General features: G+C 44.4%; 1 protein-coding gene and 1 pseudogene across 6 annotated transcripts; one reads left to right on the top strand and one right to left on the bottom strand.

Annotated features, from left to right (window-relative positions):
- The first annotated feature begins 13,756 nt into the window (after positions 1 to 13,756).
- Positions 13,757 to 119,469, top strand: LOC122933219. Of its 6 annotated transcripts, none has more exons than XM_044288070.1 (8): positions 13,757 to 13,888; positions 14,250 to 14,585; positions 62,641 to 62,745; positions 82,882 to 83,199; positions 93,797 to 93,886; positions 93,958 to 94,036; positions 116,538 to 116,641; positions 116,717 to 119,469. In XM_044288070.1, the coding sequence occupies exons 1-8, from the start codon at positions 13,807 to 13,809 to the stop codon at positions 116,767 to 116,769; spliced, it is 1,167 nt and encodes a 388-aa protein (XP_044144005.1). In that variant the 5' UTR covers positions 13,757 to 13,806; the 3' UTR covers positions 116,770 to 119,469. The 6 variants fall into 6 exon arrangements, with proteins under 6 accessions (XP_044144005.1, XP_044144006.1, XP_044144009.1 ...); XM_044288071.1 differs by having other exon boundaries at positions 116,721 to 119,469; XM_044288074.1 differs by lacking the exon at positions 116,538 to 116,641.
- Positions 55,499 to 59,718, bottom strand: LOC122932570 (annotated as a pseudogene).
- Positions 119,470 to 144,179: the final 24,710 nt, after the last annotated feature.

The following is a 144,179-nucleotide window of genomic DNA, read 5'->3' on the forward strand; positions in this document are numbered from 1 at the left end:
ATCAACTTGTGTACTGTCTTCCCCTATTTCCACCTCTTCCAAATGCAAAGCATCCTCCTTCATTGTGAGCAGCGAGCATTTCAGTAGACACAGAAGTGGGATGGTTACGCTGATAATAGCAGCATCGCCGCTCACCATCTATGTTGATTCCTCAGAGTTGTGTAAAACCTCACAGAGGTCAGACATCCATGCCCGCTCATCGCTTGTGAAGAGTGGAAGCTGACTGGAAAGGTGACGACCATGTTGCAGCTGGTATTCCACTACTGCCCTCTGCTGCTCACAAAGCCTGGCCAACATGTGGAACATGGAGTTCCAGCGCGTGCTCACATCGCACAACAGTTGGTGAGCTGGCAATTGCAAGCGCTGCTGCAGCGTTGCCAGACCGGCGGCAGCTGTAGATGATTTTCAGAAATGGGCACACACACACACAGCACACCTTCACTAGTAGCTTCACTAGGTAAGTTTTGATCAACCGCTAAACCACTAAGTCGAACACGTGGGCTAGGCATGGTACGTGTATGAGCTAAAAAGCCGCCACCAAGTTACAGCCATTATCAGACACAACTATGCGTGGTTCTAGGTTGAGTCTGGTCCCTTATACCCTGCCACAGCACTGCGGCGGTGCGCTGTTTGTCACCTAAACATATTAGTTTCAGCTCGGCCTGTTGCCGCTTCCTAACTGCAGTGCCACACTGCTTCCAGCTACTGACTGATGGCTGAATGGTGCTGCAAGATGATAATTCAGAGGTGGAAGTAGAGGAGGAGGTGGAGGAGGAGAAGGGGGGGTTCAGCCACTAATGTAGGTGGTGGCGGAAATCCTGATGGAAGTAGGGCCTCAATTCTTGGTGTCGGTAGCACCTGTGCCATCCCAGGGTACGACTCGCTCCCGGCCTCCACAACGTTCACCCAGTGTGCCGTCAGGGAAATGTAGCGTCCCTGGCCACAAGCACTTGTCTATGTGTCAGTCGTTGAGTGGACCTTCCAAATAACTGCGTTGGTCAGGGCACGGGTGATGTTCCGGACACATGCTGGTGTAAGGCGCGGACAGCACACCATGAAAAATAGTGGCAGCTGCGGACTGAGAAACGAGGGACCGCCGCCGCCATCAAGCTGCAGAAAGCCTCATTGTCCGCTAACCTAAATGGCAACATTTCCAGGGCCAGCAATTTGGAAAGGTGCGCATTTAGTGCTATGGCCTGTGGGTGGGTGGCTGAGTATTTGCTCTTTCATTCTAAGGCCTGGGGTATGGACATCTGTACGCTGCGCTGGGACACAGAAGTGGATGTGCTAGCTGATGGTGCTTGTGAAGGTGCAGGGCGGGACAGGGCATTGGCCAGCACGTAACACAGGGGAAGAGGAGGCAGTGGTGTCAGCCCAACCCAGGCGTTCGGCCCACCTATTAGGGTGCTTTGGCCCACCTATGTGGCAGATCATGCTGGTGGTGGTGACGTTGCTAGTGTTCACGCCCCTACTCATTTTGGTACGGAACAGGTTGCAAATGACAATTCTTTTATCGTCCGCACTTCCTCAAAAAAGTGCCAGACTGCAGAACACCTACCCCTTGGCAAGGGAGATTGCCGCAAGGGTGTGCTCCGGGAAAACAGTTGTGGGCCTGTTTGGTGTGGCCCGTCTTCTCCCTTTTCCTACCCCACTGCCTCTTCCAGCCTTTTTGTGGTGCTGCAGATCCCTCCCCCTCTGTACTGCGGTCCTCGCTCGGCTTACCACCTTCGCAGGTTGGATCAGTGATTTCATTGTCCAGCACCTCCTCTTGCACTTCCTCACTCTGGTCATCCTCCTGACTTGTTGACCTAACAACAACCTCACTTGATGATAACTGTCTCTCATCCTCATTATCAACCTCTTGAGACACTAATTGCCATTCCCCACCATCATCTTCTTGTGACCGTGGATGCTCAAGAGCTTGGGCATCAGTGCACATGATCTCCTCATGTCCCTCTTCAAGCGGGCTTAGTGAGAGGCCCAAATCAAGGAATGGCGATGAAAAGAGCTCCTCTGAATATTCAAGTGTGGGATCACTTCTTTGGCAAGACTCTCCATGGTGGGAGGATGGAGGATCAGGGTAAGGATTCTGTTGATCATACTCTTGGCTACTGAGATTGGACTTTCTGGAAGACAGGGTGGTGCTTAACTGACTGGAAGTATTATCTGCTGCAACCCAACCGACTACCTGGCCGCACTGGTCTGACTTTGAGAGTGGTGTCCTGCGGCGCCCTGCAAACTGGGACACGAAGCTTGGGTATCGCGGATGAGTGTGTTTCTTGTACTCTTGCAGCAGGCACAGTTTCACCATGCCCAGGGCCATGGCCTCTGCGTGCACCATCAGCAGCACGGCCACTTCCCCGTCCCTTACTGCTCTCCTTCTGCATATTAAATGGTATATATGCTTGACAGTATGTCACACGTACACATATTGCTGCCAGATACAACAATAGTCCTTAAAAGGACTTTTGGGTCGCTAATCACGCGCAATTTAGCGCAGGTTGTGCTAAAAAATATATATATTGCTGCCAGTGGCGTAGCTACAGGGGTCGCAGCGGTCGCAATTGCGACCGGGCCCCTGAGCCAGGGGGGCCCACGGCCCCCCCCACCGCCTCCTATTCAAAATGTTATCTAATAGTGCCGGGGCCCGGGGCAGTGGGCACGGCGCAGCGCAGGCTCTAGTAGGCAGGCACTAGGCAGCTCAGCTCACCACTTGTGTCAGAGGGGGCGACGCCGGCCGTGGAAGCAGACATGTGAGGTCTGAGTGACTGGGAGCCGGAGGCGTGGTTTCTCCCAGTCAGATACTGTCAGAAGAAGCAGCAGGCGGCAGCGGCAGTGACTGTGCGGCGCGAGGTTAGTTTTCTTGACTAGCCTCGGCTCGGCCCTCGGCTCTACTCTCTCTGACTCTGAGACTAGTGACAGGCGGCGGCAGCGCAGTGAGCAGAGGCGCTAGCTAGCCCAGCTTGATGATGGGATGGCCTGGGAATCTGGGATCTCTGAGTGGCAGGCGGCGGCAGTGCAGAGTCCAGCCCAGCCCAGGGATCAGATCAGCTTGATGATGGAATGGGAATCACTTTTGATGATGGGATGGGATCATGGGAATCACTTTTGATCATGGGAATCACTTGATGATGGGATGGGATCATGGGAATCACTTGATGATGGGATGGGATCATGGGAATCACTTGATGATGGGATGGGATCATGGGAATCACTTGATGATGGGATGGGATCATGGGAATCACTTGATGATGGGATGGGAATGGGATTTAGGCGGCATTATGGAATGGGATCATGGAGTGGCCAGTGGGAGTCTGGGACTCTCACTCTGAATTCTGTGGGAATCTGTCTCTGAAGTGGTTACTGGCCACACTACTCACTGTGTGTGTGTGCCAGGCCCAAGGGGCAGGCCGCAGGCAGGCAGTGTGTGGGCCTGCACCAGGCAGGGGCACTGGCGACTGCTGTTACTGTGAGCCAGGAGAAGCAGTGCACTGCAAGCAAGTGTGGGTGCATGCCACTGTGCCAGCCTGCCAGGGGCAGGCTGCAGGCAGCGGCCCGGGCCCCCAGCGTCATCTGTTGCTGACTGGCGCTGGGCACTTAAATTAATGACAGTGTGTGCGCCTGCGCCAGACACTGGCCCTGGGGTAGGCAGTGACTGTGAGCCTTGTGTGCAATAATGCTGGACTGACCCATACATCGGCTATATACAATATTACCAGTCCGTCCGTATATAGCCGGTTGATGGGTCAGTCCAGCATTATTGCACACCATGTGCTGTCTGAAGAATTTTTTCACTGCACATCTATCAAATTTCACCCTGAATTTAATTTGTAAATATATTAGCAATTAAAATCAGGGTCTGGTGGTGTTATGAAACTGTATTGAGGGTAGGGGGGGCCCAAACTGAACTCTTGCACCAGGGCCCATGAGCCTATAGCTACGCCCCTGATTGCTGCCATACACAACAATAGTCCTTAAAAGGACTTTTGGGTCTCTAATACCAACTCTGCCTAACAAAAAAATAAAATTGAATTCCCTACACTATCTGTCCCTTCTTCAGCACAGCTCTCCCTGACTAAGACTGGCTGAACCATGTGTCATCGGGTGCTTTATAGCACCCGATGGCGCGTTCCGGCCAGCCAATCACTGTAATGCCAGTAACCAACATGGCTACTGCATTACAGTAAGTTACAGTACTTAGCTGCACGTTTATTGGTTGAGTAACAGCCAACAAATGTGCGGGGAGGAGACTCGAGCATCCCACTCGAGCACACGCGGTATTCGGACGAACACCGAGAAGTGCCGAGCATAGCGATGCTTGAGCTGAACTGGTTTTTGACCGAGCATGCTCAATCAACACTAGTCATGAAGTACAATATGTGACAAAAAAAACTATCTCAGAATGGCCTGGATAAGTAAAAGCGTTTTAAAGTTATTACCACATAAAGTGACACATGTCGGATTTTCAAAAAATGGTCTTGGAAGGAAAGTGAAAACTGGCCCGGGGTATAAAGGGTTAAGGTCTTAAGGTGGGGATGTACATAATATAGCTGTTGTCCAAATGCTATGTTTCTTTCCTCTTGGTCTGCATTAGAAATGACCCTAGAGAAAAGCTAAACGTGGCCCCAGGTGGGACTAACACAAGTAGGCAGAGTTAACAATACCACATGCCACATTTTGTCCTCCTTTAACTGTCTCAAAATATAGAGGAGGTTGATGAGGTTAGATGTGGGCCATTGCAGCCCTACCAATTGCATGCTGCCTGATCTTTTAACATTATCAATCATATAGGAGAATAAAGCACTATGCACCTATTACATTCAGTGACATTTCCTCTGATTGTAAATGGGATCTTTTCAAATAAAAACTATTCAACCGAGACCATCAAACCACCTTTCAGCTACATCTCATCTCTGCAGAGTTTGCTGTACAGACTTCTTAGGTAGCTCACTGTTCGATATTCCTCCTCACCTTCTCAACATAAACTCCCCATCCTGGTTCCACAACAGTGTCATCCTTCTGTCACCCCAATACTGTGCCTGCCATTGTACCTAGTGCACTCTAATTACTATACTATACTGCAGAAATAATAGTGTCATACAGATAGACCCACTGAAAATACTAGTACCATATAAACAATTTAGCCTAGCAAAGTGCTCAACAGTTTTAATACTCCCTTATATTCCCCAATAGTAATATGATCTTCAAAAGTTCAAGTAGAAACAAAGCCCCCAGTAGTAATAATACTCCTATAGTGCCTCCTGCATTAATGTCTCTCTATAGTGTCCTCAGTATTAATAATGTCCCTATAGTGCCCCCAGTAATAATAGTGCCCTCAATAGTGCTTCCAGTAGTAATAATGCAATCTATAGTTCCCAGTATTAAACATTCCCCTATTGTGCCCCAAGTAATAATTAAAATGCCACCTATAGTGACCCAGTAGTATTCTCCCTAAGTGGTGGAAGTAAAAAAAAAGTAAACTAAAATTAAAATACTCCCCTAACTCCCACTCCATGCCTCTATCCGCAGAGCAATTGACACATGCTTCTTCCAGCCCAAGGCCTGAAAAGAAGCAGTGACATCATCACATCTCTTGCATCCCAGGGCAGAAAGTCAATATTATTTCATCACACCTACAACATTAATACACTACCTCATAGGATTTAGGTCTAGTGGCCTGTGGCTAATGATGGTGAAATCCAAGGCAGGAAGCCATTGGCTTCTAGCCGTACTAATCTGAGCCTGACAGCCAAGCTTGGGCTGGCCCACAGGGGAATAGGTGAATCCCCGGTGGGCCTCTGACAAAGTTGGGCCTCCAGTCCATCAACACAGCATCTTAACCAGCCTATATCCATGTAAAAACTGGATAGAATATTTAAAAACTACCTACTTTACTATTATAGATGCATCAGGTGGCTGAGATGACTTCTAGATACAGAAGCAGGTCATCTCATATTCCTTTTTCCCCATGAACCTGCCTTCTTTAAGTTGTTGCAGAGACCCTGCAATGTGAGCAGGTAGTATTTGCATGTAGGTCCAGAGTGGGCCCCCAGAATTAATTTTACTGGTGGGCCCTAGGCACCCCAGTCTGACACTGCTGACAGCCATACAGTTGAATTCAAGGAAGCACCTGCAGTTCACCTCCTAGACCATCTGACTTCTGGCCAGGTACATAAGTACCAGACACTCCCAGCGTTAACGCTGAATGGAACTAGCAGTTGCAGTTAACACTGCATCGCTGCTATAAGCGAAATGACCTAACTTGAGGATGAGTAATCAATATTATACCATTACGCAACTCCTTTAAACTACTTTCTTGTAGCATTTTTTTTTTCTTTATAACACATCCTGTCTTTTTTTAGCAATTTATTTCCTCAGCTACTTTGGAAGTTCTGCTTTTTAGTCATTTAACGGTAGTTTATCTCTTGTCAGACCAGTGTCTGAGCGAGAGATCAAGTCAATCATAGAACATTAAAGGGACTCTGTCACCAGTTTCTAACCCCCCCTTTTATAACTATGGTTCTCTCCATGGTCCCCTTCTCATTACAAAGCTGTTGTTATAAGTTAAATCCGCCGTGTAGTTTTCATAAAAATCGCTTTTATCTAACCTGTCAATCTTCAGGATAAGGTGCCCAGGGCGTTTCTGATGGTCTGAATCTGCCGCTCTTCGCCGCCGCCGTTGGTGCCCAGCTCCTCCCATGATCCTTTCAGCGCCACCTCGATGTAATGCAATCTCTCCTCAGTGCCCCCTCCTCCTTTGCAAAGATCTCGCGCGTGCGCACAGGCCTGTGCCTGATGCGCCCGTGCGGACGTTTAGATTCTGCCTCGTTGAGCGAAGTGCGCATGCGCGCGCACGCGCGAACGCGCGCGAATATGCGCGAACGCGCGCGAATATGCGCGAACGCGCGCGAATGCGCACTTCGCTCCACGAGGCAGAATCTAAACGTCCGCACGGGCGCATCAGGCACAGGCCTGTGCGCACGCGCGAGATCTTTGCAAAGGAGGAGGGGGCACTGAGGAGAGCCGGAGGCGGATTGCATTACATCGAGGTGGCGCTGAAAGGATCAGGGGAGGAGCTGGGCACCAACGGCGGCGGCGAAGAGCGGCAGATTCAGACCATCAGAAACGCCCTGGGCACCTTATCCTGAAGATTGACAGGTTAGATAAAAGCGATTTTTATGAAAACTACACGGCGGATTTAACTTATAACAACAGCTTTGTAATGAGAAGGGGACCATGGAGAGAACCATAGTTATAAAAGGGGGGGTTAGAAACTGGTGACAGAGTCCCTTTAAAATGACATGTCAAGCATATTTAAATACTACTTTGGGCCTGGTTTGCCAGATTGTTTTTTTTTTGTCCTTAACAGCATGTTGAGTGATCCAGTAGATAACTGCTAAGCATGGTTAAAGGGTAAATAACCTATCAGTAATGTACACTCTAATGCCATATATGTAATTCAAGAGCTGATATGGGAACAGTGCCCTACTCGATAGGAGAATTCTGGCCCTTCCACTGTGAGTTAGGTGCTGTTTAGTGTAGTCTGAGTGATTTGAACGCCTTGGTTGTTTGGAAAATTTGCAAAGTAAACATACAGTTGCAAGAAAAAGTATGTGAACCCTTTGGAATGATATGGATTTATGCACAAATTGGCAATAAAATGTGATCTGATCTTCATCTAAGTCACAACAATAGACAATCACAGTCTGCTTAAACTAATAACACACAAATAATTAAATGTTACCATGCTTTTATTGAACATACCGTGTAAACATTCACAGTGCAGGTGGAAAAAGTATGTGAACCCCTAGACTAATGACATCTCCAAGAGCTAATTGGAGTGAGGTGTCAGCCAACTGGAGTCCAATCAATGAGATGAGATTGGAGGTGTTTGTTACAGCTGCCCTGCCCTATAAAAAACACACACCGGTTCTGGGTTTGCTTTTCACAAGAAGCATCGCCTGATGTGAATGATGCCTCACACAAAATAGTTCTCAGAAGATCTAAGATTAAGAATTGTTGACTTGCATAAAGCTGGAAAGGGTTATGAAAGTATCTCCAAAAGCCTTGCTGTTGAGCAGTTCACAGTAAGACAAATTGTCTACAAATGGAGAAAGTTCAGCACTGCTGCTACTCTCCCTAGGAGTGGCCGTCCTGTAAAGATGACTGCAAGAGTACAGTGCAGATTGCTCAATGAGGTGAAGAAGAATCCTAGAGTGTCAGCTAAAGAATTACAAAAGTCTCTGTCATATGCTAACATACCTGTTAGTGAATCTACGATACGTAAAACACTAAACAAGAATGGATTTAATGGGAAGATACCACAGAAGAAGTCACTGCTCTCCAAAAAAACAATTGCTGCACGTTTACAGTTTGCACAAGAGCACCTGTATGTTCCACAGCAGTACTGGCAAAATATTTTGTGGACAGATGAAACCAGATGAGTTGTTTGGAAGGAACACACAACACTGTCTGTTGAAACAAAGAGGCACAGCACACCAACATCAAAACCTCATCCGAACTGTGAAGTATGGTGGTGGGGGCATCATGGTTCGGGGCTGCTTTGCTGCATCAGGAACTGGACGTATTGCTATCATCGAAGGAAAAATGAATTCCCAAGTTTATCAAGACATTTTGCAGGAGAGCGTAAGGCCATCTGTCCATCAGCTGAAGCTAAACAGAAGATGGGTGTTGCAACAGGACAACGACCTAAAGCATAGAAGTAAATCAACCACAGAATGGCTTAAACAGAAGAAAATACGCCTTCTGGAGTGGCCTAGTCAGAGTCCTGACCTCAACCCGATTGAGATGCTGTGGCATGACCTCAAGAAAGCGATTCACACCAGACATCCCAAGAATATTGCTGAACTGAAACAGTTCTGTAAAGAGGAATGGTCAAGAGTTACTCCTGACCGTTGTGCACATCTGATCTGCAACTACAGGAAACGTTTGGTTGAAGTTATTGCTGCCAAATGAGGTTCAACCAGTTATTAAATCCAAGGGTTCACATACTTTTTCTACCTGCACTGTGAATGTTTACATGGTGTGTTCAATAAAAACATGGTAATATTTAATTATTTGTGTGTTATTAGTTTAAGCAGACTGTGATTGTCTATTGTTGTGATTTAGATGAAGATCAGATCACATTTTATGACCAATTTGTGCAGAAATCCATATAATTCCAAAGGGTTCACTTACTTTTTATTGCAACTGTAGACTGGGACTGAGGGGAAATTACTACTACCATTATTACAACTATTGTGAAAATCCTACTCTGTAACGTACAGTACCTCAAAACTGTGCCATTTACTGCTGGATGAACTACTACTCCCATTATCTGGTTAGTAAAGAGAGACTTTATGTATTGCAGCTACGCTGGTCCTGGTCAATGTCTCCACCATTCACCAGTCCTCACTCGATCTGAGCTCCGGCCTTGTACCCTGCCAAACCTCCACCATCAAAGGAACTCCAACTACTACCAGACAGGAGCCCCAGAAAGTCAGGGAGTGCTCTAAGGAAGAAAAGGGTGGCTTGGGGACTGTGAAAAGGAAGACTGCCACTGTGAATTGTGAGTACTATAGTACCATCATAGACACTAGTACTTCTCCTCTAAAAAATGGACTACAGGGAGTGCAGAATTATTAGGTAAATTAGTATTTTGACCACATCATCCTCTTTATGCATGTTGTCTTACTCCAAGCTGTATAGGCTCGAAAGCCTACTACCAATTAAGCATATTAGGTGATGTGCATCTCTGTAATGAGAAGGGATGTGGCCTAATGACATCAACACCCTATATCAGGTGTGCATAATTAGTAGGCAACTTCCTTTCCTTTGGCAAAATGGGTCGAAAGAAGGACTTGACAGGCTCAGAAAAGTCAAAAATAGTGAGATATCTTGCAGAGGGATGCAGCACTCTTAAAATTGCAAAGCTTCTGAAGTGTGATCATCGAACAATCAAGCGTTTCATTCAAAATAGTCAACAGGGTCGCAAGAAACGTGTGGAAAAACCAAGGCGCAAAATAACTGCCCATGAACTGAGAAAAGTCAAGCGTGCAGCTGCCAAGATGCCACTTGCCACCAGTTTGGCCATATTTCAGAGCTGCAACATCACTGGAGTGCCCAAAAGCACAAGGTGTGCAATACTCAGAGACATGGCCAAGGTAAAAAAGGCTGAAAGACGACCACCACTGAACAAGACACACAAGCTGAAACGTCAAGACTGGGCCAAGAAATATCTCAAGACTGATTTTTCTAAGGTTTTATGGACTGATGAAATGAGTGAGTCTTGATGGGCCAGATGGCTGGATTGGTAAAGGGCAGAGAGCTCCAGTCCGACTCAGACACCAGCAAGGTGGAGGTGGAGTACTGGTTTGGGCTGGTATCATCAAAGATGAGCTTGTGGGGCCTTTTTGGGTTGAGGATGGAGTCAAGCTCAACTCCCAGTCCTACTGCCAGTTTCTGGAAGACACCTTCTTCAAGCAGTGGTACAGGAAGAAGTCAGCATCCTTCAAGAAAAACATAATTTTCATGCAGGACAATGCTCCATCACACGCGTCCAAGTACTCCACAAAGTGGCTGGCAAGAAAGGGTATAAAAGAAGAAAATCTAATGACATGGCCTCCTTGTTCACCTGATCTGAACCCTATTGAGAACCTGTGGTCCATCATCAAATGTGAGATTTACAAGGAGGGAAAACAGTACACCTCTCTGAACAGTGTCTGGGAGGCTGTGGTTGCTGCTGCACGCAATGTTGATGGTGAACAGATCAAAACACTGACAGAATCCATGGATGGCAGGCTTTTGAGTGTTCTTGCAAGGAAAGGTGGCTATATTGGTCACTGATTTGTTTTTGTTTTGTTTTTGAATGTCAGAAATGTATATTTGTTGAGATGTTATATTGGTTTCACTGGTAAAAATAAATAATTGAAATGGGTATATATTTGTTTTTTGTTAAGTTGCCTAATAATTATGCACAGTAATAGTCACCTGCACACACAGATATCCCCCTAAAATAGCTAAAACTAAAAACAAACTAAAAACTACTTCCAAAAATATTCAGCTTTGATATTAATGAGTTTTTTGGGTTCATTGAGAACATGGTTGTTGTTCAATAATAAAATTAATCCTTAAAAATACAACTTGCCTAATAATTCTGCACTTCCTGTAGTGTACACTATAAAGAAAAATTAGCAAGAATTTAGCAAATTGAGAACCTGACTTAAGGGGGTAGTCCTGTTTCAGAAACCGGACAGCACACACTATCCACCAGCAGAAAAGAATAGATTGTTGCTTACTGTTTCTCTGATTCTCCCAGCAGGGCTCTGTTTACCTGCCTGCAGCATGTGACCACTGCAGCCAATAACTGGCCTCTTCAGTGCACTGCTAAGCCCAGTGATTGGCTGCAGCAGTCACATGTTGTCGACATGATGTCCCCACTTAAGCTGGGTAAACAGAGCCCTGCAGGGAGAACTGGGGCAGCAGCGTAGGAACTGTCAGGCAAGCAACAATCTATTCTTTATTGTAGGTGGATCACATGTGTTGTTCGTTTTCTTTGTGAAACTGGACAGCCAATTTACAGGTAAAATAACAGAGAAAACCTGATGGATATAAGAAGGTCAATGGATAAAAACTGATCATAACGGTGTCAAAGGAATACCAAATACTTAGGATAGAATTTATTAAACCCTCTGGGTCAAAAATGTCACAAATTTTAGTACAAGCCCTACTTGAGCAAAATTTGCAGCCTGGTACATTAATTATAATTTACAAAATTATACATGAAACCTACACCACCTCCTAGTTGGTATAGATTTCAGTTCTGGCAAACAGACGTCCTGAGATAGACCACAATTATTAAGAATGCTCCTTTTTAATAAATGTTGCACATCTGACCCCAGCAGATTATGACCGGTGTATAAAATGGTAGCATCTTCATAAATGTCCTTTTCTCAGTTCACATTACACCTCATTTTTATATTTATCTGCACTCCAGTGATGTACTTACCACACTTACCATGAAGACAGGCCATGCGACTACAATGGAGACCTGCATGGAACTTTTCCTTCTTACTGACATAGATCCATGACATTCTCCAGCAGCCAGCACTAGGGGAGCTCAGTGTGTAGATATTTTACAGTTGCCATTGAGTTCAATGGTATAACTATAAATTCTATTGCACTGAGCTCCCTCTCCTGGTGGTTGCAGGCATTTAAGGTTTAATCATGTTCTGTATTTAGTGAATGATACATAGAGCTTAATGAGGGTGGTTTATCAATGGACAATGCAATGCCAAATCAGACAACCGAGGGTAGCCAGAATAGCCAAGCTAAAGTCAGAACCAGATGGAAAAACACAGTACCAAATCACGAGACAGAGAGTGGTCAAAGCTGAGGTTAATATAATAAGCAATCCAAACACACACAGAACAGAACCAAGGGCACAGCAAGGGAGTGAAAACCAATAACTGGCAAGGGTGAATTGCAAGCAGGGGATTTAAATAGAGAGGTAAGAACCTGATAGGTCCAGGCCCCCCAAAACACAACTTGCACCACAGTAGGATAGTTGCAGTGTCCCTCAGCACGCATAATAACTAGACACACCTAAAAGCTAAAACCTCCTAATCTCCCCTAGTGAATGTGTGCTGCAGGGAGAAAAAGAGCATTGGGCTCCGTAACTATGGACGCGACCACGTCATGAGGGGGCACGACCAGGTAGCACATCACAGAGGGCGTGGCCTGGCAGCATGTCCAACAGAATGCAGAGATGGAGTCTGGACAGGTAAGTTGGTGACACACATGTTCTACTTTTCCTGACATAAAAGTTGACTAAAGTGGGTAAGAAGGAGAGTATTTTTTTCCATTAAAAAAATTCATCCACTATATACAAAAAATTGTATATTCATCAGATTCATTGTTCATTTCACTCTGGTATCCTAGGTTTTGTTATGGGGCACTACAACATCTGGTTATGCCCTTGGTCTTGCTGTCGTCTTTCTCATAGTTTGGGGGCTATTCACATGAACGTATCTTCAGTCCGCGTCTGATCCGCATTTTTTGAGGATTGCACACGGACCCATTCATTTCAATGGGGCCACAAAAAAATGCGGACAGCACACTGTGTGCTGTCTACATCCATGTGCCCTTTCCATGGCCCTTCAGAAGAGATTTTGAGGACAAGAATAGGCATTATTACAACTGGTCCTGCGAAAAGTGTGGGATGTACACAGATCATATCCATATTTTGCAGATCCACGATATGTGGACCACAAAACTTGTATGGTTGTGTGAATAGCCCTTAAAGGACATCTTCCATAATCACTTTGGTCTTTATGTGTGGAGAATTTCTATCCTGTTCTCTCTGTAACCGTTATGTCAGTCTATTACGTAGGGGTCATCATACTGGAATATTGATGCAATCCACTTACAGTACATGGCTGGTTATATCTGTTCATAAGTAACATGCGTTTGGTCACTGAACTTAAATTTTAACCTTTATTTCACTAAATATGGTCGTAAATAAGTCTTGATCTACTACATGATGTTAGTTTCTAGACTTATTAGTTTTTGAACATTTTGTCTTTGAAAATGAACAGTATGTAAAGATAGTTTGTGGTTTTTCACCATTTTATATAGCAGTGCCCATAATGACAAAACATTTCCTATCTGTGGTTATCTGCGCCTTCCAAAGCTTCCTATGATTTAGACCTGGAAAGAATGATGAAGACACATTGCTCAGAATGATTGTATAGTGCTACAACAATTGTACAGTTCTTTCTGGCCAGGCACATCATTGGCATCACAGGCATGATGTTGGTCAAGTCGTGGCTTTTTCAAGCAGTTCTGGTACCCATGGCTTTTCAGCTTTTCTTCTCTACTTGGATCCAATGTAAGTTACCGTTTATTTATTTATAACATAAAACTTAGTAATGGTAATATAGCAAAAGAAAGTGGATATCATGAGGGGACAGACTTATAATCCATAAAAAGTATACAAAATGTACTATAACATTTCTATGGGTTTATACTGGACAATGTTATTTTTTATTTTTATATATAATAAAATGAAATTGCAGATATTCAAATGCATAGTTAAAGCATAATATGAGGCAGCAGTTCCAGTACAGGACTATTCAGTGAATTTCTATTTATTACAGGTGAAACTACAGTAATATATTGTAACCTGCTTTAACTATCTTTATACTTGTATAGTAATGAAGTCTTTTTAAACTGTTTATCCTGATCTCCAGGCTCTTCAGATATACAAGTACGTGAGGTCCAGGCTGCAGTTATGGGCTCAGTGACCATCACATTTAAGTATGACACTTTCCGGTACAGGAATCTGATAAGCAGCTGGTGCAGGCAAGTAACCATTACAGAGTGTGAAAATATTATGGACACGAGTGTTACCAGCAATAATGGATACAAAGGAAGACTGTTCCTTTCACAAAATACTGAAAGAACTGGCATAGTGAATGTGACTATGGTGAATTTACAACATTGGGACACTGGTCTGTATAAATGGCGAATATGGACTGGAACAGAATATTCTATCATTGAGAATGTCCTACTGCAGGTGGTTTTTGGTAAGTGAAATATATTAAGTGAAACCTAATATTTTTTTTTAATTTCCAGTTGCACAGGTACAGCTGATTCACCAGTAGAGATGTCACAACATAAAATTTTCCGTTGGCGAACGTGAATTTTCGCAAATGTTAGCGAACGGGCGAACCACCATAGACTTCATTAGGCAGGCAAATTTTAAAACCCACATAGACTCTTTCTGGCCACAATAGTGATGGAAAAGTTGTTTCAAGGGGACTAACACCTGGACTGTGGCATTCCGGGGGAGCCATGGCAAAAGTCCCATGGAAAATTACGTAGTTGACGGAGAGTCGGGTTTTAATCCATAAAGGGCATAAATCACATAACATTCAGTGCGCCGTGCAATGTACTGTGCAATCCCAATATGAGTGGTATGTTAAGTAGTACTATTCCTATCAGTTTAATCCCTGTTACGTTCCCTATCAGGGGACGGTGTATGGAATAGATTTTAGGAACCGGGAGATGGAAAAAGATGCTTGGTCGGTCCTCTTACTTCCAATTTGGGGCACTGCGCGTACGCCTTGCAATGTACTGTGCCACCAGATATGAGTGGTGTGTTAAGTAGTACTATTCCTATCAGTTTAATCCCTGTTACGTCCCCTATTAGGGGTCGGTCTATGGAATCGATTTTAGGAACCGGGAGATGGAAAAAGATGCTTGGTTGGTCCTCCTACTTCCAATTTGGGCACTGCGCGTGCGCCGTGCAGTGTACTGTGCCACCAGATATGAGTGATGTGTACTATTCCTATCAGTTTAATCCCCGTTACGTCCCCTATAAGGGGACAAGTATCCAATAGATTTTAGACAACCGCAAAGAGTTGTCAATAGTTGACACACTCATGACATACATTTTATTCCTCTATGCGTCAATCTTGGTGTAGTGGTGACTGTGCTCGTGCGCACGTTTGGGAGATTGCAGGCGATGGTGGTTTTTTAAAGCCTATAGTCGTGCTGAGGTAGTTCAGTGACAGTTAAGTGACCCAGAAAACAATGATTCTGCAGTGTGGGTCCATTGTTGGCCTAGTAGGCTTTAATGAACACCTTAGATGATCACAAAGAAAATGTATGCTTTTTCCATGCAAAATTATTCAGCCCATCGCTTTTGGTCTGTTCACAATGAAGCAATAACCTTATCATCTGGGGGTGTGCCAACATTGCCATTGCCAACACACTTATAGAGGTGATCGCTTCATTGTGATATGCAAGCTTCTTCACCGCAACAAGGTAACGATCACGAAGGGGAATTGACACATGTATGTGCCTTTTTTGTTATTTTGTTTTTGCAGCCACAGTGCAGCACCAGAGGCCAGAAAAATTAGGCATGTACACATGCCTGAAAAATTAGGTAGTGTTGCAGCCGCTCAGCGGCCAGAAAAATTTATGTTTTCAAGGCAGAAAGTGCACTAAAACATTGCGGCTTGAACCCTAGTTGGTGGAGGAGAAGTCACGCAAGTCATCCGGCATGCAGAGATAAAAATGTGGACCATTTTTAGCCCAAGGCAGCTCTTCTGATCAGGCCTGATCACTGTCAGATCCATGCCTCATTCATCTTAATAAAGGTGAGGTAATCTAGACTTTTTTGACCTAGGCAACTTCTCTTCTCAGTGACAATACCTCCTGCTGCACTGAAGGTCCTTTCTGACAGGACACTTGAAGCGGGGCAGGCCAGAAGTTCTATCGCAAATTGGGATAGCTCAGGCCACAGGTCAAGCCTGCACACCCAGAAGTCAAGGGGTTCATCGCTCCTAAGAGTGTCGATATCTGCAGTTAAGGCGAGGTAGTCTGCTACCTGTTGGTCGAGTCGTTCTCTGAGGGTGGACCCCGAAGGGCTGTGGAAATGCGTAGGACTTAAAAAGCTACGCATGTCTTCCATCAACAACACCTCTGTAAAGCGTCCTGTCCTTGCCGGCGTGGTCGTGGTAGGAGGAGGATTACTTTCACCTCTTCCCCTGTTAGATTCCCGTTGTGCTGTGACATCACCTTTATACGCTGTGTAAAGCATAATTTTTAACTTGTTTTGGAACTGCTGCATCCTTTCCGACTTCCGGTAATTCGGTAACATTTCAGGCACTTTCTGCTTATACCGGGGGTCTAGTAGCGTGGCCACCCAGTACAGGTTGTTCTCATTCAGCCTTTTTATATGAAGGTCCCTCAACAGGCACGACAGCATGAAAGACCCCATTTGCACAAGATTGGATGCCGAGCTACTCATGTCCCGTTCCTCGTCCTCCCTGATCTCACTGAAGGTCTGTTCTTCCCCCCAGCCACGTACAACACCACGGGTACCAGATAGGTGACAACGAGCACCCTGGGATGGCCTGCTGTGTTTGGTCTTCCTCCTCCTCAAAGCCACATTGCTCCTCTGACTCCTCTTCCTCAGACTCCTCTTCCAGCGTTGCCGCAGGTCCAGCAAGCGATGCTGATAAGACTGTTTCTGGTGGTGATGGTGACCACAACTCTTCCTCTTCACGCTCATCTACGGCCTGATCCAGCACTCTTTTCAGGGCACGCTCCAGGAAGAAAACAAATGGGATGATGTCCCTGATGGTGCCTTCGGTGCGACTGACTAGGTTTGTCACCTCCTCAAAAGGACGTATGAGCCTACAGGCAATGCGCATGAGCGTCCAGTAACGTGGCAAAAAAATACCCATCTCCGTAGAGGCTGTCCTGGAACCGCGGTCATACAAATACTCGTTAATGACTTTTTCTTGTTGGAGCAGGCAGTCGAACATTAGGAGTGTTGATTTCCAACGTGTCGGGCTGTCGCAAATCAAGCGCCTCACTGGCATGTTGTTTCGCCGCTGAATATCTGAAAAGTGCGCCATGGCCGTGTAGGAATGCCTGAAATGGCCACACACCTTCCTGGCCTGCTTGAGGACGTCCTGTAAGCCTGGGTACTTATGCACAAAGCGTTGTACGATCAGATTCCACACATGTGCCATGCACGGCACATGTGTCAACTTGCCCAATTTCAAAGCCGCCAACAAATTCCTTCCATTGTCACACACCATTTTGCCGATCTCCAGTTGGTGCCGAGTCAGCCACTGATCCACCTGTGTGTTCAGGGCAGACAGGAGTGCTGGTCCGGTATGACTCTCTGCTTTCAGGCAAGTCAACCCCAAGACGGCATGACACTGTCGTATCCGGGATGTGAAATAACCCCTGGGGAGCTGGGGGTGTGCAGTTGATGTGGAGCAAGACGTAGCAGCGGAAGAGGACTCAGCCAAGGAGGTTGGCGAAGAGGATGGAGTAGGAGGAGTAGAGGAGGTGGCAGCAGGCCTGCCTGCAAGTCGTGGCGGTGTCACCAACTCATCTGCAGAGCCACGCATTCCATGCTTGGCAGCCGTCAGCAGGTTTACCCAATGCGCAGTGTACGTGATATACCTGCCCTGACCGTGCTTTGCAGACCAGGTATCAGTGGTCAGATGGACCCTTGCCCCAACACTGTGTGCCAGACATGCCATGAATTCCTTTTCCACAATAGAGTACAGGTTGGGGATTGCCTTTTGTGAAAATAAATTTCGGCAGAGTACCTTCCACTGCGGTGCCACAGTAGCTACAAATTTTTTTATGGCCTCAGACTCCACCAGCTTGTATGGTAAAAGCTGGCGGACTAAGAGTTCCGACAAGCCAGCTGTCAGATGCCGGGCAAGGGGGTGACTCTGTAACATTGGCTTCTTACGCTCAAACATTTCCTTGACAGACACCTGACTGTGGGCAGATGAGCATGAACTGCTCAAAGCGAGAGGCAGAGTGGCGGGTGGTTGAGAGGGGGCAAGGAGGACAGCAGTGGTTGATGTGGCTGAAGATGCTGGACTAGGAGGAGGATGGTGGCTTTGAGTTTGTGTACTGCTTGTACTCGTCATCATGTGTTGATCCCATAGGCATTTGTGATGTGAGATCATGTGCCTTCACAAAGCAGTTGTACCTAGGTGGGTGTTGGACACAGTACACGCTGACGCTGTAGGCCTGACACACACGCTTGCAGGCAACTAACTGCAATTATATTACAGTCAAATATTATTTTATTTTTTTATGTAATCTACTGTGACACCAGATATGAGTGGTGGCACTGTGCACTGGCAGTAGTTGGCACAGTACACGCTGTAGGCCTGACACACACACTTTTAGGCAACTAACTGCAATTATATTACAGTCAAAATTACATTATTTTTTTTAAGTAATCTACTGTGACACCAGATATGAGCGGTGTCACTGTGCATTGGCAGTAGTTGGCACAGTACACGCTGACGCTGTAGGCCTGACACACATGCTTGCAGGCAACTAACTGCAATTATATTACATTTTTTTTTATGTAATCTACTGTGACACCAGATATGAGTGGCACTGGTGGCACTGTGCACTGGCAGTAGTTGGCACAGTACACAATGATGCTGTAGGCCTGACACACATGCTTGCAGGCAACTAACTGCAATTATATTACAGTCAAAAAGCATTTTTTTTTAAATGCAAGCTACTGTGACACCAGATATGAGTTGTGGCACTGGGCAAGTGGGCACAGTATACGCTTTGGGCCTGACACACACGCTGGCAGGCAACTGCAATTAGATTACAGAAAAAAAAAAAAAGAAGACTGATGTACTAGCCCTAAAAAGGGCTTTTTGAGGTGCTGTCAGGACGCTGTCCTTACAGCAGAGATCAGATGAGTCCTTCAGGACTGTAGTGGACACTGAATACACTGGCCTAGCTATTGATTTCCCTATTAAATCAGCAGCAGCTGCACTGTCCCTCCTCTCACTAAGACTGCAGCTTCCGAATTAATCTAAGATGGACGCTGTCCTTGCTTTTTGCTAGGAGGTGGGAGGGTCTGGGAGGGAGGGTATGCTGCTGATTGGCTGGAATGTGTCTGCTGAGTGTGATGTACAGGGTCAAAGTTTGCTCAATGATGACAAATTGGGGGCGGACTGAACATTGCATATGTTCGCCCGCCGTGGCGATCGCGAACAAGCGATGTTCGCCGGCGAATAGTTCGGGACATCTCTATTCACCAGAGCTCGGACAAGGTAATTTGTTATCCTAGACAGAGCAGGCAAATTGCACCCCCCACCCCCCTCTCCTGAATCAATTCACATTGATCCAAGTTTATAATGCAAATTAAAACAAATCTCATAAGAAAACAGTCACAGGTATACCAAATGTAATTCCAGTGACTGACAGGTGGTGTCTCCACAGCTTCTTAAGTTCTTCACTTTCCTTTTTACCTGGTCTAGGCCATCATGTGCAGACATCTTTGGTCACGGGTTTGCTACCCCCTTTGCTATATAAGAAGACACCAGGATTAATAAATTGTATATGGTAGATGGGGGCTGTTACAGATTTTACATTAAGGCCCAGGAGATTAGGTTAAACATCTGCCTTCACTCATTGCTTCTGCCGTACATAACCACCTCTATAGCAAAGAACCCCCCCATATAGCTGCCCCTTTAACATGCCCATCCTGTAGCTTCCACCAATGCTGTGACCACTGCTGCCCCATGTGCCCACATTAGGGTACTTTCACGCTAGCGTTTTTCTTTTCCGGCACTGAGTTCCCTCATAGGAGCTCAATACCGGAAAATAACTGATCAGTTTTATCCCCATGCATTCTGAATGGAGTGAAATGCGTTCAGGATGCATCAGGATGTCTTCCGTCCAGTCACTGAACAGTGTTTTGGACGGAGGAGAAACCGCAGCATGCTGCGGTATTATCTCTGTCCAAAATTCCGGATCAGTTGCCGGAATGCAAATTAATGCCAGCATTAATTTACATTGAAATGTACTAGTGCAGGATCCGGGATTAAAAATACTGCAATGCCGGATCCGTTAAAAATATATATAATGGATCCGTTTCTCTGGATGACATCTGAAGAAACGGATCCATTATTGCAATGCATTTGTAAGACGGAGCCACATCCGAATCCATCTACAAATGCTGTCTGTTTGCATGCGACGGAACTGCTTGCCGGATCATCTGCCGCAAGTGTGAAAGTAGACTTACTGTACTGACTGTGCTGCCTAATGCCCCCCCTCCCCCGCCAATCACTGTGCAGCCAAAATAAAAGATCCAAAGGATGGCTACAGAAATAAAAAATTATGGTACACGAAGCAAACTTTAGGTATCAAACCCCACACCAGTCCTCAAAATGAATACAGACCTCCTGACAGACACAAAAATTAGTATAGACCCCAGATTAGCCCCACTTTCATACAGACACGAGATAAGATCCCAAATGTATACAGACTACAGATTCATACTGACCCCAGGATCATGTGTCCCCTATAATTTCCTTCCCTTAAATGCAGACCTCAAATCAGACCCCAATTAATGTGGTTCCATATAACCCTCACTCAACCAATTGGGATTTCATATCAGATCCCAAATTCATATACAGTACAGACCAAAAGTTTGGACACACCTTCTCATTCAAAGAGTTTTCTTTATTTTCATGACTATGAAAATTGTAGATTCCCACTGAAGGCATCAAAACTATGAATTAACACATGTGGAATTATATACATAACAAAAAAGTGTGAAACAACTGAAAATATGTAATATTCTAGGTTCTTCAAAGTAGCCACCTTTTGCTTTGATTACTGGTTTTGCACACTCTTGGCATTCTCTTGATGAGATTCAAGAGGTAGTCACCTGAAATGGTCTTCCAACAGTCTTGAAGGAGTTCCCAGAGATGCTTAGCACTTGTTGGCCCTTTTGCCTTCACTCTGTGGTCCAGCTCACCCCAAACCATCTCGATTGGGTTCAGGTCCGGTGACTGTGGAGGCCAGGTCATCTGGCGCAGCACCCCATCACTCTCCTTCATGGTCAACTAGCCCTTACTCAGCCTGGAGGTGTGTTTGGGGTCATTGTCCTGTTGAAAAATAAATGATGGTCCAACTAAACGCAAACCGGATGGAATAGCATGCCGCTGCAAGATGCTGTGGTAGCCATGCTGGTTCAGTATGCCTTCAATTTTGAATAAATCCCCAACAGTGTCACCAGCAAAGCACCCCCACACCATCACACCTCCTCCTCCATGCTTCACGGTGGGAACCAGGCATGTAAAGTCCATCCGTTCAACTTTTCTGCGTCGCACAAAGACACGGTGGTTGGAACCAAAGATCTCAAATTTGGACTCATCAGACCAAAGCACAGATTTCTACTGGTTTAATGTCCATTCCTTGTGTTCTTTAGCCCAAACAAGTCTCTTCTGCTTGTTGCCTGTCCTTAGCAGTGGTTTCCTAGCAGATATTCTACCATGAAGACCTGATTCACAGAGTCTCCTCTTAACAGTTGTTCTAGAGATCCTCCGCAGCAGAGGTGACTCTTGGTCTTCCTTTCCTGGGGCGGACCGCATGTGAGCCAGTTTCTTTGTAGCGCTTAATGGTTTTTGTGACTGCACTTGGAGACACTGTCAAGATTTTCCCAATTTTTCAGACTGACAGACCTTCATTTCTTAAAGTAATGATGGCCACTCGTTTTTCTTTTCTTAGCTGCTTTTTTCTTGCCATAATACAAATTCTAACAGTCTGTTCAGTAGGACTTTCAGCTGTGTATCCACCTGACTTCTCCACAACGCAACTGATAGTCCCAACCACATTTATAAGGCAAGAAATCACACTTATTAAACCTGACAGGGCACACCTGTAAAGTGAAAACCATTTCAGGTTACTACCTCTTGAAGCTCATCAAGAGAATACAAGAGAGTGCAAAGCAGTAATCAAAGCAAAAGGTGGCTACTTTGAAGAACCTAGAATATGACATATTTTCAGTTGTTTCACACTTTTTTGTTATGTATATAATTCCACATGTGTTAATTCATAGTTTTGATGCCTTCAGTGGGAATCTACAATTTTCATAGTCATGAAAATAAAGAAAACTCTTTGAATGAGAAGGTGTGTCCAAACTTTAGGTCTGTACTGTACCTCCTCCCATAGATCCCTGAAGACCTACTATCCAACCCCAAAATTGTGCCCCCAAACTCCCACCCTCAAATCCTTGTAGATCTCTGATCAACGCACAAAATTCATCCCCCCATACATCCCTGCAGACCTCATACCAGGCCACAAAATTCATGCCTCCCATAGATTCCTGCAGACCTCATATCAAATGGAATGAATGGACGGCAATCGCAACAATTGGGATATATCAATATAGTTTATTTAGATTATAAGGATAAGGGGAACTTAAAAAGTGTCAGTTGGTAATTGACTATGTCAGATGATTATTGACATATATTAGTCTGGCTTCTCTGTGTGGTTTTGATAGAACTTGTGATGTGTATACTCTTTAAAGTATTAATAATAGGTGACTGAGTTTATAAATAAATAAAAATTTGATAGGTGCTAGTTACTGTAAAAATATCTTAATAGAAGTTAAATGTCCTTAAAATTATAAATATATATAAAATCATATATATATGGTTCAACCCACTTTGTTATTAGGGGTGAGAACCTAAACTCTAAAGATCTTAAAGGGGAAATGGCATAACATCATGGAAACAAGCTGACTCTGTACAGTGTCAGAGAACATTGGGTAAATCACAGGCCCGGGACGATGGGCAGGCGAAGGTAGGCACCCGCCTATGGCGCCACCTCGCTACTCGCCAAGGGTGGTGGTGGTATTTCACAATTTTTCAGTGATTTTCTTTTTCTAATTGCTCTAATGAGCGCTCATTAGAACGCAGCAGTGTACGTCTATTATCACTCACCTATTCCTACACTTCTTACAGCAGCTGCGCTGTGTCCTGTACAGAGTCAGGTCAGACTCAGACATGCCTTCTGACCTGATGCTGTGCAGACGTTAGGTTACAGTGCAGAGCGGCAGGAACAGGTAAGATGCTGCGTGAAGTAGCTGTCCGGAGAGGTAATTGTTTTATTTTTTTAGTCTGATCTGAGGTCTGCAGGGATCTGAGGGAGGGGATGGGGGGAGGGGGGGTCACATGAACACTGGAGTCTGCAGGGATATGAGGAGAGGGGGCTCCTTAATTTTGTGGTCCAGTATGAGGTCTGCAGGGATCTGGGGGGGGGGGATGCAGCATTAATTTTGTGGTCAGATATGAGTTCTGCAGGGATCTTGGGAGGGGGGAATTTTGTGGTGTGACAGACACGAGGTCTGCAGGGATCTGGGGCAGGGTATGAATATTGTGCTCTGATATGAGATCTGCAGGGATCTTGGGTGGGCATGAATTTTGTGTTTTGATATGCGGTCTACAGGGATCTATGGTGGAGCATATATTTTGTGGTCTGATATGATGTCTGCACAGATCTTGGAAGGGGCATGAATTTAGTGGTTTGATATGAGGTCTTAAAAAAGATAAAAAATGTGCAATATAGGTGGCTCACTTCCAGTAATAGAATAATAGCTGTGCTCAGTCCGAGGAAGCTAATCCAAAAGCTTCAAGTTAGTGGAAATAAAAAATGGAATGAATGGACGGCAATCGCAACAATTGGGATATATCAATATAGTTTATTTAGATTATAAGGATAAGGGAAACTTAAAAAGTGTCAGTTAGTAATTGACTATGTCAGATTATAATTGACATATATTAGTCTGGCTTGTCTGTGTGGTTTTGATAGAACTTGTGATGTGTATACTCTTTAAAGTATTAGTAATAGGTGACTGAGTTTATAAATAAATAAATATTTGATAGGTGCTAGTTACTGTAAAAATATCTTAATAGAAGTTAAATGTCCTTAAAATTATAAATTGATGTCCATATAGGTTGGTAAGGCTGAGGTTCAGCCTGCATTTGTGGGAGGGGCTTGAGCCTTTTTAAACCCCCACTCACCTCACCTCAGTGGGCGTTCCGGTTCTTGGATATTCACTTGCTATTGTTCGTGTGTCTCCTTGTTCCTACGGTCGCCTCGTGCAGAGTTTAGTCTCTTCTGGTGGTAAGTAGGGGGGCTCTTTCGCAGGGCAGAGGACTGCGGCAGTCCGGCTCCTTCCCGCCGCCTCATTCTGCGGGTGCATTCCAGCGTGGAACGCACGCGCTTCTGGGTCCCCTCCACCGCCCGTCTCCCTGTCTGTCTGGCGGCGTGGCGACAGGGAGCGCCCCGGTAGCTGGCACGGAAGAGGGGGGGGGGGTTCACACTTGTTTGGCCAGCTTACCACTTCCCTGACACGGCGCACGGGGGCATGCGTTCCAGGGTGGAACGCACGTACTTCCTGGTGCCAGTCCCCGGCCGCTCTACAGGCTTCCGGCGGTAGACGGCCCGGCGAGGAGTCTGCGCACCTTCGGCCTAGAAACCGGCGCCCGGAAGCGTGCGTTCCAGGGTGGAACGCACTCGTCTTCCGGCGCCACCGGTGACGTCAGCCACCCCCCCTTGCCGGTCTCACTGGCTGCGATGTCAGTTTGCGTTCCATGTAGAGCGCGGGCTCACGGGCAGCCGGGCCAGACAGGGAAAGGGCGGGGGAGGCGGTTGGGGTCGACGGAGAGAGAGAGGGGTTAGTTCTCCAGGTGACTGCACGGTCCTGGCCCACAGGGCAGGGCCCTGGGAAAGTCGGCCATTGATTGTTCTAAACCCACCATCAGGGCAAGGTAACCCCCCCCCAAAAAAAACGCCAGATATAACCAGTAGTAAACCGCCATATAGGAAAATAAATGTAATCAAAACAAAAAAAAAATAATATATTTTTTTAAATAAAACCACCATATAGAAATTTTTTTTTTTTTTTTATAAACCCACAATATCACACCCGCAATTAATAAAATGTAAGGATGGGTATCCTACATAGTACCAGCCCGGCTACATCACATCTCTGGCACCTGGTCACGCCCAGGGTTGTCTGGTCTTCCTGGTTCGCCCAGGCTGCCGTGGTCTTCATGTCACTAGGTCTTTTGTCTGCTGGGCACAGTCGGGTGTCCGATCACAGTTTGGTGGCGCCTCCTTCTTCCCTGGTACGCCCAGGGCTCGGTTCACTCCTGGTACGCCCGGGTCTTCATGTTTTTTCTTCTCTAACACACGGGTTCACGCACCCGTCCTTCGACTCATTTCGAGTCTTCTAAGGGGCCGTCCTTCGGGTGCTCCCCTGGTCGTTCTTGCTTTCCGTAAACTCCTAGGTTCATGTCTTACCACTGCCCTTTGCGGGCCGCTGCTACGCGCGGCCTCTATCTAATGGCAACTTGCCTTCTCTCCTGTCAACCGCCTGGTGCGCTCAGGCGGCTCTCTTCGGTCAGGTGTCCGGTCCGATGCGCTCGGATGGTTACTTGGCCTTAGGGTGCGCCCCGGCCTGGCCAGTTCGCCTGGTTCCGCAGGTTGGAGGGCACCGATTTCCTCTGCACTTTCAAATGTTTTCTCGCCGCTTTTTTTACAGGAGTTTGTTCCCATTTCTCCGTTCCTTTCGGTCCTGTTCAGGTAAGTTCGCACTGGCACTACCTCGGTCCCAGTCAAGTCATGTCCACGCTTTAATTATCTTCGTCTGTTCGGTTAGGCCAGGTTCAACTGAGCTGTCCCGCAAATTCTGTTACCGGTACGTGTTTCTCTATCGTGCACCAATCCGAATTCCAGTATGTCATCACCCTCTCTTTTTTTTTTTCCCCTTTATTTTGTCATGCCTTTTATTTTTTAGCTACTCTGCCATGTCTCGGGCCTCAGATATGGAGGACGGCCTGCCCATCTCCGGCTCGATGTCAAGCCAGACGGGTCCCTCATCCCTTCGGAGCTGGACCATCCCGAAACTGTTGGCTGAGCTAAACCGAAGAGGCATTCCTCCCCCGGCCACCGCAAGGAAGGCAGAGCTATACAAACTGCTCATGACCAGCCCCAGCACTGCGGCAGTGCAGCAGGAGGCGTCGGCCATCCGGTTGTCCCTGGTGCAGCTGCAGTCGACCCTAAATTCCTTGGTAGACTCGGTAGCAGATGTTCGGGCAAGGGTTTCGGAGCTCGAATCCCGGCCACCCATGGCACCCCCGGCTCCCATCCCGCTGATGGCTCCATCCACATTGGGTTGGCTGGCTACAGGTACGCCAAGACCCATTCCACAAGTGTCCCCCTCTAACTTCATTCCCGATAACCTCAAGAGAGACATTCTGGTGGGAAAATATGTCAATCTGGCATCAATCCTCATTGCCGCTCAAGATGTACCCGGGAATCGGGTCATCAACTGTGGCGATGTGTCTGTGGTCCTTCGGGCCAAGGACTCACGGCTCAACCGCAAGTTGACAATCCCGGAATTTGTCCTGGCTTTCAGCCTCTTCAGGGACATCGTCTGCACCGCGCAGCCGGAGAGGAGAGAGGAGCTGGACAGCTATTTATACCTGGTCACTGACCTGGGGCACAAGTATGGTGGGTCGGCCTTCTATGACTACCACCGTTCCTTTTACAGCTAAGGCGGCGGCAGCTCTGGCCCAGTTCCAGTATGTCACCAGCTGGTCCTTGATTGACACGGAGCTCTTTTGCCGTCACTTCGCTGGCCTTAGGGCTCCCAACTGTGCGACGTGTCAATCGATCTTCCACTCCTCTGAATGGTGCCCTAATACCACACACCCATCCCAGAATAGGGCAATCCCGGGGACCTCTGGGTCATTTCCATCTAACCCCTCCACGGACAAGCTCGGCAGACCTATTGTCTACTTAGGGAAGAGCCAGGTCTGCAATAATTTCAATTCAGGGGGGTGCTCATATGCCAGCTGCAGGTCACTCCATGTCTGCTCCATGTGCTTCAGGGCCCACCCACGGACCGCCTGCCCAAAAAAGTCTTCTAAAGGGTCCTGACTAGCGGACATCAACGTGGACCTCTTGGCGGCACTCCTTCGCGACCACCACGATCAGGATTTTGTGGCGTTCCTGTTGGCAGGCTTCCGCCAGGGGTTCCACACAGGGCTCATAACTCTGCCACAAATGCCCTGGGAGGGCAGGAATCTGCTGTCCGCCACCCTGGACCCTCCAGCAACTAGCGAGTTGCTCCAGTCGGAGGTAGCCAAGGGGTTTCTCATAGGCCCGTTCCCGCGCATCCCATTTTTCTCTTGGCGTATCAACCCCATCGGCTTAGTGGCAAAGAAGAACACCAATAAAAAAAGATTGATTTATGATCTGTCCGCCCCTCATGTGTTCGGTATTCCTAGCCTTAATTCTCGATTCCCTCTGAGGAATTTCCCATGCGTTACTCCTCGGTGGACGACGCAATTCAGGCCATCCTGTTGCATGGTAGGGGCGCTTGGTTGGCAAAGGTTGACATCGCAGATGCGTTTAAACTCCTCCCCATCCTACCGCAGCTGTGGCAGTTCTACGGCATCGAGTGGGCCGGGCAGTATTTTTTCGCCAACAGGCTCACGTTTGGATCCAAGAGTAGCCCATGGTTATTCGACCAGCTGGCCAAGGCGCTACATTGGATCCTGATCCATCACGGGGGCCTCCAGTCGGTCATCCACTACCTCGATGACTTTCTAGTTGTCGAGGATCCGCAAGGCGGGTCCAGCATTCTCACCGTCCTCCTCGGAATGTTCGCCAGTCTGGCTGTTCCGATCGCTGCGTCAAAGACTGAGGGTCCCGCCACGAGGGTCTCGTTCTTGGGCATCGTCCTGGATTCGGTTCTATTGCAGGCCAGCCTACCAGAAGAGAAGCTCACTCAGTGTCGGGAGGTCATTTCCCATGCGGCTGCCAAGGGGTGCCTCACTAGAGTCGAGTTGCAGTCTCTTCTGGGGCGGCTCAATTTTGCCTCCAGGATTATGCCCCAGGGGAGAACTTTCGTGTCAAGGCTGTTTCAGCTTCTTCCCTCAGCACCCGAACAGGACAGCCTCATCCGGTTGGACGGCCAGGCCATGGCAGACCTGGCAATGTGGGAGTTGTTCCTGTCCCGATTGAACGGTGTCTCCTTTTTTGTATCGCCTTGGTCTCCCTCCTGCCCGACCATTTTTTCAGACGCTGCTGCATCTTGCGGCTACGCGGCCATTTGGGGTTCCCAGTGGCTAGTGGATCGTTGGCCCAATACCATCTTAGAGGAGGCTGAATCCATCCGCACCTCCTCCCTGTTGGAGTTGTACCCCATCGTGGCAGCAGCTCAGGCATGGGGTCACCTCTGGGCTAACTTGCCGGTGATGTTTGTGACAGATAACCAGGCCTTGGTTGACATCTTGGCCAAGGGCAGGGCCAAGTCCCCCAAGATAATGGCGCTTTTACGCCAGCTGGTTTGGCTGGCCCTGTCACACAACTTCCACGTGCATTGTAGCCACATCCCGGGTGAGAAGAATGTGGCAGCCGACGCGCTGTCTAGATTTAATTTCGAACTCTTTTTCCAGGTCATGCCGGAAGCCGAGCCGCTCAGATATCCCACCCCGCCTTTCAGTTCCCTGACAATGGACTAGGCATGCTCATCTCTTCAGCAAGGGGGGTCCCCGCCCACGTCATCCGAAAGATGGGGAGATGGCGTTCGTCTTGCTTCACCAGATACATACCTAACCCGCAGGTGGAGATTTTGCAGGCGTTTCGGTCATTGGTGTTATAAGGTAATAAAGTCTTGCACCTTAACTATATTGTTGTCATTTTTGCCCCCTTTTAGGCTACTCTCATACCCGGCTCCAGGCACACCCCAGCCGGTTTAGGTTCCAGGCAGGCAAGCTGCCCGAGTTCGTATTTAGCCTTGACCACAAGTTGGTAAGGCTGAGGTTCAGCCTGCATTTGTGGGAGGGGCTTGAGCCTTTTTAAACCCCCACTCACCTCACCTCAGTGGGCGTTCTGGTTCTTGGACCCACCCACCCATTCCCTTCATTTCAAGGGTCCTCCTTAGGGTAGCCCCCTTTTAGGCTACTCTCATACCCGGCTCCAGGCACACCCCAGCCAGTTTAGGTTCCAGGCAGGCACGCTGCCCGAGTTCGTATTTAGCCTTGACCACAAATATATATATATATATATATATATATATATATATGATTTTATATATATTTATAATTTTAAGGACATTTAACTTCTATTAAGATATTTTTACAGTAACTAGCACCTATCAAATTTTTATTTATTTATAAACTCAGTCACCTATTATTAATACTTTAAAGAGTATACACATCACAAGTTCTATCAAAACCACACAGACAAGCCAGACTAATATATGTCAATTATAATCTGACATAGTCAATTACCAACTGACACTTTTTAAGTTTCCCTTATCCTTATAATCTAAATAAACTATATTGATATATCCCAATTGTTGCGATTGCCGTCCATTCATTCCATTTTTTATTTCCACTAACTTGAAGCTTTTGGATTAGCTTCCTCGGACTGAGCACAGCTATTATTCTATTACTGGAAGTGAGCCACCTATATTGCACATTTTTTATCTTTTTTAAGACCTCATATCAACCACTAAATTCATGCCCCTTCCAAGATCTGTGCAGACATCATATCAGACCACAAAATATATGCTCCACCATAGATCCCTGTAGACCGCATATCAAAACATAAAATTCATGCCCACCCAAGATCCCTGCAGATCTCATATCAGAGCACAATATTCATACCCTGCCCCAGATCCCTGCAGACCTCGTGTCTGTCACACCACAAAATTCCCCCCTCCCAAGATCCCTGCAGAACTCATATCTGACCACAAAATTAATGCTGCATCCCCCCCCCCCCCCCCCAGATCCCTGCAGACCTCATACTGGACCACAAAATTAAGGAGCCCCCTCTCCTCATATCCCTGCAGACTCCAGTGTTCATGTGACCCCCCCCCCCCCCCCCCATCCCCTCCCTCAGATCCCTGCAGACCTCAGATCAGACTAAAAAAATAAAACAATTACCTCTCCGGACAGCTACTTCACGCAGCATCTTACCTGTTCCTGCCGCTCTGCATTGTAACCTAACGTCTGCACAGCATCAGGTCAGAAGGCATGTCTGAGTCTGACCTGACTCTGTACAGGACACAGCGCAGCTGCTGTAAGAAGTGTAGGAATAGGTGAGTGATAATAGACGTACACTGCTGCGTTCTAATGAGCGCTCATTAGAGCAATTAGAAAAAAAAAATCACTGAAAAATTGTGAAATACCACCACCACCCTTGGCGAGTAGCGAGGTGGCGCCATAGGCGGGTGCCTACCTTCGCCTGCCCATCGTCCCGGGCCTGTGATTTACCCAATGTTCTCTGACACTGTACAGAGTCAGCTTGTTTCCATGATGTTATGCCATTTCCCCTTTAAGATCTTTAGAGTTTAGGTTCTCACCCCTAATAACAAAGTGGGTTGAACCAATCAGTACCTGCCCACCCTCTCTGCAAGGCTTCATGGCTACCGCATAGACTACTCTTGGTGTTTGGTAGAGAGTCCAGCCATTAAACGACTAGAAAGCAATAGGTGACTAACATTAAGGAATGAACGGTAGCTGTTCAGCAGATCATCAGCTGGGTAGCTACAGTATCTGAATTCAAGATGAGACTGTGATAATACCAGGCGAATGATCAATTTGATCCATCAAAAAAGAAGGGTTCGGATTTTGCGGTCAGCCAGGTTTGAATATATTATATTGCTCCTCCTACTCTCAAGTGACTATGCCTTGATTTTGTGGTAAATTGAATGAAAATCTATTACAATTTGGAGCATTTTTGGCCCCTCCACTTTTAGAAAAATCCAAGAAATGGTGTTGCACAATAGAAAAGGGTGTGGTCTAAAATGAAAGCAAATCCATTAGGTGTATAGCCATGCAATAAATTCATCATCCATCTTGAGCACCTATAATAAATTTGATGCAGGTTTAGACCGCCCACTGTTTTGCTCATTTTAGAAGGATTAGAAAATCTGCTACTCTGAGTATACATGTACGGTGGAACTCATTACTATAAATATGGCGCCCGCTCTCGAGCACAGTGGGTTCCATAGCTGCTGGATTTCTGCTGTTGTACATAGCAAAGACCAGGGGCTAATGTCTGCATTGGGTGATAATGCCGGGTGATGTCACAGCCCTATAAATACGGCGGCTATCTTAGAGTCTGCCATTTGCTATCATACTTTGCTCAGTGACAGACGTGTATGCAGGCGCCAGGAAGAGTGAAAGAAAAACTAACGGTTAAGAAAAAAATGGAAAGAAGCGATTTACTAGTGCAGTGAAAGGATAGTTAGGGGAATCATTTCATAGGCAGGGAGAGACGTGTGCAGGTGCTAGTAGGGAGAGTCATCGGAATTTCCTCATTGTGAAAACCAGCGATTTACAAGTGGAGGGAAAGGACAGTGAGAGGAATCATTTCACAGTCAGGGAGAAACATGTGCAGATGCTGGGGAGAGTTATAGTAAAATCCTCATTGTGAAAACAATCGATTTACTAGTGCAGGGAAAGGATAGTGAGAGGAATCATTTCATAGGCAGGGAGAGACGTGTGCAGATGCTAGTAGGGAGAGTCATTCGAATTTCCTCATTGTGAAAAAAAGTGATTTACAAGTGCAGCGAAGCATTACTTGGGGATCCAGATAGTCTCATAATACCTCTCTGTTATTCCAGCAATTAGTTATTGGGGTGCAAGTGCTATGTTGAAAAGCCTTTAGTGGCTTATATCTGTGAAAAAAGATAAATATATATGCAGGTCACCTTTGCTGTTAACTGCCTGATATCATTTAGTGGCCTATTTCAGTACAATACGATAAATATTTACGCAGGTCACTTCTGTTGTTATTTGTGCTAAAAGCGTTTATTGACATTTCTAGAGAAAAAGAGGAAATAGACTTAGTTAATATTTGCTTTTATTTGCGCTAAAAGCGTTTCTTGTCGTATTTCACTACAATCCGAGAAAAATAGACGCAGTTCACATTAGGTGTTATTTGCGCTAAAAGCGTTTCTTGTCATATTTCACTACAATCTGAGAAAAATAGACGCAGTTCACATTTGGTGTTATTTGCGCTAAAAGCGTTTATTGCCATATTTCTAGAGAAAAATAAAAAAATAGACTTAGGTCATATTTGGTGTTATTTGCGCTAAAAGTGTTTCTTGTCTTATTTCACTACAATACGAGAAAAATGAACGCAGTTCACATTTGGTGTATTTAGCGCTAAAAGCGTTTCTTGTCATATTTCACTACAATACGAGGTCACTTCTGTTGTTATTTGTGCTAAAAGCGTTTATTGACATTTCTAGAGAAAAAGAGGAAATAGACTTAGTTAATATTTGCTTTTATTTGCGCTAAAAGCGTTTCTTGTCGTATTTCACTACAATCCGAGAAAAATAGACGCAGTTCACATTAGGTGTTATTTGCGCTAAAAGCGTTTCTTGTCATATTTCACTACAATCTGAGAAAAATAGACGCAGTTCACATTTGGTGCTATTTGCGCTAAAAGTGTTTATTGTCATTTTTCTAGAGAAAAATATTAGCAGTTCACTTTTTCTGTTATTTACCGTGGATATAAAAAGTCTACACAATCATGATAAATCATTTCAGAACTTTTTCCACCTTTAATGTGACCTATAAACTGTAGAACTCAATTGAAAAACAAACTGAAATCTTTTCGGTGGAGGGAATATAACAAAAAAAAAACTAAACTACAATAATATGGTTGCATAAGTGTGCACACCCTCTTATAACTGGGGATGTAGCTGTGTTCAGAATTAAGCAATCACATTCAAAATCATGTTAAATAGGAGTCAGCATACACCTGCCATCATTTAAAGTGTCTATGATTAACCCCAAATAAAGTTCAGCTGCTCTAGTTGGTCTTTCCTGAAATTTTCTTCGTCGCATCCCACAGCAAAAGCGATGGTCCACAGAGAGCTTCCAAAGCAACAGAGGGATCTGTGAAAAAAGATAAATATATACGCAGGTCACCTTTGCTGTTAACTGCCTGATAGGGGTACAAAAGAATTTCAAAGGCATTAGATATACCATGGAACACAGTGAAGACAGTCATCATCAAGTGGAGAAAATATGGCACAATAGTGACATTACCAAGAACTGGACGTCCCTCCAAAATTGATGAAAAGACGAGAAGAAAACTGGTCTGGGAGGCTATCAAGAGGCCTACAGCAACATTAAAGGAGCTGCAGGAATATCTGGCAAGTACTGGCTGTGTGGTACATGTGACAACAATCTCCCGTATTCTTCATATGTCTAAGCTATGGGGTAGAGTGACAAGACAAAAGCCTTTTCTTACGAAGAAATACATCCAAGCCAGGCTACATTTTACAAAAACACATCTGAAGTCTCCCAAAAGCATGTGGGAAAAGTTATTTATGGTCTGATGAAACCAAGATTAAACTTTTTGGCCATAGTTCCAAAAGATATGTTTGGCGCAAAAACAACACTGCACATCACCAAAAGAACACCATACCCACAGTGAAGCATGGTGGTGGCAGCATCATGCTTTGGGGCTGTTTTTCTTCAGCTGCAACTGGGTCCTTAGTTAAGCTCGAGGGAATTATGAACAGTTCCAAATACCAGTCAATATTGGCACAAAACCTTAAGGCTTCTGCTAGAAAGCTGAACATGAAGAGGAACGACCCAAAACATACATTCAAATCAACAAAGGAATGGCTTTACCAGAAGTTTAAAGTTTTAGAATGGCCCAGCCAGAGCCCAGACGTGAATCCGATTAAAAATCTGTGGGGTGATCTTAAGAGTAGTGATGAGCGGCAGGAGTCATATTCGAATTCGCGATATTTCGCGAATATTTTTAGAATATTTTTAGAATATTCGAAAATTCGAAAATGTACGATTTTTTTCTTGAAAAAAATCGGCAAGGTAATGATTGTGTAATATGCAAATTTTCGTAATTCGAATTTTCGGATTGAAATTTTTATTGCGAATTTTTCAACTTACAACTATTAGACAAAGAAGATTATAGCACTATATTAGCTAAATTGCTCTATATTAAATTTTTGGAATATTCGCTATATTGCTATAACAGTTTTTTCGAATATTCGTAATATGTAGCAATATAGCGAATATTCGAAAAAAAACGAATATAGAGCAATTTAGCTAATATAGTGCTATAATCTTTTTTTTTTATAGTTGTCATTTTTTTTCCAATCTGAACTTCAGATGAGAAAAAAATTACAACTATTAGACAAAGAATACAAGTAGTGAAGAAGATGCACAGAGGTGTTGATCCTCCAAAAAAGGGTGCTCACAGTCCCACAGTGTCACCCCACTGTTGAGTAGGACAAAAATATTTAAATAATATTTAAATAAAAGGACTGGGCACACCTAGGATATGGGATCAATCACTTTAATTAGTATAATAATGTGTTAATTATTTGATATATAATAAAACAAAGTAATAAAAATCGTAAAATACCAATGCAGTAAAACCTATAATATCACCTTAAATAAATAACTTTGTGTTAAACAAGGGCATTATAACATCAATGATCACAACTACATAGAGTGGAGGCAGCGACTAAAAGAAAAGTATCCAAGTAGCAGCAAAATTCATAAAATGGAAGGACAAAGTGCATTAGGTACAATGGTGGCAATACTGGTATGTCCACCTATAGAGAATAATAAAATGTAATACTTTGTAGCATGCACAGTACTGGTATATCCACCTGTAGAGAATAATAAAATGTAATACTTTGTAGCATGCACAGTACTGATATGTCCACCTGTAGAGAATAATAAAATGTAGTACTTTGTAGCATGCACAGTCCTGAATTGGTCATTCAGGATGTTGACAAATATAATATGGAATGTTTGCGCCAATTGGCAGATAATAGTACATACCAGAAACTATTAAAGGACCCAACTGACCAATTTTATACTCATTTAGAACATTTTTGTAAAAAGGGATTAGATAGTGACATTTTAAATAAGGAAGAATACAAATTCATTTTAAATAAATATCCACGTATACCAGCTTTTTATTGTATTCAAAAAATACACAAGGACAACCCACCAGGACGCCCAATTATCTCCGAATTGAGTCTTTGACGGCGAACCTTTCAATGTATATCGATACTTTACTCCAGACTAGAGTAAAAAAGGTCCCATCATACGCAAAAGACACGACTCAAATAATAAAAAAGATAGAAAATATGGAATTTGAGGAACACTGGATAATGGGGTCACTGGACGTCCAGTCCTTGTACACGGTCATTGACCATGATCAAGGTAAGGAAGCTGTGGGAAAACAACTAACATTAGAAGGTATACTAACAGACCAACAAATAGAATTTTTGATAGAAGGCATTGACCTTATTTTAACTCATAATTATTTTTATTTTAATGAAAATTTTTACTTACAGACTCGAGGGACTGCCATGGGCACCAGAATCGCCCCCAGCTACACAAACTTATTTATGGCGGAATGGGAGGAGCAAAATGTGGCCCCCATACTGGGGACGAGCCTGGTGCTATGGCAGAGATACATCGACGATGTATTTTTTATCTGGCGATCTGGACGAGAACAACTCGACACATTTTTAAAAACTATTAACCAAAATAATCAAAATCTTAAATTTTCAGGCACAACTAGTAAAGAACATATAGAATTTTTAGACTTGAAGATTTATGTTGAAGAAAATAAACTAAAAACCTGTACGTATATTAAGCCCTCAACACGTAACAGCTATATTCTTTTCAATAGTTGCCATTTGCCAAGTTGGCTCTCAAATATCCCTCAAGGCCAATTTCAACGTTTAAGACGCAATTGTACAACCATGGAAAAATTTGAGTTGGAGGCTGATAAGATGAAAACAGAATTTTTAATAAAAAAATACCCAGAGGAGATTTTAGATGTAGCTCTAAATAAAGTGAGAAACATGGAAAGAACCAAAATCTTTAAAGAAAAACAGAAGACCACCAAAGAACAGGGAGAAAATCTAATAAAATTAATATTACCATATAATGGAGACCACAAAAAAATAAGAAATATTTTATACAAACACTGGGAAGTAATAAAAAAAAGAAAAAACGATTGGTACTATAATTCCTCCTAAACCCCTGATTATTTCTACTAAGGCACCAAATCTGGGGAACAGGATAGCACCAACAGTTAAAGAAGATATAACACACAAGAATTCATCATTATGTAGATGGATGGACTTAAAGGGGTTCTTCAGTTGCGGCCAATATGGCATTTGTAAATTAACTTCCTTTGGGAGACAGACCAAGGAAATAATCTCAACCACTAATGGACACAAACATATCATAAAATAATTTTTAACATGCAGCACAGAGAGTGTTATTTACATTATAGAATGCCCCTGTAAAAGGCAATATATTGGCAGGACCAAAAGAACCCTAAAAAAGCGCTTAGCGGAACATGTATCGAATATTAAAAAAGGAGTGGAAACCCACTCACTTTCACAACATTTTAAAAATTTCCACAACAGTGACCCATCCGGTTTAAAATTCGCAGCGATTGATAAAATACCTAAAAGCTGGAGGAAGGGTAACCATATCAGTAGGATGTCAAGGATGGAAACCCAAAGAATATTCGAAATGGAAACCATGATTCCGGAAGGTCTGAATGCGGATTATGAAATATTTGGTTTCCTATAAAGACTGGGGGTGGGGACCCACCGTGGAGGATGGATCCCGCCGTAAGATTTATTCCGCGGCGGGTTCCGTCCTCGACGGTGGGCCTCCACTCATAAACACCGCACTACCATTTCTCCAGACATATATAATTTAACCCTGCGAATAAAAAACAACAAACAATCTACAGTTAGACACAATATGGTGTGAATAAAACATCCCAGGATGATATCGGCTATTGGAACCAGATATTGTGGGATCTTCCCGACGTTTTATTTCCCTTGGCTACTCATGTTTTACTATTATTGGCATTTTTTGTAACTGTGTTTTATATATCATTACGAATATTCTATACTGTTCACAATATTTTGTTCTGTTTTATAAAACAGAACAAAATATTATTTTTAATAATATTTTTTAAAAACAACACTATCTTTATTAATAAAAACTCTTTATCATTAATGAACAAATATTTTATGAACGCTGACCAACAATATAACTTACATATTTGGGGAATGAACCCTAAAAAATGTTTGAGTTAGAGTTCACTAATATAACGCAGTGTAACCGCAATAACATCACAAATGTCCAAAACTGTGTTTTCTGTACCAATGAGATAATCATAGATTTAACAGAATCTACATGGGGAAAGAATCAATATAATAGACTGTTCAGACGGCTAATTCAGCCAGACCGAATAAAGTGAAGAATTGAACAGTTATATAAGATGAAGAAAAGCAGCCGACTTCCGGAATGGAGTCCATGTCGGGTCTTGCAGCCAACACCTTTTTGAGGTATAAAAGAGACTCAGTTCGGGTGGTCTGGTTACCACTGAGGAAGGGGATACTCCAACCCCGAAATGCGTCTGGTCAGACCCCCGAACATATGTGAGTGCACCACATCATTGGATATAGTAAAGAACATCGCGGAAACCAAGCGAGAAGCTTCAGCTCGAAAGGTGAGAGTAAGACGGCGCCCACGCTCACACAAGTTATTCCACGTGGAGCAAACATTTAGCGCTGCGGATACGATACCTTCCAAACTGAAAGGAGGAACCTGAGCAAGCCTCTCCTGGACAGAAGAAACCATCCACATATAAGACCGGAGATCTACTATACCGGTAAGACTGTTCACAATTTTAAAGCCGGCAAAGTAGTTCAGTCTTAACACTGACCGCTAGTGGGACGCCACTAGGTCAGGTATACCGTGTGTATTTGTCGTCTGGCAGCTCGATTACAAACTACCAAAAGATTGCTGACTACTAACTGTATTGTGTACCGGCAGCCTATACCCATAGAATACCCGACTAAAGGGTCCAATTGGTACAGAAAAGCACTAGAAATTACCCCTCTCTCACGGAACATTCGGGGGCTAATTCAGGACTGTGCATGCTACAAAGTACTACATTTTATTATTCTCTACAGGTGGGCATATCAGTACTGTGCATGCTACAAAGTATTACATTTTATTATTCTCTACAGGTGGATATACCAGTACTGTGCATGCTACAAAGTATTACATTTTATTATTCTCTATAGGTGGACATACCAGTATTGCCACCATTGTACCTAATGCACTTTGTCCTTCCATTTTATGAATTTTGCTGCTACTTGGATACTTTTCTTTTAGTCGCTGCCTCCACTCTATGTAGTTGTGATCATTGATGTTATAATGCCCTTGTTTAACACAAAGTTATTTATTTAAGGTGATATTATAGGTTTTACTGCATTGGTATTTTACGATTTTTATTACTTTCTTTTATTATATATCAAATAATTAACACATTATTATACTAATTAAAGTGATTGATCCCATATCCTAGGTGTGCCCAGTCCTTTTATTTAAATAATAGACAAAGAAGATTATAGCACTATATTAGCTAAATTGCTCTATATTCGTTTTTTTCGAATATTCGCTATATTGCTATAACTTCGTTTTTTCGAATATTTGTAATATTCTAAAACAAGAATATATAGCAATATAACGAATATTCGAAAAAAAACGAATATAGAGCAATTTAGCTAATATAGTGCAATAATCTTCTTTGTCTAAAAGTTTAAAAATTCGCAATGAAAAATCGCATATTACACAATCATTACCTTGCCGATTTTTTCAAGAAAAAAAAATTGTGCATTTTCGAATATGACCCCTGCCGCTTATCACTACTCCTAAAGTCAAGTATATTGCAGCCTTCTTATTGGCCCACAAGCTAGAAGCAGGAAGGGATCATGTGTACTGATTAAAAAAAAATCTGAAAGAAATCGAATATTCGAAATTAAGAATATATAACTATATTCAAAATATTCGTGAATTTTCGAAGTACCTATATTCGTGATAAAAATTCGAAGTTCGAATATTCGTGATCAACACAGGAGAGGGCTGTACACAGGAGATGCCCTCACAATCTGACAGATTTGGAGTGTTTTTGCAAAGAAGTCAAAATGTGCCATGCTGATAGACTCATACCCCAAAAGACTGAGAGCTGTAATAAAATCTAAAGGTGCTTCAACAAAGTATTAGTTTAAGGGTGTGCACTCTTATGCAACCATATTTATTTATTTTTTTCCATCTACCTAAAAGATTTCAGTTTGTTTTTCAATTGAGTTGTACAGTTTATAGGTCACATTAAAGGTGGAAAAAGTTCAGAAATTATTTATCTTTGTCTCATTTACTTCACAGAAACCTGACATTTTAATATTCACTGTACTTAGAAATCATTTAGTGGCCTATTTTAGTCCAATACAAGAAATATATGCGCAGTTCACTTTTGCTGTTATTTACGCTGAAATTGTTTTGTTGCCAATTTCAAATCCTTTAGTTGCCTATCTCAGTAAAAAAAGAAAAATACATTTGGCGCTTTTAGGGGTGTTTTATGTTGCTTTTAATTTATTTAGTTCAGCTAAAAGTATGTCAACAGAAAAGTGCCAGGCCCTGCACAGGGGAGTATTAGAGGCGTAAATGATTCTAGTGCAGACACAGGTCGCAGCAAAGTAAGGGGGAGTGGCAGCAGGGGTTTCTTCCCTAGGCTTTAGGTCCACATGTCAGCTAGCGGTTGTGTCTTGACCAGCAACCCAGCGGTTCTTGATTGGTTGACTGGATCTTCGACTTTGTTGCAAGTGACAGCAGCATAGTAGACCTGGAGCAGGACCTGAACCAGCAGGTGATGGCATACTTTGACAGCACCCTGCCAGCCGTCATAGAAGATCCCCTGGACTACTGGGCAGCCAAACTGGATTTGTGGCCGCAACTGGCCGAGTTTGCCCTGGAAATGCTGTCATGCCTGGCCAGTAGCGTGGCATCAGAGCGGATGTTTAGTGCGGGTCCATAGTTACCCCAAGAAGAACTCGCCTGTCCACCCAAAATGTGTAGAGACTTACTTTTGTCAAGATGAATCAGGCGTGGATCAGCCAGGATTTCCACCCACCAATGCCTGATGCATCAGATTAGATTATCCAAATCCACACTATGTGATCGTGCCACTCTGTGGCCTCCTGATAATGCCATCTCCACACTATGTCACCGTGCCACTTTGTAGCCTCCTGATGCTGCCATGTCCACACTATGTCACCTTGCCACACTGTGGTATCATGCTGCTGCTGCTGCTGCTATCTCCAAACTTTGTCACCTTGCCACTCTGTGGTATCATGCTGCTGCTGTTGCTGCCATCTCCACACTATGTCACCGTGCCACTTTGTGGCCTCTTGATGCTGTAATCTCCACACTATGTCACCGTGCCACTCTGTGGCCTAATCATACTGCTGCTGTCACCTCCACACTTTGTCATTGTCCCACTCTGTGGCCTCCTGATGCTGCCGCCACATCCAGACACTGTCATTGTGCCACTTGGTGGTCTCCTCATGCTGCTACCACCTCACCACTATGTCATAGGGCCACTCTGTGGACCTCATGCTGTTGCCACCCTCCCCACTCTATGACGGGGTTGCTATTGTCCTTGTTTGGCCTTCTTGAAATCACCATTTATTTGATCTTTCTTCTGATTGGTCAGAAGGAAGGAAAAATGAGACCCACAACGGATCCTGTCTGTGTAGCATCTGTAAGGCCTGTATGGTTGCATCAGAATTGGATTATGATTTGGTAGCCAAAAGCAGGAGTGGGTACAAAACACAGACATGCAAATATTACCTTCACGTGTCATCTCTGTTTTAGATCCAGTCCTGTTTTTTTGGCATTACCAATACTCAAGGATTAATGACCAAATGCTGACCGAGTGAAGGCGTATGCTCCCCAGACAGGATCAGTTTTTTGTGGGTTATTGTTCTCAGGGATAAGAGGAAGGGCAAAATAATCAGTGACTTCAACACAAACTTACTGCTGTCAGGGGGGATCTACTTGTATAAGCGTTTAATAGAACAGGTTCTGTAGCCTAGTGATGGAAAAATATCGGCCAGGACGATCAAATGTTTACGAACTGCACGTTTGCGGCAGGCCTCATTCACTTTAATGGCAGGTGAACCTGAAAAATCTTCAGGTCATCTTTTGTAGCCAGCAAACATTTACTAGAAGTACACAAATAGTCTTACAACATGGACATTGATATACCAGAGGAGGATCGTTGGCAAAAAATTCCCACAAAAAATATGTATTTCAATCAGGGTACATTTTTATGCGTCCTAAAGGGCAATTCTCAAAAATGTGCCCTGCTGGAGCCTAGAAAATGTGTATTTCCTATCTGTTTGATGTGTAGAAATGTGCAGCACTCCACGTTTTTGTATCCTGCATTAAAAAAATGTATATGTTAACGTAATTTTTTTTTTCTACCATGGAACTGTATGGTGAACGAACGCCACTGTATGGCATCAGTCTGAGGCATCTGTTAACGCATACATTTTTGGAATGTGAACTCAGCCCTAGTGTCAGAATAAGCACCAGTACACAGCGGAGCAGCGTGGCAGAGAGGGGAGGCCGCCATGTACTGACAGAGCGCTATCTGGTCCTGGTGGTCAGGGATGAGGAATGTGCTTCCCAAGGATCATTTTCTACTGGGAAATACAGAGCACAATATAATACACTAGAATGTATATAATATAAAGAAATTATCCCTACCCCCGAATAATAATACAATTTGCTGGTCATTTATTATATAGAAATACGTCTATGTTAGGCGTATTCCTGACACAGATTGTGGCGCAAAGATCCTTAGCACCGCAATCTGCATATTATTCCCGCTCATACCAGGTCTAAAAAAGGATGGCACGGGCAGGAAAACTGATACAGTTATGGCCATCCAGTTATTGGATACCACCGCCATATATTGACCAGATAACACCTCTGTACTGTGACCGGATAAAAGGGTATAATAGGGCACAGTACAGGGAATGACTAGGGGTACTGCACAGGATGTTGTAAGAGGGCACAACGCAGGGTATAAGGGGGCACAGTACGGGGTGGGGGGCACAGTCACATGACCCTGTGACATTAGAAGATCCTTATGGTGAATTTAGTTCATATGCCACCATAATGAGAGGCAGAGGAGTGAGACAGGGGTGTGATTATGTGGCTAGAGATAAAAAATTACTGTCGGCCAGTACAGGCCCCAAAAACTAGGCAATAGAACTTTGGATTCTGTGGTTGGAGGTATATTAGGCAGTCGCTGGATAAATATGTAAGTGTCGGCCAGTATAGGCCCCAAAAATTAGGCATTCACCTGACATAAAAGGCCTTTTATGCCGCTGTATATACATAAGGCAAGGACCATTCTTTGTTCTGTGTGGTGGCGGATATGTGTGGGCTGGCATGAGGAAATTCAATTACACGTGGTCATCACAGGTGTTGAATTCCTCCGAGATCCATGCCTCATTAATTTTTAAAAATGTGAAGTAGTCTACACTGTCGTGAGCTAGGCGAGTGTGCTTATCGGTCACGATCCCCCCTGCTGCGCTGAACATCCTTTCGGACAGGAAACTCAACGAGTAGGAAGCCAAGAGTTCCATGGCAAATTGTGCCAGCTCTGGCCACATGTCAAGCCTGCACATCCAGTAGTCAAGGAGTATAGATGGCATTGCGGTTCTCCCGGTGGTCGTTTTGCGGTGAACTTTGCTCGTTTGCAATTTGTCGTACATGCAAACATATGGCGATATTCACACGCGCTATATTTTTTTGTAAAGCGCCGAACTTTGACCAATGACACATCCATCAGGTGGGACAGGACAGCCAATTGAGACGTTTCAGCACATGGACACACCTTATGCCTTATAAATAAACCCAATCTGGCAGCCATTTTACATTATTTTTTTGCCAGTGTAGGGAGAGGTTGCTGTGTGGAGCAGGGACAGACTGTTAGGGACACCAAATGCTAGCTAATAGGGCCACAAAAGTCCTTTTAAGGACTGGTATAGGTGTGCTATCGATAAGTGTGACATACTGAGGGATGTGATATACAATACTTTTAATATATTTTCTAACATAGAAAGTATATTATAGTGCATTTGTATTGTGTAGCAATTGTGTGCAGTTCTGCTGCGATACTACAGCTAGACAGAGGGACAAACGCTATTGGAATAACTAATTGCAACTCGTGTGATATACCTGTTGGCCAAAAAAAAATAAAGATTGAGGGGTGTAATATAGCTATAATATACCTTCTAACATAGAAAGTATATTATAGCGGATTTAGATTGTGCAGCAGTTGTGTGCGGTTCTGCTGAGATACCGCAGCTAGATAGAGAGACAAATGCTATTGGAATAACTAATTGCAAAAGGTGTGATATACCTGTTGCCCGAAAAAAACTGATTAAGGGTTGCGATATATCATCTTCCACAAAATACTGATCAATGGGTTTGATATACCTGCTTCCACAAAATACTGATTGAGGGGTGTTATACACCGGCTTCCACAAAATATTGATTGAGGTCTGCGATACCCTGGCTTCCACAAAATACTGATAGAGGGGATTCATATACCGGCTTCCACCAAACATTGATTGAGGCCTGCGATACACCAGCTTCCACCAAATATTGATTAAAGGGTTTGATATACCAGCTTCTAGCAAATACTCAATAAGGGGTTCTATATACCTGTTTCCACAAAATACTGATAGAGGGGATTGATATACCAGCTTCCACCAAATATTGATTGAGGCCTGCGATACACCACCTTCCACCAAATATTGATTAACCACCTCCCGTCCGCACGTTGACTAAAAACGTCCGGGAGGTGGTTCTATATCTCTGAATAGACGTTCCTGAGAGTCCATTCAGAGATTGCAGCTGCACGCTAATCGTGCAGCTGCAGATCAGGTTGCTCGCTGACAGTGACAGGAGGACAACCCTTAGAGAAGGCAGGGACAGTTCCCAGGTGTCCCTGCCTTCTAGATCGCTGTATACACAGCGCTCACCGAGCCCTGTGTATACAGTGCAGGAAGCGCTATGCGCTTCCTGTCTTGGCACGGCAGTCATGTGACCGCCGGGGCCGGAAAGTGCAGGAGCTGTTGGGTCTTTCACAGACCTGGATCAGCCCTGCACTGAGGCTGTACAGCGCTGTATACCACTGTACAGCCTCTCTGGGGGATGTATTTCCCCTGTACTGGGGCTACTATGTCAGCCCCAGTTACAGGAGAAATCAATAGTGGAAAAAAAAAAAAAATGAAGTTAAATTGTCCCGAGAGGATATTTTTCACATGTAAAAATAGAAAAAAATTTATAGTAAGAAGTTTTTAAAAAAAAAGTTAAAAACTGAAAAAATAATATAAAATAGACACATTTTGCATTGCCGTGACGGTTGGCTCTATAAATATATCACATGATCTAGCCAGTTCAATAAACACCATAAAAAGAAAAAAAGCATTAAGTGATCAAAAAGGCGTATGTCCCACAAAAAATGAGACCCTACATAAGAAAATCGCTAAAAAAAAAAAAAATATATATATAGCTCTCAGAACATGGACACATTAAAACATAATTTTTTTTGTTTAAAAAATGCTATTAATGTGTTAAAGTGAAATACATTTAAAAAGTATACATATTAGGTATCTCCGCCTCCATAACAACCAACTCTATAAAAATATCACAGGACCTAACCCCTCGGGTGAACATCATAAAAAAAAGAAATGGTCAAAAAATGCAATTTTTGTCACCTTACATCAACTTATGTCCTACAAAATGGTACCAATAAAACTGTCACCTCATCCCGCAAAAAAATGAGCCCCTACATAAGAAAATCATTTCAAAAAAAAAAATGGACACATTAAAACATAATTTTTTTGTTTCAAAAATGCTATTATTGTGTAAAACTTAAATAAATAAGAAAAAGTATACATATTAGATATCGCCACATCCGTAACGATCTTTTCTATAAAAATGTCACATGACCTAACCCCTCAGATGAACGCTGTAAAAAAAAGTGTTATAATGAATGATCAAAGAATCATATGTACCAAAAAATAGTACCAATAAAACTGGCACCTTATCCCCTAGTTTCCAAAATGGGGTCACTTGTTGGGAGTTTCTACTGTAAGGGTGCATAAGGGGGATTCAAATGGGGCATGGCATCTAAAAACCAGTTCAGCAAAATCTGCCTTCCAAAAACCATGTGGCGCTCCTTTTCTTTTGCACCCTGCAGTGTGCCCATACAGGAGTTTATGACCACATGTGGGGTGTTTCTGTAAACCACAGAATCAGGGTAATACATTTTGAGTTTTGTTTGCTTGTTAACCCTCTATGTGTTAAATAAAAAAAATAGATTAAAATTGAAAATCTGCCAAAAAAGTGAAATTTAAAAATGTGATCTCCATTTTCCTTTAATTCTTGTGGAGCGCCTAAAGGGTTAGCAATGTTTGTAAAATCAGCTTTAAAGAGGACCTTTCACTAGAATAAAACATCTAAACTAACTTTACAGACATGGAGAGCGGCACCCAGGGATCTCCCTGCACTTACTGTTATACCTGGGTGCCGCTCCGTTCTCCCGGTATAGCCTCCCATGCTGTAGCGCTGGCCAATCGCAGTGCTCATGCTTATATCCTGAGAGAAAAAAAAGCCTCTCAGGCTATGAGCTGTGCGCTGCGATTGGCCAGCGCTACAGCATGGGAGAATGAGACGTCGGCAGGTTCCACTGGGTGGAGCCTAACTATGAAGATACCGGAGGCTATACCGGGAGAACGGAGCGGCGCCCAGGTATAACAGTAAGTGCAGGGAGATCCCTGGGTGCCGCTCTCCATGTCTGTATAGTTAGTTTAGATGTTTTATTCTAGTGGAAGGTCCTCTTTAACAGGGCCGTTTGAAGGAATTTGGGGGCCCCAAGCAAAATAGACATGGAGGCCCCCCCCCTCCACGCCCTCCCCACCTTACGCACGCAAAGCCTACAGGAACCACAGTATAGCCATACAGTTTAAGTTCACCCACACTTTATATAAAGGAGTTTTACAGTGCAAATACTGCTGTTGCATTTAATGTGCATGAAATTTGAACATTTTCAACAAATGAACATTTGCAAAAAACACCACTGTACCATACAATCCAATATACATTAAAAAAGTGCACAATAACTAAATCCAACATACTTAAAACACACACATTAACATTTTTCAGTTCTTACAAACCTGTGTCCTTCTCTACCTCCTCTACCGAGCTCTCCTCCGCTACCTCCTGGCTGTCACTCAGTCCGGCCGGGAACCGCGTGGTACAGGTCAGGAGATTCAGTTTCCTGTTTCCGGCGGTGGCCGGACTAAAAGGAAGTGAGCACTCACTCAGTGTACACTTCCTGTCAGTCCGGCTGGGAACAGGAAACTGAATCCCCTGTTCCTGTACCGCGCGGTACCCGGCTGGACTGAGTGACAGCCAGGAGGTAGAGGAGGAGGCCGGTGCAAGGATTTTTGCCGCCCTAGGCAAGATAAAAATTGCCGCCCCCCCCCCCCGCCTTATCAGATGATCTGTCCATATCTTGTTCCACCCCTTTCTCAGCTTTTAAATTAAAAGAACTGCTATGTTTCCCTTAGGGTTAATCCAGCTTCTTGTAGCTGTCTCTTTTTGCGGAGCGGAATTGCGGACCCGCAATTCCGATCCTGAAAAAAATAGAACATGTTCTATTCTTGTCTGCAATAGCGGACAAGAATAGGCATATTCTTAGTGCCGGCAATGTGCGGTCCGCTGTCCGTGTTTTGTGGATCCGCAAAACACACACGGATGTGTGAATGGACCCTTAAAATTTGTTTCCAATGTAGTATTAATAACTAAACAATTACATAATAAACACATTGCATTGTCTACTTACCACCAGGACAATAAGATGATCTGGTCTCTGGCTCTTGGTCTGGCTCTGGGGACTCCCTTGTCACTCTCTTCTCCCCCCCCCCCCCCCCCTTGTCATTCTGTCCTCCCTCCTCCCTCCTTTGTCACTCTCATTATTCCCCCCCTTGTCACTCTCATTATTCCTCCCCCCTTGTCACTCTCATTATCCCCCCTCCCTTGTCACTCTCATTATCCCCCCTCCCTTGTCACTCTCATTATTCCCCCCTCCCTTGTCACTCTCATTATTCACCCCTCCCTTGTCACTCTCATTATTCCCCCCTCCCTTGTCACTCTCATTATTCCCCCCCTATCTTGTCATTCTCATTATTCCCCCCTCCCTTGTCACTCTCATTATTTCCCCCTCCCTTGTCACTCTCATTATTCCCCCCTCCCTTGTCACTCTCATTATTCCCCCCTCCCTTGTCACTCTCATTATCCCCCCCTCCCTATCACTCTCATTAATCCCCCCTCCCTTGTCACTCTCATTAATCCCCCCCTCCCTTGTCACTCTCATTATTCCTCCCCCCTTGTCACTCTCATTATCCCCCCCTCCCTTGTCACTCTCATTATCCCCCCTCCCTTGTCACTCTCATTATCCCCCCCTCCCTTGTCACTCTCATTATCCCCCCTCCCTTGTCACTCTCATTATTCCCCCCTCCCTTGTCACTCTCATTATTCCCCCCTCCCTTGTCACTCTCATTATTCACCCCTCCCTTGTCACTCTCATTATTCCCCCCCTCCCTCGTCATTCTCATTATTCCCCCCCTCCCTCGTCATTCTCATTATTCCCCCCTCCCTCGTCACTCTCATTATTCCCCCCTCCCTTGTCACTCTCATTATTCACCCCTCCCTTGTCACTCTCATTATCCCCCCTCCCTTGTCACTCTCATTATCCCCCCCTCCCTTGTCACTCTCATTATCCCCCCCTCCCTTGTCACTCTCATTATCCCCCCTCCCTTGTCACTCTCATTATTCCCCCCTCCCTTGTCACTCTCATTATTCCCCCCTCCCTTGTCACTCTCATTATTTCCCCCCTCCCTTGTCACTCTCATTAATCCCCCCTCCCTTGTCACTCTCATTATTCCCCCCTCCCTTGTCACTCTCATTATTCCCCCCTCCCTTGTCACTCTCATTATTTCCCCCCTCCCTTGTCACTCTCATTAATCCCCCCTCCCTTGTCACTCTCATTATCCCCCCTCCCTTGTCACTCTCATTATTCCCCCCTCCCTTGTCACTCTCATTATTCCCCCCTCCCTTGTCACTCTCATTATTCACCCCTCCCTTGTCACTCTCATTATTCCCCCCCTCCCTCGTCATTCTCATTATTCCCCCCCTCCCTCGTCATTCTCATTATTCCCCCCTCCCTTGTCACTCTCATTATTCCCCCCTCCCTTGTCACTCTCATTATTCCCCCCTCCCTTGTCACTCTCATTATTTCCCCCCTCCCTTGTCACTCTCATTAATCCCCCCTCCCTTGTCACTCTCATTATTCCCCCCCTTGTCACTCTCATTATTCCTCCCCCTTGTCACTCTCATTATCCCCCCCCTCCCTTGTCACTCTCATTATCCCCCCTCCCTTGTCACTCTCATTATTCCCCCCTCCCTTGTCACTGTCATTATTCACCCCTCCCTTGTCACTCTCATTATTCCCCCCCTCCCTTGTCACTCTCATTATTCCTCCCCTCCCTTGTCATTCTCATTATTCCCCCCTCCCCTGTCACTCTCATTATTCCCCCCTCCCTTGTCACTCTCATTATTCCCCCCTCCCTTGTCACTCTCATTATTCCCCCCACCCTTGTCACTCTCATTATCCCCCCTCCCTTGTCACTCTCATTAATCCCCCCTCCCTTGTCACTCTCATTATTCCCCCCCTTGTCACTCTCATTATTCCTCCCCCCTTGTCACTCTCATTATCCCCCCTCCCTTGTCACTCTGAAACAAAAAAAATAAGTTTATTAGTTTTCGTTTATTACTGTTTAGTTTGTGTCGTGTCAGCGTCTACGTCCTTTGCTAGTTAAAAAAAAAAAAAGACAAAAAAAAGTTTATTAGTTTTAGTGTTTTTCTTTTACTGGTTATTCCATGTTTTTTGTCCACGTCAGTGTCTACGTCCTTCGTTAGATAAAAAAAAGTTTATTAGTTTTAGTGTTTTTCTTTTTCTGGTTATTCCGTGGTTTTTTTCCTCCGCGTCAGTGTCTACGTCCTTTGTTAGTTAAAAAAAAAAAAAGACAAAAAAAAGTTTATTAGGTTTAGTGTTTTTCTTTTACTGGTTATTCGGTGTATTGTCAGTGTCTACATCCTTTGTTAGTTTAAAATAAAATATATATTTTCGTTGATTTATTATATATAAATTTGGTTTTCTTTATTGTGCGACAGTCCCCATCCCAATAAACTTTTTCCCTAAATCACATCATATAATTTAATTTTTGTATAAATAAAAAAAAAAATAATAATGAGGTCTTCACGATCGAGCAGCAGGGGTAGGAGAGTAGTTGGTCCCAGTGCTGGACAGCTGCCAGCACGGGCCGCTCATCTACCCACCGAGGTGCGGACACAGGTGTTAGGGGCGTCCGCCTTATTCGTGATTTTTTTTGCCACTGGCAGCAGGAGAATTTCCTCTCAGGATGCTGAGGAAGTTGTGTCTCTTGTGGCACAAGCCAGTGCCACAGAGTCCTCTGCCCCGGCTCCGAGCAGCAGCTGCACTTCGTCTCCTGTAGGACCAACCCCCAGCCCCCAAGAATCGTCCCTGCTCCTGTTTGACAGCGACAGTGAGAGGGACACCTTGGGGGAGGTAATGCAGGAGGCTGATTTGCACTTCAGTCCTGAGGGTCAGGACCTTATGGAAGGGATGGAGGAGGAGATGGAGGGGGTACCACCTGTATGTACCCCAGTGACATCCCTTCCAACAGGTGCGGGCGGTTTCAGCCAGCAAAACCCCACACCTAGTCAGACCCAGGCATCAGCGAGGGGACAGAGGAGCCAGGTCAGGGGCCCCACTTCTGCTGTTCCCCTCAGTCCACCACTGGTTGGCCCTGTGTCTATCATATCAGGGGACGAAGAGGAGGGTGACAGAGAATGGGTGCCACCTCCCTTGTCAGGAATCAGCAGCACTGATGAGGAGGAAGGTAGGCACCAGAGGCAAATGGTACCACAGGTTGCCAGTGAGCCCAGCGTCAGGGGCTCCACTGGTAATAGCAGTAGGAGGAGGCAGCAGCAGCCAGATCCACCTGTCCGCATCGAGCCCGAGCAGGCGCAAGTCAGCACCGCCCCATCTGACAGGAGGGTGGTACGTAAGTCGCCTGTTTGGGCTTACTTCACCCTGGCAGTAGATGATGCCACAATTGGCATTTGTAATCTGTGCCATGCCAGGGTGAGGAGAGGGAGGTCTGCGGCTCGGCTGGGTACCACTGCCCTCACCCAGCACTTACGAGTCAACCACTGGCGGGAGTGGGAACAGATGCGGGGTGGTCATAGCAGTGGCGCCACCAGCAGTGTGCAGGGGACAGCAGCTCCTGCCACTGTTCTGCAGCCACCCCAACCACTTCCAACAAGGCGTTCCCACTCCCCCGCTCCCTCTCCTAGAGGTACTGGTACCGGCAGCCAGACCTCTGCCTCCACCGCACCCTCCTCTATGTCCTCCACTGCCGTCCGGCGCCAGCCCACGGTTGCTGACCTTTTCGAACGCACCGCGCCCTATGCCCCCGGGGACCGACAAGTGCGTTCACTCAATGGGCTCCTGGCAAGGGTTATCGCCCAACATCTGCTGCCCTTCAATCTTGTGGACAGCAATCCATTCCAGCAGATGTTGGAGCAGGCACAACCCAGATGGTGTGTCCCCCCGCCATTTCTTTGCCAGGACTGGCGTCCCTGCCCTACACCAACACATTGTGCAGAAGGTATCCCTGTCGCTGGATCATGCTGTCAGTGACAGGGTGCATCTGACAATGGATGCTTGGACCAGCAGGCATGGGCAGGGACGCTATATCAGTTTTACTGCCCATTGGGTTTCCCTCTGAGGCGCCGGGGAGGGAACGGCGGCATCTGAGTTTGTGGTGCCGCCCCGGGGTGTCCAGGGGAGAACTGCTGCTCTCCCCCCACAAGCCACTGTCTCCACCGCTGCTGAGCCCCCCAGCAAGCGTCCCCGTAGCTACGCGAGTGTGGTGCACGTCCGCTGCCAGGCCGTGCTCCAGCTTGTGAGCTTAGGGGAACGGAGACACACTGGACCTGACGTTCTGGCCGCACTACAGGATCAGATCCAGAAGTGGCTGACACCCCGAAGGCTCCAGGCAGGTATGGTTGTCTGTGACAACGGCAGCAACCTCCTCGCCGCCCTCCATGCTGGCAGTCTGACACACGTGCCCTGCATGGCACATGTCCTCAACCTAGTTGTGCAGAAATTCCTCCGAACATACGAAGGGTTGAGTGACATTGTGCCAAGGGTACGGAGGATTGCCAGCCACTTTAGACGCTCCCCAACTGCTGCCGCGTCCCTGTCCAAACTACAGCAGGACAACAGCCTGCCACCTCACAGGCTGATTGTGGACAGTGTGACGCGGTGGAACTCCACCCTCCACATGCTGGAGAGGTTGTGGGAGCAGCGAAGGGCGGTGAGGGAATACCTGCTGGACCAAGGCACTCCAGGGCCAGCACAACCACTCCCATACATCACCTAATGCGGAGTGGGGGCAGATACAGCAGGTCTGCCACGTGTTGGCCCCATTCGAGCAGGCGACCAAGATGGTCAGCGGGGAGCATGTCGGCCTCAACGACGTGCTCCCCTTAGTGTTCCTGCTGGACAGGACACTAGATCGCCTGCTCGAGGCTGGGGAGAGTGCCTTGTTGGAGCAAGAGGAGGCAGCAATGCTCCAACAAGACCAGGCCCAAGACAAGGAGGAGGAGGAAGAATTTGTAGACTTCCAGCAGTCTGGGCCTGGTCAGGAGGGAGAGACGGTGTTGGAGGCACCGTTAGTCCGGGGGTGGGGCAGATCCGACCGGGAGCAGCAGCAACAGCAGCAGGAGGACCAAGAAGTCATGGTCCTGGGCAGCCATGAACAGTCACAGCGGGCTGTCCTCTTCCCTATGGCTGCCCACATGCTGCGATGCCTCCGGAGGGACCGCCGGATCAAGAGAATCAAGGAGAGGGAAGATTATTGGTTGGCCAACCTTTTAGACCCTCGCTGCAAGGGGAAACTGGAGCAGTTCATCCCAGCCAGCCGTAGACAGGCCCGGATGGATCAACTGCGGGCCTGTCTGATCAAGCGTCTGGAGCAGGCCAGCCCTCGGCCTCACGTTCCAGTTCTCCCCGCCCATCTCACCCAGCAGGTGGCTGGCCCCAACAGCACCAGCCAAGCAGGTGACCTTATTGGTGAGATGCGGTCGTTCTACCAGTCTGCGCGACCCAGTAGCAGCAGCAGCAGCAGTCACCACCAGCAGCTGGCCCGCATGGTGGCAGACTACATGGGGTCCGTTGGTGCTTCCGACAGCATGAGCACCGACGACCCCATGGAGTACTGGGTTGCCAGGCTGGACACCTGCCGCAAGCTCGCTCAGTATGCACTGGAGTTACTATCTTGCCCCCCCTCCAGCGTACTGTCTGAGCGGACATTTAGCGCAGCAGGTGGGGTGGTCACGGACAAGCGGACCCATCTGTCCACAGACTCAGTGGACAGACTTACATTCATTAAAATGAACGAGTCCTGGATCGGCAGTGACTTCTTGGCCCCCGCTGTCGGTTCAGGCCGTTGAAGGGTCCCTTGTCCATCCCTCTCCTTGTCTCTCCCTCCAAAACTACGTTGTTTTTTATTTATTTTTAAAATATTTATTTATATATTTACTTATTTATATATTATTAATTTTTATTTATGAAGCAAAATCTTAATATAATCAAAATAATCATTCTAGAATGCCAAATTTTTTAATTATTATGCATGTCATAAAATTTCCTCAGCACACTGAAAACCTGCTGCTGTCAGAGTTGCATTTTTTATAAGTTATGGGCTTACCATGGCCTGCTGGTTTCCCATTCAGCAGTACACATTGCTGCTGCCAACTTTGAACGTGCTGCTGACTGACATGTCATATTTCATTTATGGGCTTACCATGGCCTGTTGGTTTCCTATTCAGCATTACACATTGCTGCTGCCAACTTTGAACGTGCTGCTGACTGACATGTCATATTTCATTTATGGGCTTACCATGGCCTGTTGGTTTCCCATTCAGCAGTACACATTGCTGCTGCCAACTTTGAACGTGCTGCTGACTGTCCTGATAAGTTATTCAGAGCTATGTTTAGGCCTTTTACTAGACATTTTCCATCTTCCATCCTGTTGATGCTGCTATTGAATTTGCTGATCAGGCTGATTTTTGTTTAGTCCTTACACTACATCATTATATTTAAATGTTGATTATGCATTTCCTACTGAGTTGTGCCAAGTTATGTGTAGACCTTATGCTCAACCATTTCAAACTTCCATCTAGTTGATGCTGCATCTGTCTGTCCTGAACATGTATTTCTAATTACTCTTTATTCTCCAATTTTAACATTAAATTATGATGCTGCCTATCCTGCAGGGTTAGGCGAACTTGGTGTAGACCTTTTACTATGGTGTTTACATTTACCTGCTTTTGTCTGCCCTGTTCCTGCAGAGTTTAGTTTAGCTATGTGTGGCCTTTAGACAACAAATTTTTCTGTTTTAATGGTAGTTTCAGTAGTTATCCTTAATTGTTTGGCCCTTTGATTTGTATGCCTTCTACTGTTGCGTTACTATTTTACTGCTACTGTCTGGCCTAATGCTGCCAAGTAATGTGTCTGAAATATACTAAATTATTAAAATCTAACTGTGGAATTTTTTTTTTCAAGATCATGCAAAGGAGAACCAGCATGGACTACTTACTAGCCCTTGTAATATGACAAGTATTGAGTATTATTATTTTCATAAAATGGTGTTCATGTTTAATATTTGCGAATGTGCACTATTCATTGTATATTGTCAAGAATTTGATTGGAATATAGATAGAATAAAAATGTTTTCGTTTAATACATTCATGTGGTTTTACGCTTCATTCACCAAAATAATTTATTTTGTTTTATTTTATTTTAAAAATTTTAATTTTGCTTTAATTGGGTTGTTGGCGTCCATGTTGTGGTTCTTACTTTAGCAAGGTGGGGACCGCATGTGGGCTTCCATTTTCAAAAGGTTTTGTGCACTTAACATTGTACAAGACTGATTGATAAACCTAATGAAAGTTTTTTGTTTTATTTATTATTTTAATACAGACTTAGGTTCTAACATGGTGTTGTCGGTTGTCCTGGAAAGGATGCCTGGCTTCTGTGTTGACCTCTCTACATGGTTGGGTGTTACTGGCGTTATACTTATCCGTGTGGTAATCCGGTTTTGGTAATGGAGCGTTATTGCCACATGTATATATAGATATATACATTTAAATGTAATATTACTTCTTGACAATTATATAATGATTATTTTCACATGCTAGTGTAATATTATAATAGACTTTAATCTTTCAAAATTAACTGCTGACAGAATAATAATCTTGAAGCCATGTCACCATTTTGTGAGTGATTCTACTCATTGCATCACATGTTGATGTCTTTTTTGAGGAAGCTATGCTCCAACATGTCCAATTTAACAAACGGACACTATATCAGAATCATGCTAGTTATTTCTTTGCTGACTCATCAATTGTTTCTTTTTTTTTTTTTTTCAGATACATTTGATGTTTCAAATTTTTTAAAATAATGGAACTAATATAACTGAAGACAATTTTACTATACAATATTGTATTATTGAGGTTGAAATTTGGATCACAGTATGGATAATTTGATACTTTTTTTTAATATAAAGATACTTTTTCAAAAGTATAAATTTATTTTTTGTTAAAATTTGGTTGATACTCTATATATATTTATTATACATTTTGAATGTAGATTTGTATTTTGTAATCTAAAGCTTTGTTCAATAATACATTTGAAAGGTAATAGTGTGTTCACACAAAGGTTAATTCATGTGCGTTAAACAATAATTTTCTATTATAAATTACGGTCTTTTTTTTTCAAAGTAAAGAAAACTTTAATTTTGTGCTCTAAAGTTTTCAGAGCAGCCATTTTCAATGAACCAAAATAAGTAAATTTCCTAACGGCAAATTACTACCTTAAATATTGGAGTGCGATAAACAAAATTCTCATTTTTACAAACATACAACATATTGTTTCATGTAAAACTGAATCTGTAAGGACGTCTCATCTGCTTAACCACGTCCGACTAGCCCCAATCTTCCTCCTCCTCCGCTGCCGCCCGCGCTGCAGGTTGTGAAATGCCAGCATTGCTGTAACCGTTGTCCTCCTGGAAGTCACCTCTCTTCCTGCTATCCACTGAAGCAAATTTGCTTGGCTGTGAACTAAATGTTGGCATGCCATGGGCACTGAACGCCATCTCTTCAAGCCAAGCAGGTACTGTCACGAACTATGGATCCGATCGCTCCGGATCCCACAGCTGTGACGTAGTGGTCTGTGACGGAGTCTGCGCACACACAAAGACCTCACGTGACCGGGGTATTACCATCCGGCTAACACCGCCCCACTACACTTCGGTAACTGCCACCACGTGGGTTCCCGGTCCACAAGCCGACTATCCGGGTCATTCACTATCACACAGATCAGTGGATGAACCGTATATCACTTACTGACCAACCGCAGTCAATCACCCCATCTACAATTCCTAAATGCAATTTAACTAACTACCTGGTAACGTCTCTTCAAAGGCAAGGTACGTTGTTCAGCAGCTTAGAATATGGAAGACTTGGCCATTTAGATTTTATAATCTTTAATAAGAGGTAAAAAGCAGTGCATACAAGTCTAATGAAAATGACTATAAATCTACAGAATAATAATAACAATATAAATAATCACGACAGTTCAAATGAAAGGGAAAAAGATGAAAGAATACTTTCTCTGGAGGGTTTCAGATGGTTGTTCATATGTCCTTTTTGAATCCTTGCAAACCCCTTTTCAGTATGTATCAGGGGAGACCCTCAAAGTTCTTCTGATACCGGGATATGCCGTCAATGTCCAGTTAAGTGTCTGGTGATGTTCCATGGGTCTCTCTCCTCTGTCCTTGTGCACAGATTTTTATGAACTCTCCCATGGGCAGGAGACTTACTCCTGTCAGCCAATGGCAGCAGAGTGACTGTGAAGCCTGGCCTCCAAGTGTTTTATGACCCCATCAAAGTTCAATTCCTACAATGAGGATTATACTTAAGCCCGTATCTCCCTGATACATCGGCATATTTTTATACAGAATACATATTTGCGATCCTTATTTATTTACATACAGAAAGAGACCACACACGGTAATGCTGGGACCTGTAGTTCTTCTACCACCCATAGGTCAGCTATAGAATCACATCCTCTAGTCATATTTGATATCCAATTAACCACAATACTCTGTAGAGCCTGGATCTGGTGTCAGAAAGGGCATAAGTTGATTCATAAATGAAATATGAAAGTGGACTGGTTTTATGCCCAGAGCTAATTATGGGCTATTAGCTCTCCTCAAACCAGACCTGGAAATTAATGACGTCACGCTCCAGCCAGGCTTGACAGCGAGCTGATCTTATCTTAAAGGACAGGATGAGCTGGGCCAGGTATAGCCTTTATGACCTTTTATAGCCGGCCTCACAGAGTAGTGGTAATAAAAGTGTCCATCTATATCATAGGTGACCCAGGCTTCAGGAAGATGAGAGTTCACAGTTTTTTTACATATGCCAAAAGCATATAAGATGGCTACCCAGAGGAATTATGTATGTATGCCGGCAGAAGGTACCTCCTGGTGAGCATCGGTTAAAACTTTCACTAGTCCACGGACAATTTTTTTGATCGTCATCACCAATCTTATTCAAAAAAGAAATGGCTTTTCCAGTGTTGCCGCAGTGTCCGGTTCGGCCGATCCTGTGAACATATTCGTCAACATCGCCAGGGATGTCAAAATTTATCACATCAAGGACGTTCTCGATATCTAATCCTCTGGCAGCAACAGACGTGGCAACAATCACAGGACACTGTCCAGAGCGGAAGTCGCCCAGAGCTTTCTCCCGCTCTCTTTGCTCTCTGTCCCCGTGAATGCTTGTTTTGTTTTTTTCTTGACAAAGAAATGTTGCAATTAAATCCGCCATCTTTTTGGTTTTCACAAAAACCATCGTGCGCTCATGGCCTATGAGTTGTAAAAGTTCCAGCAGTTTAGTCTGTGACGAACTGCGACCGGCGCGGCCACAATACGTCACGAAACCGTAACAGCGCCCCTAGTGGTCAATCCGCAAACAGGCCTCCGAGCCACTTTCAGCACACCGACAGTCTAACTTGAGTCCGTACAATCGATGGGCTGAAAGCGCAGGGAGTGGACCGCCGATTGACCGCAAGTAAGCGTGTGCGCGACCGGACCGGAACCACACACAGGGTAGTTTAACTGCCACCACCTTGCAATTTATGGGAGCAAGGAACCCACTATCTAGATAACAGAACCGAGTAGCTTTCTCTTTGGAGAGGCTAGGGTAAGTTTTTGCAGTGTTTGAAAACAGGCATATGGCTAGAGAAATGACTTGGAGGTCATTTATTATATATCTATATACAATACAAATTATCACGATGCACAGTAATTATAACACAATAATCAAGGAAAGTATAGTCCAATAAACAAAAGGGAGAAAAGAAAGAAAATACTTAGTTTCCGCAGAAAAGATGTCCGTTGGTGAAATAGTCCGTTGCAGGGATAAAGTCCAAGAAGCCTTTGTCCAGTGTAATATGCCTAACGCCCACGGGTTCTCTTGCTGAGGCCCTCTTCAGGTGTTGTTAAAAGTGGAGAACTCCTTTAGCAGATTCTAGGTCTTTGTTATAAGGGGTCCAAGAATCAAGGTGGGGAATTGAGAGTCCGCCTGCTGGGCAGGCTGTATCCCTGAGATGAATGCCAGTCCTGAAATATGGTATGTGCCATATCTCAGGATGTCTCTGCTGTACACAAGTAACAAGCACACATTCACATTCCCCACAAAATATGGAGTCCAGGGATACCAAATATGACTATTATAACTGGTTCTCTGATGGGGTAACACCATAACTTTATCTGGGCATCTCCTAGAGTTATATTTCCCATATGTACATGTCCAGTGAATTCTGAGTGACACGATGATGTAATTTTTACGTCCGTAAGATGCATGGTCTCACTTAAAAAGGTAAAAATCATATCTCAGATTCATGTGTCAATCTAGGGACCTTGGTGCCGGCCTGTCTGAATCAAGCTATCTTACCAACCTCTTATGGCAGCAACACCAAATGGCTCCCCCCAGGTGTAGTCTTCACACCTAGCTGTGATATCTCTGCAGAAAGGAAGTTCTTTTGACAACCTAAGAAAACCAGCTGTAATTGCGTTATCTGCTGGGCATCTATTGACTGACTTGAACAAAAGGACTATGTTGTTCTCTGGGTACACAGAAGGAGACGCTCTGAGTAATCAAATTGTAGGTTCTGGGGCCTAGGGAAATAATTCATTTTAATAGACCTACTGATCAATAAGGGAGAGTAATATTGATAATATTGGGAGGACGGTTCAATATTCTCGCGGATCATCCGTGACATAGCCCTCTTTCCATACTCTTCCACTTCAATTATCTGCTGTTCGACATCACTGCACGCGCCACCAACTTGTCCAACAACCACGAACAGATAATCTGGCTTCAAATTCTCTCTAGCAAGATGTTGTATGGGCGTAGGGAACGTGGCACTGAACATTAAAGTTTGCCTTTCTTCTCTTTTTGGCATTCCTTGACTTGACAACAATTTTCTTACATCTTCCATAAAACCCATGTCCAGCATACGATCGATCAGCTTCATACAGAACAAGGTATTTCACTTGGCTCAACCCAATCTTCTCCTTGTTAATAACGTCCAGTAACCTCCCAGGTGTCGCACAAAGGATGTTGCAGCCTTGAAATATCTGGCGCAGTGAATTAGGCGTTTGTGTTCCTCCATAGATTACAACTGGATGAACGACAGTTCCATATGCAAATTTCCAAGCATCTAGGTAAATTTGATTGATCAGCTCTCTGGTAGGAGCAACAATTATGGCTCCTGGTTCCCGAAGATCTTTAAACTGACTCGCTGCAACCCCACTTTTCATCATACGAGCCAAGATGGGCAACGGTCTTTTTTTTTAGATAAATGATTTATTGTACAATGTTATATTGGCCTTTATAATTTTTTGATCTAGATAGTTTATTTTATTAGGACAACATTGTATATGTAAGCGATGAATACACATGCTGTACTTGGGGGTTCAATCTGTTTTTTTATACTTTTATAATCGGTCTTCCACATCCCCATCTGTTAAAAAATTTTGTCTGCTGCAATATAATAACTTGACACTCTATTACTGCTTAGTTATGCCAAACTTTGTGTAGTAATTAGAATACTACTTTAACTTACCTACTGCATGCTGATCTTGGCCTGATACTTCAGAATTCTGTGTAGTCATTATACTCCACCGTTAGCATTGACTTCTTCTATTGTCCTGATCATTGAGAGTTATGTGTAGGCCGTATAATCCACTGTTAATATCTAGCTACTGCGAATTATGCTGCTGTCTGTTCTGATCATGGCGAGTTAGCATTCAGCCTTTTGAGAATACACATTACCCGCTGCAGCCTGTCCTGCTGAGTTAGGATGAGATTATACTCGACCGTTAATATCTACCAGCTGCAGATGCTGTCTGTCATGATCATACACAGTTATGTCAAGCTAGTTGTTTGTCCTTTGTAGCTATGTGAAGTCCTTATACAACACCATCAGCTGTCCTGATAAAGTTGATTTTTCAATTTACTAATCAACCTACAATGTTAACTTTACCAACGGCTGCTGTCCAGATGAAGCTGACTTGTATGCCTCAGAATATAACGTTAGCTCTAACTGCTGCTGCTGTCCTGATCAAGTTGATTTGTTATGTATATACCTCATAATAAAACACTATAAATACCTGCTGCTCCTGCTGCTGTACATTTAAAGGTGACTTGTAGCCCTCAGAATACTATAGCTCTACCTGCTGCTGTCTTGATCAAGTTGATTTGTTATGTATATGCCTCATAATACAACACTACCTGCTGCTGCTGTCATGAAAAAACGTATTTATGTGTAGGCCTTATACTACACTATTAAGATGTACCTACTGCTGTTGTCTGTCCAAACCCTGCTGACTTTCAATGTGGACTAAAGGCTTCTTTACTGATAAGTCTGCAGTTAAAATTATACAAAAACATAACCTTATAGAAAAATAAGTATGGAATCAATATAACTTAAGAAAACTTTTTTAATAAAAAAAAATATTTGAATAAAATTAAGGGAACTTTTGCAGTTCTTCCTGCAGGCTTGCGAGCTCCTTCAGGTCCTCCCCATATTGGCATTCAAATTCCTGCAGCATTCTTTGGGATTTTTGAATGAGGGCTCTTAATTGCCTGATTTTCCCATGCCTCTTTTGCATTAGAGCAATTTTTGCAGAAATTTTCTTGATTACTGTTATGAAAACACAAGAGATAAATATATCAATTAACAATAAGTCATTTATTGAATTTTGTGTAGTATGTAGTTAAGTGCAAATAATTTGAGTGTCATTTTTAAAGTATACCATAATAAATGTAGTTATATATTAGATTATTTAGTGACATTTTAGTAGTTTTAAATTAAATTTGTTGTGTTATATAATATTAGTTTATGTAGATTAAAGAGTTATTGTGCATGTCTGTTGTTTGATATTACTGTGGTTTTTGTTGTCCCATTATTATTGTTACTTTTATGATCTTCATCACCTGCTATATAATTGTAGAGGGTGCAGTGTTTCATGACTTTCAAAATTGCTCCGTACTATTTTTGTGCCAAATATAAAATATTTGCCCTGGGGACAAAATGGCTCATTAACCGTGGTCTAATAGCTGATCTACTAGTCCAGAGCAGCTAGCCAATTATATAAAATAAGGCCTTTTCAGGTATTTGTCAAACACCTGCTGTCTAGATCTCTCCTATTGGACGTATTTCAAAGACATAAGCATTGCTGCTACGTAGCTGAAGGGGGGGGTAAGTAGGTGTCATGTGGAGGTGACAAATGCTAAAAAAAGACTGTACGACAGCACCTGTTGCCTTAGAGGTGAAGCAGGGGACAACAGTGTTTTGTTCCCCTACAAGCGCTGATATTGGCTGTTACAACTCTACAGCCAATGAAATAAATTCAGATATGTGGTGGTGTTCAGGTGAATTATATGCTAAAAGTGGAACTAAATGTAGGGTGCATTTAGTCCTGTAACCACTTATTTAATAAAAAAATGTGTGTAAATTCCTTTTTTTTGTCAATTTGAACAGTTTTTTCTAGAAGACAATCGTTGGCTCATTATGTAAAATTGCGGATTGATCTAATTGCTTAGCATATTCATTGAGGGGTGTAGTTTGCCTAATTGAATCACTTTGTTTTGTTTTCAACTCTAGGGTCACATAAGGGTGTCTTCTCTTAACATGCGACATAGCTCCCAATTACCATTAATTTAATTCCTTTAGCCTAAAGCCATATTGTGCTCCTTGCAGTCTGAAGCCTGCTGTGCGACCAAAGTTAAGGGTTTTGTGCACAACTGTTTGTAAATATACATATTGTTTGTAATACGTTTAAGATTTTTTTATGATTTAAACACTACAATGTTTTCAAATAAAATAGTTTGTAATTTATAATTTGCTCAAATTATTTAGATTTTTTTAACATTTTAATAGATTACCTTTGGACAATTAAATCGTTAACAGACTTTATAGAATAAATTTTGATTAAATAGAGGGTGTGTGGTTTCTGAAATGGGGTTATTTATTTGTCGCTGACACTATGTAGGCCTCAAAAAGTGACTGCATAACCAAACTGTTATTGAATTATATTTCTGTTATTAAATTATATAAACATGATATATGCATATGGCGATTGTAAACTTATACATTTATTTAATCTATATTAATCTATATTGTAGCATCAAGTGAAATTTTTATTTTGATTATATAATTTTATTTCTAATATTTTTTTTAGATTAGTTACTTTTTTAACAAAGATGCCATTAAAATTTGGACTCAATTTTACCACTGTCATGAAGTACAATGTGTAACGATAAGATAGAACTATGCCCGTGAAAAGTAAACTCGTTTTAAAGTTATTAGCACAAACATAGATACCGTTTAATATTTAAGAAAAATGTTTAATTAGCGTTAAAGTAGAAATGGGCATGGGGTACTGAGGGTTAAAGTTTCTAAATATGTGATGTATACATAATTACAATGATGTGTAAACAAATTTACCCTCCTGGTGCGGGGTGGTAACCAATGCCTCATCCTCTTCTTCAGGAGCTGGGGTGGCGATCTCCTCCTCAGCAGGAGCTGGGCCAGATGTTTTTGGCCCTTCAGAGGGTCCGGGCTCGTCAGACACCTCCACAACAATCCCCACATCAGGTGGGTTGGTGGCACCTCGAGGACTGTGGGAGGGGCCCACCTGCTCATCCTCCCCTGTGGAGACCTCCACTACATCCAAATCCGCTGTGGTTAGACGGCGGCGGACCGTTGGCGCTGGAAGCCCTGTAATTCATATCCACCCATACAAAAAAAATAAAAAAATATATATATATAATATGACTATTCTTGGCCTCAATTGAGGACAATAATATAAGAATTATTAATAAATATCATCAAAAATACAGCAAAAAGTATTTGTTAGAAGGTGTAAATATTATATTTAATGTTCACGTTATAAGATCGGATTGTATTGCGATTGTGTGTGGGGTCTGATCAATCGGACATTGGCCAGCTGAGCTGATATGTACCTGTCTAGGGTACTTATTACAACAATGATAAATATCTAATCAGACATTATAAAAGACGAAGTTATATTTAGTGCAAAAATATATTCGTTCTTTTTTTTTTTTAAGAACTGAAATGTGGACCCAGAAGTGCGGGTCCGCTTTTCTGGAGACGGGACGCACATCGTGCGGCCCCCTTAGAGATGAATGGGTCCTCAAGTCAGTTCAGAAAAATAAATTATGAAATTGAGCACTTGTGAATCGGGTCTTGGCTGTCATTCACGGAGCGGATGTCACGCACGGCATCTGCTCGTGTGAAACAGCCCTAATACAGATTGATGATTGCTGTTTATCTAGATATACACACACACATATATTTATTATTATGTGTGTGTGTGTGTGTGTGTGTGCAAAGTACAAAATCAGCCGGTTACATCATACATCACTACCGCGCTGTGTGGATAAATATATATATATATATATATACACTCACAGCGAGATAGAGATATATGAGGTAAAGGGATGATTTGCTATGTTTCACAACAGGTAAAAATAAGTAATAATTTGTAAAGGGTGATAAAAAAAAAAAAAGTACCAGGGCAGACTCTCTGACTGTGCTCTTTGACCCAGTCCGGGTGCCTCCTTTTCAGGTCAGACCACTTTTTGACGATTTGCATTTCGTTGTGGGTCCGCCCAATTTTTTTTTCTAAGGCCTTGACGACCCCCACGACAATCGTCCTCTTCTCGGCCTGCTTCCGGGTCCGGTCATATCCCTTCAACATGCGCTGCAGGATAAAGATGCAAACATGTATTACAAAATTTAGGAAATACAAGGATTATTAATAAATATCATCCAAAACACAGCAAAAAGTATTTGTTAGAAGGTGGAAATATTATATTTAATGTTCACGTTATAAGATCGGATTGTATTGCGATTGTATGTGGGTGAGGTCTGAGCAATCGGATATTGGCCAGCTGAGCTGATATGTACCTGTCTAGTGAAGCGACGGTACGATATGGGGTGCACCCTGGGTAACGCTAAATGAACCAGCAAATAATGGCAGGAAGAAATTTTTTATTTTTCTCCAGACCAATAAGACATGGGGCCAGATTTATAATTAGCTCAAGTCAGAATAATGGAGTGAAAAAGTCGCAAGAAAATGAGCAAACGCTAAAACTGTGCACAAATTTGCGACTTTCTCCTGCTCTGCACTATGCTTGCCAGTTTTATGAAAGTGGGCTTGTTTTCTTATGTAGATGAATCTCTAGACACATTTACTATTGGGACTATTTAAAAAGTTGGAAAAGAAAATGCGCTAGTTCACTCCAGTGAGGACCATGCTTATCTTATGAGAACTTTTAATAGAACATGCGACTTTTTCGTAAGGACGTGCGACTTTTGTAAAGCTGCTTACTGACGGATAAACTGCTACCGTAAAAAGGGATGATCATAAATCTGAATTGGCTAAAACTGACTTTAGACATTTGTGAAAGTGGAGTGAGCTGTCGGAGTAATGATAAATCTGGCCCTATGTGTTTGTGTGTGGTATGCAGTGTGTGGTATGCAGTGTGTGGCAGGGAAATGTATATGCAATGTGCATGATATTTCTTTGCTGTCCCTACATACATACATACATACATACTTCTTACAAAGTGCTGTGATGTCAAAACAATAATCATTACAACAATGATGATTATCTAATCAGACATGATTAAAAATAAAGTTATATTTAGTGCGCAGATATATGCGCATAACTTCGCATGCGCGAATATGTAAACATACTATTGCTTAATAATTACTATACTATACAGATATGGTGCGAACATGCATTCAAAATGTTATGACATGAAGTGTTGTACTTACGGTTAGCCGGAGTTCATCCTCTTCGTCATTGAATCTTGTGCCCACCATTTTCTCTTGTCAGGAGTCGAAGATTCACTCTTAAAATGGAGCTGACGTACTCGCGATAAACCACGCCTATAATGCGCGTGCATGTGCGCGCGCACAATCGCAACATACTGACTTAGGTGGTGTATGTAGCGAATAAATGAATAGAGAGAATAAGCAAATATATCGAATAGGCAAATTATCTAACAGGCAGCGGTTGGGCGAATATTTAAAAAAAGCTATTGATTGACCCTGACGTACTCGCGATAAACCACGCCTATAATGCGCACGCACGATCTCATCACACATATTATTTTAGGTGGTTATGTAGCGAATAAACGAATATAGCGAATAGGCGAATTATCTAACAGCAAGCTAATAGGCGAATTTTTGAAAAATGCTATTAATCCTAGTTAGTTAAAATATACCATCGGAACTGAGTTTTCACGAACGTACGGAAAACTTAGATCCGATGGTACATTCTAACAACACAGTGAAGTGACGCTTGTCGGGTTAGAGTGTTAAATGTATCGCATAATATGCGAAAATTATCGCATATGCGAAATAATAACAAATTCTTATATTCGCGAATATTTTACGAATATTCTTTCGAATATTCACGAAATTTCACGAAATCGAATATGGGACATGCCGCTGAACACTACTGCCTGTCAGAACTCCACCTTGTATATGCTTGATAGGCTGCTCCAGCAGCAATGTGCCATTAACCGCCTCCGGACTGCCTAACGCAGATGTGCGGTCCGGAGGCGGCAGCCCTGCGCAGAGTGACGCATATACGCGTCATCTCGCGAGGGCCGAGATTTCCTGTGAACGCGCGCACACAGGCGCGCGCACTCACAGGAACGGAAGGTGAGCGAGTGGATCTCCAGCCTGCCAGCAGCGATCGCTCGCTGGCAGGCTGGAGATGTGATTTTTTTTAACCCCTAACAGGTATATTAGACGCTGTTTTGATAACAGCGTCTAATATACCTGCTACCTGGTCCTCTGGTGGTCCCTTTTGTTTGGATCGACCACCAGAGGACACAGGTAGCTGTGTAAAGTACCACAAAACACTACACTACACCCCCCTGTCACTTATTAACCCCTTATGAACCCCTGATCACCCATGATCACCCCATATAGACTCCCTGATCACCCCCCTGTCATTGATCACCCCCCTGTCATTGATCACCCCCCTGTCATTGATCACCCCCCTGTCAGGCTCCGTTCAGACGTCTGTATGATTTTTACAGATCCACGGATACATGGATCGGATCCGCAAAACGCATACGGACGTCTGAATGCAGCCTTACAGGGGGGTGATCAATGACGGGGGTGATCACCTCATATACACTCCCTGATCACCCCCTGTCATTGATCACACCCCTGTCATTGATCACCCCCCTGTAAGGCTCCATTCAGACGTCCGTATGCATTTTGCGGATCCGATCCGTGGATCCGAAAAAATCATACAGACGTCTGAATGGAGCCTTACAGGGGGGTGATCAATGACAGGGGGGTGATCACCCCATATAGACTCCCTGAGCACCCCCCTGTCATTGATCACCTCCCTGTAAGGCTCCATTCAGACATTTTCTTTGGCCCAAGTTAGCGGAATTTTTTATTTTATCTTTCTTACTAAGTCTCATATTCCACTAACTTGTGTCAAAAAATAAAATCTCACATGAACTCACCATACCCCTCACAGAATCCAAATGCGTAATTTTTTTTAGACATTTATATTCCAGACTTCTTCTCACGCTTTAGGGCCCCTAAAATGCCAGGGCAGTATAAATACCCCACATGTGACCCCATTTCGGAAAGAAGACACCCCAAGGTATTCCGTGAGGGGCATATTGAGTCCATGAAAGATTGAAATGTTTGTCCCAAGTTAGCGGAAAGGGAGACTTTGTGAGAAAATACCAAAAAAAAAAAAAAATTTCCGCTAACTTGTGCCAAAAAAAAAAAATTCTATGAACTCGCCATGCCCCTCATTGAATACCTTGGGGTGTCTTCTTTCCAAAATGGGGTCACATGTGGGGTATTTATACTGCCCTGGCTTTTTAGGGGCCCGAAAGCGTGAGAAGAAGTCTGGGATCCAAATGTCTAAAAATGCCCTCCTAAAAGGAATTTGGGCCGCTTTGCGCATCTAGGCTGCAAAAAAGTGTCACGCATCTGGTATCGCCGTACTCAGGAGAAGTTGGGGAATGTGTTTTGGGGTGTCATTTTACATATACCCATGCTGGGTGAGATAAATATCTTGGTCAAATGCCAACTTTGTATAAAAAAATTGGAAAAGTTGTCTTTTGCCAAGATATTTCTCTCACCCAGCACGGTTATATGTAAAACAAAAACCAAAACACATTCCTCAACTTCTCCTGAGTATGGCGATACCAGATGTGTGACACTTTTTTGCCGCCTAGGTGGGCAAAGGGGCACACATTCCAAAGAGCACCTTTCGGGTTTCACAGGGCATTTTTTACACATTTTGATTTCAAACTACTTACCACACATTAGGGTCCCTAGAATGCCAGGGCAGTATAACTACCCCACAAGTGACCCCATTTTGGAAAGAAAACACACCAAGGTATTCCGTGAGGGGCATGGCGAGTTCCTAGAATTTTTTATTTTCTGTCACAAGTTAGCGGAAAATGATGATTTTTATTTTTTATTTTTTTCTTACAAAGTCTCATATTCCACTAACTTGCGACAAAAAAAAAAAAAATTCTAGGAACTTGCCATGCCCCCACAGAATACCTTGGGGTGTCTTCTTTCCAAATGGGGTCACTTGTGGCGTAGTTATACTGCCCTGGTATCGCCGTACTCAGGAGAAGTTGGGGAATGTGTTTTGGGGTGTCATTTTACATATACCCATGCTGGGTGAGATAAATATCTTGGTCAAATGCCAACTTTGTATAAAAAAATTGGAAAAGTTGTCTTTTGCCAAGATATTTCTCTCACCCAGCATGGGTATATGTAAAATGACACCCCAAAACACATTCCCCAACTTCTCCTGAGTACGGCGATACCAGATGTGTGACACTTTTTTGCAGCCTAGGTGGGCAAAGGGACCCACATTCCAAAGTGCACCTTTCGGATTTCACCGGTCATTTTTTACTGATTTTGATTGCAAACTACTTCTCACACATTTGGGCCCCTAAATTGCCAGGGCAGTATAACTACGCCACAAGTGACCCCATTTTGGAAAGAAGACACCCCAAGGTATTCCGTGAGGGGCATGGCAAGTTCCTAGATTTTTTTAATTTTTGTTGCAAATTAGTGGAATATGAGACTTTGTAAGAAAAAAATAAAAAATAAAAATCATCATCATTTTCCGCTAACTTGTGACAAAAAATAAAAAGTTCTATGAACTCACTATGCCCATCAGCGAATGCCCAACTCACTATGCCCAACGTCGAGTGTCCTGTCCGAAAGGGCGTTCAGCGCAACAGGGGGGATCGTGACCGTTAAGCGCACTCGCCTAGCTCACGACAGTCTGGACTACCTCACATTTGTAAAAATGAATGAGGCATAGATCTCAGAGGAATTCAACACATGTGACAACCACGTTTAATTAAATTTTCTCATGCCAGCCCACACATATCCGCCACCACACAGAACATAGAATGGTCCCTGTCTTATGTAAATACAGAGGCATAAAAAGGCCTTTTATGTCAGGTGAATGCCTGATGTTTGGGGCCTATACTCCACTGTCCTGCAGTAAAATTGGTATCCAATGACCACCTAATGTATTTCCAGCCACATAATCACTTGATGTTTTCTGTACGGTGAATGCCTAACTGTTGGGGCCTCGGAGGAATTTAACACCACGTGTGACAACCATGTGTTATCGAATTTCACCTATTATCATTTGGGGTTTATTCAAGAGGGGGGATTTCGTTAGCCATGTTTTTAATCCAAATTTATATTTTTAGTTCTTTCAAACATATGTATCTGACATGTATTTGTACTGGCCTACAGTAAAATTGTTATCTAATAACCATCTAATATACCTCCAGCCACATAATCACTTGATTTTTTCTGTCCGGTGAATACCTATTGTTTGGGCCTGTACTCCTCTGGCCTGCAGTAAAATTGTTACCCACTGACCACCTAATTTACCTCCAGCCACATAATCACTTGATGTTTTCTGTCCGGTGAATGCCTAATGTTTGGGGCCTGTACTCCACTGGCCTGCAGTAAAATTGATATGCAGTGACTGTCTAATATACCCCCAGCTACATAATAACTTGATATTTTCAGTACTTTAAATGCATAATTTTGGGGGCATATAATCTAACTGGCCAACAGTAAAAATGATATATGGTGACCGCCTAATGTACCTCCAGCCACATAATCACTTGATCTTTTCTGTACGGTGAATGCCTAATGTTTGGGGCCTGTACTCTAGTGGGCTACAGTAAAATTGTTATTCAGTGACTGCATAATGTACCTCAAGCCACATAATTACAATTTATTTTGTGTCAAGGTGAAGGCCTAATTTTTAAGGCTCGTACTCCCATGGCCTAAAATAAACATTTTCGAGCCTCCAGCAGGGCACATTTTTGAGAATTTCCCTTTACGACGCATAAAAATTGCCCATGCTTAAAATACATATTTTTTGTGGGAATTTTTGTCACTGTCCATGTTGTGGGACTGTTTGTGCACTTCTGGTAAGTATTTGGTGGCAGCAAATATGACCTGAAAGTTTTTCAGGTTCGCCTGCCATTAAAGTGAATGGGGCCTGCCGCGAACTTAGGGTTTTGCGAACATTTGATCGCGTTCGCGCTATCGCATTCGCGAATCGTCCAGACCGATGTTCATCCATTACTATCAAGGAGTTCCTCGCTTCTCAGAGTGTCCACATCGGCCGTTAACTCGATGTAGTCGGACACCTGTCGGTCTAGGCTTTCCCTGAGGCTGGATCTGGAGGGCGGCTGTCGGTGGATTGGCTGCAAGAATGATCTCATTTCCAAAGTGACAACACATCTTCAAACCGCCCTCTTTTTTCAGGGGCATTAGGGTTGGTACCCGCACCTGTTTCGCTGTGGGTGGAAATTCCTCTGTCAGTGCCCGCAACAGCAGAATGCAGCATCTCTTGCAGCAGGGCCTGGAGATGCTGCATTCTGACAACACTCTGTGATGCTGGTAACATGTCCGCCATTTTGTCTTTGTACCGGGGGTCTAAGTATGTTGCCACACAGTACAGGTTCTTGACCTTTATGTTTTTTATACGTGGGTCCCTCTTCAAACACTGGAGCATGAAGGCCCCCATTTGCACTAAATTGGAAGCAGTGGAGCGCCCTGGCTCCTGCTAATCGCCCAGGAGAATGTCATCCTCAGTCTCCTTCCCCTATCCACGGACAACACCAGGGATCCTGAAAAGTTTAAAGCCTGCTCTTCTTGCTACTCCTCCTCCTCCCCCCAGGCACGATCATCCTCTGACTCCTGCTGACTTTTCTCAGATGGAGTATTCCCCCCATGGTATTTATTCAGCAGTGCGACTTCCTCATCTTACAGCTCCTGTTCCTCGACTGCTTGTTCAATGACATGACGCAATGCACGCTCCACAAAAAAGGTGTTAGGTCCGATGTCACTGATGGTGCCCTGGCAGCGACTGACCAGTATGCAGATCTCATCATATGGCCGCAGAAGTCTGCATGCGTCGTGCATGAGTAGCCACTGTCGCGGTGAAAAGAAACCAAGCTCCCCAGAACCTGTCCTGCCGCAGAGTTCATGCAGGTTGTCATTAACGGCACGTTTCTGCTGAAGCAGGCTATCAAACATATACAAGGTGGAGTTCCAGCATGTCGGGCAGTCACAAACCAGACGTCTTACAAGTAAGTGTTGTCGCCGCTGAACGTCAGCAAGGTGAGCCATAGCCGTGTAAGATCTTCTAAAATGGCCAGAGATTTTCCTAGCCTTTCGCAAGACGTCCTGGACCCGGGGGTATTTGGCAACAAATCGCTGCACGACTAAGTTAATGACGTGTGCCATGCAGGTGCCGTGTGTCATTTTGCCCTGTTTCAGCGCGCTCAGCAGATTGGCACCATTGTCGCACACCAATTTACCAACTGTCAAATTGACCAGGGTTAGCCACTAGTGGTGATCGAGCACCGAAGTATTCGGCCCGAACACTTTGCTATATTCGTGTGCTCGACCGAGCACCCGAGTATAATGGAAGTCAATGTAAGACAACCAGGCACACCCTGCTCTGAAGAGGGGAGGGTGCCTGGTCCATTGGAAAAGGTCAGAAAGTGACAGAAACGCCACCGAAATGGATCGGGAACAGCATGGGACGATGTCTGGATGCATCTTGGACTCCCAGGTCGCTGCTGCGAACCATGTTGTCCGAGTTGTACGCCACTTTTACAGACTGACAAAAATACACACAAACCCCCCCCCAAAAATAATAAAAAATTTTTTTTGCTGGAAAATGTTAGGAAACATTCCTTCCTGTATATTCAATTGTATATAAAGTGCAATTGCTGCAAAAAATTACAAGAAAGAGGCACTGCGAAACAGCCTGTATATCACATAAAGGAGGGCCCCATTCACATTGTGGTATAATAGTTCAGTTAGTGGGACTCCTACACTCATAAAGCCTATGCACTAAGTGAAAGGGCTGCCAAAAATTACAAAGAACCGACACTCGAAAACACACTTTGTTACACATAAAGGAGGGCATCATTCACACCCTTGAAAAATTATGATTGATGGACTGCTGGTGACTCTCAAAAACATTTTGAGCAAGGGCCTGCACATCTGACCATCTAAAACCTTAGGGGCGAGGGTCTGCTGCCAGATTGGTGACTCTAGATAGTTTGTGGGCAATTGAATGTCCCAGCGACAGCGATGATCCAGTTGGATGTCTGCCCTATCAACTTTCTATGTTTTTTTCTGCGCCTACCATGTTGATCACGGGTAACAGGAAGGGAGCCTGAGAAAGGGCTACCACATCCAAGGAAGGTCAATGGCTGAAATATGATTGGCTGTTGTTGCCTTGCCCCTTTTTTTCCCTAATTGTGAACAACCCAGAGAGGGTGGGTCAAGTTATTAAAGCACAAGAATCCAAGGGACGCAGCAGGCGTGCGGCAATTACCCACTCCCGACTCGGGGATGTAGTGACGATAACTAACAATACAGCACTCCTAAGTGGCCCTGTTATTGAAATGAGTACACTTTCCGTTAACAAGGATTTATAGGAGGGCAAGTCTGGTGCCAGCAGCCAACTTGCTCCCGGCCTCCACAATGTTCACCCAGTGTGCCATCATGGTGAGGATTGTGTTGACCAGACTCTTGGCTACTGAGACAGGACTTGTAGGTGAGGGCCTGCTGCCGCTTTGGTGACTCTAGATAACTTCTAGGCAATCGCACGTCCCCATGTCGGCAATGATCCATTTGGATGTCTGCCCTATTAACTTTGGAGAAATGTTTCAACAAGGACCTTCTGGTACAGCACCATTTTGCTTGTCCTCTCCACCAGAGGAATGAGAGATGAGAAGTTCTCTTTGTAGCGGGTGTCGAGAAGGGTGAACAACCAGTAATCCGTGTTGTCTAAAATGCGTATAACATGCAGGTCATGGGAAAGACAGCCTAACGTAAAGTCTGCCATGTGTGCCAGAGTACCAACAGGCAAGACTTCACTGTCATCATCAGAAGGTGAGCTGACCCTGTAAAAGATTTAAGGTGAGGGCCTGCAGGTTAGCTGACCCTGTAAAACATTATATGCGAGGGCCTGCAGTTGAGCTGACCCTGTAAAACATTATATGCAAGGGCCTGCAGGTGAGCTGACCCTGTAAAACATTATATGCAAGGGCCTGCAGGTTAGCTGACCCTGTAAAACATTATATGCGAGGGCCTGCAGTTGAGCTGACCCTGTAAAACATTATATGCAAGGGCCTGCAGGTGAGCTGACCCTGTAAAACATTATATGCAAGGGCCTGCAGGTGAGCTGACCCTGTAAAACATTATATACAAGAGTCTGCAGGTCAGCTGACCCTGTAAAACATTATATGCAAGAGCATATATGCGAGGGCATTATATGCAACGAATAAGCATGTTGATATGATGGAAGAGGAGGAGGAGGATGAGAAAAGGAAAATTAAATCATATACACATAAAGGAGGGCCTCATTCACATTGTGGTACAATAGTTCAGGTAGTGGGACTCCTACACTCATAAAGCCTATGCACTAAGTGAAAGGGCTGCCAAAAATTACAAGGAACCAGCACTCCAAAACACCCTTTGTTACACATAAAGGAGGGCATCATACACACCCTTGAAAAATTATGATTGGTGGCCTGCTGGTGACCATCAAAACATTTGGAGCAAGGGCTTGCTGGTCTAACCATCCAAAACATGAGGGGCGAGGGCCTGCTGCTGAGCTGACCCTCTAAAACATTAGGGGCGAGGGCCTGCTGGTGAGCTGATAATCTAAAACATTATATGCAAGTACATGCTGGTGAGCTGGCGCTGTAAAACATTATAAGCGAGTGAATGCTGTTCAGCTGACGCTCTAAAACATTATATGCGAGTGCATGCTGTTCAGCTGACGCTCTAAAACATTATATGCGAGTGTATGCTGTACAGCTGATGCTCTAAAACAACATTTTCAAGTGCATATTGTTCAGCTGATGCTCTAAAACATTTTTTGCGAGTGCCTTTAGGTGAGCTGACGCTCTAAAGCATTATATTTGAGTGCATGCTGTTCAAATGACGCTCTAAAACATTATATGCAAGTGTATGCTGTTCAGCTGAGTCTATAAAAAAAACATTTGAGTTTAGGGCCTGCAATTTAGCTGTTCCTATAAAAAAAAATTAGTTAAGGGCCTGCAGTTGAGCTGACCCTATTAAAAAAAGTTAGAGTGGAGGGAATATATACAATCTGGATGAGGAGGAGAAAACAAGATTCAACCATATACTCTTTTTTTATGGTGCATGGGAATATACTACAGTAGATTAAGTACATTACAAATGATAGATTGAAATTGCCTTTATGTTCATCATCAGCTCAACTCTCCTCTGGTGGAGTTGAGAAGTCAGGGGGCAATCCAGGCCTTGTTCATTTTTATCTGAGTCAACCTGTCAGCATTGCCAGTGGACAAGTGGATATGCTTATCTGTTATACTGCCACCAGCAGACAAAACACTGGCGGCAGGGCACTCCAGCACCTCCAAGACATAGAGCACAAGTTTGTGCCACGTGTCCAGCTTGGACACCCAGTAGTTGTAAGGCACTGAGGGATAATTTAGGATGCTGACACGGTCTGCTATGTATTCCTTCACCATCTTCCAAAATGTTTCCCTCCTTGTACCACTAGGCCGCGCTTCAGGGTGAGGTTGCTGGTGGGGTGTCATGAAAGTGTGCCATGCCTTGGAGAGTGTTGCCCTGCCTTTGTTGGAACTGCTGTGTGTTCCCCTTGTCTCCCTTCATCTGTTGACTAAGGAAGTACGGACTCTGCCGCCAGCATTGTCAGATGGGAAATTTTGGAGCAATCTCTCAACAAGTACCTTCTGGTATTGCACAGTTTTACTCGTCCTCTCCACCACAGGAATGAGAGATGAGAAGTTCTCTTTGTAGCAGGGGTCGAGAAGGGTGAACACCCACTAATCCGTGCTATCTAAAATGCGTATAATGCTAGGGTCACGGGAAAGGCAGCCTAACATGAAGTCAGCCATGTGTGCCAGAGTATCAACAGACAAGACGTCGATGTCGACATCAGGATGACTCTCCATCTCTTCCTCCTACTCTTCTGCCCATCCACGCTGAACAGATGGAATTAAAGTTCCATGGGTACTACCCTCTGTAGCAGAGGCAACTGTCTCAAGCTCCTCCTCCTCCTGCTCTTCATGGTCCAATTCGCGCTGAGAAGACGAACCGTGGGTGGTCTGGCTATAACCCTGTGTAATGTCATTCGTCATTTCCTTGTCTGCCACATTCAGAGCATTGTCCTTAATTGTGAGTAGCGATCGTCTTAGTAGACACAGAAGTGGGATGGTAACGCTGATAATAGCTTTATCGCTACTAACCATCTGTGTGGATTCATCAAAGTTTTTTAAAAACACACAGAGGTCTGACATCAATGCCCACTCCTCGCTTGTGAATAGTGGCAGTTGACTCGAAAGGTGCCGACCATGTTGCAACTGGTATTCCACAATTGCCTTCTGCTGCTCACAAAGCTTGGACAACATGTGGAACATGGAGTTCCAGAGCATGCTCACGTCACACAACAGTCGGTGAGCTGTCTATTATAATAGCTGCTGCAGCATTGATAGACTGGCAGAAGCTGTGGACGACTTGCGGAAATGGGCACACATGTGGCGCGCCTTCACTAGTAGCTCTGGCAAATTGGGGTAGGTTTTGATAAACCACTTAACCACTAAGTTTAAGACGTGGGCTGGGCATGGGATGTGTGTCAGGTTGCCGAGCTCCAAAGCTGCCACCAAGTTACGGCCATTGTCAGACACAACCATGCCTGGTTGTAGGTTGAGTGGCGAGAGCCACAGCTCGGTTTGGTCCCTTATACCCTGCCACAGCTCAGCGGCGGTGTGCTGTTTGTCCCCTAAGCAGATCAGCTTCAGCGCGGCCTGTTGACGCTTACCCACAGCAGTGCTACACTGCTTCCAGCTAGCGACTAATGGCTGACTGCTGCTGGAGGTGGAAGTGGAGGAGGAGGCAGCGGAGGAGAAGAACTGTGGGTTGGAGCCAGTATCATAGCTGTTGGCAGAGACCCTGATGGACGTAGGGCCCGCAATCCTGGGAGTGGGTAGCACCTGTTCCATCTTAGGGTACGACTCACTCCCGTCCTCCACAACATTCACCCAGTGTGAGGTCATGGAAATTCGGCATCTCTGACCACCAGCACTTGTTCATCTGTCCATGGTTAAGTGGACCTTTCCAGTAACTGCGTTGATCAGTGCACGAGTGATGTTCTGGGACACATGCTGGTGTAGGGCGGGCACGGCACACCATGAAAAATAGTGGCGGCTGGGGACTGCGAACCAAGGGACTGCCGCTGACATCAGGCTGCGGAAGGCCTCAGTGTCCACAAGCCTAAATGGCAACATTTTAATGGCCAGTAATTTGGAAAGTTGCGCATTTAGTGCTATGGCCTGTGGGTGGGTGGGTATTTGCGCTTGCATTCAAATGACTGTGTTATGGACATTTGGATGCTGCGTTGGGACAGGGAAGTGGATGTTGTTGCTGATGGTTCATGCGAAGGTCCAGGTGCAGGTCGACGGGCATCCGGGCCTTCGACAGGGGATTGGCCAGCAGTGCAAAACTCAGGGAAAGAGGAGGCAGTGGTGTGACCCGCAGACCCAGATTGTGGACCCAGGTGTTCGGCCCACTTATTAGGGTGCTTGGATGCCATGTGGCGGATCATGTGCGGGCATGTTTGGTGTGGGCTGACTTCTCCCTTTTGCAACCCCACTGTCTCTTCCAGCCTGTTGTGGTGCTGCAGATTCCTCCCCCTCTGTACTGCTGTCCACACTCGGCTTTTCACCCTCCCATGTTGGATCAGTGACCTCATCGTCCACCACCTACTCTTCCACTTTCTCACTCTGCTCATCCTCCTGACTTGACCTAACCACAACCTCAGGGATTGACAACTGTGTCTCATCATCATCCACCTTGGGAACGAATGATTGCCATTCACCACCGTCATCTTCTTGAGACTGTGAAGGCTCTAGAGGTTGGGAATCAGGGCAAAATATCTCAGGTCCCTCTTCAAGCGATCTGGGCGCAAGAGCCAAATGTAATAGTGACGCTGGAAAGAGCTCCTCGGAATATCCAAGTGTGGGATCACTCGTTTGGCAAGCCTCTCCATGGTGGGAGGAAGGATGATCAGAGTAAGGATTCAGTTGACCAGATTCTTGGCTACAGAGACTGGACTTGGTGGAAGAGAGGGTGGTGCTTAACCGACTAGAAGCATTATCTTCAGCTATCCAACCGACCAACTGTTCACACTGGTCCGACGTGGACAGTGATGTCCTGTGCCGCCCAGCTAAGTTTACGGTGGATGTTTTTTTTTTTAAATCTGGTGCACTGGCAGCAGGCATAGTTTCATTGCGCCCAGAGCCATGGCCTCTGCGTGCACCATCAGCATCACGTCCACTGCCTCGTCCCTTAGTGCTCACCTTCTTCATATTAATGGTTTTGTCACTAGATGTGGCGCACATTGTTATACTGTCTGCTAAAGACACAGTTTTCGGATGCAGGACAGGATATGTCACAGAAACCCACAGAATATGGACACTATAATAAGCCCAGATTATTGGAATTTACAATACAAACAGTTTTCAGATGCAGGACAGTATATGTCACAGAAATCCACAGAATATGGACACTATATTAGGCCCAGATTATTGGAATTTGCAATGCAGACACAGTTTTCAGATGCAGGACAGTATATATCACAGAAACACACAGAATATGGACACTTTATTAGGCCCAGATTATTTGAATCTGCAATACAGACATTTTTTATGATGTAGTACAGTATTGGCTACAGAACTCCACAGATTATGGACACTATATTAGGCCCAGATTATTGGAATTTGCAATACAGACACTGTTTTCTGATGTAGTACAGTATTGGTTACAGAACACCACAGATTATGGACACTATATTAGGCCCAGATTATTGGAATCTGCAAAACAGACACTGTTTTCTGATCTAGTACAGCATTGGTTACAGAACACCACAGATTATGGACACTATATTTGGCCCAGATTATTGGAATCTGCAATACAGACCCTTTTTTTCTGATGCAGTACAGTATTGGTTACAGAACATCACAGATTATGGACACTATATTAGGCCCTGATTATTAGAACTTGCAATACAGACACTGTTTAGTGATCTAGTACAGTATAGGTTACAGAACACCACAGATTATGGACACTATATTAGGCCCCGATCATTAGAATTTGCAATACAGACACTGTTTTCTGATGTAGTACAGTATTGATTGCAGGACACCATAGAATATGGACACTATATTAGGCCCAGATTATTGGAATTTTCAATAGAGACACTGTTTTCTGATGTAGTACAGTATTGGTTACAGAACACCACAGATTATGGATACTATATTAGGCCCAGATTATTGGAATCTGCAATACATTCACTCTTTTCTGATGCAGTACACTATTGGTTACAGAACACCACAGATTATGGACACTATATTAGGCCCAGATTATTAGAATTTGCAATACAGACACTGTTTACTGATGCAGTACAGTATTGGTTACAGAACACCACAGATTATGGACACTATATTAGGCCCAGATTATTCGAATTTGCAATACAGACACTGTTTACTGATGCAGTACAGTATTGGTTACAGAACACCACAGATTATGGACACTATATTAGGCCCAGATTATTGGAGATTGCAATACAGACACTGTTTTCTGATGTAGTACAATATTGGTTACAGAACACCACAGATTATGGACACTATATTAGGCCCAGATTATTGGAATTTGTAATACAGACACTGTTTGCAGACAGGTATAAAAAAATTTAGAATAATTGCTGCTGTCAAACACACACAGTAGTCCTTAAAAGGACTTTTGGGTCCTGGAAAAGCTTTCTCAGAATAAAAAATTTGAAATTCGCTCCCTACTCTCTCTTTCCCGTCCTATGCTCTGCTCTCCCTGTCTACGGTGATGCCAGCAGCCAACATGGCTACTGGTATTATAGTGAGGGCAGTACTTATCTGCACCTATATTGACTGCTTAAAACCCGCAAAACGTGCAGGAAGGAGACTCGAGCATTGTGCTCGAGCACATGCGGTACTTGGTCGAGTACCGCCATGTGCCAAGCATAGCGATGCTCGAGCCAAACAGATATTCGGCCGAGCATGCTCGCTCATCACTATTAGCCACTGATCAGCCTGTGACCGCAGAGCTGAAAGCAGTGCAGGACCGGTGTGGCTCTGGGCTTCCAAGCACAACAGCCGCAGCACACCATGGCAAACGTCTCACCTAGCACGTCAAATAGGTTCTGTGGAGCTTGGGGGGTGCAGCAGAAGAGGCGGTAGTAGTGGAAAAGGAGGAGTCAGACGAGGAGGAGACAGAGGATGGAGTAGGAGGATGAGGAGAAGAAGAGGCAGGCTTGCATGCAATACGTGGCGGTAATACCAAATCAACACAGTTGCCATGGATTACATGATTGATGGCCGTCAGAAGGTTCACCCAGTGGGAAGTAAAAGTTATGTACCTTCCCTGCCCGTGCTTGCTAGACCATGTGTCTGTGATTAGATGTATCTTGGCACCAACACTGTGTGCCAGAGATATATTAACTTGCCGCTGAACATGGCCATATAATTCAGGGATGCCCTTCTGGGAGAAATATTTCCTTCTGGGGACCTTCCATTCCAGTGTGCCAATGGCCATTTTTTTCTAAAGTCCTCCGAGTCAACCAATTTATATGGCAATAGTTGGTGGGCTAGCAGTTCCGACAAGCCAGCGGTCAGCCATTGGCCAAGAGGATTATCCGGCATCATCATTTTTTTTACGCTCATACATTTGGGAAACCTGCCTTGTGCAAGATAAATGCAACAACGGCACGTTGGAAGGTGGAGAGGAGGACAAAAGAGAGGAGAGAGAAGGAGAAGAGTCAGGGCATGGAGCGTAGCTTTGTGGGTTATGATGGCATTGCTCCCACTGGGCTCGGTGATGGGAGGCCAGGTGCATTCTTAAGGCGGTCATCCCTAGGTGAGTGTTGGGCTTACAGGGACTTATGCGTTAACAGCACAGGCTGCAGATGGCAACACTATTCTCAGCAGCTGACACGTTAAAAAAAGCCCACACTGCGGAGCCATGTGCCGGCATCCTGAGAGTGCAAGATGTCACCTTGCATGGTGGATGGCTTACTTCAGATACATTTGCAGTCTGCTTTTTGCCTCCTGTGCACTGCGAGTTCTGCCTGTTTCTCCTTCTTTTCCTCCCTATCTGCTGCTCCGTCTCTCCCTCTGAACTCCCCTCCTCTTTTTCTCTTGGGGGCACCCACATGACGTCCATTGACACGTCATCATTGTCACATTCACCACCACTGACATTAGAGATCTCGGAGTAGGCAGCAACAGCAGGGACCACCCTCCTTGGGCTGAGTTAATACTTGAGTTATTTGGTCAGTTTTGGCCCAGTGACTGACCAAAAAAGTGAAGTGTGCAGTAATTCTAATAGTGACTCCTGTCATCTGCATGTCATACTGACTGACTGACAGTATCATTTCACTACCCAAGCGCATTCCCTATGCGGGTGCAAGGCACAATGTTCTACACCTATATAAAGGTTCTATGCAGCCCGGAAATAGCCGTTTTTAATCGCGATTTGTCGCAAATGTATTCGGATCAAAGCACATTTTTTCGGAAAATTTGTCGAACCAGCCAAATAGAATTTTATTTTTATTCGCTTATCTCTAATTTCTAGTTTTCATGGTTGCAACCACCCTGGACCGTGGAAGAGCAGCGTATATAGCAATGAATCAAGTCAGGAAAAAAAAGGCAATATAGACAATCACAATATTTTAGTAAGTGCCTTGTATTAACTTTCTATACATGATGAATGCCATTTGCTGAAGTAAGACAACCCCTTTAACATAAGCTAATGTGAGAACTGCCTTTAGTTGCTTAGAGGTTACCTTGAGTTCCTTTGGGAAATTTAAGGAACGAAACCATAAAAAAATGCAAATGCAACAAACCTTTAGGGGTTTTGTTTTATGGCCTTCACTGTATTGTAAAAAATAATGTTACCTTTATCTTGTGGGTCAATATGATTACAGTGATACCAAATGTATACACTTTTAGTTGTTTTAATAGCTAAAAGAAATAAAAAATTAAAAATTACCATATTCTGACACCCAAACGATGAGTTGTTCATTTAGATTTTTTTTCCCGTCATACTATCCACAATATGGCATAAATTCTTTTGTATTTTAACAGTTTGGTTATTTTCTTTTATTATATTTATATAGGGGTTTTTACGGTTTATTTTTAAATGTATTTTGAGGAAAGGAGGTGATTTGATATTTTTTTATATTTTAATCCTTTTTACTATATTTTTAACCTCATTGGAGCATTGCTTTTGTAACACGCCCTGTGCTTTGCACACACACCCTCCTCTTGATTGACAGGGCAAGACATCAGCATACTGAGGGAAGAGCTGTGTCTTAGCATGTACATATCAGAAATGCTACTTTATAGTCTTACCATAATGAGAAGAGTGGATTTCTATGTTTAGAAAGTGAATATACATATTACTGCTTTATTCCCAAGATATGATTATAAAGAAACCAGTAATATTTGTTAGCTTTCTAAGTATAGAAAAAACAAGTTCACAATATGATAAGGCTGTAGCCTGAAGGTAAGTGGTCAGTGTTGCATGCAGAGATTTCAGGATTGAATCTTGGGAAAAACTTTCAGATTTTTTTCTTCAGATATTTTATTATCCGTCATTTAACCAAATTAACTAATTAAAGTTTATAGCCTTGTTGTATAGAGAATAAAATGTTGTATGTTTAGAAAGCTAATACATATTGCTAATTTCTATATGTTCATATAAAGTGCCTATGAATAAACCAGTAATAAGTTTTTTAGGTTTCTAAGTATAAAAAACACTATTTTTAATATAGTATGGTTATAGCCTTTTATTATGTATTAAATGAGAGAAAAAAATTGAAAAAACATATATAAGCCTCTCCTGGGACTTGAACTTAAAATCTTTACATGCGAGACTGACCACTTACCAACAAGCTATAGCCTTATCACATAGAGAAGAATGTTTTTTTTTCTATTCTTAGAAAGCTAATACATATTACTGGTTTCTTTATAATCATATATTGTGAATAAAGCAATAATATGTTTATTAGCTTTCTAAACATAAAGATCCACTTTTCTATTTATGGTAAGGCTATATTGCATATCTCATATACTACGTACATACGTACATACAATAGCTCTAGGACACATCTATGCATTTAATATTTTGATGTCTTGTCTTGTAAATCAAGTTTAAATCAAGTTTACAGAGCACAGGCGGTGATCCAAAACCAGTGCTCCAAGGATTCGTCCTTGTCCCCTGGTGCTCTGACTCATTTGCATATTTATAAAAACGCAAATATCTATGCAGCCGTTTAGCATATATACAAAAAAAAGGTATAGTTTTAATCAACAATATGAGCCCCACCAGGCAGTATTCCTGGTTTAATAGGGTTTGCCATGCTGACAGAGACACTTTAATATGAACTTTACTGTGGCACACCTGGGAGCTCTCACAAAGCTTCTGACTGCCAGAGTAACTAAGCAGTTCCTGCAATCTCACTGATGGGGGCTGATTCGATCACCTAGAGCAGCTCAATCTTCATAAATGAATGATCAGATGCCATGGTTGCAATTGCCCTCATGGACACTGCTGGCAGGTGTCTGCTGTGTTTCTTAACCCATGTGCTAATTGTTGTTGAGTATAATCGAAAAAAATTCCAGGACATAGTTATAGTGCTAATATCCAATATATAGCCATATTATAGTGAATTTCAGTATGAGGCTTCTATACAAGAAGGCCTAACACACAATTCATTGCACAGTAAGGTCTGGTGCACATTCATGGTATGGTAGATTTTAGTGTACAACCGCTTAGCACAATGGCCCAAATCGCAGTTAAATCTTCAGTCAAACTGTACTGTATCATCCCATATCCAGCTACACTGCACATGCACTTTACATGCAGCACACTAATAAAACATAATAATAACATCTTTTGGCATACTCAATGTACCATAAAAAGTTATGGCTCCAGAAAGGCAGGAAGAAAAAATGAAAATGCAAAAAAGAAAAATGCTCAAGGTGTTATGGTACATTAATTATTTGTATTTTGTTATTTTAATACCTACAGGGCTACCATCCAGATTACATGTGGCTATTTTTAAGGCTTATGACAGCGTGGAAATGAGTTGTGAATATAATCAAAAACAGACATGGTCAAAAGCTTGGTACAAGATGATGGGTCTTGATAACCTTCAGTGGCTGGTTCATTCTGACGGGAACATCAATATGGACTACAGTTCAAGATCTACAGTGTTTGTTTATGAACAAAAGAGAGTTCTGGAAATGAAGATCACAAACTTGGAACTTTGGGACAGTGGTTTATATCAGTGTCGTGAATCAGGAGGTGAAACCATCTTAAATGAAATCTTGCTGCTTGTAACTTTAGGTATGTGTTACATATTTTGTGGACCGTTGTGTCACTATCAAATTCATAACCTACTCAGCCCACACCCCAAAAGAAATTCAATACAAAAATCAGGCTTGCTACCTGTATAGCCAACATTCTATTACAAAGTTTCAAATACCCTTTTCCCCATTACATAGTCATGTTCTATTCAGAACTTTAACTCCTTAAGGACACAGACTTATTTCACCTTAAGGACCAGGCCATTTTTTGCAAATCTGACAAGTGTCACTTTAAGTGGTAATAACTTTAAAAGGCTTTTACTTATCCAGGCCATTCTGAGATAGTTTTTTCATCACATATTGTAGTTCATGACAGTGGTAAATTGAAGTAAAAAAAAAAACATTTTTATTTATAAAAAAAATACAAAATTGGGAAAAAAATTGGAAAAAATTGCAAATTTCAAAGTTTTCATCTCTCTACTTCTATAATACATAGTAATACCTACAAAATGAGTTATTACTTTACATTCCCATATGTCTACTTCATGTTTGGATGATTTTGGGAATGATATTTAAGTTTTTGGGGATGTTACAAGGCTTAGAAGTTTAGATGCAAATCTAGAAATTTCTCTGAAATTTTTAAAAAACCCAATTTTTAGGGAACAGTTCAGGTCTGAAGTCCCTTTGTGAGGCTTACATAATAGAAACCACCCAAAAATGACCCCATTCTAGAAACTACACCCCTCAAGGTATTCTAAACTGATTTTACAAACGTCGTTAACCCTTTAGGTGTTGCACAAGAGTTATTGGCATATGGGGATAAAATTTGAGAATTTCAATATTTTGTCAAATTTTCCATTTTAATCAATTTTTTCCAGTAACAAATCAAGTGTTAACAGCCAAACAAAATGCTATATTTATTGCCCCGATTCTATAGTTTGCAGAAACACCCCATATGTGGCCGTAAACTACTGTACAGGCACACAGTAGGGCGTAGAGGGAAAGGTGCGTCGTATGGTTTTTGGAAGGCAGATTTTGCTGGACTGGTTTATTTACACCATGTCACATTTGAAGCCCCCCTGATGCACCCCTAGAGTAGAAACTCCATAGAAGTGACCCCATCTAAGAAACTACACCCCTCAAGGCATTCAAAACTGATTTTACAAACTTTGTTAACCCTTTAGATGTTGCACAAAAGTTATTGGCAAATGGAAAATTTGCCCAAAAATTTGAATTCTCAAATTTCATTTTAATCAATTTTTTCCAGTAACAAAGCAATGGTTAACAGCCAAACAAAATGCTATATTTATTTCCCCAATTCTGTAGTTTGCAGGAACACCCCATATGTGGCCGTAAACTACTGTATGGGCACACGGTAGGGCGTAGAGGAAAAGGTGCGCCGTGTGGTTTTTGGAAGGCAGATTTTGCTGGACTGGTTTATTTACACCATGTCCCATTTGAAGCCCCCCTGATGCACCCCTAGAGTAGAAACTCCATAAAAGTGACCCCATTTTGGAAACTACGGGATAAGGTGGCAGTTTTGGTGGGACTATTTTTAGGGTACATATTATTTTTGGTTTATCTATTGTAAGGGATCGCCTCTTATTTGAGGGTCATTCTCACAGATACGACTTTAGGACACCAGGTTTCAGGTCCAAACCGTGCATTAATTGTGCATACTCCAACCAATACAGGTTATCATGAAGTCGCAGCTTCACCTCACACATGTGACATCCACATAAAATAATAAACACTTGCCCGGCTAGGCTCTAACTAACACAGAGTTTCCTGACTCACCTAAGTCCTTGTTCACACCCTGTGAACACAAGCAGCTTTCTCAGTCAATGTCCCACAGCCTCCTGGCTGTACAGAGCACAGTACACCCACTGCCTCCAGTCCAGTGTCTCAGCACACATGGGAAATAGTGGTCTCTCAGCCCTCCTGGCTTGGACCACACAGAGCCTCCAGGCCTCTGTCCACAGGCAACACACTCCCCCCTTGCTGACCCTGGGAGGTGCTTTGTGCCAGCCTGATTACTTCCAGCTGGTCTCACCTGTGGTGGAATAGGGGTGTGGACCGAACTATCCACCCCTTCTTTGCCTCTAACCTGCGTGAGACCTGTCACTGTCTCACACTATATTACATTTTTGTGAGGCAAGGTTACCAGAAATAGAAATTCTGAAATTTAATCTCCATTTGCCAATAACTCTTGTGGAACACCTACAGGGTTAACAACGCTTGTAAAATCTGTTTTAGATACCTTGAGGGGTGTAGTTTATTAGATGGGGTCGCTTTTATAGAGTTTTTACTCTAGGGGTGCATCAGGGAGGCTTCAAATGGGACATGGTGCCCCAAAAAAGACCATCAAAATCTGCCTTCCAGAAACCATAGGATGTTTCCTTTCCTTCTGCGCCCTGCCGTTTGGTCATATAGCAGTTTACGACCACATATGGGGTGTTTCTGTAAACTGCAGCATGAGGGTAATAAATATTAAGTTTTGTTTGGCTGTTAACCCTTACTTTCTTATTGGAAAAAAAAACGGATTAAAATGGAACATTTTCCAAAAAATTGCTTTTATGGAACCATTTTTAATTTTACTGTGTTCATCTGAGGGGTTGGGGGGGACGCAGCGATGCCTAATATGTCAGCCTATTAATTTATTTTAGCTTTACTAGATAATATTTTGGATAACAAAATATTCGTTTTAATGTCTCAAGTCTGAAAACTACTTTTTTATCCGATTCTCAGTGGCTAACTTGGGGGAAAAAAAAAATTTAGTATCTCCATAGTCGGAGATTTTTTTTGTTTTTAGATGATTATCTTAGATAGGGGCTCATTTTTTGCGGTATGAGAGGACGGTTTTATTGGCACTATTTTGGGGGACAAATGACTTTTTGATCGCTTGCAATTACAATTTTTGGGATTTATGGTGACAAAAAAATTACTTTTTTTGTTCATCTGAGGGGTTGGGGGGTATTTTTATAGAGCAGATTCTTATGGATGCAGCGATACCTAATATGTCTACTTTTTATTTATGTTTTACACTATATTATCTTTTTATAAACCAAAAACTTTTTTGTATCTCCATATTCTAAGAGTCATTTTTTTTAGTTTTTAGCCGATTATATTAGGTAGGGGCTCATTTTTTGCAGGATAAGAGGATGGTTTCATTGTCACTATTTTGGGGGGCATATGACTTTTTGATCGCTTGCTATTACAATTTTAGTGATGTAAGATGACAAAAAAAAAATGTTTGCACCGTTTTTATTTTATTTTTATGACAGTGTTCATCTGAGGGGTTGGGGAGTTATTTTTATAGAGCACATTATTACGGACGAGGCGATACCTAATATGTCAGCTTTTTAATTTATTTTAGTTTTATTAAATAATATTTTTGAAAAAATAAATTTGTTTTAGTGTCTCAAGTCTGAGAACTACTTTTTTATCCGATTCTCAGTGGCTAAATTGGAATATAAATTTAGTACTCCATGGAATTGTGGTACTCCCTGAAGCAACTGTCAATGCAGAGGCCCGGGGCACGTGTCACACTGAGCAGTGGTGTCCTTCCTTATCCACCTCTTGCGACACACTCTGCACTTTTTTTGGGTCCGTCCCTTCTTTCCAGTATGGGAAAGTGTTGGCCAGAGACGATCCGGGCGCCTACAGTTCCCGAGGTACTCCGGCCTGCTTTTTCCCGATCCGAAAAGATCAGGGCCTTGAGAACTGCCTCATAGAACTGTAGGAATGTCCCTGTGTTGCCAGCGCTCTGGGACAGCACAAAAGAGTTGTACAAGGCTACCTGCAGTAGACCGCAACTTTTTTGTACCATGCCTGGGTTTTGCGCATGGTGTTATATGGCTTGAGGACTTGATCAGAGAGATAAACTCCTCCCATATACCGACTGTAGTTGACGATACAATCGGGCTTGAAGACCGTTGCCGCGGTACATCGCACAGGGACAGGGATGATGCCGTTACCATGAATTGTGGACAGTACAAGGACATCCCTCTTGTCCTTATAGCTAACCAGCAACAGGTTTTCACTGGTAAGGGCACGGGTCTCACCCCTGGGGATAGGCACCTGGAGAGGGTGGGCAGGAAGGCCGCGTTTATTTTTCCGCACGGTCCCACAAGCGGACGTGGATCTGGTGGCGAGGGACTGGAACAAGGGGATACTAGTATAAAACTTATCCACGTATAGGTGATAACCTTTATCTAGCAGTGGGTGCATAAGGTCCACACAAGTTTCCCGCTAACACCCAGAGTGGGGGGACATTCTGGGGGTTGAATACGGGAATCTCGCCCCTCCTACACACAAAACTTGTAAGTGTACCCTGAGGTACTCTCACAAACTTTGTACAGCTTCACGCCATACCTCGCCCGCTTTGAGGGAACATACTGGCGAAAAATGAATCTCCCCTTGAACGCAATGAGAGACTCATCAACCGCGACCTCCCTTCCAGGTACATAGGCCTGTACAAATTTGGCCTGTACAATGACCGGCCTAATTTTGTACAGGCGGTCATAGGCAGGATCTCCTTGGGAGGGGGGGGGGACATGCTGCATTATCTGAATAATGCAGGCATTTCCAAATGGCCTCAAACCGGGTACGTGTCATGGCCGTACTGTAAAGTGGGGTCTGGTAGAGGACGTCCCCACTCCAGTAATGCCTGACACTAGGTTTCTTGACTAGGCCCATGTGCAGCACAAGGCACCAAAATGTCTTCATCTCGGCTGTACTGACTGGGGTCCAGCCAACGGGCCTAGACAAAAAGGAGCCCGGGTGTTGAGCAACAAATTGTTGGGAGCACAGGTTTGTTTGCTCCACCATTAGATGTACAATCTGGTCAATAAAAAAAAGACTAAAAAAGTCCTATTCAGTGAAGCCCACTGTGGAAATCTGGATTCCTGGTTGGCCTACAAAATCAGGAATCACGGGCTTATAGCACTCTGGGGTACACCAGACAAGTTCACCGTACGAGCCTCAGAGCTTCTCGTACTAGGGTGGACCAGAGGGTCCCTAACATGGCGGTCCCCTTGCTCCGATTTTATGAAAAAATCAAAACCGCTGATCAACCATCTGAAATTGATCAGCGGTGGGGTGTGCGATGCTCTAACAGTGGCCGGACGCTAAGAGTGCCAGCCACAGTATGCACAAAAAAAATAACTGCCTGCGCCCAAAAAAGTTGTGGGGGGGAGGGGGGTGGCAGGGGGGCAAGCTGTAGCACCCCTGGGGGGTCTAGGGTCACACAGCTGTGCTGTGGACCCCAGATACCCGATTTAGGGTAATGCAATCACAAACTTTATTTTTTTTGACTGCCACTAACTTTCCCTTTATAATCTCTGCCTAACCCAACCTTTCCCTAGCCTTTCCCTAGTACCTGATTGAACAGATGGGGGTGCTGGGGCACAGATCGGGTGCTGAGCAGAGATAGGGTGATGCCTGGACAGATGGGGGTGAGGAGATGCAACGACGACGTGCAGCGCTACTCTCTCCTCTGCTCCCCGGACAGAAAAGGAGGAGGAGAGGAGCGCTGCTAGGATTTGAACGTCCTGCCGCACGCCCACCAACCAATCAGAGGCGATCCTGAGAGGTGATGTCACATCATCTCTCAGGATCGCAGGATGGTGATTGGTGGTGTAATATCACACCACTGATCACCATCCTGTTCTGGGTTATCGGATCCTCCGAGACCCGAATAACCCGGAAACGCAGCAAACCGCAGGTCTGAATTGACAGGACCCCCCGGCGCAATGATTTGAGCAGTATAGGTACCAGGACGTATCTGTACGCCCTGTGTCCTCAAGAGGTTAAAAAAGCATCATTCTGTTAAAGCTATACAACTTTCCTATGAAGCAATTCCAGTAACATAGTAAGGCTTCATGTACACGATTATATTTTTGCTCCGTATCTGATCTGCATTTTATGTGGTTCGAACACACTGCTCTCCGCATTTTTTGGGGATGCAAAAAATGTGGACAGCAAAAATGTGGCTGTTCTGCCACATGTCCTATTGTTATCCATGTTGCAGATAAGAATAGGCATTTCTATAATAAGGACTGATGAAATTGCGAGATGCACTTGGCCAGCATCTGTATTTTGCGGGTGCATAATGAACTGCGACCCCAAAAGGTAAAAGCCAATTTTCATAAAATTTCCTTTTTCACTCCAAATATGGCAATGAAATAACTCCTTGGATCAACATCCCATCGCCAGTAGCACCCATAATTAGTGTTGAGCAAATAAAAACATCCAAAGTGGAATTTGACCGAAAGTTTAGAAAAAATTAGATTTGCTGCAAAGCCGAATTTCATTGCGCTTCATGGTAACAAATATTTTTTCCTAAAATGGAGGCTAGAGTTGTCTTAAAAAGAACGGGAAAAAAAATACTTACCTCATCCACTTGCTTGGACAGAAGCAGTCCGCTCCTCTTTTGAGTGGAAAAGGCCTGCTGAAGGACCGGAGCTTAGCGTGATGACGTGACCTAGCTCTCCCAGCATGATCATGTGGTGACGTCATCATAGAGAGAGGTGCGGACTGCCTCTGCGCGAGTAAGTGGATCAGGTGAATGATTCAAAAAACCATATTGCACGGGCGTATTACCTTTTTTAACAGCCGTTAGATGGGTGCACTTTTGTCTATGTGGCGTTAAAAACAGTCCCATTGATTGACAGGCTGAATAGGGTTTTAACATAGCGATTCATGACAAATAATTAGTAAAAAATCTAATCTCTTGTCAAACTTCGGCGAAGCAGCCAAATCAAATTTTTCAATACTTTGCTCATCTTTACCCATAATGTATTACTTTCAAGAAACACATGCACGCACACGCATGCAAAAGTTCGGGGGATAAATAGATTTCTGAATTAAAGGGGTTCTGTAGTTTTTTTTTTACTGATGATCTATCCTCTGGATAGATCATCAGCATCTGATCGGCGGGGGTCTGACAACCAAGACATCTGCCGATCAGCTGTTTGAGAAGGCAGCAACGCTGGCAGTAGCATTGTGGCCTTCTTGCTGTTTACCGCAGGCCCAGTATCACTGGCCTTGGCACGGCTAAGCCATATTCAAGTGAACAGAGCTTAGCCCTGCCCATGCTATTGATACGAGTCGTGACGTCACTGGGCCTGCGGTAAACAGCGAGAAGGCTGCGGCTCTACTGTCAGCGCCACAGCCTTCCCAAACAGCTGATTGGCAGGGGTAACAGGTGTCAGACCCCCGCCGATCAGATGCTGTTGATCTATGCAGAGGATCATCAGTTTAAAAAAACTGCAGAACCCCTTTAAACTTTGATATATGTGTATATTTGTTATTAGGCCCTTTAACTGTATTTTTCTAAACTAAAGTAAGCTCTATTTTCTAATTCTGAAGTTCATCCTTTCGATTTATTGCTTTAGTCACTCATCTTAGAATCTGCACCCTCTCTACTATATCTTGTACACAATTTGGAATATTGTGTACAGTTGTGAGCACTAAGGTCTGACTACTGATTTCTAAATTGGAAGACTTATTTTATCATATGTGTAGCTATCTGTCATGCCCTGCCCTGTGAGTGGTTTGAGGAGATCTGTCAGAATTGCTGCACGTGACTCAACCTGATAGTTTGTTTGTTGTGGGTTTGAGCAAAGTTCCACCTTCTCCCAGGTGGTGTTCTTTTGGTGATTAGTGAAGCTATTTGTACCTCCCTTTTCCCCTATAGCCTTTGCAGGTTATAGTTCTACCTTGTGTGAGCTTTGGATGCTTGGTGGATCGTCTGCTCCTTCTCGTATCAGATAAGTCTTTTCCCTTCTCTTTTGCCTTTTGGTTTCTGTTTTGTCTAGGCCTCTAGTGGGGACGCTAGCACCTTCGGTGGTAGAAGGCACTGGGTGTCTCTTACCCTTTTTCCCTATTGCTGAGGGTCTGTTTAGTGTGTTATAGTCATAGGCACGGGGACATGTGTATATCTACCATTGAGGTATGCACATGGGCTTAGCAGCATAGGGAAAGTGTGTCAGGGATTGCTAGGAGGTGACCTTGTTTTTCCCTAGCTTGTGGGTCCTAGTCCTTTGTTTAGTTTGTCATTCAGTTTGTTGTTCCTTTCCCTACCTATCGTGACACTATCCTCCCTTTGATGCATCCCATAATCTTATTTTTCTTGGCAGTAGCTGCCTGGCACTGGATCTCACAGTTAAAATATCCCTATGTCTATGTTATGGTGTGTTTTTCCATTAAGTATGTAATGTAATATCCATGTTTCTTTTACCAAGTTGTTAACCTTATATTAAGCAATGTCAACCTCCTTTGCAATTGTCTGTGCAAGCCTCCAACTTACATTATTATACACAGGTCCTTATTCTTGTCATCCGCAGGGGTCCCAGTGTTTTAAGTTTTTTTAATGGTACAACCTCTTTAAGTATACAGTCAACATTCAGTGTTGAATAGTTGCTTATCTATAGGTGAAGAAGTAGTTGAAGAAATACAGTTGCTCCCAAGTTCTGGCGCTTTGGGGCCCATAGGCCATGATTATAAATTGTTCATAGGTGGCCCTATGAAAGATTTAGCATCATACCCCATGAACTACACGTTATGCCTTTGTCAAGTGCATTAGGAAAGTCTCCAGACCCCAGAATGTTTAACATTTTTGCTAATGTATTTAAAAGAAAAAGCTAAAATATTGTAGCAGCATGTAGACCCATTACTCAGGACTTAGGCCTCATGCACACGACCGTTGTGTGCATCCGTGGCCGTTTTCCATTTTTTTTTTCGCGGACCCATTGACTTTCAATGGGTCCGTGGAAAAATCGGAAAATGCACCGTTTTGCAGCCGAGACCGTGATCCGTGTATCCTGTCCGTCAAAAAAATATGACCTGTTCTATTTTTTTGACGGACAACGGTTCACGGACCCATTCAAGTCAATGGGTCCGTGAAAGAACACGGATGCACACAAGATTGGCATCTGTGTCCGTGATCCGTGGCCATAGGTTACTTTCATACAGACGGATCCGAAGATCCGTCTGCATAAAAGCTTTTTCAGAGCTGAGTTTTCACTTTGTGAAAACTCATATCCGACAGTATATTCTAACACAGAGGCGTTCCCATGGTGATGGGGACGCTTCTAGTTAGAATATACAACGAACTGTGTACATGACTGCCCCCTGCTGCCTGGCAGGTGCTGCCAGGCAGCAGGGGGCAGACCCCCCCCCTCCCTCCCCTGTAGTTAACTCATTGGTAGCCAGTGGGCCCCCCCTCCCTCCCCTGTAGTTAACTCGTTGATGGCCAGCCCCCCCTCTCTCCCCTGTAGTTAACTCATTTGTAGCCAATGGGCCCCCCCTCCCCTGTAGTTAACTCATTGGTAGCCAGTGGGCCCCCACCTCCCTCCCCTGTAGTTAACCCATTGGTGGCCAGTGGGAGCTCCTCCTACTGGTAAGTGACAGGTCTGTGCGGTGCATTGCCTAATGATCTGTCACTTACCAGTAGGAGGAGCTCCCGGCCAGACACAGACATCGCTGCTCGCAGGTAAGTATGATGCTTCTACAAATTGCTAAGTAACCATGGCAAACGGGACTGCAGTAGCATCCCGGTTGCCATGGTTACCGATCGGAGCCCCAGCGATCAAACTGGGACTCCGATCGGTACTCTCCACTGCCACCAATGATAGGGGGGAGATTTTAATTAGGAGGGGGAGGGAGGGGAGAGGGCCCACTGGCCACCAACGAGTTAACTACAGGGGGGGAGGGTGGGCCCACTGGCCACCAATGAGTTAACTACAGGGGAGGGGGGCTGGCCACCAACGAGTTAACTACAGGGGAGGGAGGTGGGGGCCCACTGGCTACCAACGAGTTAACTACAGGGGAGGGAGGGGGGGCTGGCTACCAATGAGTTAACTACAGGGGAGGGAGGGGGGCCCACTGGCCACCAATGAGTTAACTACAGGGGGGGAGGGGGGGCCGGCCGCACTGGCCACCAATGAGTTAAAAACAGGGGGGGGTCTGCCCAGGGGGCAGTCATGTACACAGTTTTTTAGTATATTCTAACCTGAAGCGTCCCCATCACCATGGGAACGCCTCTGTGTTAGAATATACTGTCGGATCTGAGTTTCACGATGTAACTCATATCCGACAGTATATTCTAACATAGAGGCATTCCCATGGTGATGGGGACGCTTCAAGTTAAAATATACCATCGGATTGGAGAAAACTCCGATCCGATGGTATAAAGCGACTCCTGACTTTACATTAAAAGTCAATGGGGACGGATCCATTTGCAATTGCACCATATTGTGTCAATGTCAAACGGATCCGTCCCCATTGACTTGCATTGTAATTCAGGATGGATCCGTTTGGCCCTGCACGGCCAGGCGGACACCAAAACGACTTTTTTTTCATGTCCGTGGATCCTCCAAAAATCAAGGAAGACCCACCGACGAAAAAACGGTCACGGATCACGGACCTACGGACCCCGAAAAAATACTGTAGTGTGCATGAGGCCTTAGTTGAAGCACCTTGGGTAGTCATTACAGCATTTAGTTTTCTTGTGTATGATGCCACAAGGTTTGGATACCTGATTTGGGGATTTTTTGCCAGTCTTCTTTCTACATCCTCTCAATGTCCGAAGTACATTATAGCATAACTAGCAAAATATATATTGTTTCTTTCAGAAGAGATGTATGAAGACAGATCAGAGTATTCTACATTAGCGGTCTCAGAAGGTTCAAGTACCTCTCCTAACATAGTTCAAGATAATATAGGTAAATAAAACATAGTCATAATGAGCATTGACTAGTTATGGCAATTGATTTTTACTGAATTATCTTTGCAGATAATAAATATGTGAGTCCAGTTGATGTCAAATATAATGTCAGCAATGGACAGAATGGTAACTCTACAGGGGAAAGCAAGTAAGTAGATATAGTCTGTCAACTTGAAATTACTGTAAATATTATGTTTAATGTTCCGCTTTGTGGCCCATATGACCAATCTATTAATTAATCTTCGGCATCAGTGAAGTAAATTTCAAAGCTTAGAAAAGCCTGCATATGATGTCAAACAACCTCTAATAACATGTTTCAAACATATATCAGTTGAGCACCTAAACCACATCATTAATAAATAAAGTTATTTCTTTATTAGAGTAAATCAATATGGCCAGATCTGATTGATGAACATGAATATGACCAACTTTTGGTAATGCATTCAGAACTTTACTAACATACACTATTTGAGCTTATTTGTGGGATGATGGTTTTAACTGCTCATGATATCTCATTCCAATGCCACTTCAGGACAGACAGCCATGCTATTGATCCATTTTTCTCTTGATATGTAATGAAAGTGTATCTAAATAGTGTGAGGATAACTTGGTGTGAAATGGTGATGTACATTATGAGATGTGATTTAACATGGGCACAAAAAAGCAACCCTGCTGCACTTGCATTGACATAATTTGCAATGTATAGGTGTGGGCAAAAGGTAGAACAAAAAGTATTCTTTAAGTACTAATATTAGATAGACCACAAAGTTTTCATCAGAGTGTCTAGGACACCACTGTCCTGGAAGCAGTGTAAAGGCGTAATTGAGGAATGAAAAGTGCACTTAAAAGGCAGCAAGGGAAACCAATATAATTTGCACTAGAGGAAAAGGGGTAGTAACTGCAGCAGTTGTCAAGTGATAGAGATTTAGTTTTGCTTCAGTTTGCATTGGCATATTTTATGTCACATTTATCAAATGTCACATGTTTAATACATTTGTCTTATCCTTAAAGGCTATGTATACCTTTGGGGCCAATTTTTTTTATTGCTGCACTGTACTCATTTTGTGCTAATAATCATTATTTCAATTCCTGAGCCCCTTTCTCTGTAAGCCTTGATTCTCTAGTAGCAGGTTCTGTATTTTTTCTGTTTCCCATCATGCAGCTCAGATGACAGCTACTCATTGCTGATTTTTAACCTTATAAACACTCATAGCTCAACTCTTATGTTACTGATAAGAATGTGGCTTAAATACATGTTTATAACCTTTTAGCAATTTAGAGATAAGGCAGGTCATTTATTAAGACCAGTGTTTTAGATGCCAGTCTTAATGCCCCTTTGCCCCGGATGTGCCTACGTTATGGAGAGGCGCCGGCCTAAATGTATGCCAGCTCCCTTGCTGGTGTAGATTTAGACCATTTTGGTGTAGAAAATGATAAAAGAGATGGGCCTCCCGGCCCGCAGCCTTCCCCACCCACACCACACACCCTTTTTTAGATCTGGTGTGAGCAGGGAAAAGTTGGCATATATCTGATAATAAATGACCCCCAAGGTTTATTAAATGACTGGCACAAACTGAAAGTACAATTTTAATAGCTAAATGGCTGAATATTTTTAATAACGACCAAGTGAAAAAAAATTTAAAGCCAAAATGAGTAATATGCAATCATAAAAAATGTGTACGTAGCCAAAACCTAACACTTTTGTCTAGAAAAGCTACTCCAGTTTTCCAACTCCACCCTCCAACTGGAGTGAGATTGTGACTTTTTTAAAAAGTGTCAGTGATAGATTTGAAGTAAAACTGATTAACATAGCTAATCATGCCCATTTTCCCAGCCATATTTCAGAATTGGAGTGAGAGGTGTAAAAATGCAAAAAGCCTCTCTCCCCCATTTTTGAGTAACTTGAAGCCAGAATTCTGGAGTGAAGGCATGATAAATCAGAGGACTGGAGACAGAAAAAAATGTTATAATAAATTAGCAAGTGTTGGAAAACTAAAAAGCAAAAGATTGAAAAATAATAATGTATCTGAATTGAGAGAATGCAAAGACAAATAGTGTTTTCAATATCAACCAAATCTAAGTAGAGTACCTTTTTATCAGGGTTGTTATTACATTATTTTCAAGGGACATTCCCATAAGACAATGGTATAATTAAACCCAAAATAAAAGCATTTTTTCATTTTTAGAATTTTGGGTTGTCTTTTTTAATTTTGACAGTACTATGCTATTGAAAATGAAACACAAAACATTGTTCTGTAGCAGTAATAAGAGTGAAAAAGTTGTGCATGGGACAACAGAATAATCTCAGTTTACAACATTGGTATACAGGGAAGAATTATCTGAAAATCTGGAATTATTTACAGAATGACAGCTGTGTTTTCTTGTTGGGGTAAGCTAAACATGCAAACAGAAGAGCAGTGCATTGATTAGCATAATGTGAGAAGTCCTGACCAGCAGCACTTCTGCCCATGCACAAAAAAATGTTCTTAGGCCTCTTTTACACAGGATTTGCGTGTGAGGGCCAGATAGGATGTGAATGCGTTGCGTTGCGTTCTTCAGTTTTTTCCCGCGCGAATGCAATGCATTTTGCATGTGCGTGAGAAAAAACTGAATGTGGTACCCAGACCCGAACCCGAACTTCTTCACTGAAGTTCAGGTTTGGGTTAGGTATTCTGTAGATTTTAATATTTTCCCTTATAACATTGGTACATACAGAATGCTTAGTAAACTGTATATTGAGGTGTTAAAAAAAACTAAAAAAATTAACTTACCTGTTTCAATTGAAGATAGAAGGATCTTCTATCTTCATTTAGCAGAACCTGCGCTGACGTTACCACGCTCCCCACGTGGTGAGCGCGATTACGTCACCAAAGGTCCTTTTGCAGGTCCTGAAAGAAGAAGCAAGAAGAGGATGCCCGCTGTGTGATCAATTGGAACAGGTAAGTTAATGTTTTTCATTTTTTAACACCTCAATCTACAGTTTACTAAGCATTCTGTATTAAGAATGCTATTATGTTCCCTTATAACCATGTTAAGGTTAAAGGGAAAAAAAATACAGGGAAAACACTTGAATGGGGTCCGGGGTTGCTTTCATCCCTATGAACTCCTAGCAACCATGCGTGAAAATCGCACCGCATCCACACTTGCTTGCAGATGCTTGCGATTTTCACGCATCCCCATTAATTACTATGAGGCCTGCGTTGCGTGAAAAACGCAGAATATAGAACATGCTGAGATTTTCACGCAAAGCACAAGTGATGTGTGAAAATCACCGCTCATCTGAACAGCCTTATTGAAGTGATTGGGTCCGGATTTATTTGGGTGCAATGCATTCACCTCACCCATTGCACCCGCGCAGAATTCTCGCCCGTGTAAAAGGGGCCTTAGGGTCCATTCAGATGTCCGTAGTGTATTGCGGATCCGCAAATTGTGGATCCGCAATATACCTGGCCAGCACCCCACAGAACTGCCTATTCTTGTCTGCTATTGTGGACAAAAATAGGACATGTTCTATTTTTTTATGGAGCCGCAGACCGGAAGTTCGGGGCCGCGCTCCGGAAATGCGGATGCGGACAGCACACTGTGTGCTGTCTGCATCCATTCCTGCCCCATAGAGAATGAATGGGTCCACACCCTATCCAGATAATTGCGGAACGGGAGCGGACACACTCTACGGACGTGTGAATGGACCCTTAGGCTTCATGCACATGATCGTTTTTTTGCTAGCCGTATTTTTTGAGGATTGCTCAAAGACACATCAATTTCATGGCCCCATGCACATAGCTGTATATTTTGTGGATCTGTGTCAAAATTCCACCTATTATAGAACATATTCTCCTTGTCTGTGTAACACCCCAGAGTGGTGTTACCACTCCTGCACCCTACTACTGTCCTTATTGAGCTAACAAAACTTCATTTTAGATATTTATTTCCAGGTCCTTCACAACGTGCATCTATAATATCTTTATGCAACTCTTATGTTCATGTAATATGCCTGGTTCACCAGCAGGTGGCAGCAAACACGGCAGAGCTATAGTTAGAGAGAATGGAACTTACCATCCCATTCTAACCCTTTCTGGAGAGAAGTAGAATAGTCCTACTTTGAGCAAGAAGGCTGGGGACCAGTTAGTTCCAGTTTAGGTTTACCCCCTGCAAGGGGAAGAGTGTGCAGGGGCATGTCTCTGCTGGATGTGCCCATGCCAGCCAGAAGTTCTGCTGGCCATGGAGGCAGAAGCCTAAAGCCTCAAAAGCCAGGAGTAAAGTTCCTTGGCTGAAGTCCGACTACAGAGTGAAGTGCAGCATAAAGAAGAAGCCAAGTTGCTAAGTCAGCTTGTCAGTATAGCAGAGTGAAAGAAGAATAGAGCACAGTTGAGTTTGCCTGCCAGTTTAATGCTAAAGCCTTCTGGAACCAAGACAAAGGCTGTAACTGTTGGAAGAAACATTTATTCAGAGTAAAGCTGCTATTGAACTTCATCTCAAGTTCTGGACTCAAGGTTTTTCCAATCCCTCAATTATTCCCCCTTTTTATTGCTTCGGAGCCAAGGCCTGGGGTCCAGCAGTATCCAGGTAGGAGCACTGTGACACATAGAGATATTTAGACTGCACTACACCACTCTGCCTTCCTATATCTGGGATGTGATATATAGGAGGGCCCTGGGGGTAGGTGTCCATTGCAATTTTTGGCATCACGAATAGGATTTACTTTTGTGCCTTTATGCTACAGGCCTACAGATTTGACAGAAAACCCCAGGAAAAATGACCTTGCTGCATTTGTGCCAGATTAAGAGGCGCCAGATTGTGTGCTGATAACGGAGGGGTTAATCCGCCATATTTGCCAGTGATGGTGTATGTTCTTCATGTACCACAAGAGCGGGAAAACAGGGAACCACTCAGCCCAAGTATGCCAAACAGTGACCCTTTCCACCAGGAACTGCCCAGTTTAAGTGCAGAGAGTGAAGACTCCACCCTCCAGAATCTGCCCCTTCTTCCCAGTGTGTCCCAGACAGCAAGAAGAAGAAGATAAGATGGCACGTCCTCTCAGGTCTAACTGGAGAGAGATGGTGTGGGGCAGTGACCCCGAAGTAGAAGTTGCCTCTGATGAAGTGAGGGTCACACAAGTACAGCGGAACCTGGAGAAAGAGGCCAGGGTGTCCGCCATGCCATCTGGTGCAGCAGGGGTACCTGGAGCGTCCACTACGTCACCTAGGAAGAGCTGTGCTTCTGCCCAGCTGAACCCCATGGTGCCATCGGAGGTTTACGGCCCATGTCCAGACCATGTGGGACTGTAAAAAGGCAATTGAGGACTGGGTAATCAGGTTCTGGACAATCCACGGCCTGGGGGATCCTGAACTGGAGAGAATTCGGGGGACCATCCAATGGTTCTCCATGGAGCACGGAAGTGGCTTCCTAGCGGATGATGAAGACGGCGAGGAGCTGTTTGTAGGCCGCAGGTCCATAAAACGTCGCTACCTTCCCCATGCCCTCCACAGTCTGTACACAGGGGATCATGTTGAGTACACCCCCATGAGCTCCCTTAATGGACCATTTGCCACCAGAGTGACCCTGCTGTCCAAGCCCCTGGTGCCTATGCCAGCAGCTAAGTTCTGGCAGGAGGATCCAGCAGCCACAGGCCATGTGTACTGTGTCCAGGAAACTGCGGAGGGAGTCCTCTGCTTCCAAGAGAAGCCACAGGCCAGGGCCACTGATCCTGGGATTGCTGCCACCTCCAACCTTCATGATGGGATACCAAGCGACGACAGCCTTCTCATATAAACCCACTGTGATAAATTACCAGCTTCCCTGGAAGATGGCGTCGGCAGCAGCCAAAGGTCCTCAATTTCCTAAACCATCAGCTGAGGCCCAACTACCACAGTCCTTGCAGCCAGAGATCCTTAGTTCCCCTGCCCCGGCAGGAGGTTCCGACACTTTGAAGCAACAAGTGGCTGCAGCTAGTGTGACCAGCCGGTCACAACCAGATGCCTCCAATAGAGGGCAGTGGAGCTCCACCACTGAAGCAAGTCTGGCTTACAAAAGGCAGGAGCGCCCTCTGAGGTAATTTAGCAGCTCCAGCAGTGAGGAAGATTTCAGATACTAATGGTCTTATGTGACCTTGTGTTAGATTAGAAAGCCTAGGCATTGCATCGTGTTGTGGCTACACAAGGGGGACCGAGTGGTAAGTCACAAGCAGGTCTAACACCTTCAAGGGCTGCTGATAAATGTGTGTTTATGTAGTTCTAGATGTCCTAAGGCCTTGTGTGTAGCCTTACGGAAATATGTTTAGCTACCTGTTTAGTTATCAAGCTGACCGAGCAAAAAACTTTATGTAGACCTTGACCTTGCTGGGAAGGGATTAGAGGATGAAGCCACCATTCTATTTGCAGTCATCTCATAGCATTGTGGAGGGATTACAGTACATGATACCCCCACGCTTGCGGTGGTACTAGGGTTCAGTATCCACAACAGGAGTATTTGAACGCTTTGTGCAGTCCTTTTAGTTCTCTAGTTATTACCGAGAGGGACAACTGTGGACACTCTACTCATACGGGCAGGAACCTAGTGGTAGTCATTGTTATATCAGTCTATGTATGTCATAATAGTAACTAGTCTCATGCAGCACTCTAACCCTCCTTGGGTACCCTTAGATGCACAATTACCCATTGAATCAAGGGTTGTCATGATTAATGGTGCTTTTAAAAGCATTCCCAAAATATATAAGGACAATATACGGAGCTGGTGGGAGATACAGATGTTGGAGATCTATCTGAAAAATCAGATAGTCCCCAGAGGGCTCAGAATCCCTCATCTTCCAGCAGCCCAGGTGAGGTCATCAGAGTTCTTACATAAATAGGAGCAAGAATCGATAGCGTCCTCCTTGCATTTAATGTCTCTGCTGTTGGAGGAGGAGAGAGCGCTATATGAAAAATACGCTAGTGAACTCAATGTCCAAATTGAGGCTGTGAAAAAATTCTCAGCACATACTGAGTTTCAAAAACAAAACAAATACTTGATCAATAAGGTAGTACACTGCACAGCTCAAAGATAAGAAAACACACACAATACATCAGAGACACTACTGATTTTAAGGAAGGACGACTGTTCGATTACAGTAAAAAATCGAATAGAGCCCTTGAAGCCGAAACTGAGCCATCTTCATCGGAAGGCGAACCAGAAACCAACTCCATAACTAGCACTGTACCCATAACCCAGGAACATATGAAAAGGGGAAACTATAGGGGCAGGACTAGAAGGAGTAGGTGGAGTAGTCAGAGAGGCGGACTTCACAAGAATAATTTTTTAGGCAAGGGCCCGCCTCTTTCAGCATATGTGATGAGAAAGCGCAAAGACCAATGAGTTCCTCCCACATGGATTCTGAAGACCTCCAGATTGTCAACCTATCCCACAGAGTGCTCAGCACTTCAGAAATCAGCATTCTATCTAAAGGCCTATCGTTTGTACCATCCCATTCCTTCAACTAGTTTTAATGGATTAAGGATTTAAATCTATTCATTCGCAAGTTGAAATGGGGGAAGTCCTTTGCTAACCATGACAAACGAAGGTGCATGGAACTAGGCATCGATGTGGGAGATTTACCAGATGTTGAAATTCTATCTGACCTACTAAAAGAAAGTAGTAGACCAGTAAGGGAAGGTCCATTTACAGACTTGAGATCCAAATTACGCCTCAATCCTCTGTTAAATGACAAGTTGCCATTGGATACATTCCTAAACGTGGTCACAGACCCTGGAAGGTTAAGAGTTGGTCTGAACAATCTGAGGTCGAATGAAATGGAAGCTCTCCTTGAACAGGACACCTCCATAGTCATTAAGCCGTCCAATAAGGGCAGCAATACTGTGGTTATTGATGGTGACCAATACCTGGATATGTGTAACAGGATACTAAATGATCGAGCTTGCTATAGTGTGCTCCAGGCTAATCCCCATCAGACGTTTTATACCGAGTTACGAGACATCCTGCGGGAAGGCCTTGAACAGTGTTTAACTAATCAGAATGAGTTCAACTTTATGTGTCCACGCTTTCCACAACAGGCTTGCTTCTATAGCTTGCCCAAGGTGCACAAGGGCCTAGACCCGCTAAAGGGTCAGCCCATTGTGTTAGGCACAGGTTGTTTTACACATCCATCTAGTGTGTATGTCTCGACATTCCCATCATAAGTCTGTGACTCTATGGACAGCCTCAAAAAGTTTGATGGTCTACAGGTGGACGCGGGCGCAATGTTGGCAAGCCTCGACATCAAGGCCCTATATAGCTCTTCACCTCACCAACAGTGCTATCATGCTGTGGGTCAATTCCTGCAGAAATGGGGGATCCAGCTTCAAGCACATACTGCATTTACAGTCCGACTCCGGCTCCCCATCGCCATCAGATGAGGGGTGTGGCGATGGGGAGCCCCTATGACCCGTCCTATGCCAATTTCTACCTAGATTGGTGGGAGAGAGATGTATTCCTCAGGGAAGGAATGGCGATGTGGGCATCACACATCCTGCTCTGAGTCCAGCCGTACCCAGGTAGGAGACACCATGACACAACTACCACCAAACTACAGAGACATTAAAGGCTATTACACCACTCTGGAATTCCTAATATGGGACGGTCATTATAACACTTTGGAAGGGCCCTGGGATAGTACCCTGCGCATGCTGCAATTGGCATCACGACAAATACAGGATATATTATCCACCCGTACCTGGCCACTGCATTAAAGTGGCATCACGAACAGGATCGGATTGTGTGTCTAACATTACTACAAGGCCTAAGAACTGAAAATTGATTTAATTGCTTTTATTGTGGTGCTAGAAAACGCCAAACAGTGAGCGCCAGCAAGCCAAGGGTTAATTTGCCATATTTCTGTAATGGCGCAGCTTCTTCATGACCCTCAGAAGCGGGAAAACACAGGAATGCCCTCTCAGGAGCGCGGAAATGCTGACTACACCCTCCTAGAAGCGGGAAACCTAAATCCTGCCCACCAAGAACCTTGCAAAGTGAGCCAAGGGAGTGAAGACCCCTCCCCTCAGGCTCCACCTTCACTTCCTGCATCCAGCATGACCGAGGAGCAAAGAAAGATGGCGCTCCCCAAGCCAAAGTGGGACCAGATGACTATTGCAGGCGAACCGGTGTATGAAAATTACCCACCGGAGGTCTAGGTCTTCCAACTGGTGAAAAGGAATGCCCCTCAGTGCTTGCCAGGATTCCATAGGCTGTGGATTCCTCCTCTGACAGTGAGACCGCTGCCACTCCTGGGACAAAGATGGCCACTGTACTCAAGCCCGCTCACGCGGAAGCCGCCATCAGCCAAGCTGTCTAGGTCCCGGAGACGCCCACGTCACAGATGGCATCATCAACCCCCACGACCGAAGTCTCGGCCCAGAAGCCAGCCGTAACCCCCGCAGATTCGACTGCAGCTTCAGAGACAGCCATGATCACATCGCCCATCACAGAGGTCCCCACGCACCAGCAGGAGGCACTGGAACCGGCCACCGGGCCGCAACAACAGGTCATAGCCACCCCGCTCCCTAAGGCCCTGTTCCAACCTGTAGCTGCCCCTGCACCGTGCCCGGCTGGTGTGGCGGAGGCGGCCGGAGTTTCCACTCTGCCGCCTAGGAAAGCTGATCAGAGGCCAAGTCACCTTAGCCTCTCTAAATTACCTGTCATGCCCAGAGCTAGTGGGAATACAAGACAGCAGTGGAAGAGTGGATGAAGCAGGTCTTTGATGACCCCCAAACTGATCAGACGTACAGGAACTGTGGTTTTCCATTTAAAGAGGAGTGGGGTTCCTACAGGACAACTACAGCGGGGTGGAATTGTTTATGGGCCGCTGCTCCATGAAACAGAACTATCTGCCGCAGGCCCACCATAACTTATATGTCAGGGACCAGGTGGAATACACCCTGATGCGCTCCATGCAAGGCCCCTTTGCCACAGGTATTACCCTCCTGGCCAAGCCACTATCCCCTGCTATCACCCCAGAGACCTGGCAGGAAGATACAAGGTTCTGCTGGGAGAGTCAGATGCCTGCAGGAGGCATGCCCAGATGGCCAGCTGAGAATCAGGGAACGATCCCAACCTGAACCAGAGCCCCTTTTCCCTGACCTGGCTGTACCTCCAACGCTAGGGTCAGATTAACAACTCAGTGTTGACTTTCAACCCCAGGGTGCAACCCTATGTCCTACTCTGGAAGCTTCCACAGTCACCCCTGGATTGTTTGCGATAACCCCTCCAGCCAGAGGTTTTGCCTGCCTCTACACCGTCAAGGGATTCCGGCTTGCAGCAGGTTACTGCAGCGTTCTCCAGGCTGACTGCTCAGCCAACCTCAAAAGATACCACTAGAGGGCAGTGGCGCACCACTACAGCTGTCAAGCTTAGCAATCAGAGGCAGGAGCGCCCTCCTATGCGCTTTAGTAGCTCCAGCAGTGAGGAGGACCTGCAAGTCCTTCTCTAAATGCCTCCTTCACTGCAATACAAAAATGTATGAGAGCCACAACATGGACTGCACTTGAAGGGTGAAGATCTGTTGGCCATTGGTTCCGTGTGTGTTGCCCTTGTTTGTTCTTCACCAGGATGGACATGGTTTGTTAGGACTCCCCCCACTTCCGCAACTGTCTACATCCCAGTTTGCTCCAAAGTTTGCGCATTGTTTTATCCTCTCACTTGCTATTTCATATGTGTTTTTATATAATACTTTATACCGTTCCTTAGATTACAAATATACCTCCTATTGGATTGCAATAACCATGTTTACATCCAGAGGAAGCCAAGAAACTGATGGACTTTTCTTTATGTCCACATTAATGCACTTCAAGAAAAGGGACTCAAGTCATATGTGAGCGCATTATGATAATATTTATTACACTGTTATTTGCATAATGTTTTTGCACTCATATTGCTTCATTGTTTAGCGGTTAAGCAACGTTCAAGCACTTATGCTCATTGTGTGTATTCTTCTCCAGGTGCCACAATGTGAATCTATGCACTTTTTGTGAAATTGCACTTATTATTGCACTTAGCCAGATCAGTAGCACCTTTCTTTTGTCACCTTGCTTTACAGCTCTGTTCTCTTTAAATGGACTGCCTCTTTGGATGCAAATACTAATAGCCTATTCCTGGTGTCATAACCCGGGTACCCATGTAGGACAAAGTGGTAAGTCCCAGGCAGGTCCAGCAACTACAAGGGTAACCCTTCTGCTTTAGGAATGGCTAGGGGAGTAATATACCCCTCCTTCTTGTTTGTTATATGTGCCAGTATTGGTAATGGGACTACTAAGCCACCATCCTGGGATGTCTTCCAAGAGTTCCATGGGATTATTAAACCCTTTTCCTGTAATATTGCCAAAAGCGTTTGGAGAAACAGATACCTCCCCCTTATGTGCCTTTGCCTAAGGTATGGCACCTCCACCTTAGAGCCTCTTAGCTACACATAATCACCAAAGTGATCATGCTATAAGCCTTAATTTCGATTTTGGTGCAGGGAAGGGAATACAGGATAAAGCCACCCTTCAATTTGCAGGCATTTTATTAAACAATGGTGGGATTACAGAGTAAAGACACTCCCATGCTTTCTTTGGTATTAGGATCCAATATACTTCAAAATCAGTCAGAAAAGATTGCTTAGTGCAGACCGTATGGTTCACTGGGTATACCGAGAGGGAAACTGTTAATAAGACACCCTACTCATGCTGGCAGGAACCTTAGGGTAGCAGTGATAGGTTTGTCTTTGTATGTCTTTATGTGTACTTCATACAGCACTTTGTATTTAATTGGGTACCCCAGAGCTTAATCCTCTTATCCAAAGCACAAGCCAAGGATGGCTTGACTCAAAGTAAGGGGGAATGTAGCACCCCAGAGTTGTGTTACTACACGCCTCTACCCCGCTACTATCTTCTAAGAGCCATTATACTGTCATCTGATTTATATTATGTGTTCCACAAATGTGCATATAAATCTATGTTAAACGCAATTGTTCATGTAATTTGCCTGGTTATCAGTAGGTGGCAGCAACCCATTGGCAAGTACATTTTAGTGCTTAGTGTATCTGGGCTGAAATGGATAATTCCAGCTTAGCTCCCCCTCTGTGGAGAGGTGGCTGGTCCTACATCCTGCAGCATGGGTGGAGAAGGAAGTTAGAGTCAGTGTGCCAGCCACCTCTGTTGGGGAAAGCTGTGTGATAGTGTTCAGGAGAATCCCTGCCTAGGGAAGACAGCAAGGACCTAATCTTGGCTGAGACATGTCCATATATATCTCAGCTAGAGCAGCTTCAGCTCTGCTGAAGGAAGAAAGCAGAAACTACAGACAAACTCCAGAGTTCCAGGAAGAAAGCATCCTCTGTGAGATAAGTCCAGAGTGCTAGGAGAAGCCAATTCCTCTTTAGCTAGTCTGTCCCCACACAGCATAAGGTACCAGATAAGTGCAGAAGCTTATCCTGCCACAGTTACAGAGCTACTAAGAAGACGTTTTATCCTGCAATCTCCACATTTAAAGCAGAAGTACTCATTCCTGCCAATGATTGCCAAAACCTGCTGGGACCAAGAGACCAAAGCTGTATACTGCTGTATAAGTTATTTCAAGTAAAGCAACGTTTGAACTTCCTCTAAAGCTCTGGACATCATTTATTCTGCAAAGTTCCTCTATTAATCCTACTATCACTACGCTCAAATTTATTGCAAGTGAGCCAGGAGTCCGGCATACTCAGGTAGGAGACACATTAACACAACTACCACCAAACTGCAGAGATATTATAGGCCATTACACGACTGTGGCATTCCTAATCTGGGACGTGCGTTATAACACCTTGGAAGGGCCCTGGGATAGTACCCTGTGCATTCTGTAATTAGTCTCACGACAAATACAGGATATATTATCCACCCATACCTGGCCATTGCACTCTCCCACTGGATTCTTCCATAACACCTTCTACCATAAGCAGCACAGACGCTGGAGGCTCTGCCTCAAGTACTGAGCAGCTTATAGCAATGCGCCACACTGACCTGTGAGTTCCAAGAAGAAGGAGCGCCGGGCGGCCACAGCGCATGTAAGTATAATGCTGCTGACTAACTGACCATGGCAGACAGGACTTCAGTAGCATTACACTGCTGGGACTCAGATTGGAACTGCTGCTGCCACCAATGATGGAGAGGGGAGGGCACACTGCTCACCAATGATTTTAATACGGGGGGTGCACTGCCCACCAATGATTTTAATACTGGGAAGGGGGGGGGGAGCGCACTGCCCACCAATGCAAACATTGTAGAAACATTGCCGGCACCCGACATCTGATAGGGAGCTGCCGTCCGCGCAATTAACCCCTCAGGTGCCGTGGATGACAGTGCCATGTCAGTGGTGCATCCCCATGGGAACACCTTGGGTTTATAATATACCATCGGATCTGAGTTTTCTCCAATCCGATGGTATATTTTAACTTCAAGCGTCCCTATCACCATGGGAATGCCTCTGTATTAGAATAAAATAATCCGAACACCGAACCCGGACTTCAGTGAAAAAGTCCGGATTCGGGTACGTGTACCAAAAAACGTAAAGTTTACAGATCGGGTTCGCTCAACTCTACTGATGATATATCCTAAAAAACTCTCTGAAAAGCCCTTAAAAGACAAAGCTTGAAGCCTCAGTAGCCAGGAGGAAAATTCCCTGGCCTAATCTAGAGTGTGCTGTCCGCATCTGCATTTGCGTATCTGCACTTCCGTATCTGCACTTCCGTTCTGCCAAAAAATAGAACATGTCCTATTCTTGTCCGCAATTGCGGACAAGAGAGGAATTTTCTATGAGAGTGCTGGCGATGTGTGATCCGCAAAATGCGGAATGCACATTGCCAGTGTCCGTGTTTTGCAGATCTGCAAAACACATATGGACGTGTGAATGGACCCTAAAGTTGCTGTTCAACTACACACAAGGTCTGGACTCAATCTTTCTTTCAAATCTCTCAATTATTCCCTCTCTTTATTGCTTCAGAGCCAAAGCCTGGGGCCCAGCCGTATCCAGGTAGGATCACCGCGACACACATAAAGGGACATTTTAGGCCACACTATACCACTGAGCATTCTTACACCTGCCACTTCCGTTCCGCCAAAAAATAGAACATGTCCTATTCTTGTCCACAATTGCGGACAAGAAAGGCATTTTCTATGAGAGTGCCAGCGATGTGTGATCCGCAAAATGCGGAACGCACATTGCCAGTGTCCGTGTTTTGCGGATCTGCAAAACACATATGGACGTGTGAATGGACCCTAAAGTTGCTGTTCAACTACATACAAGGTCTGGGCTCAATCTTTCTTTCAAATCCCTCAATTATTCCCTCTATTTATTGCTTCAGAGCCAAAGCCTAGGGCCCAGCCGTATCCAGGTAGGATCACCGTGACACACATAAAGGGACATTTTAGGCCACACTATACCACTGAGCATTCTTACACCTGGGACGTGTTTTATATATAGAGGGTCCTAGGGGGAGGCGCCCTTGTGATTTTTGCGTCACGAACAGGATTTACTTGCGTGCCTTTATACTAAAAGCCCTACAGATTTGACAGACATCCCACTAAAAATGACTTTACTATGTTTACTGCGGTGCGACAGGCGCAGGAAAGTACACGCCAGCATCCAAGGGGTTAATCCACCATCTTTGCTAGTGATGGCATATCTTCTTCTTGTACCTCAAGAGCGGGAAGGGAAAACAGGGAGACGCCCAGGAGCGGGAAATGACATCCCTGCCCACAGGGAACAATCTAATGTAGAAAAAGGAAGCAAAGACTCCACCCCTAAAGCTCCTCCTCCTTTACCAATTGGTATTGCAGCAAGGGAGAACAACATGGCGTGACCTAAGCTAAACTGGAATGAGATGGTCAGGAAGAGCGGTTCAATCTCTGACCTGAACCCAATGGTCCCCAGAGAGGTGACGGCCCACGCGATGACCATGTGGGAATATAAAAAGGCTATTGAGGACTGGGTGGTCCACATTTTAGACCATCCACAGCCGAGGGATCCAAAATTAGAGCAGCACAGATGAACCGTCGTCTGGTTCTTGGTGGAGAGAGGGGGTGGCTTCCTGATGGACGACGAAGAGACCGGTGAGGAATTGTTTGTGGGTTGCCAATCCGTCAAGCGCCCCCTACGTGCCCCAGGGCTGTCACAATCTATATGGAGAGGATCATGTAGAGGATTAAGAATATTTTTCTCGAACATCGCAACTTTGAGAATTCACGAATATTTCAAATATAGTGCTATATATTCGCTATATTGAATATTTGTCATTTTTTTACATCTGAAAACATGATTCCACACTGCTTCTTGCTTGTGGGCCAATGAGTCATTGGCCCACAAGCCCTGAGTCATTGGCCCATAAGCAACTTAAAGGGTTTCTACCACCAGAAATACTGTTATGTAGCTGACTGAAATTAGCGATTCGCTAATGTCAGCACTACATAACAGTATGTTTCTAACAGTAGTTCCTGCAGCCGTTTTTGTTAAAAACGTACTTTTATAGATATGCTAATGAGCCTCTAGGTGCTATGTGGGCATCATTAGCACCTAGAGGACTCCGTTCACTAACCATTTCAGCCGCCCATCGCGTCCCTCCAGCCCGCCCCGCTCCTGTTGATTGCCGTAAAACTTCTCAGTATCGAGTACCAATTCCCGCGCCTGCGCCGTGCGCTTCTGTATTCGGCGCAGTGAGTGAATGCCGCGCTCCTGGTCCTTTGTTAGAATATTCGTCTTTTTTTTTTCAATCTGTACAGTTGTGCCACTTCGGCATACTCCTCCCTCAAAAGTGTCCCCGTCACCATGGGAACACCTGGGGGTTAGAATATACCATTGGATCTGAGTTTTCACAATCTCAGATCTGATGGTATATTCTAACCCTCAGGCGTTCCCATGGTGACGGGGACAGTTGTCGGGGAGGAGTATGCCGAAGTGGAACAACTGTACAGATTGAAAAAAAAGAAGACAAATATTCAAAAAAACTAATATATTCAATATATTTGTAATATTCTAAAACAAGAATATATAGCAATATATAGCGAATATTCGAAAAAAATTATGTAGAGAAATTAAGCTAATATAGTGCTATAATCTTCTTTGTCTAACAGTTGTAATTTTTTTTTTGATCTGAAGTTCAGATTGGAAAAAAATGACAACTATAAAAAAAATAATTATAGCACTATATTAGCTAAATTTACTATATTCTCTTTTTTTTCGAATATTCGCTATATTGCTATATATTCTTGTTTTAAAATATTACGAATATTCAGAAAAATGAATATAGCACTATATTAGCTATATTGCTCTATATATTATTTTTTTTAGAATATTTGTCATTTTTTTCCATCTGAAGTCATGATTCCTCCCTGCTTAAGTAACTTAAGCAGGGAGGAATCATGACTCGAGATGGAAAAAAATTATGAATATTCTAAAAAAACAAATATACAGCACTAAATTCTATAGGGCTATATATTCGTTTTTGACCCATACCTATATTGATGGCGTTATATTCACATATTATGCGATCATTACCTTGCCGATTGTGATACAGGTACCACAATATGATCCTATGCACTATGGTAAAAAAATAATAAAATGCTGTTAGCCAGATAGTTAGCACCTTACTTTCATAGCTCATATGGACTGCCTCTGAGAATGTTAATATTCATGTTTTTTATGCTACCTTGTGTTAGCTCAGAAAGGCATTGTATTGTATTTTTGCTACACAAGGGGGACCAAGTGGTAAGTCACAAGCAGATCTAACACTGTCAAGGATAAACCTGCTGCTAATGTGTGTTTTGAGGGAGTAGTCCTCATGGAGATATGGGAGAGAACTGGCTCCTCCTCCTAGTCTGTCTATGACCTAAGGCCTTGTGCACCGCCTTAAGGGAAAAATATTTTGCTGCCTATTTACACAAAGAAAAAGAGACGTTCCAGCATTCAGCATAAAAACCTATGTTTTCTTTATTCATAATGGTCACAATTCACATACATGCACAGCTTCCCGCTCCACCGCTAGGTTGACATGTTTCGGACTTGTTAGTCCTTACTCGTGAGGACTGGTCCGGTCTGTTCCGTGCATTGGAAAAGATATGGTGTGCTGGAAAAACGTGTTTGTAGCTGCCTGTTTAGTCATCAAGGTGACCGTGCAAAAAGCTATATACAGTTGCAAAAAAAGTATGTAAACCCTTTGGAATTAAATGGATTTCTGCACAAATTGGTCATAAAATGTGATCTGATCTTCATCTAAGTCACAACAATAGACAATCACAGTCTGCTTAAACTAATAACACACAAATAATTAAATGTTACCATGCTTTTATTGAACATACCGTGTAAACATTCACAGTGCAGGTGGAAAAAGTATGTGACTCCCTAGACTAATGACCTCTCCAAGAGCTAATTGGAGTGAGGTGTCAGCCAACTGGAATCCAATCAATGAGATGAGATTGGATGTGTTGGTTACAGCTGCCCTGCCCTATAAAAAACACACACCAGTTGTGGGTTTGCTTTTCACAAGAAGCATTGCCTGATGTGAATGATGCCTCGCACATAAGAGCTCTCAAAAGACCTCTGATTAAGAATTGTTGACTTGCATAAAGCTGGAAAGGGTTATAAAAGTATCTCCAAAAGCCTTGCTGTTCATCAGTCCATGGTAAGACAAATTGTCTATAAATGAAGAAAGTTCAGCACTGCTGCTACTCTCCCTAGGAGTGGCCGTCCTGTAAAGATGACTGCAAGAGCACAGCGCAGAATGCTCAATAAGGTGAAGAAGAATCCTAGAGTGTCAGCTAAAGACTTACAAAAGTCTCTAGTACATGCTAACATCCCTGTTAGAAAATCTAAGATACGTAAAAAACACTAAACAAAAATGGATTTCATGGGAGGATACCACAGAGGAAGCCACTGCTGTCCAAAAAAAAACATTGCTGCAAGTTTACAGTTTGCACAAGAGCACCTAGATGTTCCACAGCAGTACTGGCAAAATATTCTGTGGAAAAATGAAACCAAAGTTGAGTTGTTTGGAAGAAACACACAACACTATGTGTGGAGAAAAAGAGGCACAGCACACCAACATCAAAAACTCATCCCAAATGTGAAGTATGGTGTTGGGGGCATCATGGTTTGGGGCTGCTTTGCTGCATCAGGGCCTGGACGGATTTCTACCATCGAAGTAGGAATGAATCCCCAAGTTTATCAAGACATTTGCAGGAGAACTTAAAGGCATCTGTCCACCAGCTGAAGCTCAACAGAAGATGGGTGTTGCGACAGGACAACGACCCAAAGCATAGAAGTAAATCAACAACAGAATGGCTTAAACAGAAAAAAATATGCCTTCTGGAGTGGCCCAGTCAGAGTCCTGACCTCAACCCGATTGAGATGCTGTGGCATGACTTCAAGAAAGCGATTCACACCAGACATTCCAAGAATATTGCTGAACTGAAACAGTTCTGTAAAGAGGAATGGTCAAGAATTACTCCTGACCGTTGTGCGCGTCTGATCTGCAACTACAGGAAATGTTTAGTTGAAGTTACTGCTGCCAAAAGAAGGTTCAACCAGTTATTAAATCTAAGGATTAACATACTTTTTCCACCTGCACTGTGAATGTTTAAATGGTGTGTTCAATAAAAACAAGGTAACATTTTATTCTTTGTGTGTTATTAGTTTAACCACTTCAACCCCGCTAGCTGAAACCCCCTTAATGACCAGGCCACTTTTTACACTTCTGCACTACACTACTTTCACCGTTTATTGCTCGGTCATGCAACTTATCACCCTTATGAATTTTACCTCCTTTTCTTCTCACTAATAGAGCTTTCTTTTGGTGGTATTTCATTGCTGCTGACATTTTTACTTTTTTTGGATACAGGAGGTTCTCGATGATCTCTTCCTGAAATTTGAGGAAGGATCCTGTTCTCCCAGCCTTACTGTAGAGAACAAAACTATTATACAGAGCCAATTGAATCAAATATACAGACACCTTCTTATACCAGCGTCTGGTGCGTCGGGAAACTAAATACGGAGACAACATCTGGTCATTGAAGTCCACCCCTCCCATGAGCGCATTATAGTCATGGACACAGAGGGGTTTTTCAATGACACGGGTTGCTCGCTCAATTTGGATTGTCGTGTCTGCGTGAATGGAGGAGAGCATGTAAACGTCACGCTTGTCTCTCCATTTCACCGCGAACAGTTCTTCGTTACACAAGGCAGCCCTCTCCCCCCTTGCAAGACGGGTGGTAATGAGCCGTTGGGGGAAGCCCGCGCAACTAGTTCGCGCGGTACCACAGGCGCCGATCTGTTCTAGAAACAAATGCCTAAAGAGGGCCACACTTGTGTAGAAATTGTCCACATAAAGATGGTACCCCTTGCCGAATAAGAGTGACACCCAGACTGTCTTCCCACTGCTCCCCAGGTAGTCAGGGCAACCGACCAGCTCCAGGGTCTGATCTTTTCCCTCATAGACACGAAATTTGTGGGTATAGCCTGTGGCCCTTTCACAGAGCTTATACAATTTGACCCCATACCGGGCGCGCTTGCTTGGGATGTATTGTTTGAAGCCAAGGCGCCCAGTAAAATGTATAAGGGACTCGTCTACGCAGATGTTTTGCTCAGGGGTATACAAATCTGCAAATTTATGGTTGAAGTGGTCTATGAGGGGCCGAATTTTGTGGAGCCGGTCAAAAGCTGGGTGGCCTCTGGGACGAGAGGTGCTATTGTCACTAAAGTGCAGGAAACGCAGGATGGCCTCAAATCGTGCCCTGGACATAGCAGCAGAGAACATGGGCATGTGATGAATTGGGTTCGTGGACCGATTAGACCGCAATTCATGCTTTTTGGTTAGACCCATGTTGAGGAGAAGGCCCAGAAAATTTTTAATTTCGGAAACTTGGACTGGTTTCCACCAGAAAGGCTGGGCATAATAGCTTCCCGGGTTGGCGGATATAAATTGAGTGGCATACCGGTTTGTTTCTGCCACGACTAAGTCCAAGAGCTCCGCAGTCAAGAACAGCTCAAAAAATCCCAGGGCTGAACCGATCTGAGCTGTCTCAACCCGAACTCCAGACTGGGCGGTGAAAGGGGGAACTACAGGTGCGGCTGAAGTTGGGGACTGCCAATCAGGGTTTGCCAGCACCTCTGGGATTCTAGGGGCTCTACGGGCCCGTCTGTGCGGTGGCTGCGACGGGGTAACTACTGCACGTGCCACCGTACCAGCTTCAACTGCCCTTCTGGTGCTCGCCACTTCACCATGTTCTACGGCAGTGCTGGTACTAGGTCCAGGGAGGGCTGGGCTGCTGGTGTATGCCTCACCACGTAATCCGACAGCGCCAGCCCCACTCTGCTGCCCTTGAAGCGGATCCTGCACAATCTGTGGTCTAGCGACACAGGGCCGGGTACGCCTGGTGCTATCAGGGACCTCAACCTCCTCGTCCGAACTTTGGGTCAGAGAGCCACTGCTTTCTACAGGTTCATATTCTGACCCGCTAGATTCATCAGATGAGGGTTCCCATTCCTCATCTGACTGGGTCAGAAGCCTGTAGGCCTCTTCAGAAGAATACCCCCTGTTTGACATATGGGCAACTAAATTTAGGGGTATTCCCTGAGACTACCCAAGAAAAAAAGCAAGCCTGTCTTACAAATGGGGGGCTAGCAAAGTACCGGAGGCCGCTGCGGTTGATAAAAAATATCAAAACTGATTTATTTTTTTTATCGCCGCAGCGCGTGTAAAGTGATTGTGCAGTGATCAAAAAAAAATTTTTTTGGGCACTGCGGCGGGGCGGGCGTGGGCGAATGCACGTGTCGGCTACCGATCAGGCCTGATCGGGCAAACACTGCGTTTTTGGGTGGAGGGTGATGAGCTAAGATGACACTAATACTATTATAGATCTGACTGTGATCAGTTTTGATCACTTCCAGATAGTATAAAAGTACAAAAGCTGATTAGTGATACGCTAATCAGCGAATAAGTGACTGCGGTGCAGTGGGCTGGGCGCTAACTGATCCCTAAACTACCTAACCAAGGGGCCTAAACTATCCCTAAAACCTAACAGTCAATACCAGTGAAAAAAATAAGTTTGCACTGATCACTTTTTTCACTTTCACTAGTGATTGACAGGGGCAAGAAGGGGTGATCAAGGGGTTAATTGGGGTGCAGGGGGGTGATCTGGGGCTAAGTGTAGTGTTTGGTGTTACTCACTGTGAAGCCTGCTCCTCTGCTGGATCCAACCGGCCAAAAGGACCAGCAGAGGAGCAGGGAAGCCATATAACACATCGTATTTACTAATATGATGTGTTATCTGGCTTCTCATTGGATTTTTTTTAAATCAGCAACCTGCCAGCGACGATCATTGGCTGGCAGGTTGCTGACGTGACCCCCCTCTAACTTTTGCCGGCCCGCGATGCGCGGGCCGGCAAAGCGCGTCATCTCGCGTCTCGCGAGATGGCGCGTATATGCGTGACTCTGCGCAGCGCTGCCACCTCCGGAAAGCGAATCTGCGTTAGGCAGTCCGGAGGTGGTTAAGCAGACTGTGATTGTCTATTATTGTGACTTACATGAAGATCAGATCACATTTTATGACCAATTTGTGCAGAAATCCATATCATTCCAAAGGGTTCACATACTTTTTCTTGCAACTGTATAGACCTTGGTGCTTGGAAGGGAATACAGGATGAAGCCACCCTTCTATTTGCGAGTGTCTCATAGCATCGTGGAGGGATTACAGTACATTACACCCCACGCTTTCGGTGTTACTAGGGTCTGGTATCTAGAACAGGAGTATTTGAGCGCTTTGTGCGGTCTCTTTGGTTCACTGGTTATTACCGAGAAGGGAAAACTGTGAATAGACACCCTACTCATACGGGCAGGAACCTAACCTTCCTTGGGTACCCTTAGAGCATAACCTAAGCACAAGCTGAGGGCGGCTTGGTTTTAAGTAAGAGGGAATGTAACACCTCAGAGTGGTGTTACCACTTCTGCACCCTGCTACTGTCTTTATTGGTCTAACAAAATGTCAACTTGTGCATTTATTCCAGGTCCTCCACAATGTGCATTCCTATTTTGTTATGCAACTGTTATGTTCACATGTAATGTGCCTGGTTCACCAGCAGGTGGCAGCAAACATGGCAAAGCTGTATGTAGATAGAATGGAACTTACCATTCCAGTCTAACCCCCCGTCTGGAGAGGAGTGGGCTAGTCCCACTTCCTGGAGGAAGGGTGGGGACCAGTGAGAGTTAGTCTAGCTTAACCCTGCTAGGGGACAGGTGTGCAGGAGACACGTCTCTGATGAACGTGCCCAGGCCAGCCAGAGCACCTTAAGCTCTGCTGGCCATGGAGGCAAAATCTTGAAGCCTCAGGATCCAGGAGGAAAATTCCCTGGCCTAATCTAGAGACAAACCATACAAAGAGAAGTACAGCACCGTAAATGTACAGTGGAAGGCACCAACAGATTAATAGCATGGCCTGGGAGCCTAAGTATATTTTTAAACTGTGTATGTCTCATCTTTCTATATGATCTAGCAGACCAATCAATGCAGTCAGACAACTCTCAGAAATAAAAGTAGGCAAATCCATATGAACTTAGGTACCTAGGGATGGTAAGCACATACCCGTGATACCAATTACTAACAATCTGATAATTTTTTCATTGACTAGCCATAAAATTGAGCATCACGGGGCATGGGATATTCTACGCTGGATGCTTTTTTTATTCATGGGACTGTGTGTCCTCCTCTCTACCTATTACGAAAAGATTTCAGGTGCGTTTGAACATTTATAATATTTCTATAAAGACAGACTGTCCCATACTAATATTAGCTTCTGTTTCATTTCAGACAGCATATCTCACATACATCTGATGTGTGATCAACCATTAAATGAAACGTGACCTGACAGCTGGATATGATTGTTCGAGCACCGTATAACTTATTTTAAATATGACTTTATTTTGGTGGATTAAAATGTGTTATATGTAAAATGGTGCTGCCACACTATGGGAGTGATTCATCATCTCCACCTACACACATTTTTTTTTTGCTGAAAAAAGTCACAAAGCGAAGTGGCGGTGCGTAAATGTGCGTAAACCTCCGATGTACAACAATTATTTGACTCTTCTACCTAACTGCGGCACAGTGTCTGATAAAGGCCTGCGAGCCAAAAATGTTTACGCTCTGCCGCTTTACCCAATTTTCTGAAATAAAAAAGGAAATACATTGATCAAGATAAAACAGTTGCCCATGGATGTGCCTAACTTATGAAGAGGTTTGCACCTTGCCATAAATTAAAAGCATCCTCCAGCAGTGCAGGGGATGTCAAGAATGGTGTAGCGCACACGAGTCTTGATAAATCTCCCCCTGTGTCTCTTCTTGATTTTCTTTGTCTTGTAGAAAAAATACAAAACATTTTGGCATTAAGTGAGGCAACCAATAGATGGTGTGTGTAGCTATGCAACAAATTTACCATCTAGCCTGTGCTAAATTTGATACATGATGTTTAACAATACACTGTCTCAATATTAGACAGGATTAATAAATCTGCCCCATGACTTCTTTTGAGGCCTTTGGGTTGTAAAAAAATTTCATGACTCATGTGTGTCAAATGTCATGTGTGTAGCTTAACATGTGTTAAGTCACACATTGCCACGCAGTGTTGGAGCTGATTGGCCTAGGCAAGAGTAGCCACACCGGTGAGCAGCTGCTAAAGTACATCAAGCAGCAAACATCCCACCGGCTGTCACCCTGCCAACTCCAATTGGGCAAGGTTGTCAGCGACAATGATTGCAACATCCTGGCTTTCCTGAACCTGGGGAAAATAATACATATTCCCTCTGCATGACCTTTTAATAAAATGCACTGGCTTGTGCAAGGTGCTGGCAATGTCCAGGATACTGTCCCTCTTTTCAGTTATTCTTATGTGGTGAGGAATGCTCTCCTGGACTTGCAGCATCAGAATGGTCTACAGCTACATGGCTTAATGTGCGACGTTCCAACTTGCTGGAATTCAACATTGCACATGCTACATGTGTACTAGTATCGGATAGCAGTGAGGAGGTGCTGCCACTGGAAGAGGAAGAGGAGTCAGTGAACGAGGAGCAAGAGGATGATGATGGTGACACCTGTCACAACACCCAATTGTCTCAGTGAAGGGTTGAGTTGGGAAAAACGGCCTCCTTGGGCACGCTGGCCACAATGACTACCTGTAGACTTGCTAACGAAGTGACAGGCAGATTGGTGGCATCAAGCATGTTTTTATACCGTCGCTATCAAAGCAAAATGGCCATTATGCCACTGCTGAAGCCTGCCGACCATCGTGCTCTGTACGGCTGCTGTTGCCTCCATCATGCCACTGCCTTGGCTTGCTTACCATCAGCTTCAGCAAGGCTGCTGCTTCCTGCGTCACGCTGCTGCCTGCCACCATGTACCATATGGCTGTTGCTGTCACCTTAGCCGCTGCTGCTCCTCGATACTAATCCCCTACTGCCATCACTATTAACGCAATGCATCTGCCACTACTACTACCATTACCACCACTACTACTAATATTACTACTACTACCCATAAACGACTGACCTACAGCCTTGTATGTTCCACTCTATGCTACTTCTGCTGCCGCTATGTACCTCTAATACCTTACGCTTTCCACATCCACACTGCACTGCTGCTGCTCCCAATTAAGGCCTCATGCACACAACCGTGTGCCAACCGTGGTGGTGCTGTGGACCGCAAATTGCTGTTTCCTGCCGTCTGTGGACACTTGAATTGGGTCCGCGATCCGCATCCGATGGTCTGCACCGCAAAAATGTAGTGCATGCAGTGCTTTTTTGCAGTGTGGAGGCACTGATAGAAAACCTATAGAAGCACTCCGTAGGGCTTCCATGAGCTTCTGATCTGTGCCTCCATTCTGCTCAAACCATGGACCTATTTAAGTGTTGTTTATGGCCCACAATACGGGCATGGACCTTCTACGGTTGTGTGCATCAGGCCTAAAAGGGAGAATTTTAATTTGGCGCCACATTTTCTTCTGAGAATCAACACTTGTGTGTGTTGTATGAGTAGGCATTCTGACTCCTGTAAATACATTATTTTTGGAAACTTGCTCCCCCAAGCCACTTTTATTTTGTTATTTATTTGTATCCAATAACACTGTTTGTGTTTAAACATCATCTGCCCCCAATAAGGGACAATTTTTGGAAGCTTTGGATTATGAAAAAGCATAACGGGTGTCGGCGCTGTGTGTTTTGTAAGCATGCTGTATAGTAACCCCTTCCTGACACATGACTTAATAGTATGTCACAGTGGCAGGTGACTTGCCGTATTCTGACGTACTATTACATCATGGTGATCGGGCAGGCACCGCAGCGGTGCCCCGCCCAATCATAGCAGGTGCCCAGCAGTCACTGATTGTTGGGCCTCTGCTGTATCCGCTGGCATCGGCTTTTACAGCCATTAACCCCCTCTATGTGCACGCAGTCAGCGTATCTCCGCACCCGTAACAACCAGCTCTATAAAAATATCACATGACCTAGCTCCTTAGGTGAACACCGTAAAAAAGAAAAATAAAGCAATTTTTTTGTCACCTTACATCACAAAAATTGCAATACCAAGCGACCAAAATGGCATATGCCCCCAAAATAGTACTCATCAAACCGTCACCTCATGCCACAAAAAAATGAGACCCTACCTAAGACAATCACCCAAAAAATGTATAAAAAATATGACTCTTAGACTATGGAGACACTCAAATATGATTATTTTTTTGTTTCAAAAATGCTATTATCGTGTTAAAGTGGAATAAATAAAAAAAGTAGACATATTATTAGGTATTGCCACATCCGTAACGACCTGCTCTATAAAAATATTAGATATTGCCACGTCTGTAACAACCAGCTCTATAAAAATATTCCATGACCTAATCCCTCAGGTAAACGCAAAAAAAACAAACTCTTACTGCCAAAAAACTAGCCCATGCACAAGACGATCGGCAGAGAAATAAAAAAAATATATGGCATTCAGAAAATTTTAACACAAAATATGTATTTTTTTTAAATGCTTTGTTATGTAAAAACCGAAACAAACAAAAAAGTAGACATAGCGTCCATAACAACCTGCTCTATTAAAATAGGGCAATATAAGAATCATGGTAGTAAACATTGAGTTTTGTTTGGATGTTAACCCTCGATGTGTTAAAGAAAAAATAAATATATAAAATGGAAAATCTGCCAAAAAAGTGAATTTAGAAATTTCATCTCCATTTTCCTTTAATTCTTGTGGAACACCTAAAGGGTTAACAAAGTTTGTAAAATCAGTTTTGAGTAACTTGAAGGGTGTAGTTTATAAAATGTATGGATGGTTTCTACTATGTAAGCCCCACATAGTGACTTCATAACTGAACTGGTCCTTAAAAACTGGGTTTAGGAAATTTTCTTATAAATTTTAAGAATTGCTTCTAAAATTCTAAGTCTTCTAACGTCCTAAAAAATAAAATGACATTTACAAAATGATGCCAACATAAAGTAGACATATGGCAAATGTTAAGTAATAAATATTTTATAAAAGCAGAAAAATTTAAATTTAGACAATTGCTAATTTTTCTAACTTTTTGGTAAATTTGGGATTTTTTTATAAATAAAGATTAAATATATTGACTTTATATTGAATTTATGAATGTCATGAAGGACAATGTGTCACGGAAAAACAATCTCAGATTGGCTTGGATAAGAAAGTGTTCCAAAGTTATTTCCACATAAAGTGACACGTCAGATTTGCAAAAGATGGCCTGGGCAGGAGGGTGAAACTGCCCCAGGGTAGAAGGGGTTAATGATGTGAAATCTCAGTGTTACTCAGACATCATTTACTATTGCAGTCATTGTGTTTGAGAGCTTCGGGAGGGGAAAGGGAGAGGGGAAAAACAATATCATAAAAAATTAACAATGTTTTTCTACAAAGTACTAGGAGACTAAAGGGTGTTATATACCAATTTTCAGGGCAACTGGTACAGTCCGAATTTTTCATAACTTCGGCGAAACTGAACCGAATCTTGAGTGGTTCACTCATCTCTACCAGGGACCATTATGATGTCATCGTCCATGGATGCTGAAGGTCTCCTTTATGATAAGCTATGTTCCATCTATGGATATTTAATAAATTAATGCTGACGTGAAAGATCTGGATTGCAACAGCGGAAACCAGTAAGGAAGAAACATTGTTTCTGGGCACCTTCACTTGAGCTGCACTGGAGAGCTGGACTAGATTCTATTCTCAGGTTTCTGAAAATGATAGGTCAGGTGCAGAAATCCTGGGTAGGTTTGCTACCAGCACAGTAAGTTGATCGGACAGAAAGGCACAAACTCAATTTCTCTGGTCCAAAGCTTTTCAGGTATGGTACCTTAAGGAAGGGGTATGCAGCCACTAAGCTGATCTGAACCTACAATGCAACAGCCAAGAAGCAAAAACAATACATGGTTTTGCCCCTGCGTTAGCAGATTGACATCCCCTGGCTGTGACAGCATATGTGCAGGTTTATATTTGAAATATTTTTCAAAAGGTATGGTACCCAGTGTCAGACTGGGGTACTTTGGGAGCACCAGTGTAACTGATTTTGGGGGCCCAACTTAGGGCTTCTGCACACTAACTTTTTTTTTTCCATGTCTGTACCGTTCACTTCACTTCAATGGGGCCAGAAAAAAAAAAAAAGACTCCTCGTGCATTCCATGTCTGTATGTCCGCATGGCCATTCTGCAAAATGATAGAACATGTCCTATTATTGTCGGCATTACAGACAAGGATGGTACTGTTCTATTAGAGGACGGCTGTTCTGTTCCGCATAATGTGGAATACACACACCTGGTATCCATATTTTGCAGATCCGCAATTTGCAGACTGCAAAACATCTAACGGTCCTGTTCATGAGCAGTGATAACAGAAACATTAAAGATGAAGTATGATGGCAGACATTCACAGCAAAATGCACAAACATACATGTGGCAGAATTTACACATACAGTATATGGCTATCCTGCACTTAATTCAGTCAGATACAAGACACATGCAGCACACACCAATCAGTCATTGGACACATGTGGCACACAAGACACTTATACATGAGTCACATGCTAGTGATGCATATGTTGCACATACACCACTGATACATAGGTCATATATAGCACACACCAATCACACATAGGAAACACATAATGCACACACCAAGACATTTATGCCTAACCCTATTAAGTGTAGCACACTTAAAGGGGTTAAAGGGGTTTTCTCACTTCAGCAATTGGCATTTATCATGAAGAGAAAGTTAATACAAGGTACTTACTAATGTATTGTGATTGTCCATATTGACTCTTTTCCATCACATTATACACAGCACGCATCCATGGTTTTGACCACTCTGCAATCCCACAGCGGTGGTCGTGCTTGTGTAACATCCCAGAGTAATGTTACCAAACTCTTTTTCCCCGCTACCACATGTTTAGTGTATGTGTATTGTCAGTCTGTATAATTGGAGATTTTCCTAGCTATTGTAACGGAAAATATGGATTTTATTGAAGACAGGAGGCGAGCATTGTGCATTAACTTTCTTTACTACTCCCATTAGCAGCAAGAATAACTATTACAACTAGTGAAAAGAATTTTTTCAAGACAGGTATTGGATATGTAAATTAGGTAGTCCAGGTAGCCAATCAGAGACCTCCCTAATGTATATAAGGTGCTGTTGCTGTAGATTCTGCCTCTTTCTTGATGATGACTCACGATGAAGTAACTTGAAATTAAACAGATCTTGACCATAAAGGAATAAAGAGTAGATTCACACGAAGGAAATCCGAAGTAACAGGAACAGTGTAGGATGAATGGAGGATTGGAGATATCCTAGTATGCTATAGAGACAGAAAAACATATTTGAAAGATGATTAGGGTTGGGTTAAAAAAGGGTGGGACAATGCTCGCCTCCTGTCTTCAATAAAATCCATATTTTCCGTTACAATAGCTAGGAAAATCTCCAATTTTATTGCAACAGGAGGCTCACATTGTGCAAGTTTAAAGCTAACTTTATGCTAGACGATATAACTATCCTTCAATGATAGACATGGAAACATGAGTGTCAGGTTTGAAGTAAAATGTTTTAAAAGTGGATTCCGAAGACCAGTCCGCGGCCTTCAAAATCTCAGATAGAGAAGCTCCTTTTTGGAATGCTTTAGTAGAAACCGCCCCTCGGATAGAGTGTGGGCCAAATATTGTAGTATTAATCCCTGCCATTTGCATGGTAAGTTTAATCCATCTTGCTAGTGTAGGGGAAGATACTGGAAGGTGTGGTTTACGAAAAGAAATAAGAAGTTGTGAAGATCGAGGAGAGCGTAAAGATTGGGTCATGGATTCGTATGTTTTTAAACAGCGGACAATGCATAGTTTGTCGTTAGAAGGGAAGGCCGGGTAGAACACTGTGTGTAGGTTGGTTTTGGTTCTTCTCGTTATTTGGAAAGTTACTCCGTTAGGGGTGAAGGGTCTATGAGATATATCTAAGGCTCTAACATCAGATACTCTTTTTATGGATATGAGGCATAAGAGGGACGTGATTTTAAAGGAGAGTAATTTTAGTGAAAGGTGTTCATTGTCTTCCCAGTTAGAAAAAAGGTTTAGAAGGGAAGTAACATCCCAAGTGGAATGGTACCTAGGTTTTGGGGGATTTCTAAAACGAATGCCTTTCATGAGCCTACAAATCATCGGGTGTTTGCCGATTGGAATGGAGTTAATAGGGGTATGTTCTGATGATATAGCGGAACGGTAAAGGTTTATGGTCCTATAGGCTTTCCCCATATTGAAAGCTTCCGAAAGGAAATTTAATATGTGGGTAATAGGTGCTCGAATGGGATCCAAGTCTCGTTGAGTGCACCAATGAAGCCAAATTTTCCAGGCTGATCTATAAGCCTTTTTGGTTCCCGGGGCCCATGCATCAGAGAGGATGTCGATAGTAGATTGTGAAAATCCGAGATCGATTGTTGGTTGCCTGAAATCAACCAAGCTATTAGTGTTAGATGTTCCGAAAGTATTAGGGGGTGTAGGTGTCCCGAAGGGTCTCGGAGAAGATCTTGTGGAGAAGGAAGGATCCTCGGGATGTCTATCGTCAGACTGAGTAGTGTGGGGAACCATGTCTGAGACGGCCACCATGGGGTGATGATCACTAGTGTGGAATTCTGTGCCATCGTCTGCAGTAGGACTCTGGGGATTAGTGCAAATGGGGGAAAGGCGTAAAGACGTTCCTGTGGCCAAATTTGGCGGAGAGCGTCTATGGCTAAGGCCTCTGGATCCGGACGCCAGCTGAAGAATTTGGGGAGTTGGGTGTTCAGTCGTGATGCAAAGAGATCTATGAGAAAGGGACCCCATAATTTGTTGATCTGTTGAAAGATGAGCGGGTGTAATTGCCAGTCGCTGGAATCCGAAAGGTATCGGGAATTCCAATCGGCCACTGAGTTTATCAAACCTGGGAGGTACTCTGCTTTTAAGGTGATATCCCTGTCTAGACAGAAGTGCCAGAATTCTTTGGCAATGTCTGTTAGAATCTTGGAGGTGGTGCCTCCGAAACGGTTGATGTATTGAACTGCTGCAATATTGTCCATACGTAGGAGGATGCAGCAATGTGATTTGTCTTTTGCGAAACTTTTCATGGCGAAAAAGGCCGCCAGTAGTTCCAGACAATTGATGTGTAGTTGAGATTCCGAGTCTGACCATTTTCCTCCTGTGGAGTAAGGGCCACAGCGAGCGCCCCATCCCGAAAGGCTGGCGTCTGATTCCAATATCAGATCTGGTAGGGAGTTGAATATCATTTTCCCATTCCAGATCTGAATATGTTGAAGCCACCAGAGAAGTTCTTCTTTGGCTTCCGGGGATAGTGGGACTTTGCTTGAATATTGTAATCCCTCTCGTAAATGTTGCGTTTTTAAACGTTGAAGGGCTCTGTAGTGTAATGGGGCGGGGAATATTGCTTGTATGGAGGCCGACAAGAGGCCTACAATACGTGCTATGGTCCTTAGTGATACTATTTGTTTGTTTAGTACTGAACGGATTTCTTTTCGAATCAATGTCAGCTTCTTTGTAGGAAGACTCAACAGAGCCGAATGTGTATTGATGTTGAAGCCCAAAAACTCTATTTCTTTGGAAGGGGATAGGATAGATTTTTGGTGGTTGATTAGAAAACCGAGATTGGTTAGAAGAGAAATGGTCCATTGAGTATGTGTGAGTATTAATGAGAGTGTTTGTGCCATAATTAGGATGTCGTCTAGGTATATGATTAGACGTGCACCCCGGGATCTTAGTGAAGATATCACTGGTTTCATTAATTTGGTGAAGCACCAGGGGGCTGATGAAAGGCCAAACGGGAGACAAGTGAATTGCCATTTCTGATTGTTCCAATAGAATTGTAGGAAAGGTTGATGTGAATGGTGAATGGGTACAGTGAGATAAGCGTCTTTTAGGTCTATTTTTATTAGCCAATCTTGGGGAAGTAGGAGATCCCTGAGAAGGTGAATTCCCTCCATTTTGAAATGATGGTAAGTCACGAAATTGTTTAGAGTCTTCAAGTTTATGACTGGTCTGTGACCGCCGTCTTTCTTTTTTACTAGAAAGATGTTGCTGATAAAACCTGGGGATAAGAGTGGTACTTGAATGATAGCTTCCTTGTGGAGCAAATCTCGTATCTCTGACTCTATGAGGTCTTGGTCTAAATTCGAGAAATGTATTGGTTGAGGGATGTGGTTCTGTGAGGGGAGAGATTGGAAATCTATCAGGTATCCTGAGATAGTGTTCAGGATCCATAAGTCTGAGGTTAGAGAGGACCATATTTGGAAAAAATGTTTCAGTCTTCCCCCTAGAGGGAAGTGGGGATAGTTTGGGATAGAAAAGCTTACCTGATGAGGGTCTGGATCTAGGGAAACCTCGTTGGCCTCGGGTTCTCCATGGGCGTCCTCTGGTAGGGAAAAAAGGTGTGGTGTGCGGTGTGAAGGTGGTAGTTTGTCTGATTGGAAGGGAGCCTGCTGGGTCTGTCTGAACTGTGAAGTTCGGCTGGGAAAGCGGCCCCTGCCTTTCCCAGCCCTGCCAAAAATTTTGGGTTGACCTACTTTTTTCAAGGAGGTTTTGGCTTTATCTAGGGAGGAGAATACTCCCACGAATTTTCCTATTTCTTTTATGAGGGAATCCCCAAAAAGAAGACTGTCGGCAGACTCATCGGGGTCAGAATTGGCCAAATGGGTGAGCTGAGGGTCTAATTTCATCAGAATATTTCTTTTTCTTTCCGCACTCAAGGCGGAGTTGATGTTTCCGAAAAAACAGATGGCCCTTTGGGCCCAACCACGTAGAACTGATGTGTCTACTGGTTCGCCTGTAATAACGGCCTGTTCTGATAGGTCTAAAATTTTTGTGAGGGGTCCTAATAAATCTAAAAGTTTATCCTGGCATAGTTTAAAAGATCTGTCCAGACCTCTTTTGGGATTTTTTCCCGTTTTGTTTAAATATTTAAAAATTATGGGGTCTAACTCTGGAGTTAAGGATTTTTTCTTTGGTAAAGTAGGCCTGGGACATTCGGCTTTTAGTTTGTTCCTGGAGGATCTATCCAGGGATTTATTGACCCATTGTGCCAAAAATTTGGAAATTTGAGGTTGGGGAACCCATTCGCCGACCTGGGGTGTTTTATTTGGTCGGGATTGAAAAAGGGGATACCCTGACTATCTAGGATCAAGGATTCTGAGATTTGATTATTTGAAGAGGATTCCTCAGGATCCTCGGTATAATCATCCTCATAGAAAAAAGGTAATTCATCTCTTAACACTGAATCAGAATCATCTGAATGTGATGAGGAAGATATTTCTTTGTAAGAGATAAACTTAGCCCTCTTACTGGCTGTCATAACCCGGCTATTGGTAATCTCCTCCCGGGTGGAGGGTCCTTTGTGGGGATTTTCGCCACTGTTATCGTTACCGTGAGATTTATGCGGATATTCTTGGAGATTGTGACCCTTTCCCATGGTATGGGGTTTAGGGTCATCTGTAAATCTCCTCTTTTTGGTTGCTTTGCCTGATTTTTTAAAACCTTTGGCAAGTTCCGTAACTGAGTCTTCCGCTGAGAGGAAATTGTCAGTTGGAGTAGAGGGATAATTTTGCGGTCTTTGGTTTACTACCAAGGAGAGAGATTTGGAGATGGAATCCTGAATAGATACCATGGCTGATTGTATTGCCACTGATACCGATTTAGAAACGGATTGATCAACCATTTGTTGAATGGAATCCGAAATTAGTAGTTCATAATCAATGGGTATTGGTTGAGTGGGTTGGGGGTTAGGTTGTTCTTCACAAGGGTTCATATTGCTAAATAAGGGATAGAAAAGGGAAAAATGGGAAAAAATTTAAATGAGAGTTTTATTCATAAACATATATATATATACATAGAAGTGTGTATATTCATATATATATATATATATATATATATATATACATGCAATCATATATACACTAATGCATGCATTCAGGAAAACACTAAATCCGTATAATACATACAGACCAGTATAAATTACCTGAGTGTATGCAAGTGCAAAATTTTTGAAGTAAATGTGGTGTAATGTGTGGGTATACTCACAATTAGTTATGAAGTGTATTAACTGTTTGAATAATCTGGGAGAAAACTGTTAGCATGTACTGTGTACAGTGAGGTGACTGGCCGCTCTGAGGTAATTTGAAAAGCGCGCGCAATCACCTCACAGTCACAAGACCGGAGCGCTCGAAATCTCGCGATAAACGGGACTTCGGCGCTGAATGCAGGAGAAGGAGTTCAGAGACTGGGGACGAGACGGAGGCACGTTAGGAGGTATTGGGGGTTGGAAATAGTGTTATGGGCCGCAATAGAAGATGGGAGGGAGGGAGAAGAAACAGCTCATTAATATTATAATGAATGGCGGCATACAATGCGCACCGCTGAACGGGGGACACGCGCCGTTGTTAATGGTGTCAATACCGGACCTCAGTCCTGGTAAAATAATGCAAAGACTTATAATTTTGCTCTAAATACAATAACTTATAATCGTAATAAGCTACTATTGAAAATACATATCTTTCTCTGAGGGAGCAGCAAGAAAGAGGCAGAATCTACAGCAACAGCACCTTATATACATTAGGGAGGTCTCTGATTGGCTACCTGGACTACCTAATTTACATATCCAATACCTGTCTTGAAAAAATTCTTTTCACTAGTTGTAATAGTTATTCTTGCTGCTAATGGGAGTAGTAAAGAAAGTTAATGCACAATGTGAGCCTCCTGTTGCAATAAAATTTATTGTTATTATATGTATTTTCTAGGCCTGTTTCATGTATTATACTGTAATTTCCATGCATGCCAGCAGGTGGCAGCGATATGTAGCAGGATCTTAGACAGTTTAGTGTTCCTAAGCTGTAATAGTACATTCCAGTTTAGACCCCCCCCCCTCCTGTGAGCAGAAGTGGGCCGGTCCCATGTCCTGTCTCATGGTGAGGAGAGGAAGTTCTAGTCAGTGTACCAGCCACCCCAGCTAGGGGAAGGTTGTGTTAGTAGGAGCTCCCAGTTCTAGGGATCCCAAACCAGGATCTTGTCTCGGTTGAGGCCAAAGATCAACATTCCCAGGCTGAGCCTTCAACCTCAGCTGGTTGACAAGCAAACAGCACCTCCAGTTAATTCCCCCTCAGCTAGTCAGTCCCATACACAGCAGAAGATAGACAGAGCAGAAGATAGATACCTGCCAGATTATCCAGGCATATAATAAGAAGCAGAAGAGCTATTGATCCCTGCCATACATTGCCAATACCTGCTGGGACCCTAAAAGACTAATGCTGTAACTCGTATGGATTTATGCTGCATTCAGTAAAGACAAATTGAATTATACTTCCAAGTCTGGATCTCATTCATTCCTCAATTACTCCTACTAGCAACACTCATTCTATTGCACGTGAGCCAGGATCCAGGAGTCCAGCCATACCAAGGTAGGAGACACCATTGACACTACACAGAGACATTACCCCACTCTGGCATTCCTCACCTGGTACGTGAGTTGCAACACCTTAAAGGGCCCAGAGACTATAGCCTGCGCACCCTGCAATTGGCGTCACAAACAAAAACTATTAACTATATCTACACCTGAGCCAGTCAGTGCTTATTATTGCGCCAGTGTGCATTAGTCAAATCCAGCTTACTGCACTTGCACACTATAGGTAAAGGTGTTGGCCTATGCACACTTCCAGCCTTTCCTTACAGTGTGTAAGCACAGCTACCACTGCTAGATTACACGGTGGTAATAAGTACGGATACATGCTGTGTATAATGTGATGGAAAGGAGGAAATTTTGAGTATCACAATACATTAGTAAGTGCCTTGTATTAACTGCATGATAAATGCCATTTACTGAAGTAAGACAAACCCTTTAGCCCCTTTAAGCATAAATATCTGGCATGAAATTTGCCAAATATCAACCTCCTCATATTGTACATAATCTACATTATAATTAAAAAGGTTGTCCTACCCTAATGACCTATTGCCCATCTACAGAATAGGTGATAAATATCAGATTGCTTGGGTCTGACTGCTGGAACACCCACTGATCATAAAAAAGGGGTCCTGAGACATTCAATTACATTACCACTAGAGTTGAGCGGACACCTCGATGTTCGGGTTCGACGGGTTCGGCCGAACTTCGGAAAAACGTTCGAGTTTGGGACCCGAACTTGACCCTGAACCAAAACCCCATTGAAGTCAATGGGGACCCGAACTTTTGAGCACTAAAATGGCTGTATGTCATGGAAAGGGCTAGAGGGCTGCAAATGGCGTCAAAATGTGGTTCAGAGCATGGCAAGTGCTCTGCAAACAAATGTGGATAGGGAAATGACTTTAAATAACATAAAATACATAAAAATAAAAAATAATAATCTTGATCTAGGAGGACCAGGATCATATGGAGTAGGAGGTTGAGGAGGCGGTTCCACTAGGTATAGCAGTGATACTATACACACCAAAATTGGTGAATTCCACCCTAAAATGTAAATTACTATTTATTTATTGTTTAACCGGCCTACTAGGTATAGCAGTGGTAATATACACCCAAAAATTGGTTATATTCACCCAAAAAAGTAAATGACAATTTTTTTTGTGTAACCTGGTATAGCAGTGGTACTATACACCCACAAATTTGTTAATTTCACCATAAAATGTAACTGACAATTTATTTTAATTTTTTTTACCGGTCCACTAAGGTATAGCAGTGGTACTATACACACCAAAATTGGTGAATTTCACCCTAAAATGTAAATGACAATTTTTTTTTTTTTTTTAACCGGCCTACTAGGTATAGTAAATGACAATTTATTTTCTTTGTTTAACCTGTCTACTAGGTATAGCAGTGGTACTATACACCCCAAAATTTGTTAATTTCACCATAAAATGTAACTGACAATAGTTTTTTTTTCTACCGGTCCACTAGGTATAGCAGTGGTACTATACACACGAAAATTAGTGAATTTTACCCTAAAATGTAAATGACAACTTATTTTTTTTTTAACCGGCCTACTAGGTATAGCAGTGGTACTATACACCAGAAAAAATTGCTTAATTTCACCCTAAAATGTAAATGACAAAGTAGCGAAATGATATAAAATAAAACACGTACAAAAATAAATAAATGGATTTATGAGGTGGAGATCCATATGGAGTAGGAGTTTGAGGAGGCGGTGGATGCAGTGGAGTAGGTGGAAGCGGCAGTGGAGGAGGACGAGATAGTCAACACAGGTTTTTCGTTTTAATTTAATTTTGTAAAATTAAGGTACACTCCAAAAGAGTGTGAAATATTCAAAATACAAACATGAGCAATTGCGCTGCAGTATAACAGTTGCTGCTTAGTGCCGGTATACATGTCTATTCTGCACAAGGTACAGACAAGTCCTGATCCATGCCTAGTTCATTTTAATGAACATGAGCTTGTCCACATTGGCTGTGGACAGGCGGCTGCGCTTGTCTGTGATGACGCCCCCTGCAGTGCTAAACACACGTTCAGATAATACACTAGCTGCAGGGCAGGCCAGCAACTCCAAGGCGTAAAGGGCAAGCTCAGACCATGTGCCCAATTTGGAGACCCAGAAGTTGAAGGGGGCAGACCCGTCATTCAGTACGTGTAGGCGTGTGCACACATACTGCTCCACCATGTTGGTGAAATGATGCCTCCTGCTAATACTTTCCATATTAGCTGGTGTTGCTGGTTGTTGGGGCGTGCTGACAAACCTTTTCCACATTTCGGCCATGCTAACCCTACCTTCTGAGGTGCTGCCGGTGCCCCAGCTGCGTTGGTGACCTCTTCCTCGTCCTCTGCCTTTGCCTTGTGCTTCCACTGTGCCCCCGCTGTCAGATGGGAATGCCACCAGCAGCGCTTCTACCAGCGTGCGCTTGTACTAGCGCATCTTACGATCACGCTCCAGTGACAGAATTTAGGACGGTATGTTGTCCTTGTAACGGGGATCCAGCAGAAGTTAGAATATGGGCAACTCGGCGGTCGTTGTGGAGACACTGCAGCATGAAATCGCTCATGTGTGCCAGGCTGCCCAGAGGCAACGAAAAGCTGTCCTCTGTTGGAGGTGTATCGTCTGTGTCCTCTGTATCCCCCCATCCATGTACCAGTGATGGCCATGAGCTGGTCTGGGTGGCACCCTGCTGTGAACATGGTTCCTCCTCCTCCGTCTCCTCATCCTCCACCTCCTCCAGAACTGTGCCCTGGCTGGAAAATTGTGTACCTTGGGTTTGTGGGTGCAGGAACCCACCCTCGGAGCCACTTGGGAATGACTGGCTGGAAACCCTATAAAAAGATCCCCCCTCCTCCTCCTGTGCCACATCCTTTTCCATCACACCAGGAGCGTTTTTTTAAGAAGGCATAGAAGTGGGATAGTAACGCTGAGAACGGCATTCTCGGCACTGGCCATGTTGGTGGAGTACTCAAAACAGTGCAACAAGGAACACAGGTCTTGCATGGAGGTGAAGTGGTGCTGTTCCACTGAGCGACTCACCCGTGCGTGCTGCAGCTGAAACTCCACTATCGCCTGCTGCTGCTCGCACAGTCTGGCCAGCATGTGCAAGGTGGAGTTCCACCTTTTGGGCACGTCGCATATGAGGCGGTGAGCGGGAAGGCCGAAGTTACGCTGCAGCTCTGACAGACCAGCAACAGCAGTGCGCCGAAAGCACGCACAGAAGGCCCGCACTTTATGCAGCAGCTCCGACATGTTGGAGTAATTTTTAAGGAATCTCTGCACCACCAAATTCAGCACATGCACCAGGCAAGGAATGTGCGTCAAACCGGCTAGTCCCAGAGCTGCTACGAGATTTCACCCATTATCGCACACCACCAGGCCGGGCTTGAGGCTGACTGGCACAAACCACTCATTGGTCTGTTTTTCAAGGCCCGTCCACAGCTCCTGCGCGGTGTGGGGTTTGTCCCCCAAACAGATACGTTTTAAAACTGCCTGCTGTCATTTACCCCTGGCTGTGCTGAAGTTGGTGGTGAAGGTGTTACACTGACCGGATGAGGAGCTGGTAGTGGCAGGGCCGGTGCAACCATATAGGTGAACTAGACGTTTGCCTAGGGCGCCGGCCTGCTGGGGGCGCCCTGGTGGGCTCCCTCTGACTGGGGCTGCAGCCCTGGGTGAGCGGCTTTTGAGCCGCCCCCAGCGCCATTACAGGGGGGAAAGGAGGTGGAGCTCCTTCTTAAATATGGCAGAGCAGACATCTGCTTACCCTGATGGCAGGTGCCTGCTTTGCCAGTAAATTACCAGAGGAGAGAAAGCAGGCGGCAAGGGAGGCTGTTGTAGCAGTTCCCCACTCCTCCCTCGTGCACCCTCTTTGATGCCGGAATATAACGTCATTCCGGCCCCGGCATACTAAACGGCGTGCTGGAGCACTGAGGAGCGGCACCACACTGGACCCCAGGGAGGTGAGTGTTTAAGTGTTTGACTGAGTGAGTGTCTGCTTGTGTATTTATGTCAGTGAGTGAGTGTATGTATTAGATAAATGGAGAAAAAAATAAATGAATCGCAGATCCACTGCTAATGCTATACTCTCATCCCTGCACTTTTGCAGGAGACATCACTAAATAGCGCATGTGTATAACCTCCTATGCTACATGCCACTGTGCTGTTTTTCTGGCTGGTTGGTGGGGCCCAGAGCTAGGTTTGGCACGGTCAGGCAGCAGGGGTGGTCGCCGGGCAGCGCCGTGGCAATGTTAGGTTAGGACCCACTCATAGAGGCAAACTTGGCGTCATGAGTGGGCTTATGCCTTTTGATCAAAATGTACACTAATGCCTCATTTAGCATGAAGCATACAGGTGGCACACATGCGCTATTTAGTGCTGTCTCCTGCAGAAATGCAGGGATGAGATCATAGCTAGGGATGAGCGAACCCGTACTGTATAGTTTTTGGGGTGTCCGTGACACGGGCCCGAACATTTTCGTAAAAGTCCGGGTTCGGGTTCGGTGTTCATCGCTTTCTTGGCGCTTTTTGAAAGGCTGCAAAGCAGCCAATCAACAAGCGTCATACTACTTGCCCCAAGAGGCCGTCACAGCCATGCCTACTATTGGCATGGCTGTGATTGGCCAGTGCAGCATGTGACCCAGCTTCTATTTTAGCTGGAGTCACGTAGCGCCGCACGTCACTCTGCTCTGATCAGTGTAGGGAGAGGTTGCAGCTGCGACGTTAGGGCGAGATTAGGCAGTGATTAACTCCTCCAAAAGACTTCATTCAGAGATCGATCTGCAGCTGTGGATGATTGAACTGCTGCTATTCAATTGCTCACTATTTTTAGGCTGCCCAGAGCGTTTTTCATTCACTTTTTTCTGGGGTGATCGGCGGCCATTTTGTGTGTTGTGGTGCACCAGCACAAGCTGACACCAAGTACATTTAACCCTCAATAGTGTGGTTATTTTTTGGCTATATCCTACATCAGGGTCAAGCTGTCACACCAAGTGCATTTAACCATCAATAGTGTGGTTATTTTTTGGACATATACTATATGAGGGGCAAGCTGTCACCAAGTGCATTTAACCCTCAAAAGTGTGGTTGTTTTTTGGCTATATCCTACATCAGGGTAAAGCTGTCACACCAAGTGCATTTAACCATCAATAGTGTGGTTATTTTTTGGCTATATCCTACATCAGGGTCAAGCTGTCACACCAAGTGCATTTAACCATCAATAGTGTGGTTATTTTTTGGCCATATCCCAGTCTAATTCTGTCTGTAAACGTATACCTGTCACCCAGCGCCTAAATAATAGGCCTCAAATTTATAGTCAGCTAAATCTGTGGTTATTGCTGTAGCTGGGCAAGTTATTTAGTGTCCGTCAAAGCACAGTTTTTGTTCTGGGTTGAAATACAATTCCCAATTTAGCAATTCTCTAAATTAGTGGTTTCTGCTGTATCAGGCCTACTTTAAATTTATCCCTAAAAGGGTATATAAGATTCAAGGTGCACATAGGGTCATTCTCAATAACTTCACACACACGCTACTGTGCATATCCCAGTCTAATTCTGTCCGTAAACGTATACCTGTCACCCAGCACCTAAATAATAGACCTCAAATTTATATTCATCCAAATCTGTCATTATTGCTGTAGCTGGTCAAGTTATTTAGTGTCCGTCAAAGCACAGTTTTTGTTCTGGGTTGAAATACAATTCCCAATTTTACAATTTCCTAATTTAGTGGTTTCTGCTGTATCAGACCTACTTTAAATCTATCCCTAAAAGGGTATATAAGATTCAAGGTGCAGAAAGGGTCATTCTCAATAACTTCACACACACGCTACTGTGCATATCCCAGTCTAATTCTGTCTGTAAACGTATACCTGTCACCCAGCGCCTAAATAATAGGCCTCAAATTTATAGTCAGCTAAATCTGTGGTTATTGCTTTAGCTGGGCAAGTTATTTAGTGTCCGTCAAAGCACAGTTTTTGTTCTGGGTTGAAATACAATTCCCAATTTAGCAATTCTCTAAATTAGTGGTTTCTGCTGTATCAGGCCTACTTTAAATTTATCCCTAAAAGGGTATATAAGATTCAAGGTGCACATAGGGTCATTCTTAATAACTTCACACACACGCTACTGTGCATATCCCAGTCTAAGGCCCCATGCACACGGCCGTTGTTCACAGCCGTGTGCGGGCCGTGGAACCCCGGCCTGGATCCCTCCTGAGAGCAGGAGCGCACGGCGTCACTGGTTGCTATGACGCCGTGCGCTCCCTGCTGCCGGCACAGTACAGTAATACACTGGTATAGATCGTACCAGTGTATTACTGTGCTGTGCCGGCAGCAGGGAGCGCACGGCGTCATAGCAACCAGTGACGCCGTGCGCTCCTGCTCTCAGGAGGGATCCAGGCCGCGGTTCCACGGCCCGCACACGGCTGTGAACAACGGCCGTGTGCATGGGGCCTAATTCTGTCCGTAAACGTATACCTGTCACCCAGCGCCTAAATAATAGACCTCAAATTTATATTCATCCAAATCTGTCATTATTGCTGTAGCTGGTCAAGTTATTTAGTGTCCGTCAAAGCACATTTTTTGTTCTGGGTTGAAATTCAATTCCCAATTTAGCTATTCTCTAAATTAGTGGTTTCTGCTGTATCAGGCCTACTTTAAATTTATCCCTAAAAGAGTATATAAGATTCAAGGTGCACATAGGGTCATTCTCAATAACTTCACACACACGCTACTGTGCATATCCCAGTCTAATTCTGTCTGTAAACGTATACCTGTCACCCAGCGCCTAAATAATAGGCCTCAAATTTATAGTCAGCTAAATCTGTGGTTATTGCTGTAGCTGGGCAAGTTATTTAGTGTCCGTCAAAGCACAGTTTTTGTTCTGGGTTGAAATACAATTCCCAATTTAGCAATTCTCTAAATTAGTGGTTTCTGCTGTATCAGGCCTACTATAAATTTATCCCTATAAGGGTATATAAGATTCAGGGTGCACATAGGGTCATTCTCAATAACTTCACACACATGCTACTGTGCATATCCCAGTCTAATTCTGTCCGTAAACGTATACCTGTCACCCAGTGCCTAAATAGGCCTCAAATTTATAGTCAGCTAAATCTGTGGTTACTGCTGTGCCTGTATTAGTGTAATACGGTACCTAAATAGATAGCCAGATAGTGTTAGGTGTCTGTAAAAAAAGGCCTGAATTTGAATTCAATACATTGGGCCAAATAATATTTTTATTGTTGTGGTGAATGATAACAATGAGGAAAACATCTAGTAAAGGACGCGGACATGGTCGTGGTGGTGTTAGTGGACCCTCTGGTGCTGGGAGAGGATGTGGCCGTTCTGCCACAGCCACACGTCCTAGTGTACCAACTACCTCAGGTCCCAGTAGCCGCCATAATTTACAGCGATATTTGGTGGGGCCCAATGCCGTTCTAAGGATGGTAAGGCCTGAGCAGGTACAGGCATTAGTTAATTGGGTGGCCGACAGTGAATCCAGCACGTTCACATTATCTCCCACCCAGTCTTCTGCAGAAAGCGCACAGATGGCGCCTGAAAACCAAGCCCATCAGTCTGTCACATCACCCCATGCATACCAGGGAAACTGTCTGAGCCTCAAGTTATGCAGCAGTCTCTTATGCTGTTTGAAGACTCCGCTGGCAGGGTTTCCCAAGGGCATCCACCTAGCCCTTCCCCAGCGGTGGAAGACATAGAATGCACTGACGCACAACGACTTATGTTTCCTGATGATGAGGACATGGGAATACCAACTCAGCACGTCTCTGATGATGACAAAACACAGGTGCCAACTGCTGCGTCTTTCTGCAGTGTGCAGACTGAACAGGAGGTCAGGGATCAAGACTGGGTGGAAGACGATGCAGGGGACGATGAGGTCCTAGACCCCACATGGAATGAAGGTCATGCCACTGACTTTCACAGTTCCGAGGAAGAGGCAGTGGTGAGACCGAGCCAACAGCGTAGCAAAAGAGGGAGCAGTGGGCAAAAGCAGAACACCCGCCGCCAAGAAACTCCGCCTGCTACTGACCGCCGCCATCTGGGACCGAGCACCCCAAAGGCAGCTTCAAGGAGTTCCCTGGAATGGCACTACTTTAAACAATGTGCTGACGACAAGACCCGAGTGGTTTGCACGCTGTGCCATCAGAGCCTGAAGCGAGGCATTAACGTTCTGAACCTTAGCACAACCTGCATGACCAGGCACCTGCATGCAAAGCATGAACTGCAGTGGAGTAAACACATTAAAAACAAGGAAGTCACTCAGGCTCCCCCTGCTACCTCTTCTGCCGCCTCGGCCTCTTCTGCTGCTGCCGCCTCGGCCTCTTCCTCTGCCTCTGGAGGAACAGTTGGCACCTGCCGCCCAGCAAACAGGGGATGTACCACCAACACCACCACCTCCGTCACCAAGCATCTCAACCATGTCACACGCCAGCGTTCAGCTCTCTATCTCACAAACATTTGAGAGAAAGCGTAAATTCCCACCTAGCCACCCTCGATCCCTGGCCCTGAATACCAGCATTTCTAAACTACTGGCCTATGAAATGCTGTCATTCAGGCTGGTGGACACAGACAGCTTCAAACAGCTCATGTCGCTTGCTGTCCCACAGTATGTTGTTCCCAGCCGGCACTACTTCTCCAAAAGAGCCGTGCCTTCCCTGCACAACCACGTATCCGATAAAATCAAGTGTGCACTGCGCAACGCCATCTGTGGCAAGGTCCACCTAACCACAGATACGTGGACCAGTAAGCACGGCCAGGGACGCTATATCTCCCTAACTGCACACTGGGTAAATGTAGTGACGGCTGGGCCCCAGGCGGAGAGCTGTTTGGCGCACGTCCTTTCGCCGCCAAGGATCGCAGGGCAACATTCTTTGCCTCCTGTTGCCACCTCCTCCTACTCAGCTTCCTCCTCCTCTTCTTCCACCTGCTCATCCAGTCAGCCACACACCTTCACCACCAACTTCAGCACAGCCCGGGGTAAACGTCAGCAGGCCATTCTGAAACTCATATGTTTGGGGGACAGGCCCCACACCGCACAGGAGTTGTGGCGGGGTATAGAACAACAGACCGACGAGTGGTTGCTGCCGGTGAGCCTCAAGCCCGGCCTGGTGGTGTGCGATAATGGGCGAAATCTCGTTGCAGCTCTGGGACTAGCCGGTTTGACGCACATCCCTTGCTTAGCGCATGTGCTGAATTTGGTGGTGCAGAAGTTCATTCACAACTACCCCGACATGTCAGAGCTGCTGCATAAAGTGCGAGCCGTCTGTTCGCGCTTCCGGCATTCACATCCTGCCGCTGCTCGCCTGTCTGCGCTACAGCATAACTTCGGCCTTCCCGCTCACCGCCTCATATGCGACGTGCCCACCAGGTGGAACTCCACCTTGCACATGCTGGACAGACTGTGCGAGCAGCAGCAGGCCATAGTGGAGTTTCAGCTGCAGCACGCACGGGTCAGTCACACTGCGGAACAGCACCACTTCACCACCAATGACTGGGCCTCCATGCGAGACCTGTGTGCCCTGTTGCGCTGTTTCGAGTACTCCACCAACATGGCCAGTGGCGATGACGCCGTTATCAGCGTTACAATACCACTTATATGTCTCCTTGAGAAAACACTTAGGGCGATGATGGAAGAGGAGGTGGCCCAGGAGGAGGAGGAGGAAGAGGGGTCATTTTTAGCACTTTCAGGCCAGTCTCTTCGAAGTGACTCAGAGGGAGGTTTTTTGCAACATCAGAGGCCAGGTACAAATGTGGCCAGCCAGGGCCCACTACTGGAGGACGAGGATGAGGAGGAGGTGGAGGAGGATGAGGATGAAGCATGGTCACAGTGGGGTGGCACCCAACGCAGCTCGGGCCCATCACTGGTGCGTGGCTGGGGGGAAACGCAGGACGATGACGATACGCCTCCCACAGAGGACAGCTTGTCCTTACCCCTGGGCAGCCTGGCACACATGAGCGACTACATGCTGCAGTGCCTGCGCAACGACAGCAGAGTTGCCCACATTTTAACGTGTGCGGACTACTGGGTTGCCACCCTGCTGGATCCACGGTACAAAGACAATGTGCCCACCTTACTTCCTGCACTGGAGCGTGATAGGAAGATGCGCGAGTACAAGCACACGTTGGTAGACGCACTACTGAGAGCATTCCCAAATGTCACAGGGGAACAAGTGGAAGCCCAAGGCCAAGGCAGAGGAGGAGCAAGAGGTCGCCAAGGCAGCTGTGTCACGGCCAGCTCCTCTGAGGGCAGGGTTAGCATGTCAGAGATGTGGAAAAGTTTTGTCAACACGCCACAGCTAACTGCACCACCACCTGATACGCAACGTGTTAGCAGGAGGCAACATTTCACTAACATGGTGGAACAGTACGTGTGCACACCCCTCCACGTACTGACTGATGGTTAGGCCCCATTCAACTTCTGGGTCTCTAAATTGTCCACGTGGCCAGAGCTAGCCTTTTATGGCTTGGAGGTGCTGGCCTGCCCGGCGGCCAGCGTTTTGTCTGAACGTGTTTTAAGCATGGCAGGGGCAGTCATTACAGACAAACGCAGCCGCCTGTCTACAGCCAATGTGGACAAGCTGACGTTCATAAAAATGAACCAGGCATGGATCCCACAGGACCTGTCCATCCCTTGTGCAGATTAGACATTAACTACCTCCCCTTAACCATATATTATTGTACTCCAGGGCACTTCCTCATTCAATCCTTTTTTTATTTTCATTTTACCATTATATTGCGAGGCAACCCAAAGTTGAATGAACCTCTCCTCTGTCTGGGTGCCGGGGCTTAAATATATGACAATGGACTGTTCCAATGTTGGGTGACATGAAGCATGATTCTCTGCTATGACATGCAGACTGATTCTCTGCTGACATGAAGCCAGATTCTCTGTTACGGGACCTCTGTCCTCTGCCTGGGTGCCTGGGCCTAAATATATGACAATGGACTGTTCCAGTGGTGGGTGACGTGAAGCCTGATTCTCTGCTATGACATGCAGACTGATTTTCTGCTGACATGAAGCCAGATTCTCTGTTACGGGACCTCTCTCCTCTGTCTGGGTGCCTGGGCCTAAATATATGACAATGGACTGTTACAGTGGTGGGTGACGTGAAGCCTGATTCTCTGCTATGACATGCAGACTGATTCTCTGCTGACATGAAGCCAGATTCTCTGTTACGGGACCTCTCTCCTCTGCCTGGGTGCCTGGGCCTAAATATATGACAATGGACTGTTACAGTGGTGGCTGACGTAAATCCTGATTCTCTGCTATGACATGCAGACTGATTCTCTGCTGACATGAAGCCAGATTCTCTGTTACGGGACCTCTCTCCTCTGCCTGGGTGCCTGGGCCTAAATATATGACAATGGACTGTTCCAGTGGTGGGTGACGTGAAGCCTGATTCTCTGCTATGACATGCAGACTGATTCTCTGCTGACATGAAGCCACATTCTCTGTTAAGGGACCTCTCTCTTCTGCCTGGGTCTAAATATCTGACAATGGACTGTTACAGTGCTGGGTGACGTGAAGCCCGATTCTCTGCTATGGGACCTCTCTCCAATTAATATTGGTTAATTTTTATTTATTTTATTTTTATTTTTATTCATTTCCCTATCCACATTTGTTTGCAGGGGATTTATCTACATGTTGCTGCCTTTTGCAGCCCTCTAGCTCTTTCCTGGGCTGTTTTACAGCCTTTTTGATGCCGAAAAGTTCGGGTCCCCATTGACTTCAATGGGGTTCGGGACGAAGTTCGGGTCGGGTTCGGATCCCGAACCCGAATATTTCCGGGAAGTTCGGCCGAACTTCTCGAACCCGAACATCCAGGTGTTCGCTCAACTCTAATCATAGCATTAACAGTGGATGTGAGATTAATTTCTTCTTTTCTCCCATTATCTATTGTAGTGAGTGTATGTATGTCTGTCTTTCTGTCAGTAAATGTATGTGTGTCTGTCATTGAGTGTCTGTGTGTGTATGTCAGTGAGTGAGTGTATGTCAGTGAGTAGGGATGTCTGTCAGTAAGTGTCTGTGTGTTTGTCAGTGAGTATGTGTATGTTTGTCAGTGAGTATATGTGTGTGTTTGCCAGTGAGTGAGTGTCTGTCAGTGAGTTTCTGTGTGTGTGTGTGTGTGTGTTTTTCAGTGGGTAGGTGTATGTCTGTCAGTGAGTGTCTGTCAGTGAGTTAGTGTGTGTCTGTCTGTCAGTGAGTTTCTGTGTATGTCATTCAGTGAGTGTCTGAGTGCGTGTCTGTCTGTCAGTGTGTGTGTGTGTGTGTCTGTCAGTGAGTGAGTGACATGAGGGGGAGGCAAAATGGATCTTTGCCTAGGGCGGAAAAAATCATTGCACCGACCCTGGGTAGAGGATGAGGAAGCAGAGTAGGAGGAGGAAGCAACAGGAGGCAAACTGAAGCGCCCTGCAATCCTCGGTGGTGGAAGGACATGCGCCAAACTGCTATCCGCATCAGGCCAGCCGCCACTGCATTTACCCAGTGTGCTGTTATGGAGATATAACGGCCCTGACCGTGCCTACTGGTCCACATATCGTTAGTCAGGTGCACCTTGCCACAGATGGCGTTGCGCAGTGCACACTTGATTCTGTCCCCTACTTGGTTGTGCAGGGAAGGGATGGCTCGCCTGGAAAAGTAGTGGCGGCTGGGCAGCCATCGCCATAAGACCTTTAAAACGATCCATCTCCACCAGACGGAATGACAGCATTTCAAAAGCAAGTCATTTAGAAATGCTGGCATTCAGGTCTAGGGATCGCAGGTAGGTAGGGGGGTACTTCCTCTTCCTCTCCAGCGTTTGGGATATGGAGAGCTGAACGGTTCCGTGGGACATTGTGGAGATGCTTGGTGACCCAGGTGTTGGTATTGCTCGCAGATCCTCTGTTTGTGGGTTGCCAGGTGGCACTGTCACTCCAGATGTGGATGAAGAGGCCGCAAATGCAGCAGAAGAGGAAGCAAGAGGAGCCAGAGACCTTTCTTGGTTTTTTAGATGTCTATTACACTGCAGCTCGTGCTTTGCACTTAAATGCTTGGTCATGCAGGCTGTACTCAGGTTGAGAACGTTTATGCCTCGCTTCAGGCTCTGATTGCACAGAGTGCAAACCACTCGTGTCTTGTCGTCAGCACATTGTTTGAAGAACTGCCACGCCAGGGAACTCCTTGGAGCTGGCTTTGGTGTGCTCGGTTCCTTGCTGCGGTGGGCAGTAGAAGGCGTAATGTCTAGAAGACGGCAGCTCTGCTTTTGCACCCTGCTCCCTCTTCTGCTGTGCTGGTGGTTCTGTGCGACCACCGCCTCTTCCTCCGAACTACATCGGTCACTCGCATGACCTTGATTCCATGTGGGGTCGAGGACCTCATCGTCCTCCACATCATCTTTCACCCAGTCTTCACCCCTGACTTCCTTGTCGGTCTGCACTTTCGAAAGCCCCAGCAGTTGGCACCTGTGTTTTGTCATCATCCAAGACGTGCTGCGATGGTCCTCCCATGTACTCATCTTGAAAAATAAGTGGTTGGGCATCGGTGCACTCAATCTCTTCCACTTCTGGGGCAGGGCTAGGTGGATGGCCCTGTGAAACCCTGCTAACAGAGTCATCAAAAAGCAGAAGAGACTGCTGCATGACTTGGGGCTCAGACTGCTTGGCTGATTTGTAAGGGGGTGAGGTGAAAGACTGATGGACATCGGCTGCAGGTGCCAACTGTGGTCATTCAGCAGGAGACTGGGTGGGAGACAATGTGAAGGAACTGGATCCACTGTCAGCAACCCAATCTACTATCGCCTGTACTTGTTTAGGCCTCACCATTCGTAGAGCAGCATTAGGCCCGGCCAAATACCGCTGCAGGTTTTGTTGCCTACTAGCACCTGAGGAAGGGGTTTCACTTGTGCGTGTAGCTGGCACAGATCGTCCACGTCCTCTCCCTGCAACAGGAGCTCCACCAGCAGCACCACGACCTGGGCCACGTCCCTTATTTGACACTCTCCTCATATTTTTTGAATTTAGTATCTTGCCCTAAATAGGTGTTTAATTAATAGTAGAACGACAGTATGTAAAGGGTATATCTCACACGGCCTGAACCAGACTAGGCTTCAATTTAAGATTTCTTTGCACAAAATGGCCGTATTTCAAATGGCTGAATCAAACACCTGAATGTATAGAGGGTATCTCACACGCCCTGAATCAGTGTAGGCCTGAATTAAAGATTTCTTTGCACAAAATGGCTGTATTTCAAATGGCTGTATTTCAAATGGCTGAATCAAACCCCTGTATGTATAGGGGGGATCTCACACGCAAATGTACTGATACCCTGGGGGACAGAGGGGTAAAACTTAACATTTAATGTGGGTAATTCTAAAATAGGTGGACACTAGAGGATGAGCCTCTGTAACAAACAACATGAAAAACAGCCCATGGGGCATAGACTGAACATATATATGCAGTATGGCAAAGATGGTATAAAAAAAACCTAGAACGTTCTCACCCAGGTGTAGATCAGGGGTACTCTCAGAGGTTGTTGAGGATGGAGACGGACCTGTAGTAGTAGTAGTAGCCATACTGGAAGGTATCAGGCGTATGTGCCCCTTAACGTTGTTGGGTGACAGGGTGGGTTAGCCCTAGACAGCCCTAAATAAGGGACAGGGGCTAGTACGCCCTACCTATCTACACAAGGAACTTGCCCCGTCCGGATGCCTGACCCTGTGGGGGCAGAGTCCCTAATAAACCCTATAAGGGTGCTCCCTACGTGTCACGTTTCAATTCGTGAAAGAAAATCATCAGGGGAGAAAAATGGTAGTAACAAGACTATGGATGGGGCTTGTACAACCAAAAGAAGATGGTAAAGGAGGGGATGTGGGGGTCAATGTAAAAAAATAAGACAAAGTGTGTAGCCAGTCAGACAAAAACACACAGCATGACCGCAGCAATAACCTCCTATTTAGGGTATAGATGCACCAGTGGGTGACGTCTATAGAGGACAGAAAATAGCCACAGGATAATCAAAATCCAAGGGGGGGCTGTCAGTTTTTTTATACCATTTTTGCCATACTGCATATATATGTTCAGTCTATGCCCCATGGGCTGTTTTTCATGTTGTTTGTTACAGAGGCTCATCCTCTAGTGTCCACCTATTTTAGAATTACCCACATTAAATGTTAAGTTTTACCCCTCTGTCCCCCAGGGGATCACTACATTTGCACACGCCCTGAATCAGTGTAGGCCTGAATTAAAGATTTCTTTGCACAAAATGGTTGTATTTCAAATGGCTGTATTTCAACT

The sequence above is a fragment of the Bufo gargarizans genome, chromosome 3 (genome assembly GCF_014858855.1).
Source record: "Bufo gargarizans isolate SCDJY-AF-19 chromosome 3, ASM1485885v1, whole genome shotgun sequence".
NCBI lineage: Eukaryota > Metazoa > Chordata > Amphibia > Anura > Bufonidae > Bufo > Bufo gargarizans.

Bases quoted from the DNA above. Each gene is read 5' to 3' on its own strand.
- LOC122933219 (XM_044288070.1), top strand. From the start codon at position 13,807: ATGATGTTGGTCAAGTCGTGGCTTTTTCAAGCAGTTCTGGTACCCATG. The intron at 14,586-62,640 runs GTAAGTGAAATA...CCTCTTCTTCAG, and splicing joins CCTACTGCAGGTGGTTTTTG to GAGCTGGGGTGGCGATCTCC. The intron at 83,200-93,796 runs GTATGTGTTACA...TGTTTCTTTCAG, and splicing joins CTTGCTGCTTGTAACTTTAG to AAGAGATGTATGAAGACAGA.